Source organism: Quercus robur, chromosome 1 (assembly GCF_932294415.1).
Source record: "Quercus robur chromosome 1, dhQueRobu3.1, whole genome shotgun sequence".
Lineage (NCBI taxonomy): Eukaryota > Viridiplantae > Streptophyta > Magnoliopsida > Fagales > Fagaceae > Quercus > Quercus robur.
The window spans coordinates 4588620-4713264 of NC_065534.1; the positions used below are offsets into that span (position 1 = coordinate 4588620).

At 34.6% G+C, this 124645-nt stretch overlaps 6 protein-coding genes, 1 long non-coding RNA gene and 1 pseudogene across 12 annotated transcripts; 2 read left to right on the forward strand and 6 right to left on the reverse strand.

The window, feature by feature from the left end:
- Positions 1–4057: 4057 nt before the first annotated feature.
- LOC126717103 (LEAF RUST 10 DISEASE-RESISTANCE LOCUS RECEPTOR-LIKE PROTEIN KINASE-like 2.4) lies at positions 4058–11493 on the forward strand. The gene is made up of 3 exons (XM_050418378.1): positions 4058–4851; positions 9467–9496; positions 9967–11493. Exons 1-3 carry the CDS (start codon positions 4353–4355, stop codon positions 11085–11087), a joined length of 1650 nt encoding a protein of 549 aa, XP_050274335.1. The 5' UTR covers positions 4058–4352; the 3' UTR covers positions 11088–11493.
- A 6557-nt stretch (positions 11494–18050) lies between these two features.
- LOC126717106 (beta-glucosidase 12-like) lies at positions 18051–31949 on the reverse strand. 2 transcript variants are annotated; one of them, XM_050418405.1, is made up of 13 exons: positions 31829–31949; positions 31605–31667; positions 27994–28052; positions 26895–26970; positions 26655–26732; positions 26481–26568; positions 21929–22184; positions 20444–20559; positions 20066–20283; positions 19936–19967; positions 18717–18819; positions 18486–18594; positions 18051–18333 (listed from the first exon to the last, which is right to left on the reverse strand). In XM_050418405.1, the coding sequence occupies exons 1-13, from the start codon at positions 31947–31949 to the stop codon at positions 18165–18167; spliced, it is 1488 nt and encodes a 495-aa protein (XP_050274362.1). In that variant the 3' UTR covers positions 18051–18164. The 2 variants fall into 2 exon arrangements, with proteins under 2 accessions (XP_050274362.1, XP_050274351.1); XM_050418394.1 differs by lacking the exons at positions 31605–31667; positions 31829–31949 and adding an exon at positions 28466–28763.
- Positions 31950–43452: 11503 nt separating this feature from the next.
- On the reverse strand, positions 43453–47826 carry LOC126716776 (LRR receptor-like serine/threonine-protein kinase IOS1; annotated as a pseudogene).
- A 1352-nt stretch (positions 47827–49178) lies between these two features.
- Positions 49179–50014, reverse strand: LOC126717107 (uncharacterized). The gene is made up of 2 exons (XM_050418421.1): positions 49644–50014; positions 49179–49295 (listed from the first exon to the last, which is right to left on the reverse strand). The coding sequence occupies exons 1-2, from the start codon at positions 49859–49861 to the stop codon at positions 49202–49204; spliced, it is 312 nt and encodes a 103-aa protein (XP_050274378.1). The 5' UTR covers positions 49862–50014; the 3' UTR covers positions 49179–49201.
- Positions 50015–63903: 13889 nt separating this feature from the next.
- LOC126717109 (probable RNA methyltransferase At5g51130) lies at positions 63904–71865 on the reverse strand. 5 transcript variants are annotated; one of them, XR_007652436.1, is made up of 9 exons: positions 71633–71864; positions 70957–71071; positions 67497–67544; positions 66093–66354; positions 65476–65563; positions 65255–65320; positions 64635–64703; positions 64299–64458; positions 63904–64203 (listed from the first exon to the last, which is right to left on the reverse strand). XR_007652436.1 is itself a non-coding variant. In XM_050418471.1 (9 exons), the coding sequence occupies exons 1-8, from the start codon at positions 71714–71716 to the stop codon at positions 64369–64371; spliced, it is 822 nt and encodes a 273-aa protein (XP_050274428.1). In that variant the 5' UTR covers positions 71717–71865; the 3' UTR covers positions 63904–64203; positions 64361–64368. The 5 variants fall into 5 exon arrangements, 4 of the variants coding, with proteins under 4 accessions (XP_050274428.1, XP_050274417.1, XP_050274402.1 ...); XM_050418471.1 differs by having other exon boundaries at positions 64361–64458; positions 71633–71865; XM_050418460.1 differs by having other exon boundaries at positions 63904–64236; positions 64361–64458; positions 71633–71865.
- Positions 71866–91338: 19473 nt separating this feature from the next.
- LOC126717115 (uncharacterized) lies at positions 91339–93387 on the reverse strand. The gene is made up of 2 exons (XR_007652437.1): positions 93135–93387; positions 91339–92587 (listed from the first exon to the last, which is right to left on the reverse strand). It is a non-coding gene; the product is annotated as an uncharacterized LOC126717115 (long non-coding RNA).
- A 1152-nt stretch (positions 93388–94539) lies between these two features.
- On the forward strand, positions 94540–98622 carry LOC126717118 (RNA-binding protein Y14). The gene is made up of 4 exons (XM_050418495.1): positions 94540–95053; positions 96713–96849; positions 97637–97791; positions 98305–98622. The coding sequence occupies exons 1-4, from the start codon at positions 94711–94713 to the stop codon at positions 98348–98350; spliced, it is 681 nt and encodes a 226-aa protein (XP_050274452.1). The 5' UTR covers positions 94540–94710; the 3' UTR covers positions 98351–98622.
- A 2107-nt stretch (positions 98623–100729) lies between these two features.
- On the reverse strand, positions 100730–101440 carry LOC126718037 (receptor-like protein 46). Its single transcript, XM_050420429.1, has one exon. The coding sequence runs from the start codon at positions 101438–101440 to the stop codon at positions 100730–100732; it is 711 nt and encodes a 236-aa protein (XP_050276386.1).
- Positions 101441–124645: the final 23205 nt, after the last annotated feature.

Here is a 124645-nt window from a genome sequence, read left to right on the forward strand (position 1 = left end):
ACCGATGGACTACCAAGTTTAATACTAATCTTGTGACAAAGGTCAACTAAGCAGAAAATATCCTTATAAAGATTGCTCAATGTGAGTCTAGCAAAGAAGAAATTTGTAAAAACTAAGAGAAACCTGTCAAGAATAGAAGTATCCAAAATAATCGACAGTCTCTACTCCAGTCTCGACACTTTAAAGAAGCATATAGTCAATAGCTTCATTCTTTACACATCATATAACACTTCCTGCTAACTGTGAATCTTGCAAAGAAGAAATTCGTAAAAACAAAGAGAAACCTGTCAAGAATAGAAGTATCCAAAATTATTGACGGTCTCTACTTTAGTCTCAACACTTTAAAGAAGTATATAGTCAATAGCTTCATTCTTTACACATCATATAATACTTCTCTATGATTTATATAGAGTATGCTTTGTCGAAAGACATCAATTATTGTGCAACATGCAATTGGCTATTTGTATATTGTCATTCCTAACAAAATGCAGCTAGCTCTATTGAAGTGAGTCATCATAAATAAACATGGTTAAAGCACTCCCATCAAAATATGATTAAGCCCAAAGAAAGGAAAATACAAGTTCAAACCATGATAGACAATTCCTCTGGTTGTTGTCAAATAAGAATTGCATCTTTCATGTCTGTACAAGGGGCAACACTATGGCCTAGTTTTTATGTCTTCAAAATATTGAAGCAAAAGAGACCTAGGCCTTAAACATTAAATATCATGTTAAGATTAAAAAATCTTAAAAGACAAAAGCTCGTCAAGAAGATCTCAACAATATAAAGATCGAGGTATGTGGCAAAATAATGTTGTCATCTAAGGTAACGCATTTATTTCTTTCTTTTTTGATATTCGTGTGCATCTAATTTATTTCACCCTACTACAATTATCCTATGTGGAGAACTAAGTAATTAGCTAGGAAATTCTACAAAAGAGAACTAAGTCATTAGCTAGGAAACTACATGAAAGAATAGCTAATGAGATACACAATAAAATCTTACAACATTTTTATAATATTTATTTTTAATTGCACAATTTAATATTTTATTATTTTATTTTGACCTATGAGAGAGGCTAAAATAACAGTTAAAATAAACTTTAAAATAGCCCAAATAACAGTTAAAATAGCCCAAACAATAATAAAATTATTCCAAATAATAACAATTGAATAACATATTTACCACAAAGTGCATTAAAAAAAAAATAAACACCCATATTTAGATGATTTTTAGATGATTTTTTTTCATTTACTTCAAATAAACTTATATTTATTTTATTATTAATTATTTATATTTTCAAATATACAAATATTATATGTAAACTTGGTAAAATTTTAATACGCATTTAGTTATACTTATTTGTAAATTGTTTGCCATACATTACAATAGCTAGTTCAAGTATAAAGTGGAGCATGTGTTAGTATATGTAAAGTAGAGCATTCAATATATGTATATGTAGATGTTTGCGTATATTCTAAATGGAGATTAAATTCAAAGCAGTCTTGGTGTAAAAGGCTACTTTATACCCTATGACATATCATATTTTTACACGAAGAAAAATAGAACATGACACACACACAATACAATCACACACTATAAATACTTAATATAAAAAAAAATTAGAAATTAAATTCCAATTAAGCTGAAAGGTTAAACCCAAGCTTACAATGCAAAGCCATCGGGGATGGTCCCAATGACATAGCCAAAGTCTAACAGATGTCGCTAGATAGCATCAACAAGAATAACAAATTTTCACTTAAAATGTATTACTAAGACTCTTTGTGCAATTCTGTGCATAATACTGTATGTTGTAGCCTCAAACACAAAGAAATCCAAATTTTGAAATAGTGAAATGTGTTAGGGTCATATTTTTTATGTATTGACTTATCCTTTGACAAAATGCACTTTACTTGTAATTGTGTAGATCTAAGTTGGGTTTAATGTATCAAGAAGTGTGTTGTTTAAACATAACAAGTGGTATCATTAAAAACATGAAAGATTGATCTAAGAAACAAGTGAAGAAAAACAGTTTTAATAATTCTCAACACTAGCATCTATCGAGAATTAATGGTGAAACTCGACACAAGCTCGATCTATCGAGACTTATGATTTAAGAATCTCAGATTTGAATTTCGGCCCATGATGACTTGGATGATTAGTGTTTCCCTTTCTACAACCCTAGACCATATAAAAGGCTTATTTTAAAGTCATCAAAGACACATAGCCTCAATTAGAGAACTCGTGCACTCTTTGAGAAGTTACTGCCTTTGTGCGCCTTAAGGTTTTATAACTAAGTGCTTCAAGATCTTCAATGTGCTTTGAGGTGAAGAACTTTGCAACCAACGACAATCAATCAGTTGCTTGGAGTTAGTCAAGTACTGTGATCTGTACATGCGAAGAAGTCTTTTACAACAACAAGTCCAATTGGGGATTAGTGTAAAGATTCAACTATTGGTTAGTATTTTGGGATGGTCCAGGATAGTGGTAAGATTCCTTATACTTGTAACCGCTTGTTCTTGATTAGTGAATTCTTGGGAGTGGTGACCTGAAATTTATCCGGTGGAGTTTTTGCCTTGCACAAGGTTTTCCTATTTGTCAACAAATCACCGTATCATTCAATTTTCGTTGCATATTAGTTTATTTGGTGATTTGTTGGTGCCTCCACAAATCACATATAATTTGATCTAATTAATCAACTTAAATAATTGAATTAATAAATCGGGGTCAGTTTATAACCCAACAAAATGTTCTATGGTTTGTGTTTATGATGACCCTAATGGTCTATTTTGGATTGAGGGGGAGGGAGAGTAGAGTAAAGCCAAATTGGCCCAAAATTAACCTATTTTTAGTCAACTCTACTCTACTCTGCTCCTCTCCACTCTCACTCCTTCTCTCTTCAATCCAAACGGGCCTAAGTTTTGCATTTTCATGTTAACACAAGATCATGGGTTTCGTTAATGAGAGTAGAATTGTGTGTATCATACTTTTTTTTTATTAGCGCAAAATTCTGACATGTCACATTGTTATTGGAGGGGGTAAAAGTAGACCCTATGATGGGTTTAATCTCTTGTACATGACCATAAAGTCGGCAAATTGAACCACCAGATACGTTGGAGAACAAAATTGGAAGCCTAAAAGCCTTTGGGTTTGTAAGTCAGTCTCTTAACATAGGTTTTTTGACCACGGGTGCCCGTGTTTGTTCAATCCTTTTGGCTGGAAAAAGATCTAATGAAATAGGACTCTTCACATGGTATATATATTTTTTCATAAAAAAAAAAAAAAAAAAAAAAAAAAAAAAAAAAAAAAAAAAAACACTGTGAGAGCTACACGTTCACATCCAAGTGTTGTTGAGTCACGACACCTAATCTGGACCAAATTACGCACAGGGCATTGAATGCCCAAAGCTTTTAGTCATTATCTGATTAATATAGGACTTTGTCTGCTATTTTCATTTGATTCACATTAAATGACCGCATTTTTGTTGGTCTTCCACTTTCATTATATATATATATATATATATATATTGAAAAATGCTAACGAGTGCCCTTAGGATACTGGTTAATAATTCATTTAAAGAAAGTTTTTATGAGAAATGAAAAATAAGTTATTAATATTTTGACAGCTTTTTCCATTTTCCATAAAAGTGGTATCAAAATTTTCTTAAAATGAATTATTAATGAGTACCCTAAGGGCACTCGTTAGCATGATCCTATATGTGTGTGTGTGTGGGGTAGTCTGAAGTCTGAACAATAGTAGAGTTCACTGGACTACAGCTTGGTAGGGACATGATATTAATTGGATGAGAAGAAAATGTGTTTATTTTGTGTAGCGAAAGGCTTGCATCTTAACTCACACTTTCATATTAATTAACCATAACCACACATGCAACAATAATTGGTTGGGGCATAGGAGTCCTAAAGAAGTTGTAATTAAGTCAACTAAACGTGCAATGTGATTCCTTCTCTCTCTTTCCATACAATTGTTTTTTGTTTTATTGGTTGGACTTTATGTTCTCCACCTGTTAACAGTCACTCAGTTATGTTTCGTTTATTTTCCTTTTAGTACAATAGATTACCCATCATCACAACCTACCTGCCTTTTTTTTTTTTTGTTTCTCTCAGGAAATGAATTCGTGGGTTCTCTCATCGTCTCCTTTTCTTGTTTCTTTATTTTTCATCAACATTCCTCTATCTTTATGCAATGAAGATATGTACGAGAGCTGTAGCAATATGTTCAACTGTGGAAAGTTGAATAACATTAGTTTTCCTTTTTGGGGAGATAACTGACCAAATAGTTGTGGCTATCCTGGATTAAAGCTCAATTGCCAGGGAAGTGTTGCTACCATAAAGATGAAAAACGTGACGTACCAAGTGTTAGGTGTCAATGCCGAGGCCCAAATACTCAAGATTACGAGAGAGGACTTCTCGGCTGGGATTTGTTCACCAGAGTTCGTGAATTCCACCCTCGATCCTACACTATTGGATTTTGGCATTGGTTTACAGAATCTTACAATAGTCTATGGCTGTGATTTTTCTTTGATACCTTTCCCAGGCATCGGACAATTCAATTGCCAAATAAATGGTTTTGCGCACATCAAATGGGGAGCTTATGGGCCTGGGGAATGTAAAGTAAGCGTAGTTGTTCCTGTTCCAGTTCAGTCCAGTCAGGGGACAGGAATAGAAATAGAAATAGAAATAGATCAGTCAAAATTAGAGGAAGGCATTAGGGAAGGATTTGATGTGAAATGGAAGGTGGATACAGCGGCATGTCTTAACTGCACGGTATACAAGGGAGTATGTGGCTATGACCTGAAGCGGAATCAGTCAACGTGCTATTATTCCTCACCAGGTACGTATTCCACTTGTGTCAATAATCGAATCATCGATTTGCATCCTCACAATTTATCTTCACAATACGGAAACCACAACACCACTACTTTTATGCTACTCATCCCAAAATCTGTGCGCCAATGATTCTATTAAATTTTTGGTATCCTCTTAATTAGTCTCTATAGATTGATTGGCAACATTGATAATTTTTTAGGGGAGAACTTTTGGGGTTGGGTCTGAAAACTAATACTCTGGAATTTTTTAGATTAGTCGTTGATAAATAGCATGTTTAAAGTTGAAACACAACATTAAAATCTTAAGCTAGTAGAATGTAATTTTATGTCAGCAGTCACCCTTTTTACCTATCATGTTTGAATATTTTAACAAAAACAATAATCCCCAATGCCCCAAAAATATCTGTAATCTGGTCTTCAAATTTTCACATTTTTTATTGTCTACGTGGCTAATTGACTCAAAGTGAAATGATGGCAAGAACTAAAATGACAACAAATTAAAAAATATATGAGGACTAAAATAAAAGTTATAAAATGTTGAGAACCAAATTAAAATATAGTGTTATACTTTTTACCTTAAATTTAAACAAGTAGAAGTGGTCAATTGATACAACAGTAGGTAGATATGAAGAGTTTCGTGTGATGTGTTGTGCTAATTTCGCTATTAGAATATAGGTCCAGGAGTTTAGTACACTATAGTGGATTGTACTATCTTTGTATTACCCTACCATCCATTTTTTATTATTACTTTTTTTTTTTTTCATAATATGTAAAACTTTTGTTGAACCAGAAAACTATACAGTATACAACTTAATAAAGAGCCATATTAGAACCAAAGCAATCCTCCTGTAAGATAGCATCAACAAAAGCTTGGGGGCCTGAACTTAAATCAAAGAAACCAAAAGCCTATTCTTCAAAGACCACCTAGCCAAAACATGAGGAGCTTTATTAGCTTCCCTACTAACCCAATTGAAAATACATACTCTGAAAGCCTCTGCTACATTACTAACTATATATCTCCAGCTTGTAATCCTCCATGGACAGCTCTGACTCAGCCCCTGAATCACCTCTATGCAAGGGAATCGCTTTCTATAATTTTTCTCTCCAAGTTCCGGGCTTTGGCTAGCTGAACTGCCCATGGTATTGCTTTGACCCCTACTTGGAGAAGGATAATGGTATTAGCTTTTTTAGATGCATCCAAAACCATTGTCCCTCTCCAAACTTTGGCGACCACCGCAACAAGTGAGAGCTCTTTGCCCACTGCAGCGTTGCAACTAAATTTCACATGTCCTTGTGGAGGATGAGACCATTTGCAGTGGATTTTTAAGACAGAATTGTTCTGTAGGATCTCATTTCTCCAGCGTTGCAATTAAACAACACCTGGTTCCTATATTTCCAAATCAAGTCCAGTGTAAGTATTATGGCTCCAGACAAAGTAAAAGCTTCCCTACGGTCCATATTCAAACCAAATATCATTGGTGGATCTAAAATCCACTTCATAAGAGCTTCACAACTTTAAGAGCATACCAAACCATAGTGCCCTTGCGACTTAACAATTCCAGAAAAGATGAATGGGGGATTCATTATTATGGTCACATAAAACTCAAGAAATTTCTTCATTGAGACGTAGCCTGCTCAATCTATCCCTTGTGGGAAGCGCACCCTCTGAGGTGCATTTTCAACATGCCATGGAGCTTTAACTTCCAAATTTTCTTTAAGACCGGGTGGCTAGGGGCTACGTTACCATGCTTTGTTAATTCTTTATAGACTGATTTGACAGTCTATTCTCCAAAAATACTTCTTATCCAGGTCCATCCATCCACCTAGGCACTATTCCATCTAGGAATGTTCAATATGGCTTTAACAGAGGCTTCAGCAAAATAAACTTTCAGCTTTGCCACATCCCAGCCTAATTTATCATGATTAAATACTTGAGAAACCACTAGGCATTAAGTCTCCCTGTGGTCTCTTCAAGACTTAGGAACGAAATCTGTAACTTCTGGGATCCATGGCTCATCCCAAACCGAAATGCTATCACCATTTCCTATTCGTCTACTTGCACCTTTTGTCATAACGGGTGAAAACTACCTCTTGTCATAAGGGGTTTAACAGTTTTCAGGCCTTTCCAGGACCAAGAAGCATTTTTTGTTGGACCGGAATTTAGCCAATTATTACCAACTCAGTACTTGGCTCTTTATTGGAGAGCACCCACCAAGCTTGTTTTGCTATAATGGCCAAACTTTCAAAAGATTTAAAGCCCAACTCACCATCATTCAAAGGTTTACATAACTCATTCCAGGAAATAGGAGCAAAATACCTGACTACTCCAAGCTAATAGACTGACCACACGTCCAAACCATCTACAATATGTTTCCAAGTAGCTTATCAAAGACTTAGTGTGTGTTTGGATACAACTTATTTTGCTAAAAATTGAAAACTGAAAATAATAAAAAAATAATTTGTTTTATTGTTTATTACTGTTCAGCACTGTTCATTGGCCTAAAATCACTGTTCATGGCCAATGAACAGTGCATAACGTGCTGGACTTAAAAAAAAACGCCCAAAACGTGAACGCAGCCGCACTACCCAAACGGACCTAATCTCAGCTACTTTTGCTTTACAAATTAGCATAACATCATACGCGTGTAGTATTTTGGAGATTCTCGGGGTCCTACTGCTAGGGGTTTTCAAGCCACTCGCAAATCCAACCCACCCACCATACCTAACCAAACTCGTCGCCACTAGATCTAACTGCTCAGGTGGTCAGCTTTGGGTCCCAACCTTTAAAAACAAGACAGTGGCAGGTCTCTTCCTCCCAAACCTGAGCAACTTGACCCAACCATAAATACATTAAATATGACAATTTTCACCCATCCTGGCAACTTTGCTAGCTAGATACAATGGAGTTCGCAACCAACACAGCTAGATCTAGCAGAGATCCACTAGATTTAGTAAAAATTCACTAAATCCAACGCGTTCTCTACCAGATTTGGATGAAATCACTCTGGATTAGACAAGATCTCCACTAGATCTGGTGAGATCTCATTGAATCTTGGACAAGTCTCGTCAGATTTGTCGAGATCTCACTGTTGCTTCTCCTTTTTCAGTGGTTTTCGACTTCACCCGAAGCTAACCACCACCTGAGGCTTACTTGATTCATCCGACTCGATACCCTTAAGGTCCGTTTGGTTGGGAGGAGAAAAAATGAGTGGATGGAAAAGTGGGAGGATAGAAAAAATTTTATTTTCCTTCATTTGTGTTTGGTTAGGAGGGTGGAAATGTGGAGGGATTGAAAACTTTTTTGTTTGGTTGAGAAGAAAAGTGAGAGGATAGAAAATTTAGTTTATATAAATTGACTCATATGCCCTTATTAAAAAAATTATCCAGTTAAAAAAAAAAAAAAACAAACACACCAAGTTTATTAAAACAAAAATCATGAAAAAAAAAAAAAAAAAAAACTCAACCAACCAAAAAAACCAATCATGTCCAATTAAAAAACAAAAAAGCCAAATAACCAAAAAAAAAAACATGCCCAGGTTAGAAGAAAAAAAAAAAACAAATTGGAGATTAAAAAAAAAAAAAAAAAAAGCAGCAGTGTAGTTAGAAACAAAGGCTCAGCCACGTCCAGTTAGAAAATTAAAAAAGAAAAAGAAAAAAAGAATAGGAAACAGAGGGTAGCAACATGTACACAGTGGGTTAGAAAATAATAATAATAATAATAATAATAATAATAATAGTAGGAAACAAAGGGCAGTGGCACATACACTGTAACACAGTGGGCTTTGACGTGGGCATTTTTTGCACAATTTTCTCTCCCATTTTCTCTTCAATTTGGGGAGATTATGTTTTGGTGGGCCAGGGGAAAAAACTCTTGGACCCACCAAAATTCCCTCCTTCCCCTCCCAACCAAACACTTCTCCCAATTATTTTCTCTCCTTTTTTATTTTTATTTTTTCCATCCTCTCTATTTCACCTCTAACCAAACACATTCTTATAGAATAAATTTTGGTGCTAACATGAAAATTTTTTGGAGGTAAATGGAATGTAATGTGTAATACAGTAATTTTGTAGCAATAGAGAGGTGCCGAAAGTGCAATAAGATTTTTTTTCCTGCTTTCATTAGCCCTTTAGATATATCACCTAAATGAGTAAACAACTTCAATAAATGCAAGCCGACTCATTAATACTCTTATAGTATCTTAGTTTTTCTTGTCAATGGGGTTGATTCAGTTGATAAGGCTCGAACGTTTTTCCCAAGAAGCCTAGGTTCGAGTCCTGCTGTCAACAATCCTTCTTGGTGGACAATCTATAAGTCTAATGTTAGTCCTCTCTGAGGCTTGTGGCTTGCCTTGACCCTGGTATGAGGTAGCCTCGGCTCACCTAAACTTATGTTAACCAAAAAAAAATCATAGTTTTTCTTTTGTAAAGTTTCATAATGAATTACATCTCAACTTTATTTTCCTTCCATATAGGCAAATTACACTTAAATCTAACTTTCTTTATTTTTTATCTGCCCTTTGCTTTCTTGGTCATGTCTTGTGGCTTGAATCATCAATAAGTTTATTTTCTGAGATTCTGTACCTAACAATAACTGATACTAAGATAATTATGGTTTTTCAGGCTCTTCCTGGTGGAATCAATCGTTTAAAGGTACAGTAATAATGAGGGAACCCTTAATGGGAAGCAAATATATTTTTATATCTTTTATGAAAGTATTTTGTAAGAGAAAAATTTAGGTACATTTCCTTAGGTATGGTACATTAGATTCTCCAATTAAATTTAAACATAGTTGAATTGAATTTAAATTTTGGTTGAACAAAATAACACAGTTTGTGCTATATTGGCCAAAAAATTATTGAATACTCCGGAAATATCATAAATGCGTACTCCCTCCTCTCACATGAATTGTGGATCCTACCAAAAATGTAATTAGCGGGACCAACAGTTATGTGAGAGAAAGGAATACACATTTATGGTACTCCGAGAGTACTCAATAATTGACCTATGTAACCATGTATTTGAATTTAATTGAGAAAGTTAATGTGTTGCACCTAATAAGTTTTAGTTAAGTTTTGTTTTATTTATAATTGAAAGCTCTTAATTACACTCTTTAAATGCAGGTGTTGTAGTTGGAATTGTTGGGACCATAGCAATTGTCTTTGTTATGATCATTTGCTACCTCAAAAGAGAACAATTATCAAGTATGGAAGTGATTAGCAAGAAGAAAACCAAAGACAATCAATATGCCAAGGCTTTTATAATGAATCAAGGCTCACTCGCTCCCAAGCAATATAGTTATTCAGATATTAAGAAAATGACCCATTCATTCAAAAACAAACTAGGTCAAGGTGGATATGGAAGTGTATACAAAGGAAAGCTATTGGACGATCGTCTAGTAGCAGTTAAAGTCATCAATGACTTGAAAGGAAATGGAGAAGATTTTATTAACGAAGTTGCTAGCATTAGCCGAACTTCCCATGTTAACATTGTCACTCTTTTGGGTTATTGTTATGAGAGAACTAAGAGAGCTCTAGTCTATGAATTCATGCCCAATGGATCTTTGGATAAGTTCATATGCGACCTAGAATCTTCTAGCACAAATTGTAAGTTAGAACATAAAACACTTCTTGGAATTGCAGTTGGCATCGCTCGAGGATTAGAGTACTTGCATTGTGGCTGTAGCACAAGGATTTTGCATTTTGACATAAAACCACAAAATATTCTACTAGATGATGATTTTTGTCCAAAAATATCTGATTTTGGCCTTGCAAGACTATGCCAAAAGAAGGAGAGTATTGTATCTATGTTGGGTACTAGAGGAACTATAGGATATATTGCACCAGAGGGTTTTAGTCGAAGCTTTGGAGGAGTCTCTCACAAGTCTGATGTTTATAGCTATGGAATGTTGATTCTTGAAATGGTTGGGGTAAACAAGAATTTTGATGCAGAAGTTTCTCATACTACTGAGGGATATTTTCCAAATTGGATTTATCAGAATCTAAATTTGTGTGAGAATGTTGAAAACAGCATGGTCATAATAGAAGAGGAGGAACAAATGAAAAAGAAAATGATTTTAGTGGGCTTGTGGTGCATCCAGACCATTCCAACAAATAGGCCATCCATGACTAAGGTGGTGGAGATGTTGGAAGGTAATGTTCATTCCATAGAAATTCCTCCAAAACCCTTCTTGTTTTCTCCTGCAAGGTCAGTGCAATATTCTTCAACAACATCATTACCATAAAAATTGGCGCGGGTGAAAAATCTACATGATCCCCATAAGCAACGAATCCATTTGCTGAATGATTTCATTTAGCAAATGGAATTATTGCTCGCTAGTGCTAGATAATAGTTTTGATGGAAGACCTAAGTGCCCGTTTGGATTCAAAGTTTCCTGGCGTCTGCGTTTTTGTTCTGCGGTTTTCTCTTTTTTTTTTTTTTTGGTTCAGCCCGCATTTGTTGACTTTTGCACAGTGAACAGTGCATTCGTGCACTGTTCACGGACTCACAAATTCCACTTTTCAGCAACTTTTTCATTAAAAATGGGTCCCACAGCACTATTCACACATTTAAAAATTATTTTGCTACAGTGTTTTCAGTTTCAGTTTTCAGTTTCAGTAAAAATAAGCTCAATCCAAACGGACCCTAAGTATGGGGACAAATGTACCTTGAGACTAAGGGGGCCATGTTCCCCTAGCCCTAAGACTCTTTTTTTTAGATGTAATATGTATTTATACCTAAATTGTCTTTTGTAATATGTATATATTACTCTCTCTTAAGAATTAAGTTGCCCAAATCAACCTTTAATTTTTTTTTTTCTAAAAACGAAGATAAATAGCAGCTGACCACAACTATATCCCCCTCCAAAAAATAGAAGTGGAAAATATTAGTTTATATATACCTAAATTCAGGAGATGCTATTGTATAAAAGCATCAATCGCCTCAAGAAGTACCACCAACTCATGTATAGATTGCTAATACCTCTCAACCCTTAATTAATAATGAAAATAACATTTAGATGAAGAGGCCCAACCCTAAATTTTATTTTTAATAAAATCGTATGTATATGTAATAATTTAAAATTTGAACACAAATAATTTGGTCCCTTAAAAATTTTAGATTGGTCCAAGAAACCCAAAAGATAGAAAATAGTCATCCGGCCTGTGATTGTGCAATGAGACCTTGTGTGCCTATTTTGCGTGTTATTTTTGACGTTTTTGAATATCAAATCATGTTTAATTGTTCCTTTTTTTTCCCCAGTTGATGATTTGTTAGGTTGTTTACGCTCTCTGTTGTTCCAAATAAAATATTTTATAATGTATAATATTTTACTTGTAAAATATTTTTGTGGGGATGAACTTGAGCTCAGGTTGAGAACCAAAGGCCCAATAAATCATGCCTTAATAGATGGTTCTGGCCCAAAGATGTGAATACGAGTAAAGAAGCCTTAGGAATAAAAGATGACTCCCAAGATCAAGTCCCGTGAAGGTCTGAGATAGCTACCATTACCAAGGCTACCAAGGCTCCCTACTGAGGTAATAAGCAGGGCTCTTCCATAATATTATATTTATATTTTTCATATTTTAACTTTTTAATATGTATAAAATTAAGATTATGTCATAGGGTTTATGTGATAGTTCAATAATAATAACTTAAATTTACCTTGATTTATGTTTGTTGCCTGAATCACTATCTCTCCATTCCTAACTTAAAAAAATAATAATAAACAAGATCACTTATTAGCTAGTGATTGGATATTGTAAATTACTATAAAAATATGCAAAAATGTTTGAAGTCCTGTCGTTTTTTTTTTTTTTTTTTCCCATACCACTGAAGGGAGAAACAAAAGGCACAGTAGCATTACAAAGACCCGACTGGAAACTGATAGCAATAGTGAAGTGGAAGTCCTGTCGTTGATAATGGATCTCCTGTATAATTTATCCCATAACAATATTATGGTAAACTCTCAAATTCCCTAGAAATTACTATTTTATTGTTATTTACATTTTGTCTTTTTCATAGAAGGTAAAGCTTTTGGTTTCCAAGTTTTGTAATTCTTTAGTAGACTTTGAACTCATTTACCAACTGTGGTCCTGTCCACTTGGTTCTTCAGCACATGTTTAGGTTTAAACAGTTCACTAAAACTTTTAGTCAAAAAAATTATGGGCACATCATAATGTTTTCCTAAAATACAATTGTAGGGCCCTTGGGCCTAGAAGTTCATTATTTATCCATATATTGGGCCTGTGGCCCAAGCCGAGAACGAGGATCTACCCAAGGAGGAGAAGTCTTCGTCAGAGGAGATTGCTGATAAATAAAAGGTGGAGTTTGGTCATAATGGCTCCGAAGAGTGTGCCGAGGATGAAAACTTCCTCGGCCGGACTTGGCCGAGGTCTTGGAAGATGGTTTGATAGCAAGGATGACAACCCCTGAAATTCAATTGGGGCGGACAAGCATTGCAGAGATATAAGATAAGGATAAGCCCAAAATATCTGGGGAGAAAGCTGCTACCTTCACATTAAATGCACTGTATCTAATTCCCTGGCCGCATTAATGTATAAGTGATACCTGAACAATGTATTTCAGCCTTACAGCTACTACATGAGGACTTATGGGAAGTGTTGATGGGACAAATATCAGCTCTAACCATCTAGCATACAGGTGGAAGGTGGAGATAAAAAGTGGTGAGAGTATAAAAGAAGAAGGAGGAAACAAGATAGGGGATCGAAAATTGAGAAAAAAAAATACTGTAGCAATCCACAATCAAACTTGTAACGTTATCTAAAAGCATTATATAAGAACCATTGTCCTCGGATTTCGCCGAGGACATTCTTTCTTCATTTTACAGTTGTCCATTTTTATCTTTTTGTCATCAAGCCTATCTAGCTCGTTGTTTGACCAACTAAAGCCCAGTTTTCCAACCCATTCCTCTACAAATTCATTGTTTTGGGCTTCTTAGGCCTAAGTCCATCTACGTGTTGGGCTAGGAACTCAAATCGGGTCCTTACAATTGGTGCCGTCTGTGGGAAAGACTGGTGCGATAGTGAGTTAGATGCTGAACGATGGTAGGATCATGTCCAAATCCAGCAGAATCTATGGGCTCTTAGCATCAAGATCATTTCAGTGAACTTGAGTGAAGAAGAGACCGAGAGGGAAGTGTACGCACTACCCACACCAGTAAGAGTCAGTCTCGAGGTAAAAACCATATCTCTCATGAGGAAAATGCAAGGAACATGCAGAAGGAAATTGATCATCTAAAGAGAAGCTTACGCCACGAGTGCAGAAGGCGAGCTCCCTCCAATTCTGACTACTCTTCCGATGATGAGGAGGATCAAGACTATAGGCAAAGATCAAGAACTCCCCCCAACGAATCTTTCTCGTATGACGAAAATTACCGCCATAGATGCAGAAACAATAATTCATCTTCGAGAGGCCTAGTAAATGACGCTATGAGTAAAACACAACCAAATTTCTAAATCACCCTTCATTCGCTGGATTAAGGAAGGAAGACTTCCTCGGTGATTCATTCAACCCACTTTCACTTGTATAACGACAGAATGGACCCTATTGAACATGTTAGCCACTTTAATCAAAAGATGGCTGTACATTCCAAGAATGAAGCCTTGATGTGCAAGGTTTTTCCATCCATTTTGGGGCTTATGGCGATGAGGTGGTTTGATGGTCTGAGGGCAAGATCCATCAGTTCCTTTAAGGAACTCACCCAAACATTTGGGTCCCGTTTTATTAAGTGCAGCAGAGCTCTTCGTCTTTTGGCTTCTTTGCTATCTCTATCCATAAGAGAGGGAGAAACTTTGAAAACATACTCGGACCGATATTGGGAGATGTTCAACGAGATATAGGGTGATTTTAAGGACGTGGCCATCAGTACTTTTAAGCTCGGCTTGCCTACAGAGCACGGCTTAAGAAAGTCTTTGACGGGAAAACCTGTTACCAGTATACATCAACTCATGGATCAGATTGACAAGTATAAGAGGGTTGAGGAAGACCAGCTGCAAGATAAGGGGAAGGGCAAGGTTATCCCTCAGGAGATGAGGGATTTCAGGTCGAAACGGTACAATAATAACAAACCCCGGCGAGATTTTGCCGGAAAATCTGGACTTGCAGCCCCACAAGTAGTAAACACCGTGTTCCGAGAACCGGTGCATCAAGTTTTGGAGAAGATCAAGAACGAGCCATATTTTAAATGGCCGAACAAGATGAGTGGAGATCCTTCAAGCCACAACCGAAGCCTCCATTGTCAGTATCATCAAGACCGAGGACATACCATTGAAGATGGTCGAACATTGTGGAACCATTTGGAACAACTGATTAAGGAGGGGAAGTTGCAACAATTTCTATACCGACCCAACAAACAGGAAGACTAGTAAGGGTCAGGTTGTTAGGGGAATGCTTTTTCAAGGCCCCCGTTAGGCACAATCAATGTCATATTTGCTATGCCTGGAAGGACTGGCTCTCAACCTGCCAAGGTGATGTCTGTGGCTAGGTCACCAGCTGGGGACCCAAACTCTGAGCCGAAGAGAGCTAGATTAGAGATCCGACCTTCATTGAGTTTCTTAGATGAAGACAAGATCGAAACTATCCAACCACATGGTGACGCTTTAGTAGTCACCCTTCGAATAGGGGGTATGATGTGAAGACAGTAATGGTGGATCAAGGCACTTGTGTAGAAGTCATGTATCTTGACCTGTACAAAGGACTGAACTTGAAACCTGAAGACCTGACAGTTTACAATTTGCTTCTGGTGGGTTTTGATGGAAAGTTTGTTGCCCCGAAGGGTCAAATTAGGTTGCCCATGCAGGTCGGTTCAGAAGTGGTGAAAGTGGACTTCATAGTGGTGGATGCATACTCCCCTTACATGGCCATTGTCGCCAGACCTTGGCCTCATACCTTGGGTGTCATTTCTTCAACTCTACATCAGAAGGTTAAGTATTTGTCCAGAGACCGGGTTGAGGAACTAGTAGGGAACCAATCTATGGTTAGGTAGTGCCTCGTGTCTACAATTTTGCATCAACCAGCTGCTGAGTCCTCGGCCATAGTCAAAGAAGGTTTATAGCAGTCAATGTCTCCGGAATTACCAATGAGGGGGCCTGCCGAGGAGGCCAAATGCGAGGATTTGGAGAAATTCCCCATTGGTGACAATCCAAAAAAGTTTTTTTAGGTTGGGGCTCAGTTTCCACCTCGGGAAAAGGAGGAGTTAGTAGTCTTTCTTAAGAATAACATAGATGTATTTGCTTGGAATGCTTACGAGGCTCTGGGAGTGCATTCGAGCTTTATCTGCCCATCTGTCACTCTCAGGAAACAACCACCTCGGCCTTCATCCAAGGAGCATTCGAATGTTGTAAAGGACGAGATGATGAAACTTAAGTGGGCTGGAACTATTAAAGAGGTTTTTTACCTTGAATGGCTGGCTAACACCATAGTGGTTAAGAAGAAGACGGGGAAGTGGTGTGTATGCGTAGATTTTACAGACTTAAACAAAGTCTGCCCAAAGAACTCTTTCCCTATGCCTCGGATTGATCAGTTGGTGGATGCAACTGTGGGCCACCCTCGAATGAGCTTTTTGGATACCTTTCAAGGGTATCATCAGATACCTCTAGCCTTGGATGACCAAGAGAGGACAGCTTTTGTCACTCCTATAGGAAACTATCATTAAAAAGTGATGCCCTTTGGTTTGAAGAATGCAGGGGCTACTTACCAAAGGATGATAACCAGGATGTTTGAACCACAGTTAGGGAAAAATATTGAGATTTATATCGATGATATGGTAGTAAAAAGCAAGGTAGAGTCCGAGCATGTTAACTATCTTAGGAATATTTTTGATATCTTGAGGAAGCACAAACTATGACTTAATGCTTCTAAGTGTTCTTTTGGTGTCGGGTTAGGCAAGTTTTTGGGCTACATAGTCACACAACGCGGAATTGAAGTCAATTCCGACCAGAATAAGGCGATCAACAACCTGCAACCACCTTGGAATCCAAAAGAGGTCTAGAAGCTTACGAGAATGATTGCTGCCCTGAATCGGTTTATCTCTCAATCAGCTGATAGGTGTAGACCTTTCTTTAAATTATTAAACAAGTGGAAGGGGTTTGAATGGACCGATGAATGTGCCCGGGCTTTGGATTTTTTTTTTCTTTCTATCCTATTATTTTAGGCTTTGTTGATAATATTTAGATAGACACAATTGTAGGTTGTAGTTGTATGGTACCAACCAACTAAATTTACTTCTCAAAGAAGAAAACCAACTAAATTTAATCTCTTTTTAAAATTTTACGTTTTGTTGAATGTAGGTTGCATGTTTTGTTAAAACACTTATTTTTGAATGTAAGTTGCATGTTTTGTTAAAACTGCATTTTTTATAATACACTACATGTAAAAATAAGGATTAAATAGATTAGATGAAGAATTTGGATTACAATACACTACACTTAAAAAATAAGGATTCGGTGGATTAGATGAAGAATTTGGATTGTAATCAAATTAAGATTTTTATTAACTTAAAAATTATAGAAGAAGAAAAATTATATATATTTTTAAAATCTAAAAATCTAAAAAAATTTCTACAATTTGGTGAAATCACTTGGCGCAACCACGGTTTCTAAGCCTAACTTTTATTATATAGTATATGATATGATATAGATAATAATAATAATAATGACTTCTAGTTTTCGTTTTTTTTAGAAGAATGATAACTCCTACTTAAGTGAGATAAAGGTTGGAGTGAGAAGATGAGACAGGGGTTGGGCCTAAACTCTTAACCTAGAAACTTTGTAATGTCAACTAAGCTCAATTAAACCTCCTTATCCAAAAAAAAAAAAAAAAAAAAGTATTCACCACTAATTGGGATCTAATGCTATCTGGGATCGAGTGCCATGTGCAAAATATGACCCATGTTATCCAAACTATAGCCAAGTACTGGCCAGTCCACAACAATTAAGGCTGGGTAGCCTATTTTTGTGAAAGCAGCCAGATGAATAATTCATAAAGATTCTAATATGCTTTTGAGGCTCAAATTAGAATGTACTTGGTTTAATTAAATCTCTTATTTCAGGGCCTCAACGGTAAGTGTGATTAATCTTAGTGATAACCACATGGCTTCGCCCAAGGGAGAAACCAAACATTTTATATATATATATATAAAAGCAACATTTGAGTTTGTAAACAGTGACATTAACTTTATTTTATTGGATACATATTACAGACATTACTTAAAATAGAGAAGAAAATCTCTTAAAGTTTATTTTTGGAGATGGTCTGATGCTACCATACAGTTCAACACGAACATAGTCATTAATTTGTCATCTTATTTCTTGAGGAATTTCTTAAACCAGCGGGCAGATAATTTGGGATGTCTTTTCAACCCATTTTCGTAGTCTACATAATTGATGCCAAACCGAACGGTGTAACCTACATTCCATTCAAAGTTGTCCAATATTGACCATGCAAAGTATCCCTTCACATTAACACCATCCCTGCATAAAAAAAAATTGATCAATTGGACTTTAAACATGATGATTTTCATAATATGTTTTTTATCCATAATTGTGAATGTGACATATTGTTATTTGTAGTAATAAAGTAATATTAGTAGTTGTTCTAAATAAGAGAGGTCTTCTCTACTTACTTTATAGCACTATGAAGATATTGAAGATGACGATAGTAATAATCAATTCTATAGTTGTCTGCAAGGGCTTCCTTAAGCGACAATGTAGCATTATTGACCTCAGAAATTCCTATATAGTGGCAGATTATTTAGATTCAAATGGAAATCAAACTACTATTCCCTTCAAAATATTTCATTGGCTAGTATCTTAACTTTATGTGACAATAATTGAAAAGTTCAAAAGAAAATTACCATTCTCAGTAATAAAAATTAGTGGGTTATTGTACTTTCTCTTTATGTATAATAGAAGTTCTCGAATTCCTCTTGGATAGATATAGAGCCAATCTGAACCAGCCTGAAATATCATATTAAAGAAAGATTTTAAATTAAATAAAAATTCAGTATAAAACACTCTCTTTACGCCCTCTAATAAAATGAGGCCATATCAGTTTTTTTATTCATTATTTTTTTAATGAATAGGGAATACCACACACAATAACAAATTAACAACTTAAAATCCAATTCATATTGATAATTTTTAGTTTTCGATAAAAAAAAAAAAAAAACAAGAAACAACTGGTTAAAAGTTAAAACCTCAACTTCACAGAAGACATGAAAGAACTCATCGAAAATGCCAACCGGTAGGTGAAGCTGCCGGTGATTCTCAAAAGCTCCAAAGTTATCACAAATTATTATGTCTTTTCAGATCATAAAAAACCAAATAAATATGTCTTTTCGTTAACCATTAAGGATTACATATTTTGCCATGGAAATATTTTTCTTCAAAAAGTTTTCATCAAATACTACGGGTGTTGATACTTATTCATCCACCTGATATTATGGCCAATTACCTTCAAAGAACTTGTTTTTATTTATCTATTTTATTTGTATTTTATGTCCATCAAATGAAATATTTTTTCATCCGCCTGAAATATTATGCCATGGAAATTAACTATTTCTGCCCCTTTTTTTTCTTCTGGCATTCGAGAGTCTGGTCAGAAAATATTTGCTGCTTTTCAATTTAGTATGAGGAAATGGGTTTCAAGAATAAAGAAGATGGAGAAATCCAGTTAAGAATAGTGAAAACTGAAAAGGCTTTTCATTTTTCATTGCACTTTTCGTACTGTGTATGTCTATTTTAAGGATTAATGAAAAGACATTAATTTTTGTAAATATCACATATCTATGATCTTAAAAATCCATATAAACCACACAAAATCTGATAAGTGACATTCATCTCAAATAATTACTCTCCTTTCATTATCATACTACCTCAGAAAATGATGATAAATAAACATATAAAATTTTGTCATATATATATATATATATATATATATATATATATTCTTTAAGTTGTGTGAAGATTAAACCATTTAAGACTAGCATAAAAGAAAAGAAAAAAATTGAATCAAACTTTTGTAACCATCTTGAGATCTATATCAATATTATGTATGTTCAATTTCATACGCACCTTTGGACCAATAGGGATCCCATTGCGTTCAGCTGCCATAGCAAAAAAAAAGCATGGTCTTATTATTTGTTAGTATGTGTGAGTTACATAAGAAAAATGGAATCATAGCTCCAAATGTTTGAGTACGTACTAGAAAGATTAGCCAGTGAATTTGTCAAGTAGCTTGCGTTTTCAGCATTGGAATGATGTGAATAGGCAGCATAATTAGCAGTATAGTAGTTTAGCCCTAGAAAATCAAATGACCCATTTACTAAGTTGGATTGCTCTTTTGTGAATTTGGGTAATCGGTGGCCAACTAGAGATCGCACGCTATGTGGATAGTCACCATTGGTTAGGGGATCCATAAATCTGCCACAAACCATCAAATTTTAATTCTTTATTGTACATATTACATTAAACTAGCAAAGGGTTTTTTATTTTTATTTTTATTTTTTATTCTTTGTAAATAACGAGAAAATAGTAAAATAGATGTCCAAAACAAAGAGTCATGTAGTTTTAGTATACTTACATTCCAAACATGAAATCAAGGGCTCTTAGGGCAGCATCACGGTCATGCCTCGCATTTGAGATCGGCACAAACCAGTGTGACACCAGAGTTATACCTATAATGCCCTTTTGTGCTATCTGCACATAGTGAAAGCTTTCTTAATTATAAAGATACACTCAAGTTAATGTTAACTGTATTTTTGTTAACTTTTTACAAAATAATACTTAAATTTTCAACAAAAAGATAATACAAACCCACACTAACGAAAAAGAGAAATGCTTACTCATTTACTAATACTAAAAAAACAAGTTTAATTTGCAAATTTATCTATGTTAATCTTTGCGGCAAATCAATCAATCAATCAATATATATATAAGCAAAGACTTCATGTGGGAGATAATGAGGTTCTGTCATGTAGCGTTTTGTATGAATAGAATTTCATTTAGCCATTCACTTTACCCAATCTTCTTATTAATGACCAGTTTAACCCATAAATATAGAAGATAAAGAGATTTTTGGTTCCACTCATTTTTCCAACTTCTTGAACTCTTCCACTTTTAATTTCAAAAATGAAAGGTTTTCTTCATTCAATGTTAGTTTTTTATGTTATAACACCTGTTATTTTATATATTCCAATTTCACAAAATATTGAAGGTCCAAAAGGAAGGAGAGAGAGAGAGAGCAAGAAATTGGCTTTGGTTTTAGATCCATATGATCTAAACCTCTCAACAACATTGTCGAAAAGCTTGATACAGTGCATCAATGACATTTGAGGTTTCTAAAAGGTATGTTTAGGGAAGACATAAAGCATTTATATGTGTTATTTGTATATTTGGGAAGTGATTAATTTTTGTACGTGATTGAGATACTTAGATGTATGTAAAATTAAATTTAAGATATGAAATTAATAGTATTATTTTGAATTTCTCTGTTCAATTGTTTTTATAATTTTAATCTCTTGGCATGTGTATTTAGTTTTGCAAGTTAAAAATTATAAACCTTAAATCTTAGATGTTCAGCCTTCAAAAGTTCATGTGTTTTCTTTAAAAAAAAAAAAAAAAAACTTCTAAAAAATATATATATAAATAATAAGAATTTTTATATTGAAAACGTCAAATGTAAAAACAAAATATGCATGTACACTTGATAAAAAAAAAAAAAAAATCAATAGGCACGTCATGGCATTTTTAGAGTATAATTAATTATGATTACTTATATATGGATATATTGTATTATAATTTTTTTTTTCATTATTTTAGTGACATATAATATATAATTTAAACTAATTTTCCAAACATTATAACATATATAAGTATTATAAAATAACTAATAACGAACACACGCATCGTGTAGGACATCCACTAGTAGTTTTTAAAAAAACTGCCCCAGATTATCTTGTACCAAGTGCAGTGCAACCATGTTTATTGAATGGAGTACAATTTTGAAGCAAAGAAAGAAAAAGAAAAATGTATTAAAATAAATATAAAACAATTTGATGCATGGAACCTGATACTTTTGTTTGTACACTTTGACAGCAGATGCATGAGCAAGAAGCTGATTATGCGCCACCAAATATGGCTCTGTCCCAGAATCTCCACCAAGGCAATTTAACTGTTGCCAACTGGAACACCGAGCTGGTGGAAATATCCCCAATGCATAACCAGCATAACTGGTGCCATATGGTTCATTTAGTGTGATCCAATGCTTGACACGATCACCAAATTCCTTAAAGCAAAGCTCAGCATAATCCTGAAAATCATCCCTAAACATATACATGCAAAAGTCACCAAACTATTTAAAAACTGACATTAAACTAATAAATTTAGCATTTTTTCATGAGCAAGTAATTTTTGGCATGATTTAGTTATAGATCTAGAAGGCCTAACTAGCCAAATAGTGAAATTGTATTTTATTTATTTAATTAATTTTTGTTGATTCAATAATTGGAGGAAGGGGGATTTGAACTTGGATGTCTCAATTTCTATTGGAAATACTAGGAGATGTCAACTAGTAGAGCTACAAGGCTCTTCGCAGTGAATAGCTTTTATGCATATTAAAACTTTTTTTTAGTGTAATACATCTATGAATAGATAATAGTAATAATACTAAGCGATTGATATAATAAGGACTAAATTACAAATGGATGAAATTACACTTTTTAAATTTTATAGATTTTCAATTCAATTTGTTAGTGTACGGCACCGAGATCCTAGGCCCACACAGGCCCTGGGCCCAGTCCCATACAGGCCCTGGGCCCAGTCCCATACAGGCCCTGGGCCAATCCCACACAAGCCCTGGGCCGAGTCCCATACCAGCCTTGGGCAAAGGTCCAGCAGAAAGGTCCAGTTGTCCTGCGCCCTTCTTGGAGCTTCCTTCATGTGCGAACAAGCGTAAGGTATTGAATTCCGAGAGGTGATCGGACAAACGTTCCCGGTCAAACATACGAACTGTTCCCGGGAAATTGTAATACTCCCAGGGAACTGAGTTGCCGAACATAGTCGGTCAAAATGGAGCCAAGTTCCAAGATCATAAATGCTGCACCGCCCTTTCACCTAAACATCCACTTCAATCAGATAATATTGGACCTCCAGTAGCACTAACGGTGGCTGTAATCATAATCTCCCCACTAACCTTAGCTATAAATAGAAGAAAGTTGGGAGAAAAAGTGGTTCAGAAAAATTGAGAGAAAACAGTCAAGGAGAGAATATCAATTGAGTGTTACTTTAAGTCTCTCTGCCGAGAACGACCCATTGTAGGAAATCCTTAAGTCCACTACAAATAAATTGTGAGCCCAAGTGACCTAAGGCCCAGAAGTCTTGTACTTGGTTCCTACAATTGGCGCCCACCGTGGGGCCCTCCTACGAAGCTGTGGTTCGAGTGAGACTCAAGCAAGGGAGATGTCTGAGGAGCGTTCAGGGGGGCATGTTCCGAGCAATTCCGCAGGATCTTATCGGGGATCGACGTGGAGGGAGAGAAGGCAGAAACGGCTGGAGGATAGGGAGCATCCAAGAGGAGAGGAAAGGTCCGGATTGGGAGAAGGATCGGCCCAGACACACCGGACAATTTCAGGCGTCTCAGCACATCGGCAATATGATGATAGAGACCGAGAGCTGGAGCGGTTACGCAGATTGGTAATGGACTTGGAGCTGGAAGCAAGGGGTCGGCGCCACGAAAGGAACCACAACCCCTAACCCAGGAGAAACCGTGGCGAGGAGGGTTCTAGCCGATCAGTTACGCAACAATACCGAGACCGATCACGCTCTCAAGAGTCACATCGGCACTCCCGGGAGACGCGTCATAGACGGGACCATTCCCGATCGCATGGATATGATAACCAAGGATCAGAGTCGCCAGAGGAGCGGCAGCACCACAACGCCGCAATGGACGCCATGAGCAGAGCCTTGCGGATGGCAGCCCGGTCTCCATTCTCCGATGAGATTGAACGGGCACCCATGCCGAGCAGATTCACGCGACCACCATTCAATTCCTATGAGGGGAGGACAGACCCCGTGGAGCATGTCAGTCATTACATCCACATGATGTCTTTACATGCGCACAACGATGCATTGATGTGTAAAGTATTTCCCTCTAGTCTCGGCTCTACCGCACTGAGATGGTTCAATGGGTTGCGGAAATGTTCTATACACAGCTTCGCCGAGCTGATTCAGGAATTCGGCAGCAGGTTCGTAATATGCAGCCGAGTGCAACAGCCGGTCGACGCATTGCTTTCCATGAAAATGAGGGTCGGGGAAACCCTTCGGAGTTATGCCGGCCGATACTGGGAACTCTACAACGAGATTGGTGGAGGAAATGAGAAAATTGCGGCTAGCACCTTCAGGATGGGGCTCCCCGAAGATTCTGAATTGCGGGAGTCGCTGACAAGAAGACCCCCGGAGGATATGAGGCAACTGATGAGACGCATAGAGGAGTACAAACGCCTGGAGGATGACCGGCTGCAAAGCAGGGGGAAAGCGCCTTTTACGGGGAGATCTCGCCAAAGCATCTTGCCGCCAAAGCCAAAAAGGGACTTCAGAATGCAGGAACCAGAGGTGCAGATCGAAGGGGTTAATGTGGTGTTTAAAGAGTCCGTGCACAAAATCTTGGAACGGATAAGGAACGAGCCATTCTTCAGATGGCCGAAAATTGTAGGAACTAAGTACAAGACTTCTGGGCCTTAGGTCACTTGGGCTCACAATTTATTTGTAGTGGGCTTAAGGATTTCCTACAATGGGTCGTTCTCGGCAGAGAGACTCAAAGTAACACTCAATTGATATTCTCTCCTTGACTGTTTTCTCTCAATTTTTCTGAACCACTTCTTCTCCCAACTTTCTTCTATTTATAGCTAAGGTTAGTGGGGAGATTATGATTACAGCCACCGTTAGTGCTACTGGAGGTCCAATATTATCTGATTGAAGTGGATGTTTAGGTGAAAGGGCGGTGCAGCATTTATGATCTTGGAACTTGGCTCCATTTTGACCGACTATGTTCGGCAACTCAGTTCCCTGGGAGTATTACAATTTCTTGGGAACAGTTCGTATATTTGACCGGGAACGTTTGTCCGATCACCTCTCGGAATTCAATACCCTACGCTTGTTCGCACATGAAGGAAGCTCCAAGAAGGGCGCAGGACAACTGGACCTTTCTGCTGGACCTTTGCCCAAGGCTGGTATGGGACTCGGCCCAGGGCTTGTGTGGGATTGGGCCCAGGGCCTGTATGGGACTGGGCCCAGGGCCTGTGTGGGCCTAGGATCTCGGTGCCGTACAGTTAGATTTTATTTGTGTTAGCAATCTGTGAGTAAAACAGGTCTCGTAATTAGTTTTAGTGATTGATATTTGAAGACAATATTGCTGCGACAGTTTTGCAATTCAGAGTGTGAATATGGAAATTTCAATTGATCAAAACTAAAGTTCGACGGATCAAAAATCGCAAATCAAATCAGTTTGTAGATTTCACGCCCAAGCCCATCGTCCAATCTACTAGGGTTCATGCCACTTATTCTACTCTATAAAAGAGACCCTATAGGTCATGAAAAACAGAGAGAGTAAGAAGTGACTATTGTGCCTCCTATTATGTATGTTTCTGCACCCAAAGCTCTCTCTTATCTTCTATTGGTGATATTTTTTGAAGAAACTTAAGATCTAGTGTTGTAAAAGTTGCTACCTCGTACAAGTAATCAAAATTGTTGGATCTAAACCTTCAAGTGTGATCTTGAAGCCATAGAATGCAGATCTACGTTGGCGAAAATCTTCAAGGGGACATTGAAGTAAAGAACTGGAGGTTCATGTTGTAGCAGATCACTATTAGAGACGTTTGTGGGATTTAAAGCTCAATTCGGTAACTATAGTTAGATTTACAATGAATAGAGTTATCCTAATTGTAAATCTCTATCTTATAGTGAAATGGTTCACCTTGGATTGATTAGGTCAAATCGCCTCAAGTTTTTTCTATGAAACTATTTTTTTCATTGTTTTCTTAGATCATCATATCGTGTCTCTTTTAAATTTCCGCACTTGGATGATGTTGATAATTATGTGTTTAACCTAAAGCATTCATTTCAATCTTAGTATATTTTCAATATAGTCATTCTATCTAATTTTATCCAATCTTACTATTAGTGTTAATATTTTTTTTCATTTTTCAAAAGATATCATTTTGGTGGACTTAGTGGAGCAAATTGGACAGAAGGGTTATATTGGAAACAAAAATAACTCATTATACGACTATATTAAAAACAAGTGGAAGTTAAATGTATTTTTGAAATTGTAGGTTCATGTTAAGTTAATATATCATATCATGATCTCACATAAGAAAATTCCAATGATAAATTCCTAACAACTGATATCAAACTCAATAATTATGTAAAACAATGAGCTAGCAACCTCACAACTAGGTCTTTTTTAAAAAAATCATCAAAATGGCCTGCCTTTGATTCCTTATCTTCAAAATGGGTCTCCAAATTAAATTTTAAAAATCATATTTGTGATGAAATTTGTGAAAAGTACATTTTAATAATCGGATGAATAAAATGGTTGATCATAAAGTAAATTCACCACTCACGCAATATGAGGACTCAAAAAACCACCATACTCATCTTCCAATGCTTGGGGAAGATCATAATGATAGAGGGTCACAAAGGGCTGTAGACCTACATTCAATCATAGCAAACAAAAGTAGATTAAGAACACATGATAAGTTGATGATACGTGATGGAATTTAAGAACCAGTAATGACCTTTGGCTAGGAGCTTATTGATTAGGTTGTTGTAGTATTTGATTCCTTCCCTATTCACACCACCAGATAGTTTTCCTTCTGAAATTAGTCCCAATAATCGGTTTGTTAGGAACATAATATGGTCACAAAACAATAGTCATTCCATTCTAGCCTAAGATGTGTACTTGATGGTACCTATTTTATGTCCTTTTAATGGGATGGATTTCACCTTTTACTATACTATGGAGAGGATAATCTTACTTGGTAGTACTCGAGACCATGAGATCGAGAATCTGTATGCATCTAAGCCCATCTTTTTCATAATCTGAACATCTTTCTGTAATGTATAATCAAAAAAGATATATAAAGATTTGGAAAAATCTGAAATGAAGATTTTTTTTTTTATTTTTTTATTTTGTGATTATCTTGTATTTAGTTAGACATGCTCAATAATAATAATAATAATAATAATAAAACATAAATCTAGAAGACATAATTTCTTTTTTTTGATATGTTCATGTGGCAAACATAATTGGGCCCCAAAAATGTTAAAAAAGTCAAAGCACAAAAGTTAACGGATAATTAGGAGTACGCACACATGCACACGTGTCACGTGTGTGTGGATGTATATAGACATATATATATGAGTCCAAATCTTCTGTACCACTCTCTCTGCTCCACTCTATGTTTCACAAATAAAAATTTGACACATGTCCACCTATTTAATTAGATGCTAATTTTTTGCCTTTTTATATTCCAAACTTTCAGTTTCCTAAAAAATTAGAACAAAAAACCAACACATGTTCACCGGCCACCATCACCAGTCCACCACCAACTTCGCCGGCTCCACTAAAAAGAGATCACCAACATTTTCATCGGCCATCCACTGCCGCCGCCAGGTCCACACCTCAGCCGGCTAGCCAGTTACCCAAAAAAAAAGAGATAAAAAGAGACACCAAGCGCTCTTTGCTGAAGCATGCAAGGAATTGATTGATTTCCTTATTACTATTCTCGCTCTGCTGGTTGGACCAGTGAACATGTGTTTTTTGTTTTAATATTTTTTTAGGAAACTGAAAATTTGGAATATAAAAAGGCAAAAAATTAGGATTTAATTAGATAAGTGGACATGTGTCAAATTTTTATTTGTGGAGCATAGAGTGGAGTAGGGAGAGTGGTGCAGAAGATTTGGACTCTATATATTGTTACAAGAAGTGGGGAAAGGATGACAAGGACACTAGTTCTCTTCGTAAGGAAAAACAAACTATGCAATTATACTACAAGATTTAAGAGCTAATTATTATTAGTGCTTTTCTTTCCTTTTTTTTATTAAAAAAATTATGAACACGGAACACCATGTTACCTTGTAGTGATGATATTGATCGATAGCTACGTCTCCATTGCTTCCATCCTTAATTCTACCTGCAATTTCATTGTAAGTTAATACCAGTGGCGACACCACATACAACTCAGGGTTGAACACCCTGACCTGAAGAAAAAAAAATTATATATAATAATTAAAATTTTTTATATTTGCTCTGTATTAGGAACACCCTCAATCACAAAATTAGGAACACCCTCAAATTAAAAAAAAAAAAAAAATTATTTGTTCTACTTTCAAGCAAAAGAAAAAAAAAAGAACTAAAATCTGAAAAAAAAAAAAATAATAATAATAGAGCCAAGCCCATAGCAAGCCCAACAAATTACAGAGGTACCAAACCCACGAATTCTCAAAAAAAAAAACAAAGCAACGCCTCAGTCCCTAAAGGTCTAAACAAAAAATCACTAAAGGCTTTATCCAAAAAAAAGAAATCACTAAAGGCCTAAAGCAACACCTCAGTCCCTCAGAGCAACGCCGCTTGAGCCTTAAGCCAACAGACGGAGATCGGATCGGTCACGTCGTCGAAGATCGGCCCAATCCAGATCGTCGTCGTCGCTCACTCGCCCCTCCGCGTCATCTTTACTCGTCGCTTGCCCTTATCAGGGGACAGAGATCGGCAGATTGCTTGTCGCCTCGTCACTGCCTCAATGGCCTCAGCCTTCAAGCCTCCCTGCTCGGCTGCTTTGGTGCTCCCTCCCAAAAGGTATTTCATTTTACTAAGCTAACTTCTCTCTCTCTCTCTCTCTCTCTCTCTCTGAACTGAAATGAAAATTATGAAATGAATGAAACTCTCTCTCTCTTTATTCTTTAATAAGACTAGCTCTCTCTCTTTTGAACTGTGAGTCTGTGATTGGCCAAACTTTAGCTTTATTAATATTTTGTTTGTTTTTGACTTTTTGAATTTGGCTTTATCAGTTTATCTTATCCGTTCGTGTTAGTGTTGGTGTGTGTAGTGTGTTGGTGTTGGTGAGATATAAATTGTCTTTTTGTGTAATGTGTGATTGTGAAATTTTCTGATTGGTAGGGGGCATCAGGCATGAGGCGTGCTTGTGTGTTGAGTGGGGTGGGGGTAGATGGGCACATGGGGCCGAGCTACACATTACACTGTTTTAATGCTTTAATTATTGTGCTGCACATGAGATGTGTAATGTGCACATCAGTGGCTCTTTTAGTGTAATGTGCACATGGGGTTAAACAATATAACAAATTAAAGCAGTATAATTAATGACAAACAAATTAAAGCAATATAGTTTATTGTTAGGCTAAATAACAATAATTAAAGTAGTATAATTATCCAATACATTATAAAAGACAAACAAATTAAATTATATTAAGCTAAACAACAATTAATAATTTAATAATTAATGAAACAACAATACAACAAATTATAGTTTATAAAAGACAAACAAATTTATGAAATAACTAAACAATAATAATTAATAATTTTATTAATATTTCAAATGAACTTATAGTTTATTGTTAGGTACCTTTGTTCATTTATTTTCTTTTCATTTTTTTTTCCTTTTGAGGTTTTTCGGTGTACAGAATGCAAATTTGTTTTGGTTTTGAGAACATTTTTTTTAAGCACAAACTTCATACTGGCTAAATCTTAAATTTCGGCCGGTATTTACCGAAACACTTGAAATGACCCGAAATTTTTTCAAAGTGGAATAGGAACACCCTGGACAAAATTCCTGGAGCCACCACTGGTTAATACTACATTTAGAGAACACCAAATGATTTTTTTTTTCTTTTACTATTTAAGAACTACTACTTAAGCATAACATATACAACTTATTTGCAGTGTGGAGTTCAGTCAGAAGAGAATGAAGAAAAATAAATACCAAAAGATAGGAATGTGAAGGTTTACTCTTTACGTTGTGGTTGTTGTTATTCTTATTTTTTCTCCCTCTTTTTTATTTATGTATTTATTTATTTAATCTCAATTAGGGCTCAAACTCCATCATAAACATTTTTTTTTTTTAATATAAGATAGAAATTTTACTAAAACCTAATTTAAGTGTATATATGTGTGAAGCACCCTCCTGAAGACTTGAACCTCGCTCCTTACCCCCACATCCCACAAGCACTTATATTTATGAAGTGATTATCACACCAAGAGTGTATGGTGGTGTCATAGACATTGTTAAAACAAAATAAATAGTGTAGATATTGGTAGGCCATCAAGATTTAAATAAACATTAATAATATTATTTTGATATTTATTTACATTATTAATAATATAGCAAAATCTAGATTATTGATTGTTACATTTTTTAACAATATTTAAATATACATTTATTAATGTTATTTTGATATTTTTTTAGAAGAATATTTTGATATTTATTTAATATATTAATAATGTAGAAAAATCTAATAACTTATTGTTAAAAAATTTAGAAATTACCTTAAAAATTTCAAAGAATCTCAATGATGCTCCCTATATATATATATATATATATATAGAGAGAGAGAGAGAGAGAGAGAGAGAGAGGGATTTTTTTTTTGACAACACAACAGTGTCCAATTTCATGCGTTTACTAATTACTCTATACTAAAATTCCACATATATGAATAATGCCGATTCTTGGCTTTCTAAATGTATTAACAACAAAAAATGAACTTAGCTTACTAAATTAGACTATAAGTGTTGGACCCTGACTTTTTTCACACTAACAAATACTATTAATAAATAAAAATATGGAATATTGGGTTTAGGACGATAACCACAAACAATTGATTTTTTATTAATGATAATTTGATAGTTGGGAGGTAGGAAAGTTGAATTTTATGTCTTTTTTTTGTAAACATTGGCAAGTATCAACAAATTGAGCTACAAGAGTCTTGACTAAATACACAACATTAAGATCCTCCAAATTTAAAATGAATTATTTCATGATTTGAATTAAATATTATATATCTAAACGTGGCCAAACATCCACACCTAATGGCCCATCAATGGTACAACATTCAATGCCTTTATTTTCCTAGTTTGTCTATAGAAGAAGATAATTTTCCATACTAATTTTGGAGTGTGTTATTTACCCTGACATTGACTCGTCCTTTTCAAAACATGGCATATGTTCATAGTTTGGTCTTACCGTGTATGTCATTTTCTGTAGTTTTATTTTTGTTATTTTCCAATGCAATAAAACTTCAGACACACAAAATTAGTAAATTATACCCATGAAATCCTTAGTTATCTCAAGTTGGTCCACCTAAATGTTGTTGAGAAAAATAATATTGTATCCGTAGCTTCATTCTTATAGATACAAGAGAAAGACGCACCTCCCCGTTGTTGGTTTCCAATCTGACATAATCTCCTTATTTTATATTCCTTTAAATTTAATAATTTAAAATAAATTTTATAAATTTGAAAATATACAGACTATCATGTTATTTAAAATTTTAAAAAACATGACATTCTGAACATTGTTAATTTTTTTTTTTTTTAAAAGATCATGAAATGAACGAAATAAAGATGACTTGAAATAATTTTTTCTAAAATTAATTTTAATCGAAATATTGCAAACTATTTCATTGGTAATTCATACTTTCAAGTTTCATATTGTTGGGGAGAGTAAAAAAGAGACCTGGATATCTATGAGTGAAAGTGTCCCATATACTTGGTCCTCTACCATCTTCATTTGCTGCACCTTCATGCTGGAAATTTGAAAGAACATACATGTGCACATAATAATATTGATCATATGCTTGACATCTCTGGACATTTGTAGAAAACTATGATACAAATTAACATAAAGGAAATTTTCTGTAGTTACTTGGTAAGCCGATGATGCTGTCCCAAAAATAAAACCTTTGGGAAAACTGGTCCGGTTGAGTGAAGCAGTGTCATAGCTTGGTGAAACAGCTATGCCATTAGTCAATAAGCCAAGAAGAACTAGAAGGCATAAGACTGGATAGTCTTGAAATGCCATAATAGATTTTGGATTTTTTTGTGTAGCACTAGGTTTTTTTATTTATTTATTTATTTATAGAGGAGCGCTACATAATCTAATTTATTTTAAAAAGAAAAAAATTGAAATGAACAAAAAATAAATGAAAAAAGTCAGGCGATATGTTAGTGATCATAGCTGTCCTTCAACTAATTGTTTGACATTGTACGTAGAATTATAGATATCCTCCAATAGATACTTCCCTATCAAAATCCACAAGATTGAGATAATTTCTCTACAAAGATTTTGTTTATATTGGGTAATTCTACTGTATGAACCCTTATTTTTTAGTCACATTTGACGATTCTATCATTACATTGTTACATTCGGGAGATTGATTAATTAGTATGTGCAAAGATTTTCTATTTTTGGGAGTATGGTACCCACAAATAAGTAACGTGCTGTACTAGGTTATTAAAATATCACATTTAACGGGTCCTTCGTCAAATTAGGCAGTACCACCATTATATGTGACTGTACTTTTTCACATTCAATGGTTATCTTAGTTTTTTTCTCACATGTGTGATTCTATTATTAGGTAGTACAAACATCATATATGACTATACTTTTGTCACATTTAGTAGTTCCTTTATTCTTTACTCACATTTGACGGCTCCATTGTCACATTAAGTTATACTAACATTACATATGATCGTACTTTTGTCACATTCTATGGTTTTATTATTTTTACTCACATTTGACGGTTTCATTGTCATATTATGTATTACCAATATCATATATAACCGTACTTTTGTCATATTTGATGATTTCATTATTTTTTACTCACATTTGATGGTTCCTTCTTCACATTGGACAGTACCAACATCACATATGACAGTACTGTTATCACATTTGGTGTTTCCCTTATTTTTTACTCACATTTGACAATTTCATCATTACATTGGGCAATACCAATATCACATGTGACCATAACTTTTTCACATTTGTTGTTTCCCTTATTTTGTTTCTCACATTTGAAAATTCCATTGTTGCATTAGACAATATTAACATTACATTTGACTATACTTTTGTCACATTCAATAGTTGTATCATTATTTTTACTTGCATTTGATTGTTCTATCATCACATTAAGTAGTACCAATATCACATACAACCAAACTTTTCGTATTATTATTTTGTCACATTCAATGACTCTCTTATTTACTCACATTTGATAGTTTCATTGTCACATTAAATAATACCAAGGTCACATATGATTGTACTTTTGTCATATTTAGTAGTTCCCTTATTGTTTACTCATATTTGACAATTTCATGGTCACATTGAGCGGTACTAATATCATATATGATCGTACTTTTGTCACATTCGGTGGTTCATCAAATATTTTCCTCGTATTTGATGGTTCCATGTGTAGGGAATACTCACGAAATTCTCAGATCTGTGCGATGCAAAATAGATGAAAGAAAAATATGAGTCAAAGAAAACAATCACACAACACAATATTTACGTGGTTCGGCGATTTACCTGCGTCCACGGAGTTATAGTGATTTCACGATTTATACGAAAAAAATACAAGATGCGATAATACAGTTTTCTCTCTTAAAACAACACACACCAAACCCTAATCTGAAAACAACAGTTTTTTTATCCTACGCATGGTCCATGGACTAAGGCTCAGAAAAAATCCCAATAAAACCATAGTACTTTTATATTGGATCAGGTCATAATCCGAATTAAACACAACTAGGCTTCACAAAGCGCAACACCATGGTCACATTGGGTAGTACCAACATCATATATGACGTTATTTTTGTCACATTCGATGTTCCATTGTTTGTAATTGTTTTTTTTTTTTTTTTTTTCCTTTTATGCTAAACCTGCTTTAACAGTAACAGGGATTCTCCCCCAACAAGGTCACTTCAAAATTCTTCAACAATATCTTCATCATAAAAATTCATGGAACGTATTTGAAAAAATGCAAAGAAGACAGAGAAGCCTAGATTTTTTTTCTCACTATTAGTTAGAAATAGTCTGTGTCAAAGACTACGTACATGTGTGAAATAAACCTTAAAATTTCATTTAGTAAAATTTCATGATGGGAATTCCGATATGCTATTATATATCTACGGACAAAATGGGCTTCTGCCCTTTTCCACAAAACTAATTAGTCTTTTGCCCTTCTTCCCAAACTAAATAGGAAAATGCCCCTCTTTTAAAACTCGACTTTTTCAAAATCGAGTTAAACCCTATAGTGACGTTTTTAAGGACCTATAGTGACGTTTTTAAGGACCTATAGTGGCGTTTCATAACTTGATATCCATAAAATCGAGTTATAGGCAATTTTATTACCTATAACTCGATTTTGTGAATATCAAGTTATAAAACGTCACTATAGGTTCTTCAAACGTCACTATAGGTCCTTAAAAACGTCACTATAGGGCTTTAGAATTTTTTTTTTTTTTAACTCGATTTTGAGAAAGTCGAGTTTCAAAAGAGGGGCATTTCCCTATTTAGTTTGGGAAGAAGGGCAAAAGGCTAATTAGTTTTGTGGAAAAGGGCAAAAGCCCATTTTGTCCATATATCTACTATTCACGTCACTTTGCTTTTTTTTTTTTTTTTTTTTTTTTTTTTTTTTTTTTTTTTTTATCACCTTTAACTGATAAATACTTATTGTTATATAGAATATGTCTTTAAAATTCTCAAAATATATCACAAATTAAGATCATTGTTACAAACTTGTTATATCAGTTCTTACGTGGATGTTGTTGAAATGGTACACTTATATATGTGAATAGCAAGACAAAGTAATTGAGATTAAATACCATCCCCTAATATCTTGTCTAAATATGTAGGATCAACTATCCATATACTCCCTTCTAGCTTAAGAGATTCAAAATGGAGTCCCCACTTAATTTAATCCAAGACCAAAGAAATTAAGAAGACCTTAAAATTTTATTGTTACAAAATAATGCATAAATTTCAAAACAAATGTAGCATATATTTGGTACCAAGCTAGAACCTAAAAATAATACAATTAATACAGAAGCCTACATCCATAAACCTACATTTGGAGTCTAAGCTATAATATGGAAGACGTTAGACATACATTCTGCCCGATTTGAAGATCAGTCTCCTAGGATCTAATGTCCCAATGATATTTTACCTAGTTACATACAAAATAATACACAAAAGCTCAATAAATAAAAAGGAATGACAAAAACAAAAAACAAAAAAAAAAAAAAAATCATAAAAGAGACTAAATTACCAAAAACATCATAATCAAATCAAAACTTGAAGTTACGAATATATATAATCAAAGTTTGAATTAAAAAAATGAAGAACTTCTAGCCTACAATCAAAATTCCATTTTTTAAATTCAGTTATGCATAAATATGATTAATTATATGCATGAATTTTAAATAATTTTTTTTTCTTGATGACTTTAATTTTTAAGCTGCATGCTGAATTATTATTATTTTTTTTTTTGAGAAAGAGCATGCTGAAAACTTAATACTTACATGCAAAGAATTTTTTCATCATGTGTACCCAAACAAAGTTGCTTGAGTGTTGGTGCTACATTGACATAGCTATAGGTAAAAAATGTACCAACTGAACTACAGTCATTTGCCATCTACGACAGATTACTGTAGCTCATAGTTATTAATAAAAAGTAGAGATAATTACACTTTGTCCACCTGTGGTTTGCCTCTAATTCTATGTGTCCACCCGTGGTTTAAATTTTGACACTTTGCCCACCTGTGATTCTCACCGTTACCCAGCCGTAACCCACCTCTCCAATTTCCGTTACTCTAACACAGAAAAGGTAAAAAACAGAACTCCACACGGATCAAAACTCACTCTCTCCCAAAACTCACTCACTCCCATCCAACCCAACGAAGATCCTACACAATGCAATGCAATGCTAGTACGTGTCAAGTGCTCCTTCAAACAACTTAGTAAATCTGAAGCAACAAAACCAAATTAAATCCAAGAAAAAAAAAACCCAATAACCAGCAAGTGAGAATCAGACCCAGAAATGAAAAAACATCCAAATTTCTAAATTTCAAATTGATTTTCTAATTTAAGCAAATACCCACAAAAAAAAAAAAAAAAAAAAAAAGAAACTTCAGGTTATTAATCCTCCTGCACAATTTACAAACCATTTGAAGTGGTTTTTAATTTAAGCCAAAAATAACCAATAAGTAAGAAACTGACCCAGAAATAAAATAAGATCCAGAATTCTAAATTTCAAATTGACTTCTAATTTAAGCCAAAAAAAATACCCACGAGAAATAAAGAAAAAATAAATTCAAATGATTAACCTTCATACACAATTTAGACGCATTTGGAGTGATTTTTCTCATCAAAATTAGAGGGTTTGAAATTTAAATTTCAAAACAAAAAACCTGGAGGTGCAAGTCAAGAGATTGGGCCTGATGCTGTGTATATGACTGCCCAAGAAATGAATAAGGAAAACACAAATTTGGATTCAGGGTTAAACATCACTTGGAATTTTCCAGTGGGTTCAGGTGGTGCTCAATACTTGGTTCGATTGCATTTATGTGATATTGTTAGTCGTGCACTTAACTTGCTGTACTTCAATGTATATCTCAATGGGTACCTTGCTTATGAGGATCTTGATTTGTCAATACTTACGTCCCATGTGCTTGCATCTCCGATCTATGTGGATTTTGTTGTGGATCTTCGTTGGGTTGGATGGGAGTGAGTGAGTTTTGGGAGAGAGTGAGTTTTGATTCGTGTGGGGTTCTGTTTTTTACCTTTTCTGTGTTAGAGTAACAGAAATGGGAGAGATGGGTTACGGCTGAGTAACGGTGAGAATCACAGGTGGGCACATAGAATTAGAGGCAAACCACAGCTGGGCAAAGTGTAATTATCCCTAAAAAGTAATATTATTTTGAAAACCCATAATATTATAATCCAGTTTTATTACATTCACTTTTTTTTTTTTTTTGAGCAATGCTAGTGTTACAACTTGTGGCACAACTTGTACCACAATTCATCCATGTAGCGAGTTGTAGTTGGTAGAAGGATGTCCCCACATAGACCCACCATCACCCCTTCACCAGTTGTGCCACCAGCTTAATTCTCTTATTTTTATTACTCTCCACCAAAACCCATATTTCCTTCATCACACATTCTGCTCTCTTCACCATCCTGCCTCTTTGCCCTCTCTCGCCCTCTATCCATCTCAAGCATGCCGAAAGAGGACCCAAGCACACCTCCACCAAAAGAAGGCCATGCCACCGCTGATTTTGTTTGTATTTCTATCCAAGGATCTCTCTCTGTCTGGGGTCTCTTTGTCCGTGGTTCTCCAAATGCAGCCCATTTTTTTCGACTTTGTATTTGCTTTTCTTTGTTGTGGGTAGTGGGTATTTGGCAGTAATGGGTTTTTTCTGAGTTGTTTAGTTGTTGGTGGCACATGGCTTGGTTGTGATGTGGGGGTTGTGGTGGTGACTTTGGTGGTGGCTATGGATTTGCTATGGTTTTGGTGGTGGCTGAATGGTTGAGAGCATTCTCATCAGCTCTCTCATAAAAAATGCCATTTTGACACACCAAAAACCTACTTTATCATTTTAGCACATCATTTTACAATATCCCATTTATCAGATGTTTTATTCTTCCCTTCTATACATTAAAATAATATTTACACCACATTAAAATAATATATTAAACTCCTCCAACAACAACAACAACAACTCCTCCACCACTGCCGCAACAATGGCCACCAACAACCACTGCTGCAACAACACCAACAGCCACCACCGGCACAAACCCACATCCACCAACGGCACCTTAAAAAAAAAAAAAAAAAAATCCACAACAACCCAAAAAATAACCACCACAACTACCCAATAATCTCCATCACAACCACCAAATTGCCGCCACAACCACAGTACCACTGCCACAACTAACCCACAACCCACCACATTCATAAACCTCAAAACCCATCCCAAATCAAACAAACCCACAGCTTAGGCGGTGAGATCGACTTCAGGTGGGAGACGTCAACGGCGAGATCTGCTTCAGGCAGCTTCAGGCGAGATCGGTTTCAGCGGCTTGAGGTGGCTTTAGGTAAGATCGGCTTCAGGCGGCTTGAGGATGAGAGAGGAAAAGAATGAGAGTGAAGAGGGAGCTGTGGAGGACGACTATGGCTCCGGCGAGATCGACGGCTTCAACAAGATTGGCAGCTTCAGCGAGATTGACAAGAGAGAAGAACTTAGATGCAGAGATAAAAGAGAGAGAGAAAGTCGGAGTGAATATATGAGAGAGAAAACCCGATGAATAAACAAATAAAAGAAAATTTTGGCATTGCTGTCCATACTGTCTCATATTTGAGACGGTACTGTAGCATGTTTCAAATTTTTGAAACATTTAGAACAGCTGATGAGGCTTGAATAGGGGTGTTTGGTGTGTCAAATGCCAAATTTTTGGCATTTGACACACTTGATGAGAATGCTATGATCTTGGTTCAGACTTCAGAGTTGAGAAATAAACAGAGAAGCAAAAGAGACAGAGAGGAAGAGAGAGAAGAGAGAAAGAGAGTAAAAAACAATATTTAAATGAAGTGTTGGGTGTATTGTAAAGTGAAATAATAAAATAAAGTAGGTGTTTGAGTTGCCAAATTTCTAAATATTTACATTCACCAATGCGGATGCTCTTGTGAGTTATGACCCCTTTGGCATTCAATTAATTTATTATCTGATGATATTCTTGGCCCACAATGGGAGATATCAAGAATAATCAACTGCTATGATGGACCGGTCCTTCTTATGGGTCCACACTTAAGCCACGAGTCTCTATCCGAGGACCCAACTCACTGGCTGAGCTTACCCCTTTTGAGTTCCAAACATGACCTTAGTTTCCAAGGATTGTGTGCTCATTTTTCTTTGGTGTTTCTCACCCCAATTTTTCCAACCTCCAACACCATAACCTCCTTCCCCTTTTATACTCTCTTGTTGGTGGAACTCTCACAATGACAGAATCTTCTACACGTGTATGGGACCCACTGACTCGAGAGTTAAAGTGGCCCTTTAGGTCTATAGCACTGTTCTTGCCTATCAAATTAGTTATCATAATTGGGACCCTGCCTTCTGACATTGGGAGGATCACTTAGTAACTTATGCCTAACACCATTTAGGTGCTCGGTCGTATGTTCATCTTTGGGCTCCCTCGTTTCTTCGGCTAGGGTCATGGGTCTGATCGTTGGACCTTTTCATATCTCGCTCATCCTCAAGTTGAGCGTGGTCTTTAGAATGGGCCTCCTCATCTCTTTGACCCAACTCTAGAATGGACCTAAGACCTTTTCCACCACAATTACTATATTCCTTAAATAATTAATTGATAGTAGTATAATATTAACATTGGAAACGATTAATCGAGCTTAGAATTGGTTGCCACCACGGGTAGCAAGGTCCAATTAATAAGTTTAGAAACATTGAGTAATTAAAAAACTATTAATGGGACATTTGTTAATGAATTATTATTTTTAAATTGATACCATTTTTATGGAAAATATAAAAAACTATAATAAAAAAATTAAATTTTTTTCATTTTCTATAAATAGTTTTTAAAAATATTTCCTAAACGAATACTCTTATGGCATTCGTTAACAAAATCCTTATTTTTTAAATATATCTTAAGTGAGGGAAGGAATGTGAATTGTGAAGTGTGAACCCTAAAAACATCATTATTGAAAACACTAGAATATGTCACTTAACCCAAAAATCATTTGACAAATAATTACTAAAACTTAATTCACAAAATATATTAGGAATTATTATCCACATAAATATTGATATCCAAATCAAATAATTTGTAGGAAACAAGAAACATAAATAAAATAGAGTTGATTTAGAAGAAAACCGAAAGTTAATTTAATAAAAGGTGATCTATTAGTGGTGGGTTATTTATTCTAATAAGTGATGTTTCAGTTCATCACTTATTTCCAGTGAAGTATTCATATGCATGTGGTGTGATAGTTAAGTGTTGAAATCTAGGTGTGATATTAATAAAAAGCGTGAGTGATTAATATAATATGATTGAATCCAAACTTATAGATTGATTTAAGCTTTTGGGTCAAGTAAAGTCTCTATATGTTATATTAACTATAATAATATATAGCTTTCATTAAACAAATGTGATATATTTATACTTTGTTTATTTCGTTGTAAAATATTTTATGGATAATAATTTTAGCATTTTACCATGTTTGTTCATTGTAAAATTTGGTCAAACTTGAAACTGTTTTCGGTTTACCATAAAATCTTCTTGTCGTCGAAAAAAATATCTAGGGTTTAATCTCTGTCTACACAAAAAATCAATTGAGAATCTTGGTATGGTGATAAATAGCAATCATTAAGAGCAGACGTCATAGGTTGAAACTCTCTAAAAAAAATAGTAAAATGTTCTACTTTTAAAAACTTGGAAAACAATTATTACCAAAAAAAAAAAAAAAAAAAAAAAAAAAACCACATTGGCTTTCCCTTAATTTGGTGGCTGGGTTGTCGATTTGATTGCCAATGCTGGTGATCCAGCAACTAGTGTCAGTGATTCAGTTGCTGGACCACTGGCTCTCACGTCCAAACTGTTGACTCCTGTTGTTAGACCACTAACACTAGTGGCTAAGCCACTGATTTTGGTAATTTGCGCTTGAAAAATTTTATGTCTCATCGAATACTTAAAAAATTTTACATTACAGCGAAACAAACCGAACGTTTTAACAAAAAAAAAAAAAAAAAATTGCTCCTCTTCTACATAGATGTAGTATTATAGTTTTCATCTCTAAAGAAACATAACTAAAAATAAATTATTTTTTTAGGAAAATAAGCAAAGAGTTGGTCAAAAAGTTCCAGCTTCATTTTTTTTTTTTTTTTAAGATTACTATGTGTGCATTTGGCATGGATTATATTTGCGAATTTATTTTACTATTCAGCTTATTTTTACTACTATTCATAGGTTTCACTGCACCTTTTGATACTATTTATGAGTCTCGCTGTACTACTCATGAGTCTCATTATTTTAGTTTCAATAAAATAAACAGATCCCAAATGGACACTATGTCTAGCTAATTGCCCTTTTCTAAAAAAAAATCATTAAATTGACCAGGCGGTAATTAGCTTAAATTGTGTCAATGGTCCTGGTTGGTTTATTTTCTGGGTCCAATTTTTTGGTGCCTTCACCTACCCAAAGTAAAAAAATAATAATAATAATAAAATAAAAAACAAAGCAAAACAAAACAAAAACTTAAACAAAAAAACTAGTCAATGTGTTTGTTTGGAGGTGAAATGGGTGAATAGAAAACTTTGGAGACAAAATAAGGAGGGAAAACTTTTGAGAGGGTATTTGGTTTAGAGGGAGAGAAGGGAAAATGATGGTGGGATCCACTGAACCCACCAAAAAGTTCTCTCCAAATTGGAGAGAACTTGGTGGGGAAAATCTCATAGATGAAGGACAAAAATGCCCATGTGCAACGGGCTTCTTCAATAGGTTTTTTTTTTTTTTTTTTTTTTTTTTAATTCCAATTTTAATAAGTTGTTAAGTCTTTCTTTTGTCCAATGTCTCATTCCATTTTTTTTTCCTATACATGATTTTTATTTTTTAAATAAATTTGGGTGATCGTATTTTTTATGGTTGTTTGTCACTTTTTTGTTTCAATTAAGCATCATTTTTTAACAATAGTATATGAGTAAATTTATATAAATTCACGTTATTCACCCTTCCACTTTTTCACTCCTAACCAAAAAAAAAAAAAAAGTAGGAAAATTAAATTATTTTCTATCCTCCCACTTTTCTATCTTCTCACAATTTTTTATTCTCCCACTTTTCCACTCCTCTAACCAAACCCTAAATTTTAGATGCCTTTTTATTGGTATCAATGTATTATACTATCATGTCAGTTTTAGCTGAGCTTACAGGCCTCCAAAAATTTTTCATGCTGATTTAGTGCAGTCCCACACTCTCAACAGATTATAGATCCCGTATCAACAAATATATATAGCCAGACTCACCTAAAAAATTTTCATGTTGAAACTAGCCTAAATTTTAGATGCCTTTAGGCTAGATGCCTGAAACTCTTTTTAGACTCACCATGCCTCTAGCCTGAAACTTTCAACAAATATATATAGCCAGACTCACCTAAAATCGCATCAATATCAACAATTCGTCCAATAAATTTATAAATGAACAGTATCTCAAAAAACTATTGGTGAACAAACCACCACAAATTATTAATTTATTCCTCTCTCTCTCTCTCAAAATTCCCACTCTCTGTCTCCCACCAATCAACTCGGTTGCTATGGCAGAGAATGATAAATTCTCCAAAATTGAAATGGGGGAGGCAATTTGCGACAATGGTCGGCCATGATTTGTGATTGGCTAATAACGAACCGTGATTTGCAATTGGTGGAGAACAATTCACTAGATGTGGTTGACCATGATTTGCAACTATGATGGCAATTCGGAATTAACTAGTTGTAGGCTGTATTATATGTTAATTGCTTTGGCCCAAACCAACAGTCGACATTGGTACTATGGGTCCAAATCCCTATCAATCATGGACATTAAAATAGTCTTTACTTGTATAAATGAACATTGATCTTTTATATTTTTCAATCATAAAATTTTTTAGGTATATTTGTGATTAAAAAATGTAGCAACTCCGAATTATATTCTTCAAGAAGTAAAGAAAACTAAAAATAATTTTAATAAAAAATGCAATCCTTAATTGTTATCACAGTATCTAAGAAAACTCTAATAAACTTTAGTGCAACAACTCTTATATTTTCAGTATATGTATTCATTCAATCATCCAATATCCGGAGGCACCCAATATTCAACATTAAAACCAAGCCATCTTATTCTCAAAAACAAAAAAACCAAGCCACCTTATTTTGTGCGATATCCTTAGATGTACACGTAAAGGAATAAAAGAGAATGGTATACAAGTTGCCTTAGGCTGAGGGAAGTCTAAGGCCAAAAAAAAAAAAACCCTCAATTAAACCAAATGCACTTGGTATAGGAAACTCACCATCAAATTTGACTGCTTTTGACACGCTGGATTTACCAATTCACAGGCATAATTATTGCTAGCATTTTGAAGGAAGCAGTTTGACTTCAGTATAGTTTGTAATTGCAGCAATTGGTGCAGAAATGCTTTTTTTTTTTAAGAGTGGTACAGAAACACTTGAATCTCTGCCAGAATGTGTTTATAGAATCTGTGTTATAATATTTGTCAAGAATTTTACACGAACTACTGCCTATTTGGTTTCTGCTCTACACAACTCTAAGCGGCCTCTTGGAAAAGCTTTTGAGGTATTCTTACCCCATTTTCGGTTCTACACCCATTCTCTTTATTCATGTTGATGTTTTCTTTTCATGCTTCTGTTTTCCATGTCATAATATGCTTCCACCCTCCTTTCTTTGGAACTATATGCATTATTCATCTTTTGAAAAAGATTTACTAATGGTCATGTCAAATAGATCATAGTGACAACATATTGTGCAATAAGACAATTAGGCATCAGCCATCAGAGCTTAGATATCAAACACACCCTCAAGTCATGGGCCTTACGTGAGTTATTGAAGTACATAATTGGCCAAGAGAAAACAAACGCAAAAGTCAACAAGCTTTAGCTCATCTGGCACTTCCTCCCAACAAGTGCTATGTGGAGGATGAGGTCATAGGTTCAAAACCAATTGGGTGTGAGTATTTTTTTTTTTTTTTTCAATTAAAAAAAAAGGCACAGAAGGCAGTAAAATTCAACATCCAACATGCCCATTTTATTACTTTTCTGGACAAAGTATCACCTTGCTGTGGGCCTAAGACCAGTGGTGAAATTCAAACCGAACGCTGGGATTGAATCTTTTGATTTAGTCTCATTGTTCCCAATGGTTCTAGCAATTTCTACTTCCAAGCACTGCTTCAGGTCCATCACTACCTGACTCATTGTAGGCCTTGTTGTGGCAGTTTCAGAAACACAAGCCATTGCTAGATCAACAACTTTCCAAGCAGAGTTAATGTTGAAATTTGCCTGCAATCTCGGGTCTACAATTCTTTTGATATCAGCTTTTGCAAGGATGGAACTCATCCACCAACATATGTGAGCATTCTCAGGGGGTTTTAATATCGTAGGTCAACTAGTGACTATCTCCAAGAAAACAATCCCAAAGCTATAAACATCACTTTTCTCAGTTAACCAATTTGTTGTATAATACCTGCAAGTCAAATAATAAAATTCAGACATATTGCAACAATATCTTAGACAAAGTTGATGAACATTTCCATTGAAATATTTTTTTTGCTTTGCTTTTTTTAATTGGAACACCCTACACTTCATCTTAAAAAAAAATTGATTCACATTACATTTTGTGGTGGTTAATTACTATACCAAATTTGTATCCATTTTCATTTTAGATTTGACTACAATTCTTGCATCATAGGTATAACTGATTTAATAAAAGATAGAATTCTGAGGATGGAATACTCACTCAGGATCAAGGTACCCAGGGGTGCCAACAACTCTAGTTGACAAATGAGTGGCGTTGGCATCATCAGTAGCAAAAATTTTGGATAAGCCAAAATCCGCTATTTTAGCTTGGTAGTTTTCATTCAACAAGATGTTTGTGGACTTCACATCTCTATGGATTATAGGTGGCTTACAACCATTATGCAGATACTCCAATCCTACATTGGAAATCCATACATGGTTTATAGCTAAAGTAAATTAAGTGAGGCTGAAAAAGTAACAAAGAAGAAAAGAATGAGCCAAATAAACTTGTTGACCTTGTGCAGCTTCCAACGCTATACGAAGTCTAACTTCCCAGCTCAAGATATATGGATTTTGATCTACATCTATAGCATCAAATCCAAAAGATAGTAATTAACTCTTTCTTGTGAAGGAAATTGTGTTTCTCATCAAATAAAGGAAGCATGATCATGTACTGTTATAATGAAGTTTTTGGCAAAAGAAATGTTTACGCTTTAAGAATCAAATCTGATAATCTAAAAGTGTGAATTTTTTGCAAACTACATATTTTCAATCATGCCCCACCTGAAAGTTGTGATGCTAAATCTCCGTTTACCATGTATTTATAGATGAGCCCAAGGTTGGTTCCATCATCGCAATAGCCAACAAAAGCAGTCAAGTTTCTATGATGTACTCTCATAAGAAGATTAGCCTGTAATTTGAAGTCGCATGTTAGCTAAATACATATGAATAGTTTAAAAGTTTTGTATGTGTTGCGACCACATACCTCTGTATGAAATTCTTTATATCCTTGAACTGATGATGGAGAGAGCATCTTAACAGGGACTTGGGTGCCATCAAGGTAGCCATGATAAACTATTCCAAATCCACCTTTACCAAGTACCCTCTCAAAGTTGTTGGTAATCCTCAGGATATCAGCATATATAAACTAGTGTTTTTTTTACTCCAATTGTTCACTTCTATTGTTAACTTCAAAACTATTTGTCACAAGCCCTAAGATAATCCTGGTTTTAATAAGCACGTAATCTTTGGGGAATAGTTTCTTTGTTTTTATCAATTTGGATGTTGTATAATCAACTTATACCATTTTAATCAAAAGTATTATGGTTGTACTCTCACCTTGTTGTTTTCTCCTTTTGATGATCAAAATGATAGCTGCTGCAACTAATAAGAGGATGAACAACCCACCAACTGCAGATGCCACCACCGGAATAATAATATTGTTCTTCTTCTTTTCGCATGAAAGTGATGCACATAAATTTGGATTTTCACCAACACTAGCACCATTGCATCAATAAGAGTTCATGGCAAAAAAAAAAAAAGACTACAACTTATTAAGTACAACAATATAATCTATTGCACAAAAGTTGCATTGTAACTTTTAATGGGATTATGATCCTGTAGAGTTCATAGGGTAGCTCCACCAAAGAGTTCAAAAAATCTTACCCATTCATTTTGGAATAAGTAGATTGAATTGTGTTGCATCATCAATAATTTAAATGAATACCACAATGATGAAGGTCAACATTTTTTTAAATATTGATGACATGGTAAAATCTAATCACTCATAATGATTTACCCTAAGAATGAATGGATAGGATCTTCAAAATTCAATGGTAGAGTTATCCTAAGAACTCTAGAGGATCTTAATCGCTTCTAATGATTTACCTCCTGTGAAGATATTAAAAAAAAAAATTATTGTGTGAAAAAAATAAGAAGAAGAAAAAGAGATAATTATACTAGGGAATTCATGATTTTTTACCTACAAAATGCATACCTTAATAATAGTGAACCATTGTTTGATCGTTGGATGAGTTCAACAGAAACTGAACCTGTGAGGTTGTTTCTTTCTAAATTTCTGCAAAGGTAAAGAAAATATGATTAATGATTCTGAATAGATTAAAAAAAATTACAATGTTAGGCATAAATTTAATTAACTTACAAGACTGTTAAGAATGGCAATTGAGATAAAAAATCTGGAATTGGTCCAGTTAAGTTATTGTTTGATAGGTCTCTGAAAAGAAAGAGAATTCATTTACAATATCATCAATTGTGATAAAAAGAAAGAAATAAATAAAAATTGTGGTCAGATTTTGAGTCTCCCCATCATGTGGATCATTTACAAGAGATTGAGATATATATTCACAAAATTTTTATCATAGTGAGATTTGATATGTAAGGCGCTATCTCTCCAGTCAATCCACTTGAGGATAGGTTCCTGATTGCATGTTTAATTATTTAATACACGATAGTATGGTTTAAATTAGAACACAACAAAATTATGAGAAGAAAATTCTTACAATGAGATGATTCTAGGGGTATTAGAATCATTATAGCTACAGTTTAGACCTTCCCACAAGTATTCCTTAGGGGCACATGGATCTCCTTGCCAATTTTTTGTTATAGCATACAATGACTTGATGTCCAAGATGGCGGTCACTAGTTTCACGTGCATATAAGAAGTATAAGGTAGTATAATCAAAATCTTGCATAACATAATTTGGACAACACTGACACTAAAAACTATGCGTCAGAAAGAACATACCTTCTTCTTGGCCTGTTTCAGACTGTCGGAGTTCAATTACCTTGTAAACCTCAAAGGCATTGAGGATTGGTGGAAGAGTAGAACTTTCAGTTTTATAGATTGAAATATGTTGGTCTCCAGTTGAGAAATTTGCTGTAAATAGTGGTTGTGGACAGATATTCAGGAGAAAAAGGTCCATACCGTTGATTCCCATTTAGAGAGATGTTAATTACTCTGGACTGATTGGCTTGGAGCTTTTCAACCTCAGCAAAGTGCATGTAAAAATAACACTGGGTGGTATCATTGTCAGCCGTAACAGAGATGTCCAAGGAAGAGTTAGCAATTATTGGTGTTGCAGCAGTGGTCATAACTGAAGATGGCATTTGGCAGTCATTGAATTGTTTGATGTCACGGTTGGTATTTAATTCTGTCCATTGATAGTAGGAAATTGGTCACCAGATGCGGTCATAAACATCGTCTTTGTACCTGGATGAAAAATATGCTTTGAACAAACAGAGAAAAAGTATTTTATGTATGTAATATTCCTCTAACAGGTACGTGAAACCTATACAAGTGAATCTAGAATATAACAATTATGCAGGTTACCATCTTTTTAGAAAAACAAAATGGCTTTTTCTACAGCACAACTTTACAAGATTTCTGGCAAAGAAATAGGTCTGTACAAATCAACTTACCTAATTGTTTGATTGGTTGTTGCACCAGTATCCCATCGGGCCAAGAGTGCCAATGATCCAGATTGAGTCACGTAAATATCATTTCCCAAAGGCCTTAATTCTAATGCTGAGATAATGTTTGTCCATTCATTGCCTCTAAAAAGTACATAGTAGTTGAGGCCTTGGCAATTTGAAGTTCATGGAGACCTACAAATTCTACAACCTTCCCTGGTATCTTTACCCTTTTAGCATTTAACCCATTATTTTTGCCAAACACATGCATTACTACTGTCACATTACCTTAGTTGCTTGCACTGTTATGTTCAGGGTGAAATTCCCACAACTGGGGGATTTTGTCATTGCAAGAAGGGTTGGAGGATATGAAAAGGTATTATGGTAGTAAGATTTCTAAGGTCAGAGTTTTGCGCACTTACAGTCTTATACATCCCAACAGTGTGGTTCAGAGAAGTGTTAATCATTTTCTTTTTATCAAGTTCAGACATTCACTTGTTGCTCCTACCCTGGAAATCTTTTATCACAATGGCCTATGTGTGTTGGTCTACAGGTGATTCGACTATTCTAGAGATTTGGCCAATTCTCTCTCTTTGGAGTATGTCAAAATATGCCCAGTTATGTGATGACTTGTTGAGCAGAAAATTGAGTAATGCAAGGGGCTAGTTGCTTGGAGAGCTAATATGTCCTTTTGTTCAATGTGGAGCTTCTAGTTAAAGAGGAAAGCTGAGCATTTGAAGGCTAGAAGTCTTTGGAAAAGTTCAAAATGGGATGCCCTTCTGTTTAATATGTCTGGTTTTTCTTTTTTTATTTTAAGGGGTACCTTTGTATGGGTCCATCTAAATACAAGGGAACTATACAAAGGAACCCCTTAAAAGAAAAAAAGAAAAATCAGACATATTAAACAGAAGGGCATCCCATTTTGATCTTTTCCAAAAACTTCTAGCCTTCAAATGCTCAACTTTCCTCTTTAACTAGAAGCTCAACATCGAACAAAAGGACATATTAGCTCTCCAAGCAACTAGCCCCTTGCACTACTCAATTTTCTGCTCAACAAGCCAATAGATCAACCACATAATTGGGCATATTCTGACATACTCCAAAGACAGAGAATTGGCCAAATCTCTAGAATAGTAGAATCACCTGTAGACCAACACACATAGGCCATTGTGGTAAAAGATTTCCAGCATAGGAGCAGCAAGTGAATGTCTAAACTTGATAAAAAGAAAATGATTAACACTTCTCTGAATCACAATGTTGAGATGTATATGACAGTAAGTGCACATGCAAAACTCTGAACTTAGAAATCTTACTACCAAAATACCTTTTCATATCCTCCAACCCTTCTTGCAAAGACAAAATCCCCCAGTTGTGGGAATTTCACCCTGAACATAACAGTGCAAGCAACTAAGGTTATGTGACAGTAGTCATGCATGTGTTTGGCAAAAATAATGGGTTAAATGCTACAAGGGTAAAGACACTAGGGAAGGTTGTAGAACTTGCATATCTATGACCTTCAAATTGCTAAGGCCTCAGCTGCTATGTACTTTCTTAAAGTCATGCGTGCTTGAACAATTTCATGTTGAGCCAATGGAAATATATAGCTACCACAAGGACAGGAAAAGTCAAGGGCACTAAGAAGCAGTAATACCTGTCCAAAAGAAAATTCCCATATGAAGTTTGTGCAACATAATGAATTTTAGAGTTCAATGCAGAACAAAATGCTAAAAAAGTTCCAATATTTGACAGCCTTTTAATATAAGTCAATTCAAATTCAAGAAAATCACAAAAACTAGTGACACCTAATAAGCTTTGGCTTATAAAAATTGACAGCCTTTTTTGCTTTGGCTTATAAAAATTGAAACTTGGGTATTTGCAAACTTGTTCAAATCGAAGAAAAAAAAAAAAAAAAAAAAAAAGAAGAAGAAGAAGAAGAAGAAGAAGAAGAAGAAAACAAGTAAAAAACCCATCTGGGTCTAAAGAGCCATGAGGGAATTACCAGTCGTTTTGAATGGAGGATAACAGAGCATGATCAAATGGAGGGAGGAGCTTAGAAATAAAGGCGGTGAAGAGAAATCCCACAAAGAAAACTGAACTGACTGTGAGAAAGAAACATCCCCACAATTGTGAAGAAGAAGAAGAGAGCCTCATGTTCTGGTTTTTATGATGAAGAAACAGAAAACCATTCTTGCTATTTCTGGGGACAAGAAACGACATCGTTCTACTTAAATCCAACACATAATCAGCACTGGTTCACTCACTTGTATCCACATGTAAATATTGGATTAGTTGTTGAAATTAGTCACGGAAAGTTGTGTATCAATACATAGCTGTTACATGTGTAAATTTATCGCTCTATTTGTTTTGATGTAAAATATTTGCAAAGGTAAAATATTTTACATGTAAAATATTTGCAGGAAAATATTTTCATTTTACAGTGTTTGGCAGTGTATATGAAAATGTTGTGTAAAATATTTTCCAGTGTTTGGCACAATGTAAAATGGAAATAAAAAAAACCGGTAAAAATTTAAAATTGTACTGAGACATCACCACCAATGGCTAAGGTTGAATCTACTTATACAAGTTCAAAATAATGAATAACATTGATTATGATCATTTAAGGGATACTATGATAAATTGTACAGAGACATCACTAATGGTTAAAAAGATTAATCTACTTAGAGCACCCACAGCAGGTGTGGTAAATGTGCCAAATGCCAAATATTTGGCACATTTACCACACCAAGCACAAAAATGATGCTTTATGAGATGTGCTAAATCTCAAAATTTATACCACATAGCTACAGTACCGTTGCAAATTTGCAACGGTACGGACTAATGTGGTAAAAATTTTTATTGTTTTATATTCGTTTTCTCTCTCCTCTCACTTCATTTTTTTTCTTTTCTCTTCTCTCTCACTCTCCGGTTCCCTCTCTTCTCCCTCAAACCCCCAATCCTCTTCTCTCAAACCTCACTCTGTCTCTCTGTCGAACTCCCTGTTTCTCTCGACGCCGTCGCCCTGCTCGACCTCGGCGCCTTCGTGCTCACCAAGACGCTGACTTTCGCCGCCGCGTTCTCCGCCTTCCGATCCCGTGGCTCATCGCTCTCGCTTTTTTCTTCGCCCAGTTCATCGCGCTCGCTTTCAACACGATCGGGTGGACCGACAGGGCCAAGGCGGCGATCGTGCCTGGGTTGGTGTCGTTGATTGTTGGAGTGATTTGTAAATGGGTCCGGCGTGGGGCCGTGGTTGTTTGGGGTGATTTTGTAATGGGTTTGTGTTGTTGATTGTTTGGGTCGTGGTGGTGCAGTGGCGGCGTGGGGCCGTGGTTGTGGCTGGGTGTTGATCAATCAAAGATCTCTCTCTGCCTCCAAACCAAAACAGAGCAAGAAAAACATCCAAAACCTTAAAATTTTTCAGTAATGGCAGAGATTAACGGCTGTGGTGGGTTTGTTTTGAATTGTGTTTTGGGTTGTGGAGGAATAGGTGGCTGTGTAGTGGTGGCTGTTGGTTGTTTGCAGTGGCTGTAGATTGTGTTTAATGCGTAGGAAATATTATTTTATTATGTAGGAAATATTATTTTAATGTATAGAATTGTATGATAAAACATCTGATAAATGGGATGTTGTAAAATGGTGTGGTAAAATAATAAAGTAGGTCTTTGATGTTGTAAAATGGCATAATTTTTGCCACATCTGCTGTGGATGCTCTAGTACCACTTCTTTGAGCTTTAGCTGAACCTTGTAAGGCATCTTGTAAACTTCTTTTGTTATAGAAAGCTGTGTAGAGAAAACGTGTAATTAGCTAGTGCACAAAATTTTGTGCAATAAGCAATTGATCAAAACAAGGAGACAAGCACACTATTATATTAAGCATAACACTAATTAACCTTTCAATGAATATATATATATATATATATATATATATATATATATATATATATATATATATATATATATATTCATTGATTTAGGCAAAAATGTGTAAGTTTCATGCTAGCATCCAGGTTGTATCATACAATCAAAACAACGACCACAAAATGACCATTAACTGTTGGATCCTTGCATCATCATAATTCCAGCCACATTTTTTATTTGAGTGGTATAACAATAAGAAATTGGAGTTGGCTGGATAAATTCTATACTTATAAAAAATGAATAGTTCAGCTCAACTGATGCTGTAGCAATGGGCTGGGCAAAAATGTGTAAGTTTCAGGCTAACATCCAGGTTGTATCATACAATCAAAACAATGACCACAAAATGACCATTAACTGTTGGATCCTTGCATCATCATAATTCCAGCCACATTTTTTATTTGAGTGGTATAGAGCCCGTTTGGATAGGCTGTTATGAAATCCTAAACGCGCGTTTTTCTTAAAATCGTCAATACGTGTGTGTTTGGTATAACGATTTTACTAGAAATTGTGTTATTTAAAACGTCAAATATTACGTTTTGAAACTGAGGTTGGAGATAGCTTTTTGAAAAACTTCATTGAAAACGCAAATCACTCTATACATTTTAAAGTTTGAATACCTAAAACACCCTCAAGTTTTTGCTAAATGACAAAAACACCAGCTGGCAAATAACCTCACTGGTCACCCTCAAGCTTGCTCTCTGTCCAGTGACGGAGCCACGTTGAGGCTGAGGGGGCCATGACACCCCCCCCCCCCCCCCCAAAAAAAAAACTTCAAGCTTAATGTAATTTTAGCAACTTACCTAATTTGCACCACCATATAGTTGCAGACAACACTAGCTTTCGCTGGCAGATGCATCTGGGTAGGCACTTGCTAAATAAGTAGTCTTCACACTTTTCTTAGCTCATCTCCTTTAAATCTCCAGCATCCTAACTCTTCTACCTTTTTTCTTCCAGTTCTTCTTTCTTTATTTCTTCGGTTCTTCCGTCATTTTAATGAAGCACAGAGAGTGACTTTTTGATTTTACCAAGCAACATTTTTCAATTACCCATTCTACCTCCACCACGTGTATGGTTGAAACTAGAAGCCTCAAAATTTAGAGTCCCTAGGTGGTCAGGTAAAGGCATGGGTTATAAACTCTTTTATGACTTTTCTTTTTCATCTTTTATTTGTTAAATGAACCTAACAAACTATTATTGTACCTAATAAAAATATACAACAATACATCATGTAATTGGTTGTATTTAATTATATTTTTTTATATATTGAAATTTGGATGATGATTTAGTAGACAAACTAAATAGGAGACAAACCAAACGCTAAGCCCTTTTTGGTAATTTGGACCGAAACAACAATTTTAGACTAATACTATTCACAAAGTTTGCCAAACGTTTTATTGTGATTTTGAAAATTGTGTTTTCAAAACACTTATTTTAAAAACGCTATTTTTGAAAACGCATTTTTTTAAACCGTTTATCCAAACGGACCCATAACAATAAGAAATTGGAGTTGGCTAGATAAATTCTATACTTATAAAAAATGAGTAGTTCAGCTCAACTAATGCTGTAGCAATGGGCTGGTCAGAGAAGAATTATGCACAATTGTACCCCAAAACTAGTCTTTTGGACCCTACTCAATTCAATAAGACTATTTGGTCCAATAAACCTCCAAGGTAGCTGACTCTATGTGGTAGATAGATTATTGAGAATTGACAGCTTAGGGTATCATATGATTTCCTTACCATCTCTCTATTACTCTGACTTGCCCCTTTAATCTTTCTCTCTCTCATCAATCTAAAGATTATATTAAATCAGATCTATGAATAAATTATAAGTCAATTAAACTCTTAATTTTATTCCGGATAATTTCCACTAGCAAACTGTAATTGTCTCTAGCCCTTTCTATATCAAACCCAAACCCCAATTTTCGCAGATTAAAGGCGGAAGTGGCAGAGTTCAGCTGCTATTCTGCGTGATGAACTTAGCAAAATCATCACTCTGGCATAATTTGAATACATGTAGCCTCTGGAACAATGTTTATTCCTACTGCTTTGGTAAAATGAGAGAAGACGGATTGGTATAGCTTAAAACACATATATCAGAATACTCTCTCAACTTCATAACTCAGCAAGTTGGGGTATAAAAATACTCTGACTGACCTTGCTACTTTATTGTCAAGTAGCCCTAAACTAAGGAGTAACTAATTAACCACTAATTATGGTTGTATAAAATATAAACAATGGATTAACTCAAACCCACCTAATTGTTATGACCTATTTTGGATTATTTTAGCTAATGCTTTGGTTGGTATAAAATATAAACAACAGCCTTTAATCCAAGGAACAAAGTGCTAACATGGCCTCAAAGGGAATCAAACATTGAATTCATATCAGATCTGCTACTTCAAATTCTAACAAGGAATCTTGGATCTCAAACATATATCATAAACTAGTATACAATAAGTTCAACACAAATTATCATAATGCCACACATAAATAAACCCCCAAAAAAAAACCCAGATTTGAAAATCATAAACCCTAACTCATATCAAACAACCAATGTCAAAATCATCAAAAAAAAAAAAAAAACTCACAAAACCAAATCAGCACTGAAAAACCCATATGAAAAACCATACGAAATCAAATATGTACATGCTCTTAAGAGCATCATTCAAAACACTCACTCGCACCATTGCTGCAGCTACATATTTTAATAACCATATCAATGACTAAAACAAGGGTCTAGCACATAAAGCAAATATGCAAAAAGAAGTAGACACACACACACACACACACAAAGAAAAAAATATATCAGAATCAAGTATGAAACATTCCATATAATTTTTGTAATGGCCTTGTATCCTTTAAAATGTCACAACCACATTACCCTTAACCAATGAATCCTTCACCTTACATATATTTACCAAGAAATGAACATAAAACCACAGTTGAGAGAAGTTTATGCCATTTAGAACAAATCAATTATAACCTACTCTTGTGACCAATCATATAGCAAAACCCAAAATCTCATAATTGTTACAAAAGCCACTAGCTTTATATCTTATGGTAACCCAAAATCAAGCAATCATCCAGTTTAACAACCGTACCCAGAACAATGCAAAACCAATTATATAACACACATCTAGTTGCTAACAAAACGTACAAACTCAAAGAATAAATGGAAGCAAATGTTTCTATTATAAATGCTTCAAAAAAAAAAAAAAAAGACATTTGCCTAAATCAGTTGTACTCTATCCCCACTGATCACCAATCCATTTTTAGATTGAAAAATTCAAACAGGCACGCACATAGTATTAACTAAAAACCAATAACCCAGTAACAAGAAGCGAGCACAAAAGCCAAAATGAAACAAAACCATACGACAAACACAAATATATAATAATAATAATAATAATAATAATAATAATAATAATAATTAAAAAAAAAAAAAAAACAACAGATCGAACCTAAGAAAAACCAGAGAAGGGTTAGAGATGAAGAAAAACGAAAAGAAAAGAAGAAATCTAATCTAAAAGGGCAAAAAAGTACTTGGTTTTGCTGGCGATGGGCAGCGCCAGCGGAAGCTGGAGCTAGCCGGTGGTGCCTTGGACCTTGGAGCCGGAGATTGGCAGGAGAGGGGACTGGAGGTGGCTGGGATTTTTGGAGAGAAATCTGAGAGGGTGGCTGGATTTTTTTGGAGAGATATACGAGAGGGAGAGTTTTAGCGCGAAAGTGCAGGAGTGATGAGGATCGAGGCGGGAAGGATTGAGCAAATGTAAAATTTTTCCCAAAATTTTAAACGTAAAATATTTTACATAAATTTGCTTAGGTTGATTTTTTTTTTTTATCGAAAATATTTTACTTTTAACTAAATATTTTACTGTAAAACAAACACTATAAAATTAAAAAATATTTTCCTAAAAATATTTTACATTGAAATAAACAGCGTACATTGTCAGTATTTAGTTTGCATTGGCTGTGTTTGTTTCAAGTGAGAATGAAATTGAGAAAATATTTTACACCTTGATGTGTGTTTGGGTGCACATGTAAAACTCGGTCAAACTGAAAACCATTTCCTTTAACTGTAAAATTTTGCCCTTCACTTGTAAAATCATTTACACATTCCATTTACCTTCAAACCCAATTTTAAGGACTAAAAACCTAAAAAGAGAGAAAGAGCAGCTTGGAAAAGTCACAATCTCCCACCACCCAAACTTGAATCCAGTCAGATCGCGCCACCTCATTCCCCTCCACACGCTGGTAAGTACTTTATTTCCTTTTCTTCCTCTCTTTTGTCTTTTCTTCCTTGGCTTTTCTTCTCTCCCAGGCCAACCTCAGCTCCCCCATCTTACTCAAACCCATCTCGGATTAGCATGCCCAGATTAAGCACTGCATGTACCCGATGCACCTAGTTAAACCTACCCTGATTTCAACATCCCAGCCCATGATTGTTTCCTCTCTAGACGCTGTGACCTCAAACCCACCACTGAAACCCGAAGGTATACCCCCTCTCTCTCTCTCTCTCTCTCTCTCTCTCTCTCTCTCTCTCTATATATATATATATATTTATTTATTTATTTATTTTATTTATCGTTATTTATATATTTATTTGTATATATAATATATGTGCATAATGTTATCTGCAATAAGAGTATTTCTATTAGGTGTGCTATGCCAAATGCTATTTTACCGGATCAAAACCTACTTTATCAATTTTAACACATCATTTTACAATTTACCGTTTATCACATCTTTTATTTTTCAATTCTATAAATTAAAATAATATATACAAATATTAAAATAACATTAAAAAAACCAACCATATAAATTTATTCCTACCGTCACTCCCACCAACTCATTGCCACCCCCACCACAACCCACCGCTGATACAAACCCACCACCATATCCCACCATTGTTACAAACCCACCACCACCAACCAAAATCAACCAACCACTATTATAAACATTGCCACAAGCACCAAGAGAAAGAGAGAGAGAGAGAGAGAGATCGGCGAGGTGGAGAGAGGAGACGTCGGTGGCTCTAGGCAAGACAGCTCCAAGCAAGATTGGCAGCTCCAAGCGAGGCGGCTTCAAGCGAGATCAGCTTCAGTGGCTTGAGGTGGCTTTAGGCAAGATCGGCTTCAAGCGGCTTGAGGATGAGAGAGGAAAAGAATGAGAGTGAAAAGGGAGTGGTCAATCAGCAGCTGCGGTGAGATTGGCGGTGATCTCGGTAGCTTTGGTGAGATCAGCGGCAAGATCGGCGGCTTCGGCAAGAGAGAAGAAATGGCGGGCATAGAGAAGAAATTCTAGATGAGAGAAAAGAGAGAGAGAGTTTGAATGAATATATGAGAGAGAAACGGTGAATAAACAAATAATAAAAAATTTTGAGATTTGGAACATCTCATGAAACTTGAATATTGATGTTTGGTGTGTCAAATGCCAAATATTTGGCATTTGACACACCTGATGGTAATGCTCTAAGTATTTATGAAGGTATATGGCAACTTGTGAATATTTTGGTAATTTGAATTTAGCATTGTTCTTGATTTGGGCTTGTTACAATATTTATGTGAATTTGGATGGTTTAACAACAATTATTGTGGAGACTTTGCTGAGATGATGTTGAATGGGTCTACACTGTCTTGTATCACAAGATGTTTTTTGGAAAATATCATCTTCTTGCTTACACATTTGATTGAATGGTATGTCAAATAATTTCCTATGCTAAATATGTATGTCATAAGGCCAATTTTGGTTTTTAAACTATTTATCCTATGGACCACCTAAAGGGTAAGACATACGTTGTTTTTGTTGGTCGTGTGCTTCGTGTGTACAACATATAGGAAGAAGCCTGTGCCCAAGTTTATCAATATTCTGGAGCAAATCACAAGGCGTTTAAGCATAAAATGGATGTAGAAATTGCTTTATGAAGTTTTGGCAGATTAATGGTGGGAATATGCAACAAGGTTCTTCATCCAGTACATATTCTACTTATTCCAGCTCAAGTTCCAGTACTCCTTCAACTAAAGAGAGCTCCTACTGTACAAAAGATGTTAAATACAATTTATTGAAATATCAATTAGATATCGCAATTGAGTAGTGGAACCATGCAATAAAGATTGCAGAGTTGAATGCGAGAATGCTAAACGTAGTGGCATCCCAAGTCCTACTTGATGATGAGCTCAATAAAATGGCACATCTAAACTTGGGTGAATGATCATGAAAGTTGTGTTGATCTCTAATTTTTGTATGTGGGTACCTCTGTAATTGTTATGTAAAACTTGGATGTGTATATGTTAATATTTTTTGTGATTGGGATTAATGGATGTGCATATATGATGTGTATAGGTATTTTGAGATGCTCAATTGTATTATAGGTATATTTTTTTGACATTTTTCCTGTAAAATGTTTTACACTGGGGAGCCAAACACAGAAAAATATTTTCTAGAAAAATGCTTTTACACGCATGACCAAACAATAAAAATACTTTTCCAATGTATTTTCTAGAACCCAAACAAACATCTGAGTGTGAAAAAAAGAGAGTAAACGGTGGTTTTGTGTGTGAAAAAAGGAAAACAATTAAATAAAAAATGTGTAAATGCACTTTTGGTTCATAAGTTTATGTGGCAGATGAAATGCACTGTTACCACACTAAATACTAACGTGTTGTCTCATTTTTTATTTATTTATTTTCAGTTTATATATATTTGAGAGATATGTAATAATAAATGGAATGGTAAGGACATAATGTTTATCATATTCTATTTCTTTATTGTCGCTATGTTTGTTTCAGCATTAACATTTTCTGGAAAATTGCTCATTTTCTAAAGAGCATTTTCTAGAAAACTGTCTCATTTTCCAGTGTTTGGTAACGACCTTGAAAATGAGCTTGAGAATGTTTTCTAGTGTTTGGTATGCAATTTTTAAAAAAATATTTCTTTTATAATTTAAAACATGTATATTATGTAAACTAACTAATGTAATCATTATAAATAAAAAACCAAGAATGAATTTGATTTTCATACTAAAATTTTGACAATAGATACAATCAAAATAAATTATTTGTCAAATTTTCATGATCTCTACCACTCATCTTACTCATATATATAGACAGTAACGTATGTACACACACACATATATCAACCATTTGTCTATATATATATATATATATATTTGACAGGGGAATACATTTTCAATAAGTATAAATAACAATAACTTTTAATTGTCTACTCTTTTTGTTGGTATACTAATTGTCTACTTTGGTCAACCACAAGTCTTCAATATTATTCTAAATTATGTATTTACATAATGTACTGTATAATATATCATCACTGCATAGTATCTGCCAACAAAAAAAGTATTTGCCAACAAATGCAATTCTCCTAAACAATTATCATTCATTATATAACAATATTATTAGTCTACGGTAAAGATTGTCCCATGTAAAAGCAATTTAGAGTAACATAGGTACTATGTTTAAAATTTTCATCTTTTACTTTACTCTTTCTTTCTTTCTTCTTCTTCTTTTTATTTTATTTTTTATTTTTTTGCACTTTATGTACGAAAAAGAAGTAACTTTTGCTTGGAATCCATCAAACCGAAAATTTCTTAGAGAAAAAAGAAAATCGAGCATGAAATTCAAAGCAAATAATTGGGATTTTGGTGGAGAGAAATGAAATAATTACCACTGCATATTTGTTCTCCTTTGCAAGTCGGAGCTATTGACCAATCAATGAAGGAAAAAAAATATATAATCAGAGAATTGCGCTACAGAGGGGAAGAGAAACATGGAGAAAAGAGAGAACAGAGACAGAGAGAGAGATCTATGGGAAGAGGAGAGACCAGAGTTAGTGACAGTGAGGGTGTGAGGAGAGAAAAAGTAAAGGGAAGAGAGAAAAAGTGAGACAACTTATCATGAGAGAGAGAATGCGCCAAAAAATTATGTTTCCCACGGCTATAGACGAAGATAATATTTATAGGAGATGCAACGCGTAAGAGAGAGATTGTTTTCCAAAAAAAAATTTTGGAAAACAAACTATAGAAAATAAGCCTTATTTTTATTAAAGTTTTCTGTTGACCAAAGATAATTTTCCATTGATCAAGTTTTTTTTGTACTACCAAACACTGAAAAATGTGGAAAACTATCTTTACATAATGTTTTCCAGTGAAACAAACAGAGTCACAGTATTCCTTCTTCTTCTTTCTTTCTTTTTTTTTTTTTTTTTTTTTTTTTTACAAGATAAAAATTTTACTATATCCTAATCTAAGTATATATGTATGTGAAATTATCTCCTAGAAACTTGAATCCCACCCCTTACCTCTTAACACCCCACAAGCACTTACCATCACACTAAGGGTGTGCAGTAGTCACTCATATTTATTATGGTTTCTTTTAACATAAATAATTTGTAGAAAAATAATTGAGGCAAAATTACAATTTCTTTTTTTCCAAAATTATTGCATTATGTTATTACTTTGATAGAATTAAAATTTTGTGGTCCTTTGATGCTAGAATATGTCTATATCCATGACATCTTCAAAGAAACTAATACAAAAAGGGTCTTTTGTGCAAATTAGGATTAAGATCAACCGTAAGAATGCAGAATGCTTGACATTTGGTAACTTTAATATGAGAACACATGGATCCACAGCATATAATAAGGTAATTATATGTTTGAGAAAAACAAAGGTTCTATTCGCACTTTCTAGTGTCTCCAAATTCAAATCACTCCTCCTATTACAACTATCAAATGAGATATATATATATATATATATATTAGAGTATTAATCATTCACCATTATATTTTAAATCATGTGTGTTTTTTGGATTTTGATCAAATTATTCTTTCATTCTACTATTATGCTCTTAAGAATAAGTATATAATTTTTTTTTCCTAATGCAAACTCAAAAGGCGTGACAATATATGGTGAAGTGGGGAGAGCATAGGAGGACAATTATTCAGAAAAAGGGAAGAAGAAAAAAAAAAGAAAGAGAGAGAGAGAACCAAATAAATACTATATCTTCAAGACATTCTAGTGTCTGTAAGAGATATCAAAGTTTTCAATTAAATCATGATTTGTAAACTAAAACAATTCATGTAGAGTGCAAATAAAGCTATACCAGGGAAGAAGAACAAAACCCAAATCATCATTTGAGTAGTTGAAATCCATTTAATCTCTCTAAATCCTTCAGAACCCTCACAACTTCAGCTAGAACCACCTCAGGTTCTGTATTGTCATCAACTCCAACCATTCTTGCCAGTAACTGTAGCCTCTTTCTGGCTCCCTCTTTACATACTAATTCATTAATGCTTTGCTCATTCTCCCATGAATCATAAACAACATCCTCTTGAAGACAACATGATGACTCAACATCTGACTTCAAATCAGAATCTTCATCAAGTATGTCAGAAAGCTCAGATGAGTCTCCTCCATTGAGTGTCTCCAATACAATAGAGTCGGTTCTCTTGGCCCTGGATCTCTCAAGAGCATTAAAAGCAATAAACTTCACGCGATTGAATTCACTCAAGCAGGTTTCAGGCTTTGAGAACAAAGTTGTGATGAAATGGTTGGAATGATCAAAGAAAGTGTATTGCTGTATGCCATTACAGCACAAAGTTGGGTCCTCTGGGTTGTCTTTCGCAGCCATTGTTAAGTTTCTCCCAAGACTGTCTTGCAAAAGTTTCAAGGAATTGGTTTTTTAAACAAAAGAAAACGTTCCACTCTTTAAATGCTATAATTAGAGAGCGTTACGAAAGTGGGGCCAAATAGAGTAATGTAGGTAGAGAAACCAAAGAGTTTTGAAGGAATTATGATAACCATGCTGATGGTTTCAAATACTATGCAATGACGATGTTGAATTCTACAAATTTGGCTCAGGTATATGGCCAGGTTCATGTTCATGCATCATGCATGAGACAATATTGGTCAACAATCAACTTTATAATTTATTTTAGAATAATTTATGTTTTATTCATTTGTCTCTCTTAGCCACCATTATTCAAGAGGTTTTTAAAGTCATTAAATTTGGAAAAATTATTCAATACTCCAAAAGCGGCATACAATAATAAAACGATTGGCTTGAACAGGTTTACAAACTTTATTAAAACGATTGGCTTGAAGAGGTTTACAAACTTTATATTCACTGCACACGGAAATATACAAGAATATAGGTAGTTCTTTTCACTCATTCAATATTTTTCAATCTTTAAGTAAAATACCAAGAGTCTTGTAGTTCAATTAACACTTATTGATGTTTCCATTGAAATCGCCAATCCCATCTATTGAATTATCTGGAAAAGAAGGCAGGCATTTTTATCTTTTATATTTTGTAAAACAGACCAATAAACTCTACTGACTAAACCAGTAAACTTCCAAGTACTAGTCGTAGATCCAACTTGATTATTTTTATCCTTCAAGTAGATAACATTTAAAAAGGTGAAGATCAGCACGCCTGGCAGATAAATTAAGTTATGAACCAACCATTTCAACCAGGGAAGGGAGTACCCTGCTACCTACCCCAATTTCTACTGGTTCAACAATACCATACGCAATGCTTAAACTGAGCTAAGCCCAGGTATTCATCCCAGCTCAACCAAACTGTTCTGGAATCCAAAAATCTTGGACCCAAACCAAACGTACCCATCATAGCTGTAGAAAATGGGCAGCAACTTTAATTGATCTGAGTGATCATACGATTTGAACAATCTACTTAGAGCATCCACAGCAGTGGAGCTAAAAATTTAGCTTTTTAGCTCCACCAAAAGTTACTTTATCTATTTTACCTACACACATGCTGCAGCAGTTGATCTATTTTAGCTTTCAACACAATAAAATAATATAAACATCACAATAAAATAATATATCCACTACAATAAAATAATATATTTACTACAATAAACAATAATTACAACCACTCGCAACCACCACCGCTACTGCTACCGCCGCTACCATCGCTACCGCCACCCGCAACCGCCACCGCTACCGCAACCGCCACCGCTACCGCAACCGCCACCACTACCGCCACCAACTCTTCCACCACCACCGCAATCGCTACTCAAAAAATTTACCAACGGTGAACAGTGAGTCTAAGAATACATTAAAAAAAAAAATTAATATTTTTTTTCTCTCTCTCTCAATAAATATTAAAAAAAAAACCCCTGTTTTCTCAGTTCTATCATCTCTCTCTCTCTCTTCAGTCACCGGTCTCAACTCTCTCTTTTTCTCCCTCTCTCAGATCAGCTCTATCTTTCTCCCTCTCTCATATTAGCTCTCTCAAACCTTGCTCTGTGTAGATCAACGATGGCTGAGCATGGACCCACCTTGCTCTGTGTAGATCAACAATGGCTGAGCATGGTGGGTCCGTGGAGGTGTCCTTACTCCGTGTAGATCGGCGGTGGCTGAGCATGGTGGGTCCATAGAGGTGCTGTGGTTTAGGTTCGTTCGTTTGGGTCCGTGGATTTGGTCTGTGGAATGGGTCTAGGTCCGTGTAGATCGGTGGTGGTGGTGGTGGTGGGTTTGCTCATCGGTGGGTTTTTTTTTTTTTTTTTTTTTTGAGATGGGTTTGGTGATTGGTGGTAGTGGGTTGATGGTGTTGGTTTTGATTTTGGTTGTGTTGATGGTGGTGTGGGTTTAATGGGTTTTGGGGTTGCTTTGTTGTTGTTGGTGGTGGTTCATGGTGGATTTGTTGGGGTGTGTGTGGTGGTGAGGTGGTGGGTGGCTGAGCTCCTCTTTCTCATGTGGTGGTTGCTGGAGAGATAGAGACAAAGAAGAGAGGAAAGACAGAGATGGGAGAAGATGTGGTGGTGGTGGTGGGGGTTGCCGTGGTCGGAGTTGGGTCTGTGGCGGCGTAGGTCGACGGCGTGGGTTAAGGGGGCGGCGGCGTGAGAGGTCTGAAATTGAGAGAGGGAGTTGAGAGATTGTGAGAGTTCTGAGAAAAAAAAATAATAATAATAATATTTTAATCGAACTGGGAGTAAAATAATATTTTTTTTGTTTAGCTCTCATGAACAGTGCACATCTAAAGATAGATGTGCACTGTAGCAGTGAAGCTAAAAAAAATAGATTTAGCTCCACTGCTGGAGCATCATTTTAGTGTTAGTGTAGCTATAATATAGCATTATAGCTACACTGCTGCAAATGCTCTTAGAAACACAATTTTGAATGAGAAAAATGAAGCAGACGATCCTACCCTCCCTAAACTCACAGATCACCTTTTTAATCACATGCCATTGGATGGTGATTGAAAGTCTCTGTCAGGGTGTGTTTTTTAATTCCTTATAGCAAGTGGAGAAGGGCGGATTTAAACCTAGGTTCCGCTTATACGGAATCACAAAACAAGATAGCACTTGACAAACAACTTAACATATCTATAATATTTATGGCTCTGTATGTGCAAATACAAAATCAGAGGAGAAGGAATTCTATTGCTCACACTGCTCCCATGAAGAAAAAACGAGTAGAGTAAAAACATGAACAAAATGGACCTCATATTTGATAAAATTAGCTTCCCCTCTAATAATTGCTTTATGAAGTCTTGAGGCAAGAGATATGGTAATCCCATCCCATCGCATACCAAGAGTACACGATGGAGATCCACATTGTCTGAGTCGATATGAGCATATTTCATCCAAGTTTTCTGAACATCCCTGCGGAATTGTATGATTGATTTTTTTGTTAGGCTGCAGTGACATGTCAACAACCAATTAAAACATTACTCTCTGAATTTTACAACATATTCTACCTCTACAAAGATAGAAAAATGATTACATATACTAGGGGAATCGTGTTGAAGATGCTGTTTACTAGATGAGTCATTTGTGGAACACCAAAATAGGTCTGTTGAATCCAGCTTTGCTGCCTGATAAGTGGGAAGTTATATCTTCTACCTTTCTAAATCCAATCTGCAATTACAATAAATATCAGGTATCTTCATTATCAAAAAAAGATTTTGTGTGCGCGTTAATCATCAGATATCTGAGGATGTTGACAAACAACAACTGAATAAGTCAATGTCTATGTACAGATCATCTGAATTTCAACTTCAGCACTAGTGCTAGAACCAGAGCTTAAAACTTACCTTATCTAGAAGTATTTCCTGAAACTTTGCTGGACGGAATAGAATACTCCTATAATTCATTGCTGTTGTCTGCAAAACGAGTACAAAGCAATGCCTTAGACCCTCAGCATAATTAATCAATAAAAATTTAATCCATAATATTATAAAGGATCTGAAAAAATCACACTAAGCCAACAATTTGCAAGATTTCAATTCAGATTTTTTGTTTTTCATGTGTCAAAAATTTCAATTCATATTACTGTATACTTAACCTCAGATTCCAGTAAAAAGGATTCCTTTTTCGATAGAAGTACAGGGAAAAAAAATGAAAAGAACATGAGCCCTCTCCCATATTGTGGATGAACAGGCTTAGATATGCTCATTATCAGAGCATGAAGAGAAGAGAGTTGAAGAGCTAATGCTAGAGCCTAGTAGCAAATGATTAATAACAGACAAAAGGAATCCCATGATATACAGCCTCCTGTGAGGCTCCCTTGTCATAACTATTGTGTATAACTGTTGAATGCAACAGTCTAGGGTTTGCAACACCTCTTATGATTACATATTAATAAATAAACATTTAATTAGTTGTCCATATATAAAATAGCTATCATTTAGAGATGCAAAAAAAAAATGATTACCTCAGACACAAGACGATTGTTTTCATATGACTTCCAAGGTTGAGGTTCCAACACAAGAACACCACCCTGCTTAAGAAAATAATAACTCCTGAATATATTGTTCAAGATACCATTTCATAAAACAAGGGGCAGTGCCATAAAACCACAACCATCCTCAACCAAGACCCCATCAATAATTTGAAGAAAATAAAATGTGCATAATAAGAATAAATAAATATTACCGGACGAAGCAGTCTCCAAATCTTTGAAAATAATGTAATCAATCCATCATCACCCCAATTCAGATGAACCCATTTTGTTACACTCAAGCTGCATTGCAGGAGACAACAAATCTTACCAAACAGAGCATTAAGGTTAAGCAAAATATGAACCATAAATGAGTTTTATAATAGCATGTAAAATTAATAACAATACATATTAACTATCGATATAATAATTGTTTCCATTATTTGTTACAGATGTTTAGAAAAGCTTTTTTTGAACTGGAAGAGGCCCAAATGCTTTTAAAAAATAAAATAAAATGAAGCTGTTATCAAAAAACTCATGAATATATTTATCCACTAGCTAAAACAAGAACTTCACAAACTTTTACATTCAGAAAATTGAGGCACATAAGTGCTAAATGATTGGAGAGAGGTTAGTAGCATTAAGTTATTTAGGTAGTTTTTTAAATTTTTTTATTTTTATTTTTTTCTGTAATGAAAGCAAAGCAAAAGGATTAGGTAGCATGAAGTTTTTGTAAGAAAGTTATTGCTTATTCCTGAAAACAAGATTCTCTTATCTCTTTCTTTTACTTTATACTAGACACTAGACATAACATAGCCAAGAAAAAACTTACCAAAGGATAGTATCATATTTCTTCTCCGGTGGACACCTACTCTGAACAAAATTTTCTTGTTGGAATGAGACCATGTGAAACAGATTTGTTTCTGTAGAAGAACAGTCCCTAGAAATTTCCATCATCTCTTCATTTGGTGATGCAGCAACACTCTGCTCTGAACCATTTGCACTCCTTGAAACCTCCAATTTTGAAGCCTTTGCATGTGTCTTTCCAGCACGTTCAAATTTTTTGAGATGCCAGTTTGCATCCTCTATTCGATCTGGCACATAAAGAAGATTACATTAAGCACAATCCCTGATTTCAGGTCCATTTCAACCTTGAAAACTTCAATACTTGAGCACACCTTTGTCTCATACTGGTAAAACCATACTTTTAAATGATATGAACAACAATCGTTAAGTTTCAACTAAGCCAACCTGAAACAATGTATGTTTGGCTAGGATTTGGCCTAAGGTTTTCAAAAATAAAGTGTTCAAGCTAGGCATTGATTCTAATCAGAGTCAAACACATACATCCAGATCTTAGCCTAAGAGACTCATCAAGCTTGGGAAACAGACATGTCAGATTATCTTTATCTAGGGGCTATAAGGTCAATATATAACCAAAAACCAGAATGTGGGCACTTTATATGCACTTATTTCAATACTGCACATGCCTATAGATTAAAAATATGCTACTAAAGCATTCATTCTGCAGAAGTTTTGACACCTCTAGGGAAAAATGCTAGAAAGTATTACTAGAGGAATGTAGAATAGCTTGTGTGAATGCACCTGAGTGTAAAGAAGGGGTATTGATGCGGGAGACAAAAAAAAAAATCTTTATTTTAATTTAGTTTTATTTTATTTTGCAAGTCAGTTGTATTCCTTATGGTATTTTATTTTAGGCCTTATTATTTAAGTAGGTTTAGGAGTGTTTTTATTTAAAGTCGGTTATTTTTTGTAATAAGGCAATTAGGTTTCCTATGCCTGTTAGAACAAGGGTTTTGTATTCCTATAACAACAAACTATGTACTCTTATCAAAGGGACTTTGATGAAATGAAATTTGAATTGGAAGAATTACAATTGCTTGGTGTTGATTCCTAGCAACTTAGGTGTTGATTCCTAAGTTTTCTATTCTTGGTGATGACGTTAGGCAAACTCCTAAGTGCTGATTCTTAGGGTTTATCTTTTTTCCTTTTGTTCAATTTCCCCCTTTATACCCCCATTGGATTATTCTGGCACCAGGTATTAATAATGTCAGTGCCCTTTAAAGCTCATTTCAAGCACAGAAATCAATATTTATTTTTCCATTTTTTACCCAAAGCCTGAAAACATGAAAGAACAGAATCATAGAGAAAAGAGCTTAATTTCAACTTACATAGAACTTTGGAGCAAAAGATATTATGATGAATAGAATCTTACCAGAATCAATGTCAATTCCAAGAATGCTTCGGCAGCGAAACTTTTTTGCTGTATAAAAGAAATGATAACATCAGTCTGAGTAAAGGCATGGCTAAACCTGATATTATATATCTAACATATGTTGTCAACTTAATTCTCAAACTGCACCACACACACAAAGCAAAACAACCCAAAAATAAAAATAAAAGTAAAAACAAAACAAAAGGAAGGCATAACTTGAGATAAACATGACTTTTTTCAAGATTTCACAAGTCAAACAATCAATACACTAGATCTTTATCAATGCGATCAATCCTACTCCTTTATTGATTTATTTAATTGTTCTTTTGGGGGGTTGAAGGTTGATCATTCATAATCCCCTTCTCCCCATTCCTATTCTTTTTATCTCCACAACAACTGGAGGTCTCTATTTCAGAATGAATCTACTAGCTCTTCTCAATTGCAATTCTTTGAGCTAAAAAGTATCAATGGGAAAGTAGTTGTTCAACCACCTAGGGAGGCTGTGGATGAGGGCATTGCTAAATGGGAATCAAGTTTAATTGGGAAATTCTTTAACAAGGCTTGTTCATTCCTGTTGGTGAAACGTTTTGTGGAGGATCCATGGGGTCAATATGGTCTTGTGGAGGTATTTGCTCTGGATAATGGCATGTTCTTATTCCAATTCCCAGATACTTGAAGTACAGACTCTGTTCTTGAAGCTCGACTTTGGCATATTGCAAACAAATCCATCTTCTTGCGCAAGTGGCAGCCAAGAATGCAATTTCTTGATTTTTCTTTAAGGAAAATTCCTATTTGGATAAAAATTTTCATCTCCCTGTGGAGTACTGGAATCACATTTGTTTAGGGCATGTGGCCAGTGGGGTTGAAAGGCCTTTGTACACTGATCCTGTAACTGAAGTGAATCAAAGGCTCAGTTTTACTCAGGTTTTTGTGGATGTTGATCTGGAGGCTGAGTTTCCTAGGGAGATTTAAGTTGATATGGGAGATGGTAATTAATTTCTTGTTGGGATTGAGTACCCATGGATCCCCATGAAGTGTCCAAAATGCAATTTTTTTGGACACTCTGCTGCCAATTGTGGTAATACTGAAATGGTTGATCCAAAGAGGATGACTAAGAGACGATGGGTTCCTATGGCTAAGGAGGTTGTAGATGAAGTGAAGACTGATAATTCAAGGAGAAAGCAAGCTCAAGTGAAAGTTACTAATCCTAAGGTAACTCCGAAGCCTCCTTTCTCAAGTAATAGGTATGCTGTGGTCTAGGTAGATGTGCTAATAAAGCAGACCTAAGGAAAGCTTATGACTCTGTAAATTGGAATTTAATTACCATGTGCTTGATAGCTACTGGTTGTCCAGTGAAGTTTGTAATGTGGATAAGGGATTGCATCACCAATCCAAGGTTTTCCATATCTTTAAATGGAAGCATGGTTGGCTACTTCAAAGGAGGTAAAACGTGATCGTATTTCTCCCTTTCTCTTTGTTATTGCCATGGAAGCTTTCACAATGATCATGCAAAGGAAGATTCAAGAACCTACTCAGTTTAAGTTCCATCCCTACTGCAAAGCCTTGAAGATTACCCACTTGAGTTTTGTTGATGACCTCCTCATATTTACTGCTGCTGATCTTCCCTCAACAAAACTAGTAAAAGAGGGTCTTGAAGAATTTAAAGTAGCCTCTGGTTTGGATATAAACCCAAGCAAAGAGTGAAGTCTTCTTCTCAGCAGTGCCTCAAGGTCTAAAAGGGAAAATTCTGGATGTGTTGCAATTTGAGGGTACCCTTCCAGTTAGATACTTGGGATTACCTCTTATCTCTGGTAGATTAAGGTTGAAGGACTGTTAGCCACTTATTGATAAAATTCAAAGCAGAATCAAATCATGGTCATCAAGGAAACTATCTTTTGCTGGTAGGTTACAACTCCTACGATCTGTTCTATATAGTATATAACGATTTTGGTCAAGTAACTTTATCCTCCCTAAGAAGGTCATCAAGACTCTGGAGTAGAATTTTAATCATTTATGGTGGCAAGGGCAGGGTACTAGCATAGGGTAAACTATAGCATGGGAAAAAGTTTGTTTACCTAAAAGAGAGGGAGGGTTGGGATTGCAAAGAGTTGCAATAATGAAATAAATTTGGAGCTTGTTTACTAATGCTGGATCTCTTTGGGTGGCTTGGATTCATGCAAATCTTCTCAAAGGCAAGTGTTTTTGGACTGTAAAAATCCCACAAGAATGTACCTGGGGTTGGAGAGCACTTTTTAAATTGATGGATGAAGCAAGAAAGTTTATCAGGTTTGAGGTGGGGGATGGGAAAACTATATTTCTTTGGCATGACCTTTGGCATCTTGCTGGGGTTTTGGTTCAAAGATATGGCTTCCGTGTCATTTATGATGCTGCAAGTAATCCTTAAGCTAAAGTGGATTCTATGCTGAAAGATAAGACATGGAATTGAAGGCCTGCTAGATCTGATGCCCTTGTAACTATTCAGGGTCAACTATTCCTTGTTGAGCTTAAAGATGAGGATAAAGCCCTTTGGCAAGTTACTAAATTTGGGAAGTTTTCTTTTGCTGCAACATATGCTGGGATTAGAGATAAATCTAGCGAAGTTGAGTGGTGGAAGTTGTTTTGGTTCCATTTAACTATCCCAAAGCATTCATTTATTGGTTGGTTAGCTATAATCAACAAGTTGTCCACACGAGATAGAATGGACAAGTGGGGTACTGGGGTGATAGCTTATGTGTTTTTTGTATAAATAGCCTTGAAAGTAGAGATCATCTCTTTTTCGAATGTTCTTTCACTAGAAGAATTTGGGATGACATGATGAAGTTGTGTCTAGTTTCAAATGCTCAGTTTGTGTGGGAGGATTTGATTGCTTGGGGAGGCCAGCGAGTTAAAAGGGAAGGGACTGAGAGTAATAGCTTGCAAACTTGCTTGGTGGGCAACGGTCTACCACATTTGGCTGCAAAGGAATGCCATAGTTCATGAAGAAAGATTTTGGACTGAAGAGCAGCTAAAGAGAAGCATCATTAAGGATGTCAAAGCTAGGCTGGGGTTAAAAACCAAGTTCAAGAAGTCAGTTTTGAATGCTACCATCTGTTGTAATTGTGGGATTGATCCAAGTAGTATTTTAATTTGATCCTAGAAATCCATTGCTGCTATGTTTGCCAAAGTGCTATTGTCCTTGAAGGTGCTGGTTTTGGATGCCTTATAGATGTATTGTTTAGTTGTTAGTGAGTTTTTTTTTTTTTTTTTGCCATATATTTTGGCTTGCTTTGGTTTTGTAGTTAGTTTTGTATTTTAGTTGTTGTAGCAGGGAGGTTTACTATGCTGGTTTATTTTGGGATTTCCCTTTGTAACATCAAATTATAGCTGAAATTTTTTTTCCTTTATGGACAATTGCAACCAACAGAAGGCTAAGAAGCCAGAAAAAATACGAGTCCACATTTCAAGGTTGAGAAATAGTTACCAATGAGAATGGTAATTATGCCACTATTGCACCCAATATCAAGACATTCCTTGTCTTCAAACAATTCCTTCTTGAAGACGTTCAACCGAGGATCTTCCTGCAAGTCTTGACCAATCTGAAACATCAAATAAAACAATATTCTTAGGGAATTATTATTATTTTTTAATTTAACAAAGGTGATTTACACAGCCACTCTAGAGAAAGAGCATCAGCTCTAAAGGAATTCTTAGCTTCCAAAATGTTAATGTACTAGTCCTATACAAGTAATTCAAACTGTGAGACACTATATATCACAAACAACATATTCACAAACTAAGTCCTGTGCTAAAAATCTAATCTTTTTTTTTTTTTGGCTGAATAAATATACAAAAACACAACTGCATTCATATTACTATATTAGGTATGACACAATTGCTAAGCAACCCAAAAATTAAACCAAATTAACCCATTTTTTAATGCAAAATAGATATATAAACTACATTGCTTATCCCAAAAATATATATATATATATATATACATACATATATATACATAAACACAACTTGCTCAGAAACCCAAAATCACACCAACAAGAAGTTTAAAGAAAAAAAATTAAATTTTGAGATAAAACATGATCATGGGTGTACTTAACAAACTGAAAACAAAAACCTCACAAAGGATGAGTAAGAAAAATTACACGGTAGCCATAGTAGTTTTTGTAATTGCCGAAAACAAAAACAGGTTTTCGTTTTCTCTTACTGTGCTGATGCTGCTGCTCCATGTTTGGTTTAGCGCCGGCTGAGTCCGCACGCAGCCCTCCACAAGCCGTCGGAGCTGGATGGCGTATTCCGATGCTAACCGAACCGCACCGAGACAGAGAGAGTTAGGCTGGGCTGGTTTGGGTTTTGCATTTTTTACTATAAGCTTAGTTTTCTGTACTTAATTAGGGTTAGGCTTGGGCTTGACCGTTGAAACCAATTGCACAATTTTTATTTATTTGATTTGGGCTTGAGCTTGGGCTTGGGCTTTGGCCCATGGGGTCATTAGTTCTCAAATATAAAAATTGGCTTGGTCTATTGGGTGTCGACCAATCTCTCTCTCTCTCTCTCTCTCTCAAACGATTGAAATTTTGAAATGTGAAAGCCTTCCCTCTCACAGGAGAAAGTATATAGTGTTTTAGTATTACCAAGTTAGCAACTTATTTGGTGTGTCAAATCCAATAGATGATTGACAATTGTTAAAAAAAAGCCACAAAACTTGTACTACCAACACAAATCAAATGATAATTTTGCCCTTAAAATTTTTCAGTCTCTCTCTCTCTCTCTCTCTCTCTCTCTCTCTCGGATAGGAGAGGAGTCAAAGGTTAATTTTGGGGGGAAATCTAAAAGAAAAGAAGGAGAGAGAGAGGAAGTGGCACGGATTTGAAAAATTTTTGGGGCAAAATTGTCATTTGATTTAGCTGTATTTTACAAGTTGATTTTGTTTGGTTGGTAACTAGATATTGAATTACTCATAAAGGTTATATGTAGTTGTGTTGTTGTGTTATGATTATGGTCATTTTCTAGTTTGTAATAACCTACTCAAACAATGTAAAATTTTCTCTTTTATGAAAATGATGATTTTTTGTGTTTCAATTGGTAAATAAATTGCATTGTACAAATGAATTTCACTAGGTGTGTTTTATATTTTGGTTGTAATGATGATTGATGGAATTTGCAAAAAATTTCAAAATGTTATTTGATTAATAAAAATCATAAAATTGAAAATTTCTATGATATTTTTCTTACTCATATATGTCCAATGCATAAAAAATACAATTATTTAGTTTTCAGTATTGCTCCTCCCACAAATGATGTCCATTGTTCTCTTGACCCAAATAAAAAGCTTATAAACATTGAAGGTTATGCCAACTTGTGAAAGGTATTAATTCGAACAATTTTTAGGCAATAATTACATGAAACAATATATCTTTTTCAAGAATCTAACAAGTTAACAATATGCAATTTTTTTTTTAATTGCAAAGGATTTCTACCATTGCATATACAATTAGTGTTTCAATTGAAGCTAACTTATTGAACCTAACATGTAGCTTCATTAGTTACAAAATTTGCTACAATGTTTAATTACTCGATTGAATGCTTAATACAACATATTGAGCTAATCGGTACACAACTGATAGCTGATGCATTTGCAGCAATATGTTACAATTACAATGACTAATACCCTAACATGATCAAGTACACACTATCCACTTAGTCAATTACATTCAAGTAACTGCAGCAATAAGCTCAAGCCTCTCAAGTCTCAACACAACAACTCGAGCATCATAGGCACAACAACTCACAGATCTAACTCAGCAGCACATACGTACCGATTTCCAATATGATCCTAACAAAAGTACAACTTGAAATTTAAATATAATAATTTCCATAATAACTCAACCAACCATGAACACATGCACACTCAACTAGATCTCATACCCATTATTTGAATACAATAATTTCCATCATAACTCAACCAAGCTTACACTAATAAAAGAAGAGAGAAAAATGTAATGAGAACTTCTACCTTAAAGGAGACTTGGGAAGACAGTATTCCATAGAATCAATTCAAATTGATAGGGATCAAATTCAGAAATTAAGAGCATGAACGCAACCTAGTGCAAGCTAGGAAAATAATTATCAAAAGGACCAAAATTTGAAAATTCCAACAATGATCAAGATAATAAATATGTACTAGAGTTGTTTTTGTTCCTAAAGGACTTTTTTTTTAGAGAGTTTCAACCTATGGCATCCGCTTCTAATGATAACTCTTTATCACCAAACCCAGACACTAATCAGTTTTTGATATAGGCAGGGATTGAACCCTAGATCTCTTATTCAACCATTAGAGACTTTACTAGTTGAGTTAACGGGAATCCACCTAAAGAACTTAACTAATCAAATTGCATATAATTTTATGGTCAAGAAAATTAAATAAGCCACAATATTGAGTTATGGTTTCAATTAGTACTAAGCCGCAAGTGGCCCCATAACTAGCATTTCCTTTACCTTCCCAAAAAAAAAAAAAAAAAAAAAAAAAAAAACGAATATATATATATATATATATATATTTGCTAAATACTAACGGATATATTGAATAGGATTATTTATGGTTCTTTGTAGTTGAATAATAATGAAACAACTTTTAGAAAGTAAAAATTAGAATAGACCTAACATACACCTGGTGAATCTAGTATCAGTCAGTAATTATTGTTGCCCATTAAATCATAGCTGATAGTGAAAACAAAATCAACAAGAAAATTGTAGTAAAAGAAATATAAATGTATCCTTACAATTCCAGATTTGATTTTGTTGGGTCCCGAATAATATTATCTCCAATATTATCAATTCCAAATAGCAATCACACACAAAAATACAAATATTTATATGGAAAACTCTTTAATATTTATGTGGAAAACTCTTTCTCCCTGAAGGGAAAAATCACGGAACAAACTCCGAATTAATTTCACTATTCTCAAATCAATTACAATACACTCTTGTGACTCACATAGAAAATGAAGGATAAAACAAGAACCCATAAAAGAAAGCCCTTAATAATTCTCTTTTGACCTTACCATATTCCTCTTTATAAGAACTTCAAGGCTCTTTATTGAATATGCTAATTGATGAATATGTCATCTTCTATTCACTCCTCCACTTATAATGAGATATCTTTATTGTTTTGTTCAATATCGGTAGAGAGTGCTGTTCAGTTGTCATAAAAGGCATGTAGTTTCAATGTGGGATTCTTCTCTTAAGAAACCCTGCTGAATAGGAAAGAGGCAATATCTATAGGACAATTGGATTCAGTTACAGTGATCTATCTGGGACATCTTTTGGTTTTATTCTCGATTTGTCGCTTCATGGAAGTATCATCGTATTGCTTGGTAACTTTGGATTTGGGACTTGTGTGGTAATTAGAGAAAATTGACTCTTCATAACCACTATTATCTTTGCATACAATTGTTTGCTTGGTTGATTGAATCTCTGGCCAGCCCTTATGGGGAGTTTTTTTCCCACCAACTATTACACGTTAAAAGGAATCACACACAACTTGAGATATATATATATATAAGAGGTTTCATACTCCGGATGTAGACTCCAATCAAGCCAACTGGGCCACTCACACAATTAAATCAAGATACATAGGATCGATCCCAACCCCTCCTAAACAAAAATTAAAAATGAAAGAAAGAAAAAATTCTGACAGGAGGTTGTTTAGGTAATTGAGACAAGAAACATGTAGAGATCATTTCACCAAGGTCATATAATATATAGTTTTGAAAGCCAAATTTGTTGAATTCTAAGCAGAGTTTTTTTAAGGTTTTATAACTTACTCAGAATTAGCATTAGAAGAGGATACATTAGAGATAAATTTTGGCCAAAATATCAGGAATAAGTTCAACTAGAAGAAAAATCAGAGAAATAGAGTGTTCATCCAATAGAATTATCTTCGACTTATATTAAGGTTCTACTTGCCTTCCAACACCTCCTCCACCCACCCCCCACCCCCCACCCCGGGGCGAAAAAAAATCAAAAAACAAAACAATTCATGGATATCAAATTGAGATGCGTAGGAACAGATATGCACAAATTTGGATGCCATTGAACATATGCGAGGCATTGAACTGAAATCTCAATGGGTGAGGTTATATTGAATGAGAGCTCAAACGGTAGTTCATCAGTGACTTATCTGATAGTTGCATATATAAATGGTTAATCAATTCTTTGGACTTATTGGAACTTGCTTGCTTCTTCTCTACCTAGTGGATATATATATATATATATTAAATATTATAACATTGAGTTGATGCAATTTTAAATGTTCAGTCATTTTTCTACTTTGTTATTCCTCTTTAACTAGATGGCCTATTTCAACCCCACCCCCAAACACTACCTAATAAGTAATTGGATGCTCCAGATAAAGCAAAAGGGTACAGTTCTGCAATCTACAAGCACTTCCACAACCTGGTTTCCATTAAAATAAGCTAGTAGATTAAACATTAACCTAATTATGCTCTCCATAAAGAAAGAATTGCTCCAATCTTGTTCTATTAATATATAGAGTAGCTGCGCAATCACATTTAGATTGGCGACATTGTTTATATTGTCACAAAAAAACAAAGTTCTATAATTCACAATATTGGTATCTTAACTAAGTTATGTTAACTATCTACCAAATAAATAGTCAAACTCTTTAACCCACACCCAATAACAAATAATATCCAACTACAATGACAATCAAATCAAAAAATCCTTGCCTGAGATATAAATTTATTGAGATGGAGGAGCAGTGACAGAGAGTCAATGTGCTGTGAGATCAAAGACAATGTGGTGAGAGAAGTGTGAGAGTTATGAGTGAGTGAGGCAGTGAGTTACTGAGGAGTGTGAGGCTGAGTGTTAGAGGCTGAATGTATTGGGTGAGAGAGTGTTGAGTGACTGATGCATATCTGTGTGTTATAAAATTTTGCCCAACAAAACTCTAGTCTATAAGACTCGAGATCTATGTGGTTTTTCCCTAAGAAAATCAAGTCTTAAAGACTCAGTTTTGATTTGTAGAACTCGAGTCTTTAAGACTCGAGATCTATGTGGTATATTACTGTCCAACTCATCAAGTACGAAGTGAGTCTTTGAGACTCGAATTTTATCTAGAACTCGAGTTTCTAAAACTCAAGATGCTAGTTTGCTAAAACCATTCAAATGTGTGTTAACTTACTATATTGTCTGTCCATACTATGCTAGTCCTCAAATATCCCCCATCGTAAGGATTGAAAACTAATGCCACAAGAAAGTGGCTTTGATACCATGTTGGAAATATTGAATGAGTATTATTGTATTTCATCATAATAAAGTATATATGAGTGCCTTTATATAGGAGAAAGAGTGTGCAGTACAAATTGAAGAAACAGATAAGTTTCACAGAGATGATCACACAGAATCGAAGAAAGAAAAGGTTATGAGAAAGAGAAAGAAAATGGAAGAAAACGAAGAGAAAAACAGAGAGAGAATTGAGAAGCTCAGTGAGGAGAAAACAGAATTGTTACTTTCTCAATGAATGAAAATATAATACATCACCACACTATATAAAGGAATTACATGAATAAATAGAATCTAGAAACTCCTAGATCCTTCTAACAACTCTAACTAACTGTAACAGAATTTCCCGCCACTGCTGGAGCTTGAATGGCTTGGGCTTGAACGACTCGTGTCATAACAGAAACACACGTGCCATAACTAACTCTTCCCATACTGAAAACGACACAGTTTTAATTAAGTAATCTGCACGTGTGTGAGTCCAACATGTGCTGACCATCTTCCTTCTTGGACTGTAAGTGATGCTCTGGTTTTCTATCTTTATCATCCCCCCTCAAACGAATGGGGGAGGAACAAGACATGAGTTTGGCACGAAAGAAAAGAAACGAGGGTCCAGGCAAAGGTTTAGTAAAGATGTCTGCAAGATTATCCTTTCCAGAAACAAAGGAAATAGCCAAATCTTTGCGAAGAACACGTTCCCTGACGAAATGATAATCTACTTCAACATGCTTTGTACGAGCATGAAAAACGGGATTCGAAGCAAGAGCAATGGCAGACACATTGTCACACCATAAAACAGGGATATGATGAAGGAAAAGAAGAAGGTCACGAAACAATTGTCTAAGCCAGGAGAGCTCAGCAGCAGTGGTGGCAAGTGCACGATACTCTGCCTCTGTGGAAGATCTGGAAACAGTGGTCTGTTTCTTGGATGACCAAGAAATAGGATTGAAGCCCAAAAACACCATAAAGCCAGTGGTGGACTTCCTATCAAAGGGATCCCCTGCCTAATCAGCATCTGTGAAGGCAGCTAAGGTAAGGGGACCTCGAGAAAAATAAATGCCATGAGAAAGAGTACCCCGTACATATCTGAGAACTCTCTTAGCAGCTTCCAGATGAGTGGTTGTAGGGGATTGCATAAATTGGCACAATTGATGAACACTAAAGGCCAAGTCTGGTCTAGTAAATGTGAGATACTGAAGAGCCCCAACCATGCTCCTATAAGTAGAGGGATCAGATAGACGTAGACCAGAGTCTGGAGTAAGTCTAGTGGCAGAGCAACATGGTGTCTTTGTAGGCTTAGAATTATGCATATTGAAACGATGAAGAATCTCAGAGGCATACTTAGTCTGTGATAAAGTAAGGCCATACTTTGTGGGTGTGATTTGAATACCCAGAAAGTAATTGAGGGGGCCAAGATCCTTGAGATCAAAAGTAGCACTGAGAGCTGAGATGAGATAGGCAATCTGTGTAGAGGCATTACCAGTGATGATAATATCATCAACATATAGCAACAAGTAGAGAACAGTAGAGCCTGAATGATAAACAAAGAGAGAGGAATCTGCTAAAGAAGCCACAAAGCCAAGATGAAGCAATTGGGAGGTGAATCTCTCAAACCATGCCCTTGGAGCCTGCTTTAACCCATAAAGGGACTTCAGTAGCTTGCAGACAAAATGAGGTTTAGAGGGATCAACATAACCCTGTGGCTGCTGCATATACACATCCTCCTTAAGATAGCCATGAAGAAAGGCATTGGAGACATCCAATTGCCTAATAGACCAGTTAAGACTGACTGCAATGCCCAAGACCAACCTGACTGTAGCAGGTTTAATAACTGGACTGAAGGTCTCTGTGAAGTCTATGCCTGGTTGTTGATGAAACCCCTTAGCCACCAACCGGGCTTTATATCTGGCAATTGAACCATCACTGTGAAGTTTCAGTTTATAGACCCATTTGCACCCTACCAGATTGAAATGAGGAGAAGGAGGAACAAGCACCCAGGTTTGCTGTTTCTGCAATGCATCAAATTCAGCATCCATTGCCTTGCACCAATTGGGAAAGGAGGAAGCAATTTTGTAGGTGGGTGGTTCAGTGAAATTATAGTCAAGGGTAGCTTTATAGCAGAGTTTAGGTTTGGATATACCACACTTGGACCGAGTTTGCATGGGATGAAGATTAACAGGAACAAGTGGTAAGGGTGAAGGATCACTAGGGGAAGAAGAATTTGGGGCAGAAGCAGGCAGTGGAGGGGACAGGGAAGGACCAACAGAAGGACCAATAGGAGTATGGGAAGGTGCAGCAGTAGAATTTAAGGAAGAATCAGGACAACTTGGTGAAGTAACTGTGTGAAGGAATTGAGCAGGTAATGAAGTGGCAGATGGTGTGGTAGTATTGACAGATTGTGGAGCTGGCCCTAAAATAGAGGGTTGATGGAGAGAGTGTAAGTAAAGGAGATTAGAAAACCAAATGGAATGAGATGAAGGAGTAACAGGTGACTGTGGAGAAGAGGTGAGTGTAGGAAAAGGAAATTTGGACTCATTGAACACCACATGTCTAGAGGTGTACATAGTGTTTGTAAGAGGGTTAAAGCATAGATAACCCTTTGAAACAGAAGAATATCCTAGAAATATGCATTCCTTGGTTCTGGGTTCTAGCTTGTGTGAGGTGTAAGGTCTAAGAAGAGGATAACAAGCACACCCAAAAATTCTGAGTTGAGTGAGATCAGGTTGAGAGTGATACAATAGGTAATATGGTGAGTAAGAGTGAAGAGTGGCAGTAGGAAGCAAGTTGATGAGAAACACAGCAATTTGAGTTGCATAGGACCAATATTGGAAAGGAAGAGAGGCTTTGGACAGTAAGGTAATGGTGGATTCTATAATGTGTCTGTGTTTTCGTTCTACCAAACCATTTTGCTGTGGAGTATATGGACAGGAGAGCTGATGAAGAATGCCACAGTTAGATAAGTAAGACTCAAACTCTTTAGACACAAACTCACCACCCCCATCTGATCTCAGAATTTTAAGTTTAGATGAAAACTGTGTTTCAGCCATGGATTTGAACTTAACAAACATAGGAAAGACCTCAGATTTATGTTGAAGAAAATAAATCCAAGTGAAACGAGTATAATGGTCAACAAACAACACATAATACCTGAATTTATTAATAGAGGAAATAGGAGCAGGGCCCCATACATCAGAGTGAACTAATTCCAGTGGTGAATGTGCAGTAAAATGGGAAGTGGGAAAAGGGAAGTCTATGAATTTTACCACTGAGACAGTGTGTACAAGAAACACTATTACACTTATTTGAAGAAATTTTAAGCATAGGAAGAAGGGTTTGCAGGACTTGAGCATGTGGATGACCAAGCCTGTTGTGCCATAATTCCCAAGATGAAGATGAAGATGTGGAAGCAACATGATTGCAGACTTTAGAAGGTAAGATCAGAGTAGTAGCTTTACTAGGGTAGATAGGGTATACACCCTGTTCACTCCTGCCCTGGTAAAGCACTTTCCCCGTGGCCAAGGCCTGAACAGATAGCAGGTTTTCATCAAAATAGCACCAACAATGATTATCATGACAGAGTTTGTGAACAGAAGCTAAATTGGAGGCAATTGAAGGTACCCTAAGGACATTGTTGAGATGTAAAGATGAATGTGGGAATTGAATTTTACCTGTGTGAGTGATAGGAAGGTTTTGGCCATTACCAACAGTTAGATGGTCCTGTCCAGTGTAAGGTTTTGGAAAGGATAGTGCATTGAGGCTGGATGTGACATGATCCGTTGCAGCACTATTAGCAAGCCATGGTTGCTCTTGAGTGATTGCTGCATTTGAAGCTGTTGCCATAGCAGCCAATTTGGTGGGAGGGTGCTTTCCTTGGTAAGCATAATTCATTCGATGGTAACAGTCAATAGCTGTATGACCATTCTTCCCACAAATCTGACAGGATGGTCTCTCATTCTTGGAACCTTGAAACTGTGATGATGAAGAGAACTGATTGGAATGATTCTGATTGGAAGAGTATGGTGAATACTGTTGTGGAAAGATATTAGATCCTCTACCACCACCATTACCTCTTCCTCTGTTGCTATTCCTTCCTCTACCTCTATTGTTGTACTGATTATAACCACCACCATTAGATCTAGGTGTGGTATTCACTGCCATTGCAAAGGTTTCTTTAATATCATTAGAATCATTCAAAGATTCTTCTTCTGCACCAAGCAGAGTAGCAAGTTCATCAAAACTCACTTGAGTACTCCTTGTACGTATTGCAGACTTGAATGCATTGTACTCTTTAGGAAGGCCTTTGATGGCTATGTGAAGCAATTCCTCATCATCAAGAATCACTCCAACTGCCATCAATTTATCCCTCACAACTTTGATCTTCTGAAGAAACACATCAACAGAATCACAGCCTTTCCTAATATTGTGGAGTTCTCCTTTTAAATTCATAATGTGTGATCTTGAGACTGAGGAGAAACGATTTTCAAGAACCTTCCAAACTTCCATTGCTGAGTGGCATCCCACAGTGAGAGCAAGAATTGAAGGTGTCAAAGTTGAACTGATAAAGGTAAGAAGTGCTTTCTCCTTTGATCTCTAGATTGAATAATCTGGATTGATGATTACAGTAACAGATCCTGAAGGATCCTTGAGAAATTTCTCTGGAATTGGTTGAGTATCATCAAGTAACTCAAATAAGGAGTAAGTATCAAGTACCATCGAGATTTGATACTTCCAAACTATATAGTTGGAACTGTCAAGCTTCACTGTCATCATGTTTGACATGTTTGACAGCAATAGAAGAGGTTGATTGATCAAATTGATTGAAGCAGTAGAAGAAGATGCCATGGACGCCATTGTTGAAGATGAGGATGACATTGCAGTAGAAGCCATCTGTTCAGTAGAAGCCATCTATGGCTCTGATACCATGAAGAAACAGATAAGTTTCACAGAGATGATCACACAGAATCGAAGAAAGAAAAGGTTATGAGAAAGATAAGAAAATGGAAGAAAACGAAGAGAAAAACAGAGAGAGAATTGAGAAGCTCAGTGAGGAGAAAACAGAATTGTTACTTTCTCAATGAATGAAAATATAATACATCACCACACTATATAAAGGAATTACATGAATAAATAGAATCTAGAAACTCCTAGATCCTTCTAACAACTCTAACTAACTGTAACAGAATTTCCCGCCACTACTGGAGCTTGAATGGCTTGGGCTTGAACGACTCGTGTCATAACAGAAACACACGTGCCATAACTAACTCTTCCCATACTGAAAACGACACAGTTTTAATTAAGTAATCTGCACGTGTGTGAGTCCAACACGTGCTGACCATCTTCCTTCTTGGACTGTAAGTGATGCTCTGGTTTTCTATCTTTATCACAAACTTGTACTGCACGCTCTTTCACGTTAACAAATACTAATCTAACTAAAATTTGATTTAAATTTTGCTTTATTTATATTTCTACTTCATTTTCCTATACTGCTATATGTTTTTACATCTTTTTGCTATACTTTGACTATTAACATTAAAACTTTGATTCATATACTAATCTAAATAAATTTGATTTAAATTTTGTTCTATTTCTATTTCTACTTCCTTTTCCTATACCATTATTATGTTTTACATCATTTTCTTATGCTACGACTATTAATGTTAAAACTTATATTTAAATATTAAACTAACTAAAATTTGATTTAAATTTTGTTCTATTTCTATATTTACTTCCTTTTCCTATACTACTATTATATTTTTACATACTTTTTCTATACTACTACTATTATTGTTCATACACGTGCACATCTAGAAACCAAGCAAGACAAAATGAGAGGATAAATAATTTACCATGTACCAATTTGAAATCAACTTGTTACGGAGACCCTTACTTTTAAGCTTTTTATGGTAAACGTGTATTGCCATTTCCATAGATGCAAACCGTAAATAGATTTCACCCTTGTTACTATAAGCCATATAAAGAAAGTTAGTAAAAAAAGTTACAAACCTTATTTCAAAAATCTAATTTTAAATATATTATACATATCTATAACATAGGTTTAATGAATGAAATATAATATAAATCAAACACTTACAATTCCAATTGAATATCTACTAGGTGGCCATACTTAGAAAACTCTCTATTCAGATTAGATTTGAGATTATCACAATAATTTGTACTTTGCATAAAAGATAAAAATTTGCAATAAGCCAATATATAAGGTGTTTTATTTTTAATGAGAAATCAAAGCATATTTACTAAGAAAATTACTATAATTACAATAGATAACAATACTATAATTATCAACGAAAAAAAAAAAAAAAATCATGACAATGGTGACCTTGTCCATTGTCACATGTATATCAGTCCCTAGTTTTACTAAGAAATCACATACCTTAGCTTTTGTGTTATCAAATACATTTCGAAATACTAAGCAGTTGCTAGGCATAGACATGATGCCTTGAGAATCGTGTCACTTCTTCTCTTCCACTAAAGGCATAATTGAAATAGCTTGTTTATCAATAGACAATTTGAGTAAGTAATAAAATGTTTCACAGATTCTATTTCTAATTCTAATTTCTTTCCCTATACTACTATTATGTTTTTACATCATTTTCCTATACTATGACTATTAATGTTAAAACTTATATTTAAATACTAATTTAACTAAAATTTGATTTAAGTTTTGTTCTATTTTTATTTCTACTTCTTTTTCCTATATTATTATTATGTTTTTACATCCTTTTCATATACTACTACTATTAATGTTAAAACTTATATTTAAATACTAATCTAACTAAAATTTAATTTAAATTTTGTTCTATTTCTATTTTTACCTCATTTTCCTATACTACTATTATGTTTTTACATCATTTTCCTATACTACGACTATTAATGTTAAAACTTATATTTAAATACTAATCTAACTAAAATTTGATTTAAATTTTGTTCTATTTCTATTTCCTTTTCCTATACTACTATTATGTTTTTACATCTTTTTCCTATACTACTACTATTATTGTTCATACACATGCACATCAAGAAGCCAAATAAGACAAAATGAGAGGATAAGTAATTTATCATATACTAATCTGAAATCAACTTGTTACGAGGACCCTTACTCTTATGCTTTTTACGGTAAACAAATACTGCTATTTCCACAGATGTAAACCGTAAATAGATTTCACCTTTGTTACTATAAGCCATATAAAGAAAGTTAGTAAAAAAAAGTTACAAACCTTATTTCAAAATTTTAAGTTTAAATATATTATACATATCTATATTCCTATAACATAGGTTGAACGAATGAAATATAATATAAATCAAACACTTACTATTCCAATTGAATATCTATCCAGTGGCCATACTTAGAAAACTCCTTGTCCAAATGAGATTTGAGATTGTTACAATAATTTGTACTAATTTGCAATAAACCAATATATAATGTGTTTTGTTTTTAATAAGTAATCAAAGAATATTTATTATGAAAATTATTGTAGTTACAATAGATAACAATACTATAATCATCAGAAGAAAAAAAAATTATTGACAATGGTGACTTTGTCCATTGTCACAAGTATATTAGTCCCTAGTATCACAAAGAAATCATATACCTTAGCTTTTGTAGTATTAAATACATTTTTAAGTACTAAGCAGTCGCTAGGAATAGACATGATACCTTGAGGACCATGTAGCTTCTTCTCTTCCATCAAAGGCGTAATTGAAATAGCTTGCTTATCAAGTAGACAATTTGAGTAAGCAATAGCATGTTTCACAGACTTTGCATCTTTAAGCTCAAAATACCTGAAAGCGTTACACTTTACTAATGAGAATAAAAAAGCTTAGTATTTGAAACTTACAATGACGAGAAAAAGACACCCAACTCTAAGAGACCATTTAGATTTACTGCTCTTGTAGAACCAAACATTTCTCACCCTCACCTAAAAATAAAGGAAAATGTAAAGACCACAATAATTGCAAGGTTATACCAACTATACAAACTTAACACATAGAAACACGTATATCCACCCCAAATATATATTGTATAGAAAGAATAAAACCCCACCTATCGGAGGCCCTACATTTACCTCTGCTGGTGAGAAGAAATCCTCAACTACATACTTGTTTATATTGAGTTTAATCTGTCAACATCAAGATTATCACAAACTTTCCATTAAAAAATTAACATGTCTATGTATTTTAAAAATCTAATACTTGAATTGTATATTTTTTATGTTTTTAATATACTTGTCAAATTTTGTTCAAATCAAATATTATTTACTATTCGATCCATAAATATATAAGTAAAATATTTTTTTTAAAGATAGATAGTGTATCAACTACCAAGAGATATTCTTCTAAAAAACACTATCAAGAGAGGTCAAATTAGTAGTAGCTCAACTACACGTAGTTTAGTTATAATGTAAATAGTTATTGGTTAGCACAATGTGATTCTTTATTGATTTTCTATTACAAAACTGCATTAGGATAATTTGTTGCAATAACTTAAATTGAACAAATCATTGCAATAACTTGATACCAATTATTTTTGCAATTTATTACAATGAAAATTTTAAAGTAATAGCTTATTGCAATGAATATATCATTACAATTACTAAATATTAATTATTTTACAATCTATTACAATTACAAATATGAAACAATTATCAATTACAACGAATATATCGTTGCAATAACTTAATCTGAATTATCTTTATCAATTATTTGCAATCTATTGCAATAAAATTTGTACTACAAGATATTTGAAAGTACTTTAATTATAACTTGGTTGTGTACATTGAAAAAGATGTAGTTGATAGCATTGATAATGAAACTATCGCACAATAATTTCAAAATTTAAAAACTTATAGAAAGAAATTTTAAAACTTAGGTATTTTAAGGATAAACCAGTATATGAGGTGTTATGTTTTACAACGTCAGTTCAATAAATTTTTTTTGTTGGTTTAAAGGGTTCTAACATACGTATTCGTTAAACACTTATTTGCCAAAAAGAAAAAGAAAAAAAAAAAAAAAAAGACCATCATTTTTTATTTGAGTTTTTGTTTTATTTCTATTTATACTTCTTTTTCCTAGAGTTTTGTTCTTTTTTTTTTTTTTTTGGCAAAACTACAATGTTGGTCCCTTAAGTTTACTTTGTGTGCGCAATTGGTCCCTCAAGTTTTAACTGAACACAATTGGTCCCTTTAGTTAAAAAAAAAATGAGTTGTGTTAGTCTTTTTACTAACTGCCGTTAGTGGTGTTACGTGGCTAATGGAACAATAACTTGACATTTTTTTAAATGACATGGCATTTTTTAATTAAAATAACTAGTTTCCACCTAAGATTTTAATAAATTGACTCAATTGCAATCTGAAGCCATCAACGTCTTCGTCAACTATAGCTTTCGAAGCCGAATAGAAGGAACTGTTAGAAACTATAGCCACTAGTCTTCCATTGGAGAAAAGCTCAAGGTCTTCAATAGCAACAAGATTCCTATTTAGGTTGTTGAGGACAGAGAATATACCCAACGCTTTCGAAGCTTGCAGAGCTGCATTGGAGAAGAAGATCGGATTGCATCTCGAGCAAGGCACACTAGACAACCTTTTGATAGAATTTGTCTGGTTTGAGATTCGCATCGGAGGCGATTTCCGAAAATAACCATCGATCAATTTTCCAAATAGCATTAACGCCGGCGATTTGACTCCATTGTTTCCGTCTTCGCTGGTTTGGTTTGTTTCTTGTAATCCATCGAGGAAATGGTTTAAGATCCTCTCAACACAATCAACATTGTAGAGAGTTTCGTTCAGATATGAATAGCTTGGGATCAAAAGGTCGTCTAGTGTGGCTTGCTCGAGTTGCATTCCGATCTTCTTCTCCAACGCTGCTCTACAAGCTTTGGAAGTGTTGAGTATATTTGTTGTCCTCAACAACCGAATAGGAATCTTGTTGCTGTTAAAGACCTTGAGTTTTTCTCCAATGGAAGATTGGTGACTATAATTTCCAACAATTCCTTCTGTTCAGCTTCGGAAGCTGTAGTTGATGAAGATATTAATGGCTTTAGATTGCAACTGGGTCAGTTTGCTAAAATCTTAGGTGGAAACTAGCTATTTTATTTATTTTTAACTAGAAAATGCTATGTCATTAAAAAAATGTCAAGTTATTGTTCCGTTAATTACATAAATAACACCATTAACAACAATTAGTAAAAGGACTAATGCAACTCATTTTTTAAACTTGAGGGACCAATTGTGAGTCTCCAAAGTGACATGACAAAATAGAACATTTAATAAAATTGAGTTTTAATAAACTAAATATTTTTTCATTGATAATTAAATATATTGCTTGCTTGTTCAAGTAAAGGAATTGCATGCATACCAAAGATAGCAAGTAACAAATCCATCTTGGTCTAAAAACTTGTAAAAAAAAAAAGGTTAAATGAGAAGACAAATCAAACAAAGAAGATTGAACCAATTGTGATTTGTGACAAAGAAACATTACCACAGTTAGTTTTTTTTTTTTTTTTTTTTAATTTTTTTAATTTTTTATTTATTTTGTTATGGATGAATAATTATATTTTATAAAGATGAAGAAACAGATAACTATCTCCCTATTCTTACATTTCAGTAGGTGCAATTGTGGACTCACATGTATGAGGCTTAACACTTGTGTGTTGGGGAGTGTAACGTAGTTTTAAAGATTGAGAAAAACATTTGGGGTGTGTTTGGATAACGCTTACTTTGCTGAAAATTGAAAACTAAAAACATTGTAGCAAAATAATTTTTAAATGTGTGAATAGTGCTGTGAAATTCATTTTTAATGAAAGTTTTGGTGAAAAAAGAAGTTTGTGGGTCATGTGAATAATGCACGGGACTTACTGGAAAAGATAGAAACGCACTTCTAAAAAAAAAAAAAATGCAAACGCAGGATGCAAAGAAGCTCTATCCAAACGCTCATTTGTAATAAATTTCTCAACTTTTTAAAACTTTCTTGTAAACAAACACAACATCACCAAAATTAAATTTATAAATCTTTAAATACAAAAACCAGATATTCAAATTTCATTTTCCTTTCTCTCCCTCTCACACTCTCTTAGATCAGACTCTCTCTAAGCTTAAACTCTTTCGACTCTCTCAATTCTTTTGGCTTTGATATGGTTTTGGAGAGAGATAGGTTGAGATCAATGAGAGCTGAGATCAATAAAAGGCTGAGATCTAAACCCATGGCCAAAAGCCAACAGTAGTGGTCGTGGGTTGTTTCTCTTTCTCTCTCTCTCTTTTGATTGTTTGATTAGTTGTGGTGGTGGTGCGTTTGATTGTTTGATCAGCAGTGGTGATGATGGGTTGTCTCTCTCTCTCGCTCTATCTCTTGATTGTTTGATCAATTGTGGTGGTAGTGAGTTTGATTGTTTGATCGGTGGAGGTAGTGGTGACAAAATTGGACATGACCCACGAACCCAACATAACATGACACGAAATTAGCAGGATATGGGTTGAGACTTAATGAGTTTGTGTCATATTCGGGTTAACACGATTGACCTATTTAATAAACGGGTTGGGTTAGTGTTCAACCCATGAAACCTGATTGATCATTTGTGATATTGTGATATGCTTTAGTTTTAAATGATTATTTGTGATGCTGTTACTCGTTAGTTATGGATTTTATATTAAAAATATTTATATATATATATATATATATTTTTTTTTTTTTCATAATTTTTTGTATTTTGTATTTTATTTTTATAAAATCTGATAAACAAGTCAACATGATTGATCCATATAGTTGGATACTCATGAGTTGACACGACTCTAACCCGACATGCAAACATGAATTGCCACCCCTAGGTGGAGGTTGTTGGGTTTTTTTTGGGTTTTCATGGAGGTGGGTGGTCAACTGGGTTTGTTGTTGGTGTGGGTCACAATGGTTAGCTGGTTTTTTTTTTTTTTTTTTTTTTTCTAATTTTTTTTTATGGATTATTGTTCATCGTGTTGAGAGAGGAAAAAGTGATATTGAAAATCTACTAGATTTGTTTTTGTTGCTGGCTCTTCATTGTATTCATGTGCTGAGTTTGACTTTTTTTTTTCTTGTATGTATAAAGTTTTCTTGATTCTTTGGGTTTTAGATTTGCTAGAGAGAGATTTTGTGCTTTTTCTGTGTTTAAATGATTATATGGGTTTTAGATTTTCAAAGCCCAAAAATTCAACGATGTTTTTTGAATTATGTGGGGTCAGTTTGAATGATTTTATGCATTTTCTAGGTTTGCAAGTATGAGTTTTCTAGGTTTGATGGTGTATGTTAGGTTCGAATTATGGGTTTGATTATTTGTGGTAATCAAGTAGTTGATTGTGTTAAAATTTTTTGAGGTTGATCATGAATGGTTGGGTATGTCTTTATTTGGTTGCTAAGAAAATGCAAGAAAAGAAAGCCAAACATGTTCTTCCCTTGGGGAAGCATGAATGTTCTTTCGAAAAAAATTAATGAAAAGCAAAAAAAAAAAAAAAAAAAAAAAAAAAAAAGATTGAAGTTTTTATTTATTTATTTTTGTTTAAATTCTCTAATCGTGGCTTTTTTATAATTTATTTAGAAAATGCTGATGTGGAATTTAAAAAATGTCAAATAATTTTTTTTTTCATTATTTTATTAGCCACATTAGTATCTAACATGCTAACAATGCACTTTGTGTGACACGTAAACAATTCTTGTTAATGAGATAACGGTAGGAACTAAAATGGTAACGGTTTTCGATTTTCAAGAACTAAAATAAGTGTTCCAAAAAAAGTAGAGGCCAAAATAGGAAATGATCCAAAATATATGAACCAAAAATGTATTTTTGCCTTATTTATTTAAATCTCATACTAAATCAACATGAGTTTTTAATTGATGCCACGACTTTGGTGGACTTTTTTTTTTTTTTTTTTTTTAGTACATGCACATTTCTCCACTAAAACTTTGTTAAGCTTTTAGGAACCTTTTGCCCTTCAACTATTTTCCTTTGAGGACGTGGACAGAATTTTTCTTGGTTTGAGGCTATAGGCCAACCCAAATTTGGCTAGGGGGGCCTCATTGAGTCTTCCATTTTCTTGATTCCCAAAATATATAATGAAATTATTGGGCCTGAAGAATTCAGGACTCCAATTGACCATTGCTGTAACTAAATTACAATTCAATTCACAAGCCAGCCAGCTTTCTTGTCACAAACATCTTTGTCACCTGTGGAACGGTTTTTGATTCTTCTAATACCCATCTCACAAATACAATCATGGATTAATTTACTTTCGATTTGTATTGTATAATTTTGTGCTCAAAAGCAGCTTCATTTATGCCAAAAAGTGATGCTAAGGATACTACACGTTTTATTACATACAAATTTACATATCTATTTTCAAAAACACACAACAAATCAATTAATTATTTCATTAAGTATATTGTTGATGTGACAACAATTATATTTATTGTCAATTAGCCAAAAAAAAAAAAAAAAACTCATTATCACACTCACATCAATTTATAATTCTTTTGTAATAAAATCAACATTAACGATTGATAACGTACGGAAAATTAGTGAGCCAATTGCAAGAGCTTTGGAAGACCTACAAGAAGAAACACACTATCAGAGAGCATTGTTGTAGTCTCTAAGAGCATCCACAATACTGGTGCTAAATAGCTATATTGCTATTTTTAGCACCACAAATACTTAAAAAACATGCTGCAGTAGTGGTGCTATAGCTAAAATTTTTTAGCTTCTTGCTACATTGCACAGCCATAAGAGCATCCACAGTAGTGGAGGCAAATTTTTAGCTTTTTAACACCACAAAAAGTCACTTTATCTATTGCCTCCACTGCTGTGGATGCTCTAAGGAAGGGATCTGACATTTATATAGGGCTGTTGGGTTGATTGCCTTCCATAATCTTTGTCATTTTCCTTACTGTAGTTATTTTGTTATATTAGCATATTAATAAAGTTATTTTTGTAATCATAATATAAACATGATATATATACACACACACACTCTTCCTCTTACTTCTCTCTTAACCCTTATTTTCATATTTAAATTTTGGTATCAGATCTTCCTGATCCAACCTGAAGACCAACTAAAAGACTTTAGACACAACAAAGGAAAAGAGAGGAAATCATTGTCAATTAATTTTGTTTTTAAAAAATGAGTTGATAGAGTCAGAGAAGGAAAGCAGCTGGTTTTTTTTAAAAAAGCAAATGACAACAGTCTTGCAAAACAAGCACAATTAATTAGATGATCCATTTGAAAGTAATCTTCTGGCGCACAAAAGTCTATAGAATAATGATCCAAGGAGAAAAACAAACCCCAAATATAAAACTGTTAAGTAACAAACAATAATATATTTCCCTTCACATGCAGAAACTTTGCTTCCTTCAGTAAAAACCACTAAAGTAAGAACTATGTTAACCATCAAAAGTTGAATTTGAGATGCACAAAGTTAAACAAATATGGATTTGTACAGAAGACCCATCACCACATGATAATAGTGCCAAAAAATGCATAGAGATTATCAGATTAAAGTGAATGAACAAGATCAATTGATACGAAACAATGAATCAAATGATTATATTGGAGAATCTGCAGTTTCTTCTATTTGATGAGTAATATAAAAAAAAGGTGCTATAAAGGTCACAGCCTATGTACATGGAGAGAGTATAGTTTTGCAACCGACTAGCTCTCTTCCACAACCTGATTTCCACTGATATAAGGCAGTAGATTAAACACATTAACCTAATAATATACTCCATAAAGAAAGAATTGCTCCAATCCTCTTCTATTAATATGGAAGCTGGCAATCACTTGTAAATTGGCGACATTGTTTATGCTGTTGCAACAATATATTTCTGAAGTAGGTGCCGCAAGTGAAGTGAAGCTCTGAACTTGATAGAAAGAAAATGACTAAACTTCCTTCAAACCATAGTGTTATATGTATGAGTATACTTTGATCAGTTTATTCTCCATTCTAAATTTCTAATCAAATTAAATCAATGCGGTTTGATGCTTGAGAGAAAAGGGAAGGGAAAGGGGATGAGTTCAAATTGGCAGTGAAAAGGAATATGGTTTAATTTCAATCTAATTTGAACATGGATTTGATAAGGTTTGTCCTAATGCACAATCTCCATGTGAAAAGCCAATAAATTACAACTATACATAATACAGAGACAGAAACAACAGAACTCTAATTCTCTAAATAGCGCCATAATGGCTTTCAATCCTCCTCCTAGCCATTATTCTTATGCAGTAATTATCGCTAAGACCCAAGTTGTGGAATTCCATCTAAAAGTTGATGATCCAGTTACTCCTACATCATTGGACAATGCTCAGGGGCAATAATGGAATGACAATTTGAAAGCAGATTTTGCTTTTCTGAGGTAGGGTAGGAAGGAAATTACAAGACTATTGTGAGTGTAAAAAATGAGCAGGTCATTTTCAATAAAAGGCAATGTTCTATCAATACATATGTTTGGCAAAATGCCAGGTCATATGCCAAAAGGGTAGAGACAAATTGGAAGGTTGTATAACTTGCAGGTCTCCACGACCTTCAACTGCCAAGGCAGCCTCGGCTGCTATGTACTTTGTCAAGGCAATTAATCAGACACACCTTTTAGTTCCTTGTTCTTCTCTAAAAGTAGTATAATTAAGCAGGGAGGACCAGAGGTTCTGGAATTCAACGTGATGAGCTCAAGACAAAGTCATGCGTGCTTGAATAATTTCATGCTGATCCAATGGAAATAAACAGCAACCACAAGGACAGGAAGAGTCAAGGGCACTAAGAAGCAGTAATACCTAACACAAAACATATGAAATTTTTTCAAAATAATGAATCATTGCAGAACAAAATGCTAAACAAGCCCATTATATTTGATAACCTTTACATAACTAAATTCAATTGAACATTAAAACAACCAAAAATAATGACACCCAGTAGGCCATTGGGAAAGCCAACACAATAAGCATTGGAAAAATTGAAATTTGAGCATTGCTTGCTTGTCCAAATCAAGGAATCTCATGCAGATTCAAGACAACAAGTAAAAATGACATCTGGGTCTAAAAGCTTAAACTAAAGAAAATAGAAAGAGACATGTAGAATTCCTTGCAGCTAAAAAAAAAGCTCAATATATAAGTTATAACAGCCTTTATATAAGTAATTCAATTCAACAAAAAAATTGAAACTTCAGCATTGCTTGTCCAAATCAAGGAATGTCATGCAGATTGAAGATAACCAGTAAAAAAGGAGACTTGGGTCTAATAGCTTGCAACAAAAAAAAGAAAAAGAAAAAAAAAAGGTGAAAATAGAATGAGAGTGAGACTGAGTGTGAGGGAAGGTAATCACCAGTCGTTTTGGATGGAGGAAATTAGAGCGTTATGCGATGGAGGGAGGAGCTTGGATATAACGGCGGCGAAGAGAAATCCCACGAAGAAGACTGAACCGATTGTGACAAAGAAACAGCCCCACAATTGTGACGAGGAAATTGAAGAAGAAGAAGAAGAGGGGGATCTCATGTTATTGACGATGGAGCTTGGAATCAGCAACTTTCATGTGTTTTGAGACACACACAGAGACGGGAGTTGGGTTGGGTCCTTCAACTGAGTCCAGCCCACTATGTGTTAAGATTGATTCTAAGCCTATTAACTTTTGTTTTGTTTATTCTCAAAAAAAAAAAAAAAAACTTTTGTTTTGTTTTGTTTTTATTTATTTATTTGTTTAAAGTTTTTATTTTTCACTAATACTGTAATACATTAACCTCATCATCAATCAGATGGAGGGATAAAAATAATACAGTAACCTCACCAGCAGATCAATGAGGAATAAAAATAAGCTTGTGAGAAGCGTCGGTTACAAACTTAGTTGTAGTTTAAAGTTACATTTCTCGCTCAAAAAATTAACACTGCAACATATTTTAAAAATCTAATTGTAGAGTTGCATGTTCTTTATATTCTGAATATGCATGTCAAAATTCGTATCAATCGGATGTTATTTACTATTTGATTCATAAATTCATTTTTTATTCATAATTTTAGACTATAAAAACTTAAAATTTAAACATTTGATTAATGACGTATTTATTTATTTTTAATTTTCTAAAAATTTTACAAGCATGAAAGATTTAAGAAAAAAATTTAATTAAATAGTAAATTTATCAAAATTCATATCCTAATAAAAAAAATTGAAAAAATAATAATATTGACTCTTGTAATCAAAAAATGCTGATTATATTGTTTGTAGTGCCATGTAAACAAAATAAGTATTCTAAATACTAAATAGAGAGGTTAGATTTATTCAGCAAAAATAAAAAATACTAAATAGAAATTGAAAAGAAACTTTTTTGAGTGAAAATAAAAAATTGAAAAGAAACTTTTTTTCTATACATTAAAAAAAAAAAAAAACAGTTCTTAACCTTTTCTTTTCTTTCTTTTTTTATAAACGGCAAATAACTTTTTTTTTTTTTTTACATTATAGAAATTTTACACTAACTTAATCAAAGTATATATGTGTATAAATTTTTTTTCTAAAAACTTAAATCTTGACCCTTACCTCTTACAAACACTTATTAAGTGATCACCTCAGTGGGGTAGTTACATGGTGAAAAACTTATCCTATAAAAAATAAATTCATAAAAAACACAAATCTCAAACCCGAAGTCCAAGCCCTTCCCCCAAAAACCCATATAAAAACCCAAATCACCCAAATATTATTAAAAAAAAAAAAAAACGAAAAGAAAGAATAAACCTAATATTCGAGAGAGAGAGAGAGAGAGAGAGAGAGAGAGAGGGCAGCCTTTTTACAAGTCGAACACCAGCACAACCCTCACTCACTCAAGAGTTCACACAGAAAGAAAGAGAGAGACACACAAACACACAAAACAAAACGCACAAATACATACTTAGAGAGACAGAGGGAGAGAGCTATGGCGAGTGCAGCAGAGGTTGAGGCAGTGGATTTCGAGCCAGAGGATGACGACCTCATGGACGAGGACGGAGGCATCGCCGATGCCGCCTTAGACGCCTCCGCCTCGCCGCGGGCCCCACTCCACCAGCAACAGCAGCCGAAGCTCAAGTCCGCCATAACGGGCGGCGCCTCTTCCTCCGCCTCTGCAGCCGCTGCTGCTGCGGCCGCCGCCGCAGCTAGGAAGACCAAAGGGCGTGGGTTCCGTGACGACCACCACCCCGAATCGGCCGACCGGTCTTCGAGACTCGCCAACTCCAACTTCGACTCCCTCAAGTCCGGGGATGGCCCTGGTCCTCAACGATGTCAGTCTCTCTTTTCTATTTTAGGGTTTCGTAATTAAAGTTTGTAGTTTTTATCTTATTTTATTGTTTGATTTGATTTTCGGATTCTAGGGTTTTGGCTGATGACTTTTGTGTTTTCTTAATGAGGATTGTAGGGTTTTTGAATTTGAATGTTTAGTAGCAGAATGATTGAGAGATAGTTGAATTTGGGGATCAAATAGATGAGTGTTTGGGTTTAAATTAAGTTGAGAGAGATTTGGTTACTTCCTGTTGAAATTTGGTTGCAAGATTGGGTCTTTGGTTGAATTTAAATTCAAATCTTGTGCTTTCGAATTGACTTTTGTGTCTTCCTAGTGAGAAATTAGGGGTTTTAGTCGTTGAATGATTGAGATAATGAGTTTGGAGATCAAATAGATAATGTGTTGGTGGTGCTGAAATTAAGTTTAGAGAGAATTGGTCACTTTTCTGATGAAATTTGTGCAGTTGTGTTTCAATTAGAATGATTTCTAGCTGCGTGCGTGCATGGGCACATGTTGGTTTCAATGAATATTATGATTTTGGCTCAATTTTGAATCTTTACTGACTGAGTGGGTTTTGAGCCCACACTTAGACTCCATTTATTCTGTTGAGAACTAAAAATCAATTAGATTATTGAGTTCTGTTGAGATATGTATGGTTGTGTTTTGATAGAAATGATTGAAGACCTCAAAGAAAAGATTTTTTTTATCCTGTATTTATTGGTTTGATGGAGTTTAGGATTTTTGCTGAATTTTGATTCTTTGCTGTGATTTTGGATTCTCAAGCTTATGAAATTGCAAAACATTAATGTGGGTTAAGTGATTTCTTCCTATTGGTTGAAATAATATGAGACATAGAAAAGTTTGCCTTTTTTTTTCTTCTAGTAATTATTTCTTCTAAGACAAATGGAACCTAACTTTGTGCTGAAGACATTGACCTCTATCTTCTCTAGGTAACTTTATTTTTAAGCCTCTGAAGATATTTAGCTTCAGAAATTTTATTAATGTTTCCAGAACTTTGTAGGCCTTTTAACCATCTGTTTTTTTATCAAAGCTTAGACTTGAATTTGATTTGGAACAAGTTTCAGTTCATCTGAGATCTCTAATTTGGTCATAATGTTTTGCTTTTGTGATCTTTGGTGGGATACAAATAATGCCATCAGGAAGTTCTTTGCTTACTAGGGTTGATAGCTATTTGATTCATTAGTTTTTAGGTTGACTCAAGCTCTCCATGTCAGTTTCTTGAGCAACAACCGTTTCCTAATTCATAGGACGTGAAATTCCAGCAAGATTTAGGAGTTTTATTTTTCTGTAGTTATGTTAAACGTATATCTGATAGTGAATAGTACTGAGGAATATTCGACTTACACTGAGTCAGTCAATGGTTATTACCTTCTAGGAGTGGTGTTGTACACTGTAGACATGGTTGTTGATGTACATGCCTGGCTGATACTTCTGTTTTTTTGTTTTTTCTCTGAAATTTTCAGATGGTTGACTATTTTTTTGGATTTTTTTTGGAAAGAGATATTTAACTTCATCATCTGCTTGGATTTTTTTGTTTTATTGTTTTAAGAGCCAGAATTTCTTCTTTCACTTCTCCCAATAATTTTCTTTTACTTTTCTGAAGAAAGAGAATTATAAAATTTATGCTTCATATTTGCAGCCGTTGAAGGATGGATTATTCTGGTCACTGGAGTGCATGAAGAGGCACAGGAGGATGATCTGCAAAATTCTTTTGGTGAGTTTGGGGAGATCAAGAATCTGCATTTAAATCTTGATCGCCGCACAGGGTTTGTCAAGGTAAGCTCTAATTTACTTTGTTCTCTTTTAGTAGCAAAAATGGTGGAAAATTATATTCCTTTTGAAGCTAAGACATGTGATTTTGCAAGTGATTTTGTGTTGATAAGTTTTTGAACATTCTTATGAAGATTAACAATTTTTAATGATTATTAATCAACGTGAGGATTTCAATAGGTTGATCTTTTGCAAACATGTTGAATACTTTGCTGGGAATGTGGATAATATACTGTAATAGTCCTGCAATATACCTGTTGAATGACTGAAAAAATGTTAACAAGATAATCATTGTGATTGTGGAGGCATTGTCTTAATTACCCACTACATTTTATTGCTTGCATCAGTTTTTAGTTGTATATGACATGGCCTTCAAATGGAGGGAATGACTCAAGTATTTGAATACGTTCCTGGTGGTAACAGTTTTGATAGATATCAAGTAAAATGTTTTGAAAAATTGATAAATTATCTATATGTTTTTGTAGAATGATTCCCGTTGTACTTGAAATTTTTAATAGAATATTTAGTCAAAGTGGTTCCTTTGTTTGGGGAGCTAATTTTTTAAGTGAGACTAAGATTTAAGATTTAACTGAGTTGAGTTGAATAAATCTAAATATTATATTAAGACAGAGCTGGCTAATGATTTTGTAAGTAGTGAAGACAACTAATACTTGAATCTTACTTTTTCTTGGTCACAATATTCATTTGACTTCATCATCAGCTGTATGGGATAAAATTTTTTGATAAATTGTTCTTTTATTAAGTTGATGTTATTTTAAAAATTTTTTCCTAGGGGTATGCCCTGATTGAATACGAGAACTTTGAGGAAGCACAGAATGCTATATCCTCAATGAATGGGGCTGAACTTCTTACGCAAACTATCAGCGTTGACTGGGCTTTCAGCAGTGGTTCCTCTGCTAATGGAACGATGAAAAGAAAGAATACAAGGTTTGCATATATACTATTTTTTTTCTCTTTTTGAGAAATTATTGAGAGATGACCTTTGTTTATAGAAAAAAAAAAAAAAAAAGACTTGCAAAAAATTTTATTTGAAGGAGGGAATTCCCTTTGGCAATGGTTAAAATGCATTTAGGAGATTTTAAGAAAAGAAGAGAAAAGAAATGGAGAAATTTATTTCATATTCCTTTGGTTATATCAAGTTAGTGGTGGTTGGAGATATTAAATGGAGAAAGGAAATGCTTGTCTTTTCTTCCTGGTTTCCAAATTTCTTTCCAAATCTCACTTATTTTTAAAGGAAGAAAATTTTTGTGGTTTCAGTTGAAAATTCTGATCCATCATCTCCCCCTTTTCCTTTCTTTTCTTTCCTCATTAACAAACCAAATGGTAGAGACATCTAGTAACTCTTTCTTTTCTTTTCTCTAGTGGTACAAGAAATGATTTGTAGTTAAGCATTTATCTCTCTTGCAAAATGTTTTTAACCTTCGATATCCACTTTTCCAGGCCACCCAGAGAACGTCGTTCAAGGAGTCCAAGGAGGAGATACTAGTGTGGTTTGTCTTGTTCCATCGTGAGGGTGTGTGAAATAGCTATGAGGAGACTGATGTTTATGTTGGTTATGCTAATGAAGATTCTTGTTGAGGCTTTGGTTAACTCAGTTTATGAATTTGTTTGGTTCCTTGAGGACCCCTCACTTTTCTCCCTTGTATGGTCTTTTAATTGATGGTTTACATTTAATTATTGTAGATTTGCGTTTTGATAACTGACAATGCTGTTCCTATTAGGATCCTTGTTAATTAATTGTAGTGATCTTTGTTTTAATGATTCCAATGCTATTCCTGTTAGGACTATATTTATATTCTGAAGATGCTGGTTGGAATGTGGCCTAATTATAATATATTTTTCTTATTCTATTTGGTGATATTTTAGTGACAGGATTTGAACCAACTGATAGGGGAAAAAAGATTGGTCTTTTACTTATTATCACTTGTTTCTCTGGCTCAGTCTGGAACTCGTCTTTTCTTTTTCTTGTCCATCCTTTTGGTGCGAATGGTATTTTTTCCATCGTGTATGCCACACTCCTTTGACCTTTCTTATGTATATGAATCTATGGTGAAGAACACCGTTCCTATTCTTACAATACCACATCCGTTTATTGATTCAAACTGGCTTGTGTTGAATAGTCTATTCCAATGAAAACTTTCTTGCAAAGCTTGCAACGTATGCTCCAACTATCATCGTCCATGTTATGGAATAACATTTTTTTTATTTTTAACAGTTTTGGCTATCTTATTAGAGTTTTGTCTCATGAGACTGTCTCCTTAGGCCAACTTGGAAACTGTGACTTAAAATCATGATTTATGTGTAGTTTAAGTGTGTATGTATAATAGGTCATGTAAACTAATCCTTTTGATCACAGTCAGTTTCTTCTATAGTGATTTCCCAACAATGAATCAGATGTAGTTGGAAGTCTTACTTGCAGCTGGAGCTTTGAACCCATCTAAGCATCTACAACCTCAGAATAAAGGAATATGTTTTGGAGAAAATTTAAAACTCAACTTTTTTACTACAACTTTGCTATAATTGTGACGTGGCAAATTGTGAGTGTTGGAAAAAAAAATAGTAGATTTATGATAAAGTTCTAGCAAAAAAGTTGTGGTTCTAGACTTTGCTTGGGCTCTATTGTTTTCCTTTTAAGGGCTTTAGGGCCTCTAAGCTGATGGTCCCAGTTGCGTGGCCCTAATCATGGCCACAGGCTGGAGGCCCAGCTCTATTTTGGACCTTTTCCCTCTCCTTTTAAAAACGCCGGCTCTTTTCTCTCATATACTTTTATGGATTTTACTAGGGTACACATTAATTTCCATTTTTGGAAAAAAATTTCTCGAGAATTGAAAAAGTAATGACAGCTTTTTCAATTCTCGATAAGATATTTCCAAAAATAAAAAGCTTAATGTGTGCCCTAAGGGCACACATTAACCGGACCCTACTTTAGGACACACATTAACCGGACCCTACTTTTATTTGACTTGGGCTCGGGTTCGATTTCTTTTTGGGTTACAAAGATATCCTCAACATTTTTTTTATCTCTGGGAATCTCAACAATTAATTGTACCGATCTTTGCTTTAATGATTCCAACGCTATTCCTCTTAGGATTATATTTTTAAATTCTTAAAATGCAGGTTGAAATGTGGCTAAGGTTAGGAAAGGATCCCTCCCACTTAATAAATCATCTATTTTCCTCCAATTTTAATATAAGTGTAAGACACATGGAATTTAAAAATCCAATCTCTTTTACATATCTTACTACATCTGGTTAAAAATTTAATTGAATAAAATGATTTAAATAGGATGGTATCTTATCCAATATGCTATCTTGGAATTCTTTTGTAAGACACACAAAATTAAAAATTAAAAAAAAAAAATCTTGAATCAAATATAAATTTTTATTTCTACCAGAAACTAGAAAGAATGCCAAAAAAAAAAAAAAATGATCGTTTCTTTTAATAGATGTAAAAGGGACAAACGTCAAAAATCTTAAAAATAATGATAATTCGAAACCTTTCAGATTTGCCATTTATTTCATGTCTTTTAACACTAACTTATTACACTTTATTTTCTTAAATAGAAAATATTTGAATCTATTCAATGCTGCCTGTTTAATAGCTTTATTTTCATTTAACATAACATTCCAAAACATCGTAATCACTAAAAGTCTAAAATCCATTATAATTTAGTGCACCTCTAAAACATAATGATATCTTACATTACATATTTCTTCTCAATTGCTCTCTCACTTTATTCCAAGTTTCAGTAATAGAGATTACTTGCTACCTATAAATGACTACTTGTTACCACTGTTTTTGCTGACTGAAAGCCATGACTTAGATCTGTGGCCATAAACTCCATAGCACGCAAAAGATCCAAAATTTATTTCGTTTGCTGTATGTGTTGGCGGCGGCGAGTAGAAGGAACAAGGACAAAATATCCATTAATATATAAGCTTCCCACTATTACAAAGAAACCAACTAAGTATCCAATCCATACCCCTTCCCACTTGAACCATGTCTCCTTACTCTCATCCTTCGGTAAATTTGTTGGTGGCAAGTCCTCTGGACATAGATCCTGAATTTGCATCTCACATAACCCATTGTTGTTGGCATAAGAATTTGGATCATTCATTGTAAACATTTGGCCACCAATTCGAATCTTACCTGTAAGATTGTTGTTACTCACATCCAAAATTTCTAGCTGTTGAAGCTTTTCTAATGATTGCGGAATTGAGCCCCATAGTTTGTTGTGTGACAAGTCCAAACTCTCTATATCAACTAAATCACCAAGACTTGTTGGTACCTTCCCAAAAATGTTGTTATGTGAGATGTTGAGAGTCTTTAGAGCCTTCAAAGTACCTAATGAAGCTGGAATTTCCCCAAAAAGTTGGTTCATTGACAGGTCCAACAAAGTGTAGAGATCGAGGTTGCGGCTTGAGAGACCTCGTATTGACCCCTTCCAATTCACTAATAGATCATTAAACCTAATTGAGGGGGAGGAACCAGCAGGGGTGTTAACCCCTATAGAAAAACTCAGGAATGACGAAGATTTGTTGAGTTTTTCAATCATACCAACAAGATTTCCAAACATTGTAGGGATTTCTCCAACAAGGTAATTGCTCGAGAGATCAAGAATTCGGAGGCTTCTAAGATTGGAGAGATTGCTAGGGATTGAGCCTTGTAAGGAGTTGTTTCTTAAAATATTTCTTAAGAGTTCATTCTTGAGACTCGCCCGGGTGCGTACCCTATTGGGCTTCCTACAACTTATAAAATATTTTACAAATTCACAGATTATCATGTCCTACAGCTTCTTTCACCCTCTCTTTTACAACTCAATTGAAGAGATTAATTTTATACAACTAGTGGACGAGTATATGAAAAATATTCACATGGTGAAATTGGATTAACTGGTCCCTCCAATCAGGAATATGGTATTGTTAATTGGTGGACTCGTATTCCTCCAACGTGTATTTGTCAAGATGTGCGGCACTTTGAAAACAATTTTGATTCGATGTATCATCAACGCCACCACAATCTCATCCTATTTCTAAGAAATTGCCATTGCCACCTAATTAAAAAGAAAATGGCTACACATTTGGAAGCAGATTCTATGCTGCATAAGCTCTTTCCTGATGTTTGTGCTGTGGCTATTGATGCCATCATTCATGCAGCTGATAGCGTCAAGTTCATGTCTACTGAGTCAAGGCAATACACTTCGATGGAGTATTTTTTTATTTTTTTTTTTGGTCAGCTCTTTTAGTTTCGTTATAATACCGTACAATTACCCTCGTGTTCATTAATTCTAAACTCTTGTTCATTAATTCTAAACTCCTTACTCCATCGCATAACACTCTAATTTCTTCCATTGAAAAGGATTGGAGAATTGAATTTCCACAACTTGAGTCTTAGCGACAATTACTGCATATGGATGGTTCATGGCTAGGAGGAGGATTGAAAGGCATTATAGCATTAAGCTTTCCAGGATTTAGAGTCTGGTGGTTTTTGGAGTATTTTTTTTTGTCAGCCCTCTTGGTTTCATTATAATACCATACAGTTACCCTGGTGTTCGTTAACATAACACTCTAATTTCCTCCATTCAAAAGGATTGGAGGATTCAATTTCCACAACTTGGGTCTTAGCGGCAATTACTGCATAAGGATAGATCATGGCGAGTCGAAGGATTGAAAGCCATTATGGCATTAGGCTTTCCAGGATTTAGAGTTCGGTGGTTTTTGTCTCTATATTACATACATTAAGCTTTCATGTCCTTTTGCTGTATATACATTTGAAATTAAACGTCTTACATGGTGATTGGAGTCTTATGGCTAAAAATTGCAAAAAACGGAGTTTATTGTTGCTATAGGTACTGTTTAAAGTTATTTGGCAAAATGAGGAGAGAGACTGAATTTCAACAATGGTGTTGCCGAAATTGCAAAAAAAGTACAATGTGTCAGGGGAGAGAAAAAATTAAATTTCGGTAATGAGATTACCAAAATTCTTGTCTCACCCGTACTGCCCGAAATGGAAACCAATTGTGGCAATGGCATTGCCAAAAATGAGAGAGAAAAAAAAAGATTCTACGTTCACAACATTTTTCACAACAAATTACAGGTGGTTAGTTGTTATTAATTCAAATTTGAACTTAACACTAAAATTACGTTTTTACCCCAATAATAACAATCAGTAACAACCTACCACTTAGAATTTGTTGTAAAAATATTGTGGATGTATCATTTCTAAAAAAAAATGTGGTGCTGAAAGAGAAGGAAAAAAAAAAGTGGCAAATTGTTTTGTAGCAAGGGCGTTGCCGAAATAGAGGGGAAAAAAAAAAACAATTTGCCACTTTTTTTTTTTTTCCTTCTATTTCGGCACCACAATTTTTTTTAGAAATAATACGTCCATAACATTTTCATAATATTTTTACAACAAATTCTACGTGGCAGGTTGTTACTGATTATTATTATTATTGAGGCAAAAAAATAATCTTAGTATTAGATTCAAATTTGAACCAATAACAACTAACCACCTGTAATTTGTTGTGGACACAACATCTTTTTTTTTTCCCTCCATTTTCGACAACTTAGTTGCCACAAATTTTTTTTTTTTCCTCCCACTTTCGGCAATGCCATTGCCACAATTGGTTTTCCCCTGACACATTGTACTTTTTCTTGTAATTTCGGCAACACCGTTGCCGAAATTCAGTCTCTCTCCTCATTTTGCCAAATAACTTTAAACAGTACCTATAATAATAATAAACTCCCTTTTTTGCAATTTTTAGCCAAAAGACTCTGGTGATTGTTCTAGGTATTTTTTTAAAAAAAAAACCTATAAAGTTATTTTTAAAGTAAAAAAAAAAAAAAAAAATTTGGCAAACATTCAATGAAAGAATATCGTTTCACCACTCGCCGATGTGGTACTCTCGGGGATGAAAAGACGTGGTATCTAAATAGTGCTTTTGGATATTCTTTCCTATACTTGGTAATAAAGATGCACAAAATTAATTCTCTCATTTGAATTGTAAAAAAATGAGGTGGAGAAGTTATAAAACATGAAATTCTGTGTAGGGATTTTTTCTTCAAAAGAATAGTTTCTCTATGTCAGGCAATTTTCTTTAATTATAGTTGGATAATGATATCGTTATCACTCTAGCGATAATTCTCCTAAAATAGAGAATGTCAATATCTATACAATTGAATAAAACATGTCGTCAGTAGTCTTAATTGTTAAGTAAGAGTAACTAATATTAAGATCTTTTAAAATCCCGACTCTATTCAAAAGGTCCCTACAAAATTCTATCATTTGATAGGAAGATATCAAAATCTAGCCTAAATTCAGTAGAATTTGACATCCAATATCATTAAAACAAATAACTTCTTAGAAACCTCCCAAATGTTCAACTTCGAGACTAGATGTAAATAATGTCAAAAGGTCTAAGGAAAATAAAATAGGAGAACAAAATAACTTATAAACCACACAAGAAAATAGCTAACATCACCTAATCTAATGAACACTAACAATACCAGTAAACAAAAAGCATTTAATGAATTTGAAAAAATTTCAATTTTCAAAGTAATTTTGCGCAACATTTAATGATTATACTTGCCATTATCAACATATGAAGTAAAATTACTAAAGGTATGATAATATTTAATCATCAAATGTTGCGCGAATCTTATGTGAGCAATAAGATAATAATTTTGCACAACATTTAAGGATTAAATATCATCATATGAAGTAATACAGTATTTGCAACAAACTTAATAAATAATACAATAATTAAAAGAAATATATGTGAGCAATAAAATCCAAAAAGAATTTTAACTTGAATATGAAGTAATATTAGAAGGGTTTTTTAATAACGTAATGCACTTAAAACATATTAAACCATTTTAGAAATTTTTTATGGAATAGCGAAAAAGTGATTAACTTTTTTGACAGTTTTTTTAATTTCTCATAAATTTTTTGTAAAAATAGATAATTAATGCACACATTAATTAGACTAGATATTGCAAGAAAACTCAATAGGACAACATATTAATATTATATTGTATTTATCTATTATGATCTTTTTTTGTCGCAGTTGATATTTCATTTACAAAGGCTTACTAAAGTTTAGACATGGAAAAATATAAATTCGTTATATTATAACAAGATTCAGACTAGCATAAAATGAATGAATAAATAAATAAAAATTTGGATTCAAAATACACAATTATTTTTTTGATCAGTTCCTAATATTGCATATGACAACATTAAAAGGTTTTGGAGAACTAATGGATAGTTTTTATATGACTTAGGACCATTGTGTAAAGAAAAACTAAATTAAGTATGAGAAAGAAATTTAACAAACAAAGGAAAAGAAAATTGAGAAAGAAAGAGGGACTCAAATGTGAGACGAAGGAGGAAAAGGAGGCAGGCTGAAAAAGATAAAATGAATAGACAAACGAAATAGAAGGGTTAGGGTTTAAAACGAGAGTCAAAATTGAATAAAGATTGGGTGTAAACCATGGTTAACTCCATCCAATAAGAGCTTGTCATCTCAAGCATTTATTTAAAGAATAATAACTCTTACCATATACAATAATACCTTGATACACTGATTCAAATCCCTCATTCCCTATATTTTGAGTAAATAATTTAGGATTTTGTACAAGGTTTTGAATTTCATTTCGGATTGACAGCTAGACCGGAATATTCCAATATCAAGGTGTTTTGGTACATTGTTTCGGAATTACACACATATATACACATATTTTGGACAACCCAAAAGTCCTTTTAAAAGAAGTGGCCTTTGTGAGAAGGCTTCCTTTTTTTTGGTCTATCACACATTGGGTCCTTATAGCAAAGTGATTCTTTGTGTGCATGTGTTTCTAGGGTGAGGTGTGTGTGTGAGTCTCCTTTTCTTATTTTTATTTTAAATGTAACCACCAACCGTTGGTTTTGTAATAGGGGTATGATTGGTCACCTATTTGTCTAATTCTTTTTAAGTTATCTAATTAACTAAACAAATTTTAAGGGGTTTATTAATTAAGGTTACGTGTGGGGAAAGTGTTTAGGCACCCCCACACAACCTATCTAAAGGATAGTACCCCATTTTAATTTAATTCTATCGTTATCTTTTTAGCGAAGAAATTAGATACTTGGCATTTTGGTACATATATACATACAGGCGCGTATTCATTTACGTATAACATATCATGTGAATATTTACGTCAAAGAATACTTACAATCAAAGCATGTGAAATATATATACATAGCATGTGAAGGCTATATTAAAATAAATAAATAAATAAAGAGAGAGAGAGAGAGAGAGAGAGAGAGAGAGAGGGTAAGAAAGATAGCACCTTGTTGTTATCCACCATTTTTCACATTCCTCATGCACAAACACAATAGGCCAAAACATTGGCACCCAAGGGGAGGGGGAAGCATGCTAGATTGGGACATTAATAAAAATGTGACTTCCAAAGAGGATATCATGCAAATTTGATCTATCAACATGTGAACTTACTAAGCAACAAGACACTTCATTTATTCAGAGAATTTGAAAAGGGGAATTTGGTGACCTTAGGGGCCAAAACAACTAACAAAAATTTGGTGGCCAAAATGCAATTTGTAAAATTTTAGTGGTTGTAATGCAATTTTGAAAACATTTCGAGGTCAAAACATGATTTTGGGAAAGCTTTGGGATGAAAATATAATTTAGGGAAACTTTTGAGGTCAAAACATGATTTTGGGAAAGCTTTGAGGTCAAAATGTAATTTTGGGAAACTTTTGGGGTCAAAACAAGAATTTGGTAAAGTTATAGGTCAAATTGCAAATATGACAAAGTTTTTGGATGAATATGTAAATATGAGAAAAATCCATGGCATAATGCAAATATGACAAAGCATGGACCAACATGCAAATATGGGTTAAAATATGACTATGCAAGAAAACATGATGGCATTTTATCAATTAAAGTAAAAACAAGTAGACGGCCTATTTATTTAAAAGGTGGGCTAAAACATGCATTAAAATGTGAGATGGGTTTATATCCAAAGCGTAAGGGGCCAGGCCCTGTGTAGATTCGGATTTGGGCTAACATTAAAGACCTGATGGGTTGGGGTTGGATTCCAAATAGATTTACCTTCAGATTGGGCTTAAAATGGAATGGACCTAAGGCTTTAAAGCTAATGGGCTGGTTGGGATGGGACTAATCTCACTTGAGAGAAGCCCACTTAGCCAAGTTGGATCAAATCCTACACAAGACCAACAAGTAAGGAACCACAAAAAAGGGTTGGGTCTGACCTGGTCTGTTTCCTTAACCCAGTCTCTCCAATAATCCAATCTTTGTGTGTCTTAGACCACCAAGGCCTCACTGCCACCACCAGCACAAGGATGGCTTCCAAACTCAGATACGCACTCTCTTTCTCTCTCTCTCTCTAAGCTAGAACCAAAAGCTACTCTCTCAAACCCACAATCTCAAACTTCAAATCTTCGATCTACTACCTAGGAGGGCCCTGCTAGGGCGTGAGCAACAAAAATATGGTGTTGAGTCCTAGGAGATCAAATGGGTGGAGCGTGAACAGCACGTCCAAACAGAGGGTAAGCTATGGAGTTTTTGTGCTTGTGTGCTGTGTGTTCAGGTGAGCATAGCGCATATGTGTGTGCAAAGCCAGTAGAGACATGAGAAAATAGTGCAATATATGGCATATATTAGTAGAATATGTGGGTGCTGTGACTCCATGATGGTGTGTGTATTGTGTAAAAAGTGTAGGAATTTCGGATTTACCCAGCTGATGCCCTCTTTGTTCTTTTTTTTTTCCTCTTTGCTTTGATGATTGCTGATGCCCCCTTTGGTCTCTCTCTCTCTCTGTAGACTATAGAGTTAAAACTAATGTCTCTCTCTCATGCTTTGCTTTTAGATTTATACAAAAGTTCCTTTAAGCTTTTTTCATAATTCCCAAAACTGCCCCTTAAGGAACTTCTTTTTGATTTTTAACATATTGCTGGGTTTTATAGGGAAGAAGAAGAAGAAGTAAAAGGAGAAAATCAGGGCTGTGTGAGGAATCTTTGAGGGGCTTAGAGCTTATCTAGTATCCCTAGTGGTGAGTGAGGTACTAGGGGGAGTGTGCTGGCTGGGTGAGTCTGTGGTTTTGATAAGCTTCCCATAGTTTTGATAGGATGGAAGACAAGTGCAAAAACCTGCATGATCTGGATCCCTACTTATCTATATATGTTTGCCCAAAATAAGCTTCCCACAGTTTTGAGAGAAGGGAAGCTATGGACTGTAAAATAATGCAGAGTTGATTTGATCACGTTAGATATAATGCATCAACTTGTATGGCTAGAAATGAAGCACAATTCCCAAGTTTTTCACTCTTTGAGGGGAAACTAAAGGCCAATACACCAAAAAAAAAAAAAAAAAAAAAAACAGAAGCTGAAGCTGAAGGCCAATACAAATAATGTGTCTTGTACTCTTGTATATGGACATAAAATCTTTAACTTTGTTTCCCCCCAATGATACGTCTTTTACAGGACAAAGATTCCTCCATTTGTTGCTTTTTTTTTTCTTTTTTGATGGGATCCATTTGTTGCTTTTAGATCATACAAAACTCTGCTATTTTTTTTTTTTTTTTTGATAAGAAAAAACTCTGCTATTAAACAATACACATTGGTCCCATTCATTTCCCTTACCTCTACTATAGGACTAGGACTAGCACTAGGCCCCCCCTACAACTTATCAAGTACTTGTCCTTCCGATTTCTCGCGATAAAGATTCACATAGGTCCAAAAATTTGAATTGTATTACATAAACATATATTATACTTCATTAAGAAGAAGGGGGAAGTTGGGTATATGGCGTTAAAGATCGATTTGGAAAAAGCATATGATAAGCTTGAATGGAGTTTCATTAAGGATATACTTATTAGAGCAAATATTCTGGTAGACCTCATTAATATCATTATGAGTTGCGTTTCGATGGTCTCCACATCCATTTTGGTGAATGGAGAAGCCATAGATCCGATATTTCCTTCAAGAGGGATTAGACAAGGGGATCTGCTATCCCCATATTTGTTCATCTTGTGTATGGATTACCTTGGCTAGCTCATTGAAGAGAAGTGTCATATGAAGCTTTGGTAGCTGGTGAAAGCTTCTCAAAGTGGACCGGCCTTTTCCCACCTCTTTTTTACGGATGACCTTGTGCTTTTTGTTAAAGTGGATCACATTAATTGCTTGGCAATTAGGGATGTTCTTGACAATTTTTGTAGTGTATTCGGCCAATCTATTAGTGAAGCCAAGTCAAGAGTTTTCTTTTCCCCTAATGTGGATAGAGATACTAGAGAGTCCCTTTGTGATATACTTGGTTTCGCATCAACCTCAGAGCTTGGTAAATATTTAGGGATTCCCATCAAGCATGGGAGCACTTCCTCCCATGACTACAATTTCATTTTGGATAGGGTGAAGCAGAAACTAACTGGTTGGAAGGCAAATTTGCTTTCGATGGTTGGCCGAGCTATTCTCATCCAGGCTTCCACTACAGCTATTCCTTCATATGTGATGCAATGCTCTCATCTTCCGGTTAAAATTCTTGAGGGGTTAGACCGGGTTAATTGTAACTTCCTTTGGGGTTCTTCGGAGACAGCTAGGAAGATTCATTGGATTGGGTGGCAAAAGGTGACTAGAACTAAAAAGGAAGGTGGACTTGGTTTGCAAACTACAAGGGGAAGGAATGTAGCACTTCTTGCCAAGCTGAATTGGAGATTCAATAATGAAAAAGAAGCCCCTTGGGCTAAGGTCCTAAAAGCTAAATACTGTAATAGCAGAAGATTAACTTCGTCTAATGCTGATAGGCTCCATTGTTCCCGAATTTGGAGAGCAATGAAGAAAGGAAGGGAAGTGTCCAATGTAGGCAGTATGTGGATGGTTGGTAGGAATAGTAAGATGAGCTTTTGGTATGGGAATTGGACTAAGAGAGGTCCCCTTCGGCACCTCATTCAAGGGCCTCTAAACTGTGATGAATCCAAGTGGGAAGTGAAAGACCTCATGATGGATACAGGGTGGAACTTAAACCAGATTTCTTTTGTGCTCCCTTCAAAGGTGAGTCTTATGATCCACGCTACTCCATTTCCTTTAGTAGGTAGAGGAAGGGATAGCTTAGCATGGCGGAGCAATCCTAGAGGTATTTTTGATTTAAGGAGTGTGTATAGTCTTGTCAATGGTGTTGCACAAGATTCGTCCTTCTCGGCTAAATGGATTTGGAAAGCCAACACTTTGCCTCGAATTAAAACATTTATGTGGCAGTGTGCTCACAATAGCATAGGAGTGAAGGGGTGTCTTAGTAGAAGAGGGATGGGTGTTGATGATAAAGGTCCTATATGTTAAGAGGGAGTAGAAACTGTGAAGCATGCTCTTAGGGATTGCTCATGGGTTAGATCAATATGGAGGCACTTGGGTTTGTTGCCTTCAAACCAAGTGTTTTGGAGAGCAGATTTGCAGGAGTGGTTGGTATACAATGGGAATTCTAACCTCAATGGCACGGTTGGGAATTTGCCTTGGAAGATGCTTTTCCCTTTTGCCTTATGGAACTTATGGAAGAGTAGGAATGGGAGTGTCTTTAGAGGGAAAAATTTAAATCCAGATTTGGCCAAGGAGGTAGTTAATTAAGTGAGGGAGTTTATGTACTATGCTTTAACTCCTAGAGACCTAACTCGTCGCACCATCAAAGGAGTTAAATGGGAGAAGTCACAGGTGGGTTGGGTTAAATTAAATACGGATGGGGCCTCTAAAGGTAATCCAGGTTTGGCAAGTTGTGGAGGAGTGGTGAGGAATGAGGATGGAAGGTGGATTGCTGGGTTTGCAAGGTGCATAGGGGTGACTACCAGTTTTGTGGCTAAACTATAGGGTCATCGGGAAGGTCTCATATTATGCAGCAACTTAAACATCCATTCTCTAGTTATTGAGCTTGATGCTAAAGCTGTGGTGGATGTTTTTCTAAATCCTTCCTATCAAAAAATAATAATGTCTCGCCTATCTTGGAGGATTGCAGGCATTTGATGCTTCAGTTTCAACAGGTCTAGCATAGACTTGGTCTGTATGTTAACAGAGTTTGCACTATAATTGATTTTGCTGTTTAGTCTTTTGAATGAAATCGTCGTTTAACCAAAATATATATATATATATATATATATATATATATATATATATATATATATATATATATTATACTTCATTTATGTGCGCATGTAATAATATTTTTTTTTAGTCCTATAATGTTTAAAAGTTATATATAAATAAATTTTTTTATTTTTTATTTTTAAAGTTAAGATAATGTAGAATAATGTTTAAAAATGACATAGAAATAGTGTTCTATATTTTAGGATGAATAAAGAAAATAAAGGAAAAAACTTAAAACTTAAGAACAACACTAATTTGTGTTTTTTAATTTAAAATTATCTAACTAAAATACAGATATTTTTGAGAGTTTAATAATTTGTTTAAGGGTATTATAGTACGAAAAATGTTAAAACTCAAACAGAGAATCATGCTATTGATAGTATAGATATATACTATATTATTATGTATCTTATACAAATACAAGTAACTTATATCTTATACGTAAATCATACGAATACACAACAAATATATATTTTTACGTATTTTTTTCTTCTTCTTTTTTGGGCCTACGAAATGAGGCAAGATGGCAAAACTCTTATATGCTCATGAGACATATGTCTCATTTGCATTGATTTTACATATGTCTTATTCGCCTCACTTATATAATTCTACTAGTCACATATCCGTGCGATGTGCGAAAAAATTTGATATAATTATTTTTTATTAGATAATTATTGAATTAATATATTAGATTGTATATTTTTAAAAGTTCAATATGTGTTATTTGAAATTATGTTTTAAATTAGAAGCTTTTTGTAGTCAGGTATTATATATAGTGAGATATGTATGAAAACACAAGGCAATATATATATATATATATATATATATATATTTTAAATTGATAGTGCGAGAACTATTAGACCAAGTTGTAACTAATTATACTTTGTTTATGACTATACAAATGTATGCAATTCAACTCTTATAGGTATATTTTCCTCCAAAACATAGATTCACATCTCTTTCTTCCTCACAATTGAAACTAAGGCTGCGTTTGGTTCGATGTAAATCGAATTCCGAGTGTAAAATGAATGTAGGGGAAAGTGAACTCCCATAAGGAAAATGAAATCCGGGTGTTTGGTTCTATAATGGAAAATAATTCGAAAAAACGATTTATGGTGTTTGGTTACATTCTGAAAATGCTATTTTCCTACAAATTTTTTCCATTTTCTCAGCTCACAAAAAAATTTTATAACAGAAAATTTCAAAATATACACTTAACACAACCAAAAATCAAAATAAAAATATTTTTTATTCACAAACTCGATGAGGGGAGGAAGAAAGAGTGAGAGATTGAGGGAAAGAGAGGATCAGAGTGGATGGAGGATGGCGGCGGCCAGATTGGGTGGGTTTGGGGGTGGAGTGGAGTGGGCTGGTGATCGGTGGCGGCCAGATCGATTGTCAAGATCGATATCGAGCTTGGGGCTTTGGGCGACGAAATTGGTGGTTAGATCTAGAGGCAGCAACGATGGCGGGGTGGGTGGTGGGTTGTAGATTAGTGACATGCAGTTGAAGATTTGGCCATGGTTGGTCAGAGGAAAAGAGAGAGAGAACGAGGGAGGAAGAGAAGAGGGACAGTGGGCGGCGGATGATGGACGAAGCTTGCACGGCGACCAAAGCTTGCACGGAGGTCCAATTCCTCTGGTGCTCTCTCTCTCTCTCTCTCTCTCTCTCTCTCTCTCTCTCTCTCTCTCTCTCTCTCTCTCTCTCTCTCTCTCTCTCTCTCTCTCTCTCTCTCTCTCTCTCTCTCTCTCTCTCTCTCTCTCTCTCTCTGGGTTGTTGAGTTCTGGGTGAGGTTGGAAATCAATTGAAGGTAAAATGAGTATGTAATTGATTTTACAAAGTTGGGGTGTCTATTTTACGGTCAACTGAAATTGGTTTTCAGTTTGACCGAATTTTCATGCGCATCTAAACACCCTTAAGGGTGTAAAATATTTTTTGGATTTCCTTTACCACTGAAACAAACGCAGCCTAAGTGAAAAAGTAAATAAAGATAACTATACAATAGATCATTATCAATAAATCATATATCATAAAGTGGAAATATAAAATAAAATAAAATGCAAAAAGAAAAAATTCCTTAAGTATCTATACATAAAAACATTAATAGCTTAATGATGCTCTATAGTAAATTCTATTTTATCTTATTCTCTTTTTGGCATTTTCAGTAAAGATGATCAACTAAGCGAAGTAAAAGCTTACCAAAAAAAGTTCAAATTTACTAAAAATTTGATGGTGGAGATGCTAATTATTTGTAATAAAATGACCAAAAAAAAAAAAAAAAAGGGTCAAGGAACTTACAGCAAAATGTTTTCTATACAAAATTCCAGTAGAAGGGAGACTAATAAGCCCTCCACTTTCTTCAAGACATAGGAGATTATAAAAGACCATACATCATTTGCCCACCCTTTTCTCTTTCTCAAATTCACATTACTAAAGAAGTATTTGAAGTTAAAAACATTGTGAATACATCTTTGTTCAGTGAAAGTTCATTGTTAGGCACATTCAAATTCATAGCCATGTATAAACTCAAATTTCTTTAAAAAAAAAAAAAAAAAAAAAAACTACATATTAACCCAAACCAAAATTCAACCAAAGCTATAAGAGTGATTTGTGATGGGAAATTTGAAAAATAAAACACAAAAAAATCAAATAAAAAACCACCAACCTAAATTAGAGTTATAAGAAAGAACAAAAATCAAGAGAGAGAGAGAGAGAGAGAGAGAGAGAGAGAGAGAGTACTCACAATTTTTGTGTAGAAAAAATATGGATTGAATGGAATAAGTGATATCAAATTTATACAAAATAAGATGGGGAGAAGAAGAGTCAAAATATAAGAAAGAGGAAATGATGAAGGAAGTTTAACGGTAAAGTAAAGAGTACTAGGAAGATAAAGAGGCCAAGAGGGAGGGCAAAAGTTGGAGGAAGAGGAGAATAGTTTTTTTTAATTAAAAAAAAAATAGGAAGATGAAAAATTTAAATATTCAATTTTAACAATTACTTGAAATTAGAAAGAAGAAAACAAAAATTTGAAATCAATTTGGGTAGTTGAATATAATCAAACATTTGCATCTAATGAATAATAACATTTGTAATGAATAGTCAAACATGTGCATATATCCACTAAAAAGATAATAAATTATTCAATTTTAACAATTATTTGAAATTAGAAAGAAGAAAATGAAAAGTTGAAATCAATTTGGGTAATTGAATAGTCAAATATTTGCATTTAAAACAAATGAATAGTAACATGTTGAATAGTAATGAAGTGCATTAATAGGTTTGTTCATAAACTATATTTGATTATTTTATATAAAATAAAATAGAAAAATCATAAAGGAATTATTTTTTTAAAGTATGACATGGCTGATGATATAATATAGATTAGTTTTAGGGGTTTAGACTTTAGACTTTAGAATTGAATCTTACAAGTTTGATTTTTATTTTTTTTGGGAGTGAGGGGTGTATATATAAGTGAGGTGGCAGTAGAGGTAATCTTAGGTTAGTCTTCATGTCTTGTCTCAAAAAAAAAAGATTACCTTCTAAAGTTAGTTCCTTTAGAGTTTAGATTAAGGTTTGCATTGATAAATTTGGATTTTCGTTTGATACAAACTTAATTCATGGACTTGAATTGGAAAGCCACTCAATAATCTTAGGAATACCGAATACCAAATGCATAGCGATATAGGAATTCAAAGTTAATTGAAAATTTTAAACATGTCAAGCAAGACTCAAGAGGAAATGAAAAAATGACTGGGAACGTACTTGTACAAAGTTACTAGAAAATTTTCTACCCCTTTCTTTTACCAAGTAGTAGGATGACTCTGGTTGTGCCAATGATACAAAAAGGATGTTTCCACAAGCAAGAAAAAAGTTTTCAAGAAAGGTCCAAACTAATAAAAAAATTCATTTCCATCGATCCAATCAATGCGGTTGGGAGGACCAGTAAAAACTCTTTCAATTCCAAGAAGGCAATGGCTGGACTGAAGAAAATTAATGTGGTCCTCAGAGACAGTGGCTTTGGTTGAGAGAATATGGGGTCTGAGAAATTTTCAACTATGCGTTGATGGCAGAAAAAAGTATCTGAAAATGTGAAAAAGCTTTGAAACTCATGTAAAGGGGTATTGAGCGCTGTATCAGAATGTGAGATCACCCGCGACGGAGTTATGTGCCTATGTGCAAGTTTGAACTATTAGCTTATGCGTTCAGCGTACTCAGACTTTGCAGAGCTTCCTATACATATGGAGGTACTGCCGTACTGGAAGATGAGAATCCTATGCAGTAACCTATCTGCCTATACCAGCTAACATGTCCTTCAATTTTTGTAACCAAATCCCATTCGCCACTCGTATTCTTTTGCTCATACATTAATAGCTTTTTATTTTTTGGGCCATGGAAAGAGGTGTGTTCGGACCATGGTTAATAATCTATTTTAAGAAAATTTTAAGAAAGTTTTAACATTATTTTTTTAAAAATGAAAAAATTATCAAAATATTAATTTCTTTTTTTTTCATAAAAACTTTTTTTAAATGAATTATTAACCATTACACATTTTCTTATTTTTTTTCCTGTATGAATTTCATGTCAAGAAAAGTCTCACATTGAATAGTAACTATGTAAATGCATGAGTGGGTAACTTGAAGACTTGAACTTGAACCTCACAAACTAGTGAATTACATGCATGCACAGACTCTTTATTAACAATCCTCCAAATCCATTGGTGAGAGAGAGAGAGAAGCTTATTAGGATTTCTACGGTATGGGAGACAAGGAAGAATTGGTTTGTGCACTATTTCTTGCCAAGTTCACCCATGCCTACGAGTTCCTTAATCCTTATGGCTTTGCTCTTTCCCTTCTGACTCACACCACACAAATTGTATGAAATTACTTTTGCCTATGTTTGTAGGCTATGCTACTTTGGGTGAATTATTGAAGGATATGTAAAATGAAAGTAGAAAGGGGCTTAGGGGGTGTACCTAGCTTGTATTCTTCTTACATTGGGGTCGTTTTTTATTTATTTATTTTTTTATCTCTTATTATTTGATTAAACTAAGTTTTTGTTACTAAAAAGAAAAGGAAAGAAAAACTAATATGATTTGAGCTTATTCACACAACTTTTAGCTTTTATATACAGGTTTTTAAAATATCACCTTTTATCACTTTGTTTAAAATTAAATACTTTAATACATATTTAGCAAAATTTTTGAACAAAAAATTAGATAAATTATTGCCAAACAGACACTTAGATATTGTTTGTTAGGTGAAGTTTTTGAGTGCTTTTTGTTTCTCTAATCTTTGATATACAAGGGTTCTTTTCGACCCTTTGTGCACTTTAATTTCTTTATATTCTTTTGGACCATTAACTAGCAAGTTTGTTTACGCTTATATTGCTGTGATTTTACTCTAATTGTTTTGTATTTTCCATTTCTAAAGCTATAATTATGTTTTTAGAAATGTGACTTATCTTATTTATAAAACGAAAAAGAAAAAGAAATGTATGTAGCATACGTTGGACTACCAAAACAAATTTATATATCAGTATCACCTTATAGTGGACTAGCTCTCCCCGAGTTGGGAGGTTTCTCAAAAAAAAAAACCTTATAGTGGACTACATGCTAGTTTTTATAAATTTCACACACATCTCTTACTACTGTGTTTTCATCTCTTCACTCTTCATATATCTATGAGTTTTTATTTTGTGATACTTTTTGGATGTTTTCACTTTTCTTCATGCACGAAATAATAAAATAATTAGAAAAAAAAATTCAAAAGTAAGTTCAGACATTTATATTATAAACAAAACAAAAATAAAATAAAAACCCTCATCGAAGGGAAATATTAGAGAGTTAAAAAAATACTTTTACTAGTGGTAAATTAAGAATAATGAAATTGATACTTCGGAGGTATGTGAAAGTGAAAGTGAAAGTGATGGAAGGGACAAACAGAAGTGTATACAATACTACGGCGATTTTGGCCCATTAGCATTGTTTTTTAAAATATTTAGGCCCGAAACACTGTTTGGGAAATATTTAGGGAAGTACCACTTTTGGGCGTACTCGAGCTTGGAGAGCTCGAGTACCCCATATTTCTGTTCCAGCATCGCACCTGACGTTGGAACGTTGGAACAGAAAAATTTAAAAAATAAACTTGGTACCCGAGCTCATGAAGCTCGAGTACTGCTCAGCCATCTCTCCCTATTACCCCACACTTAAACCTTCTGTTACCCACAATACCCAACCAAGAACAGAGCAAAACATACCCACAAACCAAACCTCTCAATCTCGCTATCTCCCTCTCTCAATCTCGCTATCTCCCTCTCAATCTAAAGCTATTTCCACACAAATACTCTCATTCTGCCTCTCAATCTCGCAAATACTCCCATTCTCCCTCTCAATCTCGCGATCTGCTTCATTCTCCGTCTCCGTCTCGCTCTCGGTCTCCCTCTCACAAGGTATGTCTCGCTCAGCTTGCATGTTTAGCTTGTGGGTATTTTTGTTTGTAAATTTGTTATTTTTATGCATAGAAATGTTAAACTTACTAAGCCATATTGTGGGTATTTTTGTGGGTATTTTTATGGGTATTTTTGTGGGTATTTTTATGGGTATTTCAAACAGAGGGGCATCATTCACTTCTGAGGCTAATTTGTGGGTATTTTTATGCATAATTTGTAAGGCTAATTCGCGTATCGATCACAGAGTCGCCACGCGGACCATTTCCCCTTCAATGGCGCTTTGTAAGCTCTCTCTCTCCGAAAAATTTGAGTTCTTTTTCTCTTAATTTTCACTAATCCAACTGGTTTTGGCGCTGCAATTCCATGTCTTGGTTTTTGTTTTAAATTTTCAATACACGTATATGAACCATATATTTTAGTTGAGTTTGTAGAGTTGCACTTGCCCTTGGAAATGGGTGTTTTTCCAATATTTCAACTTTCATGGCTTTTAGACAGGGATTATATTGCTAAATTTAAAAATTTGTAAGACCAAAATCAAACCTTTTAAAATTGAGGGACCAAAAATGCAATTTACCCTCAACACTAAATAGTGGTGGTATAATTGTAGTTCTTGAAGCAAACAAAGGCAACAAATATAAACCTACAATTGATATTGCTCAAATTTGAGCTTCACCAAACTTTGCAAAGTGCAGTGTTAAAACCTTGATGACAATGTTACTTACAAAAGCTTCTATTCCGACTACCATGCTTGTTTTTCTGTTGTGTACATGAGCTGCCATATCTCAATTTGACATCTTGATGTTGAAATTGGATTCCAAATCAGAGTGGTTGTGTCTTATAGGAAGTTTAGCTTTTATTTGAGAGGTTAGACTAATCTAAGCCTTAATTTGATTCTCTCTTTTTTATAGTCTAAGTTTGCATTTTTAATTGATCAGCATCATACACTTCAATTTCTAAATGCTTAGCAGGTTCTTCAAACAGAGACAACATAGGTGATTAGGAAGAGTTTTAAAGGAATTTATAATGATTAAGAAGGCTCATGAGTCATGAAGGATTTGATTAGAAACAACAAACATAAACTTCCCTGCAACCTTTAGAGCACACATAAGATAAGGAAAAAACTAGCAAAAAAGAGAGCCAAAAAAGGATCTTTCATGTATAGTCTTGCATAATCTCGAATGTATCAATTCCAATACATAGACTAAATAATACAATGCAAGCAAAAGTTTCTAGATTCAATGAGATATACAGCATATAAGAATTGTGTTTCCTGCATGTGCTTCATGATTCTCTTAATGTATAAATTCAGTTTAGGATTCTATTATTGAAAAGGAGATCATTACTAGAATAAGTCCACCTCACAGCAAAAAAAAGGTTAGTCCATAATTAAGGTTGTGGGGTGTGTATTCTCTGGGAAAAAGAAAAAGGTTTTGAGGGTGCGCATCCCCTGCCCATCTCACCCTAAAATCCATATTTTTCATGTTTCCTGTCTTGTTTGTCCTCATATGTCCAAGCTGACCACATGCCCCACAAACAAAACTCTCTCTTGCAGATTTCCTGTCCTTAAAAACCTTGACTTCATCTCCCGATATTTTGATTTTCTTACTGACTAGACCAACACTTGTGATATCATTCTTTTTCGTTAAAGCTTTCACCTAAAGCTTTCCATACTTGCCTTTTTTCGCAATAACATTTTCTACCTCCTTCATGTCTTTATTAAATATCTCTTTGGAAGAATAGGACCCATCAGGTTGGGCAGTACTGACAATTTGCTTGATCCGATTTGTGTTCTCAAAACCAAAACTTGGTTGCAAGCCCAAAGCCAGCCCTGTTTCCTCCCTCACAACTTTAGTCTTTTTCTTCTTCCTCCTCTCAGCCTCATCATCTTCCATGAGTAACCTGCATAATTCGGCAGCTTCAACGGCTTCATCTTCATTTTCCTCTTCTGCCTGAGCTATGGATGGGCGCCTTCTCATTTTGAGCCCCTTAACACCATCTGCTTTGTCATGCTTTGACTCATAGTTACCTACTTCTTCCTCACATTCCTCTGCATCAAGAAGATTCTCTAAATCCCCAGCAAATGAATCAAGATCACTATTTCCTTCAGAGTCACTCTCATTTTCACGATCTAAGGCAGAAAGACTCTGAACTTGTCGTTCCCAAATCTCCTGACACTTCTCCCTTGTCTGCTGTTGCAGTTGAAGAAATGACATCTGCTGGCCACGCGCATACTTGCTGATAGTTGTGGGATCAATCTGTATCCCCGATGCAGCTTGCTCACTTGAAAGTTTGCGTATCATAGCAATACGGTGCCACGTAGTCAGTTTCGCAATCTCCTCCTCACAAACATCCAACTTCAGAAGAACCTCCCGTGCTTTGCAGTATTTGATAATTCAACTATTCTTTTAGTCTTCCGGAACTCAAAACTAGGACTTCCATCCTGACTGACCTGGTCCAGGTCAATAATTTCTTTGGGCCGTTTGATTATGATTTTCTTCTGAGGCTGTTCTCTATCTGTTTCTGTAGGTGGATAAGACTGTTTTCTTTTCTTGCATGAGGGTCAGTGATAATGGGAATGGGTTAGAATTCATTGAATTTGTGGTTCCCACTAAGTTTTTTATTTGGGTTTTAGTTTTTGGTGAATAATGTGTTGTGAAGAACTTAACTAGTTTGTTTGTGTGGGTGCTGTGACTTGTGAGGTTGTGTTGGTGATTTTGAAACTTAGTGTAGGTAAGTTTAATTGAAGTTTCTCCTTTCTAAGGTGAGAAGATATTGAAAGAGGGAGAGAGAAATAGATCATAGAGAAAGGGGATTTGGTTCCATTTTTTGGTATTTTCAGCTAACACACTATAGGTAAATGCTCTCTCTCTCTAATATTTCCACTTTGAAGTTTCACTGATCATAATTTGGTTCCATTTTTGCCTAATCCCATGTCATTCTCTCTATTTTTTAACAACGGGAAAAAATGGACTGATGATATAGACCTATACAACTGAGAGAGAGTCTGAGTCTGTAAGGTAGAGATTGAAATCTGTGGGTTGCCTCCACTGTCAGCACGGACTGATGGTTCTTTTGTTTTTTATTTTTTATTTTTTGGTATTTGGGTTATATTGGGTTTTGCCTAAAGAAATTGGATTAGAATTGTTTTTGTTTTTGTCTATTTGGGTTGCATTCGTTTTGGGTATCTGTTTAAAATCAACATGCATGCCTTTTTATTTATGTTTTTATTTTTTTTATTTTTTTTTATTGGTATTTATTTCATTCCTTCTTCCTATGTTCTTGTTTCTAATGTTCTCTTTGTTCGTTTTTGTCAAGTTATTTGAATGCTTTTTATTAAAAAAATTAAAATCAAATTTAATTTTTTCCTTGTAGTTGCGATACATAGGTTACAGCGTTCACAGATTATAGTGATTACGTCATTGCATTAGAACGAGCACCAAAAATTTTGAAAGGTAAGTTTTTATGAATTTCCCCCTTAATTGTCCCATTCTTAATTTAATCTTTTGTTAATAAATGGTTGATTAATTTGTGCTATATGTTCAAATTCCAACAAGATTTGGTTTTTGAGATTAATTTATGATTAGTTTTGGAGTTAGTTTACAAAAGAAACACAGTTGACAAAAATCTACATAAATAATTAGTTACATGTAAAACTATAGCTGTTGAACAATTATTGATTATGATGTGAGGGGGTGAATTCTATTGAATTTTGAGTCAATGTTATTTTTTTTTAAGTTCAATGTAGCCAAATAGATGCATTGAGAATCGAAAAGAGTTTTAGTTTCAGCATTCAAATTTAGTTAGTTGGTTGGTAAATATTTGTTTTTAAGGCATTGAAATCGGAAAGATATGTTATCTATTTGTTTATTATTTTGACTCAACCTATTAACTGAGGATAGAACACAAAAATCATTTACTTTTTGTTTGTGGGTCTGGGTTGATACTCTTCAAACTTTGTATTACATGCTGAGATTGGTAACCTAAATGCATGTGTATGTATGTTTTGTTTGAAATGTGATTTTACAATTAGCTTTTGTTTAGATAGTTTCCCTCACCACGTGTTTGATGTGGAGCAACTTAAATGTTGTAGCCTAACTATGTTCATATTTATTTTTGTATTGTAGACAGTTTAGCCTCAGTATATGCACTTTATCTTTGCATCTTATAAGCCTTCAAAGAGATGAATGACAATATCTTCTTTGGTCTTGAAATATTTCTGGTATGTCCATACCATTCTCATCCTGCTTAATCATATTTAACTGAGTTATATTTTAGATTAAGTTACATTTTCAACAACAAATAATGACATAGGAATTATATGTGTAGCCATTTGTAATTTCTTGTGGCTGGATTCTTTTAAAATAGAGTTCTAAACATGTTTATATCTATAATTACTTATAGCTAGGAATTGATTTTCTCATGCCCAACCTTTACCACTCCGATGCAAAGAATTATTGCAATTCTTAGCCTGTATGGATCATATCATTTGAGTTTTGTGTTTGCCTTTGTCTTTGTTCTTCTGCTTGCAATATCCCCACTAAATCTGGACATTTTTTCCACTGTATTATTGTAGTTCTTAGCCTATATGGGTCATTCATCTTTAGTTGGTTTATAATCATTTAATCCTTTCATAATTTTCTGCACACTTTGTGTTGGCATCATTAGAGATGCTTTGGTGAGAAAGCATATAAAGTCTTTGGAGGTTATTTTCCTTTCTTTCAAAAGAACAATGTTAGTCAAAAATGCCTATCAGTTTTTTGATAAATGTATTGCGAGAGAATAGGAGATCAGTGGCACTAAATTGAGTGACCATATTATATTTTATGAATATGACTTCCATTCTTTCACCACTTTATTTTCACACATCATAGTTTGCTGATTTGAAGCTTTGGATCTTTATTTTCTCACATCATATTGGGGGCTCAATTGAGTTATTGTTTGCATTTGCTACATTTTTTAATTGGTTGCTTAAGCAGTAAATATTTTACTATGGGTTGGTAGTTTGAACAGTCAAGAAAGAAACCTGAGAAATCATAAAATAATTTTATAGAGATGCTAAATGTTATTATCTGCGCCATTCTAACTTGCGCCTTAGTTATTGTTAACTATGCTTTCTTCCTTTGAAAATTTGTTTGAACAATTTGGTGGGTTATTCTTATGAAAAGCATGCCAACTATAAAGTTTCCAGTTACTCATTATAGAACCCATAACCAACAAATTTGCCACTACCCATAAAGGTTTTTTCTTTTTTTTTTGGTTAATATATATGATATAGGTTTGGGTATTTTGGCTGGATTGGTTTTGATTTTGGTATTTGGGTTAGATTTGGTTTTGATTAAGTTATTTGGTAGACTTTTTGATATTAAATGATCACATAAGAACTTTTGAAGTGGAATATACTCCACAAGTTTATGTGCTCAGTGCTCTTTACCTTAAGTGTCCAAATAGTGGGGTCACCTTAGTAGAAATAAATTTGAAGCAAAAAATAGTGTATTTTGTGGAAGCATAACAAATTATAAAATAAGTTAAGTTGGAACTTTTAGTGTTTAATGAGTGGATTGGGTTTCTCAAAAAAAAAAAAAAAAGCTTTAGGGATTTTTAAAGAATGTGAGTGAAAGGTTTATGCATTTGGGATCAAATGTGGTCTGGACACTAGGAGTAGATGATGGCCTAGGTGTTTACTATTTACCCTCCCTAAAAAAAAATCACTAACATAAGCACTCTACCTTAGATACAGTAGAGAGAGAGACACTCTTGGTCCTTCACTAGTCACTATATGGTCATCAATAAAATTGGTTTCATTTTCAGGTACTACTCCATGTCTTGTACAACTAATGGGATTATTCTTCGTTCCAGAGTCTCTCCTAGATGGCTGGTGGGTCCAAATATATGGGAATGTAATTTATATGTTGTTTTAATTTTATGACATGTAACAATATTCTTTCATTATTTCATGACTATATAATATATATATGTGTCTGAATTGGACTTTATTGTAGATGTGGGATTTATATTATGGGTGAAAAAGCTTACAAGTATATCTATGTTGGTATTGGCTAGCACGTGCAGCCCAAAGTAATTCTGAAAAAAATAGGACTGGGTACATGTTGACAAATTTGCAAGTTGGCAGGTTGGTACCCGAGCTTAGTGGACTCGGGTACTTTGTGAAGTACCCGAGTCCACAAATCTCGGGTACCAACCTGCCAATTTGCAAAATCGTCAACATTGGTTACCCAGTCCTATTTTGAAAATTGGCAGGTTGGTACCCGAGTTTGGTGAACTCGGGTACCTTGTGAAGTACCCGAGTCCACCAAACTCTGGTACCAACCTACCAATTTCAACATTGGTTACCCAGTCTTATTTTGTTCATTTGCAGCTTGGTACCCGAGCTTGCTAGACTCGGGTACTTCACAAGGTACCCGAGTCCAGAAAGCTCGGGTACCAACCTGCCAATTTTCAAAATTGTCAACGTGGTACCCAGGCCTATTTCGAAAATTGGCAGGTTCGTACCCGAGTTTCCTGGACTCGGGTACCTTGTGAAGTACCCGAGTCTAGCAAGCTCGGGTACCAATCTGCCTACTCCGGAATTACCAAATTTCAGAACAGAAAAAAAATGACTGTCAGATTAGTACCCGAGTCCACCAAGCTCAGTACATGGGTAATTCTCTTTTTTGTTTTTAATTGGCGAGACTTAATTAGAATGGTTTCGTATCTTCTTTCATTTTTTTCTTTTTGCGTCTTTCAGTATTTCAGTATTTATCCGTCATGTGATGATTTACTTTAAAGTTGTAAATCATGAATCAGACCAATAGGAAAGCAATGAAAAGCTTTAGCTGCCCTGATTATCATCAAGAATGTGACCGAAATTATTATCATGATCAAAGCCTGATTCAAGAAGCGATAAAAATGGAGAAAAATATCAAATAGAAATCTACCATTGATCAGTCTTGAAGAGCAATCATATTATTTCTTGAGATCCTGGCTTAGTTTGACATTACGCAACATGTACAGCAACATAAAATCATGTCTTTGGTAGTACTAAAAAGGATATAAATCTAAGCACCCATAAAAGCATTTCAAGCCTTTCAAGATGAGAGTAGTATGATAACAAAAAGGAGATCAAAGGCAAGGCCCACTAATAATGATAGCCATGCCATAAAAGGAAACTATAACAATATTAGTAGTTAGATGA

What these genes read in the sequence shown, in the direction of transcription:
- LOC126717103 (XM_050418378.1), top strand. Translation starts at nt 4,353, where the DNA reads ATGAAAAACGTGACGTACCAAGTGTTAGGTGTCAATGCCGAGGCCCAA. An exon ending in GTGCTATTATTCCTCACCAG is followed by an intron (nt 4,852 to 9,466) that starts GTACGTATTCCA and finishes ATGGTTTTTCAG; the next exon opens with GCTCTTCCTGGTGGAATCAA. An exon ending in GTGGAATCAATCGTTTAAAG is followed by an intron (nt 9,497 to 9,966) that starts GTACAGTAATAA and finishes CTTTAAATGCAG; the next exon opens with GTGTTGTAGTTGGAATTGTT.
- LOC126717106 (XM_050418405.1), bottom strand. Translation starts at nt 31,949, where the DNA reads ATGGCATTTCAAGACTATCCAGTCTTATGCCTTCTAGTTCTTCTTGGC. An exon ending in TTTCACTCATAGATATCCAG is followed by an intron (nt 28,053 to 31,604) that starts GTCTCTTTTTTA and finishes ATGAAATTGCAG; the next exon opens with GTAGAATTAAGGATGGAAGC. An exon ending in CTTGATTTCATGTTTGGAAT is followed by an intron (nt 20,284 to 20,443) that starts GTAAGTATACTA and finishes GGTTTGTGGCAG; the next exon opens with ATTTATGGATCCCCTAACCA.
- LOC126717107 (XM_050418421.1), bottom strand. Translation starts at nt 49,861, where the DNA reads ATGTCGTTTCTTGTCCCCAGAAATAGCAAGAATGGTTTTCTGTTTCTT. An exon ending in TCCTCCATTCAAAACGACTG is followed by an intron (nt 49,296 to 49,643) that starts GTAATTCCCTCA and finishes TCTTTTGGACAG; the next exon opens with GTATTACTGCTTCTTAGTGC.
- LOC126717109 (XM_050418471.1), bottom strand. Translation starts at nt 71,716, where the DNA reads ATGGAGCAGCAGCATCAGCACAGTAAGAGAAAACGAAAACCTGTTTTT. An exon ending in AAAACTACTATGGCTACCGT is followed by an intron (nt 71,072 to 71,632) that starts GTAATTTTTCTT and finishes TTGATGTTTCAG; the next exon opens with ATTGGTCAAGACTTGCAGGA. An exon ending in AAATATGATACTATCCTTTG is followed by an intron (nt 65,564 to 66,092) that starts GTAAGTTTTTTC and finishes CCTGCAATGCAG; the next exon opens with CTTGAGTGTAACAAAATGGG.
- LOC126717118 (XM_050418495.1), top strand. Translation starts at nt 94,711, where the DNA reads ATGGCGAGTGCAGCAGAGGTTGAGGCAGTGGATTTCGAGCCAGAGGAT. An exon ending in TGGCCCTGGTCCTCAACGAT is followed by an intron (nt 95,054 to 96,712) that starts GTCAGTCTCTCT and finishes TCATATTTGCAG; the next exon opens with CCGTTGAAGGATGGATTATT. An exon ending in GCCGCACAGGGTTTGTCAAG is followed by an intron (nt 96,850 to 97,636) that starts GTAAGCTCTAAT and finishes ATTTTTTCCTAG; the next exon opens with GGGTATGCCCTGATTGAATA.
- LOC126718037 (XM_050420429.1), bottom strand. Translation starts at nt 101,440, where the DNA reads ATGTTTGGAAATCTTGTTGGTATGATTGAAAAACTCAACAAATCTTCG.